Here is a 144179-nt window from a genome sequence, read left to right on the forward strand (position 1 = left end):
CTTTTCCATGTTCTAAAACGCCCTCCCATCCATCCTGAACTTTTTACTGGTGTTTGTCACATTGCCTCTGACTTCCCAATCCAGAAGTAACTGGCAATGATGTCATCACCAGTTACTTCTGGTGGTACATAGTGGATCATGTGATATGGTATGGCAGAGGACAAACAGTGATCGCTTGCTGTTATGTTTCTCAACAACACTGGCTTAGATGAAGGAGGAATTGTGTTGCCCTCTCTGACATCTGCCTGTTAACTGAGTTTTTGGGTTTTTTAAATGCTGCATAATGTGGCTGTTACTGTATGTACATTTTGTACATAATAGAAAAATGTGCCACAGTAAGAGAAAAATATGTTCAAAAATTATGTATCTACAGATCTGCTTGCTGCCTCTCTCAACTGACCCAGCAAGTGACCCAGCCTAGCAGTCACTTCATCCAGTGGGAGGAAGAAGTGGGAATGGGGATGAGGGAAGAAGTGGGGACGGGATGTAATTGTAATGCCCCAAGCTGGTCACAACTCAAAGGTGTACCATATGTGGCTCTAGACTGTAGTTTGAGGATTTCTGGCCTGTTCTGACTAGCAATGACTTTGCAGCTGCCCCACAGGGGTCTTTTCCCAGTTCTACCTGGAGATGCCAAGGATTGAACCTAGAACCCTCTGCTTGCAAAGCCTGGGCACCACTGTTGCGTTTCCATAACTTCCTGAAAGTATTTCCTTTGAACACAGGGGTTCCATTTAGGTCTGTAGCTGATAGTGTGATAGATTGTGCCTCCACTAAAATGAGTCCATGTGTCAAGTGATGTTTCTTGTCTACAAAACTTCCATCTATCTTTCCAAAAATGGGTTCTTATTTTTATATGATATGAAGCAGGCACACCACACCACACCAACGTGATAGAGTAGGAGCTTACACACTCCAGGGCTGTTGGTTTGTTTGTTTGCTTGCTTGCTTTTAGACCTATTCAGTTTCTGGAATGATTCAATACACTGATGTGCAACCACAGGCCAAGATGAGCTGTTTCTGGAACACCAGATCACTGATGACTCATTCATCTCTTTACTTCTCTGCTTTTGCCTCTTTTTTCAGCAGGTTATTTCTGTGACTCTTTCAGTTCCCTCTTTGCTTAGGGAATATAACAAAAGCAAAAGCTGATTCTATATCCTAGATAAAACAAAAGTACAAGCAATTAGCTGCGAAGCTTTGAAGGTGGGAGAGAGAAAAATACTACCACCAGACAGTGACTATGCCAAAATTAATGTCTGTGCATCTGTTGTCAGAATTTTCTTTATAACTTTATTACATGCTTATCTTCTCAAACCAGCCAACTTCAGAAGAATCTATGGGCAGTCAGTGAAAGAAACAATCTCTCTGCATAAATAAACTGAAATGATTTTCAGTGAGAGAGGATAATAGGTTTAAATTTATATACTGCTGGACAGCCCTCGAAAGCATTTTACACATTGATTTGCAAAATAAGTGTTCATCATGCAGACAGATGGGAAGCACTGTATGGAAAAATAATTTTAATTTTAGTTGTGACATTCCCTCTCTTTCAGTTCTGTAAATGTTTAACTCATCATCATCATCATCATCCCCATTATAGATATTAATGGTGAACTAATATATAATCTGTATAGTGTATATATACTATCACTGTATATACTAATGGTGAACTGGTGGTGATAGTTATCATCATCATCACTGTATATAATGGTGAACTCAAATCCTTGAGTAGAAATCAGATTAAAAGTAAATGTGGCCATCCACAAAGGAATGGTTTCTGTGCATTCAAAGGACTCCACAGGTTTGCAGAAATACACAAATTTGTAAAGTAAAATAATAGAGAAAAGGAAAAAGGACTTGACCCCTCTAGCTAGTGTAGCTAGAGGGGTGCAAAGCACTAGGTTTTGCAGGGAGCCTCACCGTGGCATGCAAGCGACCCTCCCCCTCTTCTTCGGAGCCATTCTGGGTGGTGGGAGCAAAACGGAGGTGAATGTCCAGAATGGTTCTGAAGGGAAACGGAGGGACCGCTTGCACACCACGATGAGGTTCCCTTCCATGATTAGGTTCCCTCTTTAAGGCTCCCTTAGTGCTTTGCACCCTCTCTAGCTATGCCACTGGGCCTGACACAGATTGATTGTAATCAGTGATCCCCAGGAGCCACAGAATGTGGAGAACTCAGTTGGGGGAAAACCTGGATAAGGGAGAGGGGAATTGGCCTGCTTGAGCCTTCAGCAGTATTTTGCATGAAGGGTTGGGGAGATGCAATATTTTGTTTCAGTTCCTCCTTGTCTTTGTTTATCATTAATACAAGTAACTGAATGCCTATCAGATTGGAAACAATGTGGAACAACCCAAAATTCATATATTTGGGGAGGAAGAGGGCCCCTTCACTATGCCAAAGTATGTAAGCATTAGTAATAAAAATTACATTAAAATAAAACAAAAATGGTTCTATGAGCTTCTAGTGTATGCAGAATGCTCAAGGCTTCTGAGTCATGATGTTGGTTTGGGGATTTCTTCTCTTTTTTGAGGAAAAGGGGGGTGGAAAATTAGCCTACTTGCAGCCCAGTCCTAACTACTCCCCCCTCGCAGATACCAGTGCACCAACAGAACACATTATGTATTCTGTGTAGTAGAAACTGTCCCAGAGGCTTCGAGGTAAGGAAACATTTGTTCTCTGATCTCAGGGCAAGCCTTGGCTTTCCCGATAGGTCTACTTAAACCTGCACCAGTTCTTTGACTGGTGCAAATCCAAGTATACCAGGGCAGATTGATTGAGGCTGGAAAGGGGGATAGCATGCCAGCAATATCCATCCCCTTCCCACCTTCCCCACACTCCCCTTCCCCACCATGTTTCTTCCAGTGTTAGAGCTACTGTGTCTGTCTGTGCTACTGATGGCAAAGGGGTCACCTGGGGTACAATAAGTACTCCAGACTAAGCAAATTTATATGTTACTGAAGCTGAACTGTCTTCAAAAGCATTTTACATGTTGATTTGCAAAATAGGGGTTCACCAGTCGGACAGATGTGACATACCATATGGAAGAAATTATAAATTATAATTTTTAAGATTATAAGGTAAGTTATGAGCACTGAAGTGTGTTTTGTAAAAATGGTTTTTTTTCATTTTAATTGATACCTACAACCACTTTGTTTTGCTCTTTAATGATTTCATTCACCCCTGAAGATTGCCATTCATGTGCCCAAACACCCAAATGCATGACTACACAGTAGAGAATAATGATTGAAAATAAAGTATTATTTCCATCTGAGCCCCTTTTCAGACAGTTCTCCTTGTAGGCCACGCTGTAAATAAATAAGTGCATACTGTCTCAAGCACATTCCATTCTTCCATTTGGCTGCAATAACAAATTTCAGTTCTTCCAACAACTGCACAGTCTATTTTTAATAAACTCTCTGATTACATTCTTAGGGTCAATATGAGACTCTGTGACAGTGTCAGCTATATTCATTACCATGCATAATCTCACTGTGTCTACTTCTAAGGCAGAAGTTTTCTTTGCATGTAAAACAAGGCCTTTCAGAGCAGTTTAAAGAAACTCATGATTAAATATAATCTTACACAGGTCTAAATGCTGGTTCCAATCTGGAGAGTCTCGTGCAACAAATGGTGGTTCTGCATGTTTAAGGCAAACATATTTTGGAAACAAGTAAGCACCTGACTGCCAAGTTCAGTGGGAGAACTGTGCTCAGATGAATTGTGCTTGCTTCTTCATGGACCAGATGTTGCAAATTTGGAAAGCTGAGTGGTGTCTAAGCTGTGAGCCAGAAGTCACCAGAATAAACATTTATTACATGTATATGCTACCATATCTCCAAGGAACTCAAGACAGTATATGTGGATTTTCCCATTTTCTCCGCACTACAAAACTGCTAGCAGCTGTCCCAAGCTGGCTGAATGGATTTTTGACCTGACGTCACCCCAATTCCAGCCTGACTAGGCAAGTCACACTCTCCCAGCCTCAGCTCCACATTACTAAACAGGTTGTTTCAGAATTATAGAAATACTACATGTGAAGCATGGTGTGTGAATGCTGAGTGTCTCCATTCATATGTGAAACTTTAGGTTTCCATATTTAGTGGGAGGGCAGCCTTATACTGAATCAGACCATTGGTCCAGTATTGTCAACACAGACTGACAGTAGCTTTCTAGTCTGGCAGTAGCAGGATTTAAGATAAAAAAATTTGCCTCTGTCCTGCCTGGGCAGATCACATGTTGAATCTCAGACTTTCTCCATACAAGGCAGGTGTTATTCCACTCAGCCACAGCCCTTCCCCAAAGATGTTGCTGCACTAGGTCATCCATTAGGTTATATATGGAACGGGCCCTTTGTCTAAGAATGTCTCAAGGACTTCATTCCTAGTTTTTCCACAGTCTTCAATATGTGTGCATGCAATTTTTTTTCTCTGTGTTTGAAGTCTCATTCTCACAGAGGTTGTAAACCAATGTCTAAACCGTACCACTTCAGGTTGCAGTCAGAGGTGGGCTCGCATAACTCAATACTCCTCCATGCAAAAATGTCCTTTGCACATAGAAAACAAGCACAACAGGCAGAAGGTTAGGCTAGGCCCTTCTTCTTGACATGTTAGAACTTATCACGTTACATTTAACACATATGAAGTGACTGCCTGTGGCTGCTGGCCCCATCCTGTGTGCATTTCAGTGGCAAGTGCAAAAGAGCTTAACCTGTAGGTCAGCGATTTTCAATCTTTTTCATCTCGTGGCACACCGACAAGGCACTAAAATTGTCAAGACACACCATCAGGTTTTTGACAATTGACAAGGCACACCATGCTGCCAGTGGGGGGCTCACATCCCCATTGGCCCTACTAATAAATGATATTCCCCCAAATTCCTGTGGCACACCTGTGGACCACTCGCGGCACACTAGTGTGCCACTGCACAGTGGTTGAAAATGGCTGCTATAGGTGCTGAGACTCTGTCCAAACAGTTGGGGAAACTTTGTACAGAGAGGTTCCTGGTTGAACAAACAGAATCTATGCACATATAGCCTGTACACGTATAGGTGCTTTCACATCTTTTGCCCCACGTGCTTATAAGCTAGGGGCAGGACCAGGTGCAACCCTGCTTTCCCCCATACGTATGTTCAGATGAATGTGTGAAAAGTGCTCTAATTTCAATGCGGGTTGTTGTTTCTCATAGGTATACCATCTCTGTGAAAACTAGGCCTCAATCTCCCTTAGCACATGGATAAGGACATACTGTATACACTTATCTCTTATATACAATTAAATATATGCTTCTCACAAAATCCTTCCCAATTTAGCTGTTGCTGGTGGTGTAACGAGAGTTAGCATCCCAATACTGAAACTTTGCAACCTGGCTGACCAGAGTAAAATTCAGTGCTACCAATGCACTGAAACTGGAGGAGGGGTCCAGCAATTAAGACCTACATGTCTTGATTACAATCTTGCTCACATAATGGGCAATGCTGTCATTTGCATCAGAGGTTTTCCTAATATACCCAGTTAGGATATGAGAGGCTGACACAGGTACCTTTGTGTTGTCCAAAATGCGTGTCAACATGTGTATGTGCTCATGGATGCATGCAAATAAAGTATGTGATCAGACCAGACATATTGGAATAGATATTATGTAAATTTTAGAAAATTGGTATTGTCAGGTAAGTATTATGGAGTTCTGTGGAAAATGTCAGCAAACTGTCACACTTCCTGATCATGAACTCAGCAACAAAAATCATCAACAACCAGAGGGAGAGAACTGGCAGTTGAGATTCCCCCTCCTTTCTCCCCTCATCCCCTCCTTTTCTCCTCTCCCCCTCAACTTCTGTCTTCTTTCTGACCATGCCATAGCTCTTCCTGTCTACCTCTTCTTCAGCAGCAACAGCTGACCTCTCATTCTAAAACACAGGTGGACAGAATGCAGGAGGTAACTACCATCACATTCATGATGATGCTCTCAATTAACTGAGTGCACTGCTGCTGCTTCTGGTTGTCCGGAATCCTTATAAAGCCTTCTTTCTGTTCCCCTTTTTGCATTGCCACTCTTGATGACTTCTTTGCCACCATGTGGCAATTTGGGAGAGCTATTTCCAGTGGGCCGTGAACCCCAGCTGATGCTTGCCATGACATCTCGTTCCCTGGGGCCTAGAAACAAAATGCTTTATTATTTACCAAGGACACTTGGCTGGTTTTGAGATTTACTGGTAAAAATTAGCTATGTTTGTGTCATGAAGCTTGTTTTGGACACTTACTGAACTGCCATGGTAATAACATCTGTTGCTGGCAAATGCCAAGGTTTCCTGAAATTTCTCACCAGCATGCTAAAATAGTTACTGATAAATGTCAGTATTCGCCAAGTTTGTCTTATCACATACTCAGGGTTCAACCCAGACTCTCCCAAACATCTTCTCTTTCCTGGTGGCAGCAATGGCACGATCTGGAATGCTGCCCAATGCTGCCTTGGGTATACTGCCTGTGCACATTAAGGAAAAAGGTCCCTTACAACACTTCTTGTACAGTTTCTTCAGTGGAGGAAGTGCAGGGCTTCCAGTTTGATTTAAAGGGACCACATGAATAAAGAAGCTTCTTTATTTGCTCAATCCCTGTAAATCAAACTAGAAGTCCTGCACCTCCAGGACTCAAGACATCACACCAGGGGCAAGGTAAGAATGATCCACCAGGGGCAAGGTAGATGATCCACTTCCCACTCACTGTTAGCAGGCGGAAGCATCTCAATGGGCTGGAGGGAGGCAGGGGAGGCAGCAGCAGAGTTGGGGTGATCCACATCTGTGGGGCTCTCACCCCACCCCCACAATCTGATGCTTATGCAATCTGCATAACCTTGCCTAATGGAATGGCCACCCCTGCCTGGTGGCTGATAATTATTGCTGATAATTATTATTGCTGATAATGCAAACTAGGCAGATTAATTACAATGATCTGGCAAATAAAAAATCACTGGGTAACCCCCATGCAAGTCATACACCTGCATCTATTCTGCTATCATTTGCTTGAAACAAAAATATATATGTATATCTTTCTCTTAGATGGTGTCCCCCAAAGTCTCGTACATGGAGCACTGACCAAATCCACACTTTCTGAAATTTTTCTAGTGCTGTGGCATCAGGTGTTCCCATACAATTCACTGGACCCCTGCTGTTTTTACTTTAAATATAAGAAAAGTGCAGTATGTTTTGTGGTTCTGTGCCAGAAGTTGCATTTCAAAAAGGGAAACTAATCTGGGTCCTCTAATACTACAATCACTTGAAGCACTGGCAATACAGCTGGAGGGAGAAGAGAAGAAATTGATGCACTAACAATGCAATCCTATGCATGTTTACTCAGAAGTAAGTCCCACTGAGTTCAATGAATCTTATTCCCAGGTAAGTATGTACAGTGTAGGATTGCAGCCTGATATATTTTGCTCTGGCAGAAATATCTATATATTGTTAACTTTTGACCCATCTCTCTCTCACTCTCTCTCTTTCTTTCACTGACAGTCCAATCCTATGGGCCTCGGCTAGCAGTAGAACTTGCATTCCCGCTGGCGGCAACTGCTGAAAAAGTGCTGGAAAGTGTTTTCTAGCAGCTCACTACCAGGATGCTGGGAGAAAGTAATAAACTCTCTTGCTGCCCACCAGAGCAGGTAATCAGCCAGTGAAGTGGGAGGGGCAGAAGGAGGACGGAACAGGGTGGGAAGTGGCAAAACCAGGCCAAGAGGCTGGGGGAGGGGGTTGTATCTGATATGTGCCAGATCCTATCCCCCATTTTTGCTACCTCCCTTTCCCTTTTTTCTCCTCAGATCTGTGCTATTGAAATAGCTAGCACAGGTCCAAGAAGACTCACTGAGGGTTAGGCCACTTACAGAGATGTAAGGGGATAGGATTGGGCTCTTACTCATACAAATAATGTCAACATCTTTAGTGTCATCTTTGATATCTGATAGCAGAGACACTGTATTAATTTGCAAATGGTTCGTATATGGCGGGATGCAGTACAGACAGTTAGCAAAAATTCCATGAGTACAGAAGTTGACAAGAAGCATACAGGGCCAATCTTGTCATACATGGATTTTTTACACTGATTTTACTCAACATGAAGGGCTACTGCAAATTAGAAGGAATGTGCTGGTCCCTGGAGAAAGGGAAAAATGCATCCCTTTAAAATCACAGTTTGAAAAACTGCTTTTCTTATTGTTGTAGAGAGATAGTCATGCAAGTGATCATTCCATTCTTCAGCTAAGCCAGGTAAAGGCAGGCATGTATCCTTTGCATTTCTAATTGTGGACTGCCTCTCTACAGCAGTAAGAAAAGCTGTTTTTAAACCACAATTGTAAAGGGATGCACTTTTAATTTTTTTAAACTGCTTTTACTTAACACATTTCATGGTATCATTTTATGGTATTGTGAGCTGCCTTGAGTACCCTTCATTGAATAGAAAGGCTGGATATAAATTCTATAAATAGATAAATAAATATATATCAGCAGGGAGTCCCAGAATCAAACCCCTGTGGATGTCAAGGCACGACCTTATTCCATTAGGAGCATAGACGGGCAAGAAACCTGGAAGTGGGTCTTTAAATCTATTTTTCCACGGTTTTTTTATCCATGGATTTTTTAAATTCACTAGCGGTTCTGGAATGAAACACCAGTGGATAATGAAGGACGGCTGTATTAATAAGAGCATATTTGGATGTAAAAATATAGAAGTAAAGGGGGGATCAGCAGTAAACATATTAGCATATCATAATCAGACTTCATTGTCTCTACTATTACTTCAACCAAGGCCCCAGTCAACTAGGTAAGCAGCTTAAGAGGTGATACTAGCTTATATCCTGCCAAATGTAGTTATATAATCAGTATAAAAGACAAACTCATACAAACTCAGTCTCAGTTTATGCCACTACAGTTGATATTAGCAGCTGTGTTGCTATTTACAAAATGTAATTGAGGTCAAGTGGTTATTTGATAGCTTGTTTCTTGGGATGTGTTGCTAGTAGCAAAATGTAACATCTCAGTGTACCCTTTGCTTACTTTTCAATTGCCTTCATACCAACATCAAATAGACCCGTGGCTAGAGGTTGGGTGGACCTTGTAAATACTGTGCCTTGTAAAGTAGCTGCAAATTGATAAACATGTTGCAGCTTCCTGCCAAAGTGTTTGCCCGCCCCTGATATAGAGGGCTGAAGTTAGCATTCATGGCATCATGGCTGGTAGTGACATAATTAAGCAGAAAGTTACATCATTAGCCCATTTCTGCCCAACTCACAGATGTACACATTTGATGGCCAGAAATAAGCATTTTGTGCTCACCTAGAAGCTCATTAGCTGCAAATGACAGAAGAGAAAATGTGAAAATCTTGTTCATATTTTCAAGATATGAGAAAGCCTAATTAACATGCTGGGAGAGTTCAATTATTACAAGGGCTGGATAAATTCCTTCTGGGGGCCACATTTGGCCTGCAGACCTTATGTTTGACACCCCTGCGTTAGGTTCTGCGGTCTGTGTGATTGCCTTGCTGTCTTGTTTGTTTGTTTGGAAAAATTTATGTCCCGCCTTTCCCATGTTGAAGCAAATGCCCAAGTCAGCTTACAAAGCTCCATAATAATTGTACAATGTACAGCAATAAGTAAAAACATTGAAACAAAGCATTAAAATGTTCATTTTAACATTAAACACTAAAACATAAAAACATTAAACAAAGCAAAACCTAACACGTATCGTCAGGTATAAGGGGATAACACATCTTTGCACATAAAGGCATCTTTCTTTTCAAGGGGCACTTCTTACATTTCTCCTTGTGTGCTACATCCAGGAGTGTGGGTAGTGGGCAATACCTGTGGGTAGTGGGCAATACCTGTGGAAAATTACTGTTAATAATCTTGGGTCTTTGGGAGATAGTGGGATATAACACTGATGGAATAATAATAAATCTGAATATATGAAGAATGCAAATGTTTTTCATTTGGAACATTTTTGGTGATACCTGTCCAGGCCAAGGCATCTAAAGCCTTGGACTGACCCTAAGATCAGGTCATGTGTTTGTCGCTGAGCCATACATATGTGGAAAATCTTGTCAAAGGGGCAAGCATCTTTGGAAGGCTGGGCTTTACGAGACTCATCCAGGCATAGCATTCATCCTGGTGTTGTTAGCAGATGTCTCCCTTGTATCATCATCATTGAAATGCAGCAAAATAGCAGATATGTTCCGTGTAAGTAAGTGTAAATTAATGCATACTGGGGTAAAATATCAAAACTTCACATATAGGCCAATACAGTGGTTCTCACTCCTTTAGCACCAGGACTCACTTTTTAGAATGAGAATCTGTCTGGACCCACCAGTAGTGATGTCATGACCCAAAGTGACATCATCAAGCAGGAACATTTTTGACAATCCTAGGCTGTAATCCTACCCACACTTACCCAGGAGTAAATTCTATGTACTATCACTGTTAAAAGCATCTTCATAGCAGCCTGTTAAAAGTACAGATCTGTGACATTTCCCCAAATGCAGTCACATACCTTGGTAGCATTAAGTATAATATATTCAAAATAAAATATTCAAATGAATGGCGACCCTCCTGAAATTAGCTCGTGACCCAGCTAGTGGGTCCCAACCCACAGTTTGAGAAACACTGGGCTAATGGGTGATGGAGCTGGACACTGGGCTTCTGAGCTGTCTGTGACGGATCAGGAGAGATATCTTGGGTGCTGGTGGACAGCTCGATGAAAGTGTCAACCCAATGTGTAGTGGCAGTGAAGAAGGCTAATTCTATGTGTGGGGTCATTAGAAAAGGTATTGAGAATAAAATTGCTAATATTATAATTCCATTGTATAAATTGATGGTAAGGCCACACCTGAAGTATTGCATCCTGTTCTGGTTGCCACATTTCAAAAGGATATAGTGGAAATGGAACAGATGCAAAAGAGAGCAACCAAAATGGTTACTGGCCTGGGGCAACTCCTTTGCAAGGAAAGGCTACAGTGTTTGGGGCTCTTCGGTCTAGAAAAAAGATGCCTGAGGGAGGACATGACCAAGATATACAAAATTATGCAGGGGAAGGATAAAGTGGAAAGAGAGATGCTCTTTTCCCTTTCACACAACACCAGAGTTAGGGGAAATTCTTTAAAATTTAGTGTTGGGAGAGTTAGGACAGACAAAATAAAATATTTCTTTACTCAGCATATAGTTGGTCTGTGGAGCTCCTTGCTACAGGATGTGGTGATGGCATCTGGACTAGATGCCTTTAAGAGGGAATTTACACATTTCTGGAGGAAAAGTCCATTACAGTTTACAAGCCACGATGTGTAATGTGAAACCCAGTTGCATGCCTACCATTGGGTTTGATGGGGCAAATGCCCCAGGTGCCAGCCACAAGGACCCCATGGAACCCTCTCTGAGGTTCCCGATGGGGCAGAAATTTTTTTTTTGGTTTTCCGGAAGCACAGTTTATAGCGCCGGGGAACCTCACATGGGAGGTCCCGCGAGGCTCTGTGAGCCTCTGGTGTTTGGGGGTTGGATATCTGCGCAGGGGGGTGGCCATAGTCCGCAAGGGGCGCCATCATGGAGCTTTGCCCTGGGTGTGGGGCTGTGAAGGTCCGTGGCTGGTGCAACCTCCTGATTTTAGAAGTGGGCTACCTTGGAATGCCAGATACAAGGGAGGGCACCAGGACCCAGGTCTCTTGTTGTCTTGTGTGCTCCCTGGGGGATTTAGTGGGCTGCTGTGAGGCACAGGAAGCAGAACTAGATGGGCCTATGGCCTAATATAGTGAGGCTCTTCTTATGTTCTTATCATCGTCGTCATCATCATCATCAACAACTCCTTAGAACAGGGTAGCATTTTCTTATTCCTTTTACTGTGCAAATTGCTTTGAGAACTTTTTGCTGAAAAAAAACAGTATATATTCTAAATAAGAAAGCATAAATAAAAGCAGAATAAAGCAGAAACTGGGAAAGCAGACAGAATTTCTGCATACAGAGTTGTTTTCGGGGGGGGGGTTGGTTTTAAGTTAGACATTCATGTGCTTTATATTGTGCATATTATTTGTCTCTAGTGACACCCTGTGGTCATGACTGTTAGCAGGTTAATGTACTCCAATAATGTGGTGTTAGATGACATTCTGTGGATTGTTGCAGTCTTGCTATAATGTTATTAGTATACAAGGAGCTTTCCAGAGTAACATAAATAACTTTTAAAAGATGCTCCACCATTCAGTAAGTCTTCTATCAACATTTCAGTAGTCAGCACCTCTACAGTGAAAAGTAAGATCAAAGATGACAAGCAAAATTAGACCCATCTACAGGTTTGTATGGCAAATGTCTGGAATGCCTTCTGCTAAAAAGTAGTGGGTGAAATATCCTTCACAATATCTTTTAGAAACCAGATTAAAAGAGACAAAACCAAGGTGATACTTCTTGTTAAACTGGATATTGAAGGAAACATCTTAATTCTGCAGGACATAAAGGTAAGAAGATCAATTTATAGCTCAAGCTTATAATGTACATATTTACTTGAAAGTAAGTTCTACTATGCTCAGTGGGGTTTCTTTCCTTGTAAGCACATTTAGGATTGCAGCATAAATGTGGTACATTTGTCCAATACAGCATTTCTCAGTGTTTGTCCCCTGCTGAACCACTTCACTTGGTTCACCTATTGGAAGTACTACCAGAAGTAACTGGCAATGATGTCATTACCAGTTACCTCTGGATTGGGATGCCAGATGCAATGAGACAAACACCAGATAGAGGCTCAGGGTAAATAGGAGGGCTTTTTTGAACATGTAAAAGTGCACACTGGAGCTCTGCCACTAAGCTGAGACTCCTACTGCTACTTGTCACATTGCACTGATTGCTGCCAGAAGGTGGGGGTCTGGGATGGTTCCACGTATACCACCAGATACCACCTCAAATACAAGTACCACTGGTTGAGAAACACTGATCTAAAATAAATGTGTTTGAGCAGTACAACCTTAAAGATATGGGTGTTTGTCATTTTCAAATAAGTGCACTCAGGATCATAAACTTAATTTTTGACATACTGTAATTAAATCTAGTCTCTCAGTATCTATAGTTGATGTGTTAGCATTAATTAATTGGGATAATTGCCAATCACAGTATTCACAGGTTCAGATATAGCCTTAATGCTATATCCTATTCAGTGGTGTAGCTAAGGGGGTGCAGGGGGTAGCAGTTGCACCGGGCATCAAGCTCTAGGTGGGCAACAAGTTAAGCTTGACACTAGTGATCAAAATTGTGAAAATCTTGGTGTATATGATTAATACCATCATGTTATATATCGTTGGAAAGATAATTTAATGTAGAATGCAATGAAACATACCCCATTGGAATATCTGTATTCTATCAAAAGTTATGGCTAATTAACCAGAAAATGAAAGCACAATTGCCTTGTAGAACAAAAAGTGGATTTTCTTAACTCAAAACTGACCTATGAGACTGATTGTTGTCTCAAGAGACTGATTGTTGCCCCTCTTATATTTAGCAAGAGAAGAATAACCATCCCTCTTCACCCCAATACAGTGTCTCAAACCTATCAGGGGCACACTTTTTGTTTATTTACTTAATTAATTTGATTTTGTTGGGGGGGAGCTGCAAATTTTCTTTGACCCCAGATAGCAGATAGATGCCTTTTCACTTTTGAAAAAGTCCAGACGTGATGTCACTTGCGGCTATGACATCACTTCCGGGGCAACATTTTGAGCTTGGCACCAGGCTACACGATCATTAGCTATGCCACTGACCTTATTAAATTATATCTGTACAGAAGACTTCAAAACAAAGAACATCTCTAGCAGCCCAATCCTAAGCTGCCCGGCGCTCAGAGGAGTAGTGGCACCAAAATGGCTACGCCTGTATGCTATCCTATTCTGGTCCTACTTTGAGTTATGTACCATAATTATATGTTTTGCTTTTGTGAAAATACAATTTAAGTTGGCCCAAGTCTGATGCAAAACTGAAGGCTGCAGAAACTTCATCAGTTATGTCACAAATATTATGTCCTTAAGATGTTTATAATGTTACACACATACTATATAAAAGAGTTAATATATAAAAGCCTTTTAATTTGAAAATCTCACCAGGCGAACTGTAATGAAATGATGGTGACAATTTCTTGTAGTTCTTGCAAAACATATTAGTGATATGTCATTGCTAAGTGAAACTGAGTCTTCACCCAGAATAGTGGCTTGCTTGTTGAGAATTGTAGTTTTCATTTGACTTGGCTATGTAAATTAAAAGGAGTCATACTTTCACAACTTAAAAATCTGATTTCTCTGTTTTTTAGATTCTTTCCCTTGAAGAGAGGAACTTTGCACACTGCTTCATGTATTTTCACTATGTTAGAGATTTAGCCCAGCAGACAAGGAAGCTATTGTGAGTAGAGATATTGCATGATCATAGCTATGCAGACATGTAAAGCCCTTGGTTATACACCCTCAAAAAGCATTTTTTTTCTAAATCTTTCATTATAGATAATATTTGTCAGAATATATTGCTCCTCACTCATATTCTAGTTGTTGTAGGTAATAACATTCAGCCCAATCCTTCCAAACTCCCCATGCACCAATGAGGCTTGTGCTGCATCCTATGGGAGAGTTTTGGGTCCTAGAGGCCTCCTTGAGGTAAGAGAACATTTGTTCCCTTGCCCCAGGACAAGCCTCTTCTGTCCCAAAGGGTCTACTTGGACCTGCACCTACCTCACAGGGTTGTTGTGAAGAAAAAAAGGAGGAAAGAACGCACTTAGAAGAATAGCGATATAAAAATGTGGAGAAAAAATAATAATCCACCCCCACCCTGCCTAACTGGTGCCAGTGGTCATTAGGGGGCTATACTGCAGTGGCTCTCAAACTTCTCAGGAGTTTTACTTACAGGGTAAGTCTTTGCAGCGAAGGGGGCAAAAGCAGCAATGTGATCCCCAGGATGACATCACTAACAGGAGTTTAAGGGGGGTGCTTATACTCACTGCTGCAAGCTGAAGTAGGTGTGGGGAGCCCTTTGCAGAGCTCCGAGGCTTAGAATGTTCAAACGAAGCAATCGCAAAGAACTTCCTGTTTGTGAACACAACTAGGAAGTGCTTTGCAATTGCTCCATTTGAACATTCTAAGCCTCAGGAAGCCTTGAGGAGGGCTGCACGGGGCTCCCGCCAACCTCTATAGCTTGCAGCAGCCCTCTATAAGCATCCGTCTTATACCCCCATTAGCTGCCTTTGCCCCCTTCTGTCCCTTAAAGGGTCCGGGGGACCTTTACATGAGCTGTTGGGTTTGAGTACCACTTCTGTGCTGTATTTGGCATGCGACAGCTATAAAGCATGTTGTGCCAACAGAACACAAGTTCTGGTGGTGCAGCAGCCCATTAGGGTTGGGCACTTTGTTAAGCTTTAAAGAGTTTTTCTTTGAGAGAACTAAGCTTTGTACCTTTGTTTGCAGAAACTGTCTAATGCAACCCACTAGGGGAACTGGAAGTGGGCCATTCCCCCTTAAAAGAAGTGGTCCAGAAATGAGTGCCCTGATAGCACTGCAGGGATCATCAAGAGCAAGGGTTTTAAAAGTTACTTGGGGGGTCATGCTGGTGTCCAGGATGGTCCTAGAGGCTCACAGCTCCCCTTGACCCTCTGTGCTGCTCCTAATTGCTCCAATTTGTAACCGGAGCCTCCAGTTTTTGCACAAAAACCAGAATTGGGTTCTGATTGCAGATCAAAGTAATTAGGAGCAACGTGAAGGCTCGTAGAGGGGGCTGCGAGCCTCCAGGACCCTCCTGGACGCCAGTGCAACCCTCCCCCAGGTAACTTTTAAAATCCCTTACTCCCAGTGGCACTGTGATTGCTGCAATGCCATCAGGGCCTACCCCCCACCAACACTGCCCTGTCAAAACTTACAGCCTTGCTAATGTCCAAGTGGGACTTTGGGAACCACTGGTCTAGTGCAAGCACACCCAGTATACCAATAAAGGAAATTTGACTACATTCAGCAATTTTACACCAATTTATGACTCAAAACATCAGGAACATCTTTCAAATATGAGCAGGTGAAAGTTATATGTGAAACTGGCTCTTTTCCATTCTGTAGATCAGTGAATTTCAACCTTTTTCATCTCACAGCATACTGACAAGGCACTAAAACTGTCAATGCACACCATCAGGTTTTTGACAATTGACAAGATACATCATGCTGCTAGTGGGGGCTCACATCCCCAAATGGCCCTACTAATAAACGACTTACTCCCAAATTCCTATGGCATACCTGCGGACCAGTCACAGCACACCAATGTGCCAAGGCATAGTGGTTGAAATTGACTGTTCTAGATCTTTAATTATAGATGTGATTCTACCAAAATATACTACCATGTAAAAGTTTTTTGTTTAACGTATTCTTGTCTTCTGTATGTGCTCACACGTGCACCCCTTCTAGTTAATTTAAACATATGAGGTCCATTTCTTTTTTACCACAGTAAGGTATGGTCTTATATTAAAGAATGGTTGAATGCAGATGCTCATTTACTGCCAATAATGAACAGATTGCAGTGCTTGTGCTTTTAGATTGTGTTGTGCTAATAGAATCTCATTAGTGAATGATAAGAGTTCACTTCTGTATTTGGCAGGTGATTTTTTAAATGTTACCCGCAGGATAAATTTTTCTATGTAGGTTGATATTACTTATAGATTTTTAAAGAAAGACACACAAGATTACAATAAGCTGGTATCAGTAAGAAGTTTCATATTTCTAGAATGGAGAGACACAATCACCAAGCAAATTGAACAATGTACGTGATTTATTAAGTTCTTGTATGAAAGTTAAAATACAGTCACACGCATAAATTAACCATATTAAATAAGTTAAAAATTCCCAAAGAATCTGACTGGAAGGATAGTCAAGTTGTGGTTATTGCTCATTCAAAAAACTGGAAAATTCTTTAAAAAACAATTCAGCACCTAAAGTAGCCAACACTTTAATTTTCAGTATAATTAACTGATATCCAAGTATGTTCTGACGTATAAAAATGATCCACACGTTATGCTGGTTTCAAACACATTTCTATGTGTTCTCAAAGAGTCCATCAGTGGTTTAGCAGTGTGAAGAAGGCCTAGATTGACTTTGGGAAGCCCTTAACTGATTAAGGCACTCAACACCAAAACCTCTCACAGCATTGATCTGCTGTGAAAGGGGCTGAAATAAAATTGTGCCCTGCTAGATGGAGATGGCTGCTGAAATCTGTATCTCCCACATGCCCCTGCTGGCTTTTATGTAGCTTGTAAGCCTTGTATGCAATACAGAGATTTTTACATGTTGTCTCCAATCTGGATCAAGATGAAAGGCCACACCCAGAAAAGCACACACTAGGCTCTATTACACTCAAGTGAATGTTCATTCTTTTCTCTGAACACTGGCAGTATAAAACATTCAGGGCAAAGATGAGAGTGCCACTGACAGCTACAAGTCCGGTTCAGATGTCAACAACAAACCATGGTTTGTTATGATGTGAAGCTGCTGCAGTGAGATTCTGGTACATGTGCTTCCCTGACCCCCACCCCCTTCACACACAAGGAGAAAAAGATCAAAGCTTGCTTATTAGATCCTAGTTTTACAGACTATTTCCTGTATTTGGGAACATTGCCATATGAAGATATATCTCCCCAAATACCGGAAATTGTAGCCTCTATAAGTTAACAGTAAACTGAAAACAAAAGCTTTATATTTCATTCCTTCATGAGTGTGTAAGCCCAAGCCTTGTCCGCTTGTGGATATATCAAGAAGACATGGTTTGTCATTATGTTCCATCTGAACCACAAAGATTGTATGTGTCTTTGAAGTGGTTCGCTGAGCTGCATGTACATTTTATTAAGTCTGTTTGAAGTTCAAGAGAGTTCTTAGTGAGTGTGTGAGTGAGTGTGTGGAGAACTGCAGATCATGATTTTTAAACACACATACCCTTGGAAACCTTTTTCCTGAAAGCTATAAGAGAAACTACCCAAAAATGAACATGCTAGAAAGGGCTCAGTCTTCATCCAATCTGTGGGTGTTCTATGGTTACACAACTACTTTTATTCTAAAACATGCTAAATACTAACAAAAAGGCAAAGTCAAAATTAGGACTTACATTTTTCATATGTATCTCTTACACTGTGATTCTGTGCATATTTACTCAGAAGTCCCAATGAGTTAAATGGGATTCACTCCCAGGCAAGTATATGTAGAACTGAGGCCTTTGGCCCAAATCCGAACCAATGTTCCAGCACTGACATAGCTGTGCCAGTGGGGCATGTGCTGCATCCTGCAGTTGGATGGCAGTCATGGAGGCCTCCTCAAGGTAAGGGAATTTATTTTATTTTCTCAGAGCTACATTGCCCTTACCTCAGTACTGGAAGGTTGGTTAGGACTGAGCCCTTCGTCTTTCTGATACTAGCTAAGAACCACACAAGGCTTTTGAGGAATAGGTTGATTTTATATTCTATGCACAAAAAAACTACATGCAAATACTATTACATCTAAAGTGAAATGTACAAGTCTATTCTTCTTGGTGTCCCATATACCCTTTGTCATCTAGTAGTATAAGAGGGTTTAAAAAAACTTGTGGAATAAGATGCTTTGACAAGACTTGAAAGCCTTTGATTTGTTTGGTCTTCAGTTGTCAAACTACTGTATATAGAAGTAATCCTCAAATCTACATATTTCTATTTCTCAAATCAAAATATCTGAACTAGTCTGTTATTCAGTCTTTTGGTGACAGAAATATTTAACCCTCTATAGGACTTACAGCTTCTTTAATGCAACTTAGGCACAAGAGATTGAACACTAGTTCAGAGTTGAAAATGGCATCAATTGCTAGCTCTCTTCTCTACAAGCTTTCCTATCACAAATAAAAGATCTTTAGTGAGGAAAGTAAAAATCTTTTGTGAGCATGGACACAATACAGGGGATCTGTTTCTTTCCATGGAAGTCAGGCCGGTTGGAATAAGAAGAAAATTCTGCAACCTTACGATTTACACGTGTTAGAATCTGCATAAGTTCAAGTTTCTTAGCATATTGCTTTAGCATCACACACAATGACTGTATAAACCAGGAGCCATCTGATGAGTTCCTCCAAGAGTAATAGCCTACAGAAAAAAGAAATCACATCAAATATAAACCAATATGTTCACTAACTTAATTCACTACAAATTACTCAGCATCCAGGAAGGCTAAAGAGGTTTGCTTAAAATAAGGATATCTGGTTCTAAAGGATCAAGGATTCATCACAATCTACATTTATTTGATCTGACCTAAAGTTTATTACCCTTACTCTCAAACATCCTCTGAGGAATGTGTTAAGAAATGGATTAAAAATAATGTTAGTAGCTAGTCACTACCTTACTAAACTCGAATAAGTAGCCAACCGGACCCACCAGTTTGGTTGTTCGATATATGCGTAGGTACATGTGCCTGGGTGGGCCAGTAATATTTTCCTATTTGAAGTAGCCTTGGGAGAAGCCTCACAGAATAACTCACACTTTGGGTAAAGTCTAACATATTCTGGGAAGAAACATCGACTTATTCCCTATATTTACTTAGCAAATTAAATTGAGATAACAAAGAATTTAGAAACTGCTTCAGAGGGAATGAAGACGTGTCTTTTTGTTAGCTGGGAGGTGCTTTATGTTTTATTTATGCACAAAAGACAGTGGTTATGAAAACATGTTTTTTTTTAACCTAAATGTTGTATCTTTCATCTTACCAGGAGCAGTAGAATATGCATATAGGAAATCTGCTTCAACAGGTATTTTCTGACACATGCTTTCATCTGGGCCACTATCTGTTTCAATTCCAGAATCAAGCTCTGTTCCTCTACAAGCCTATAAAGCAACACAAAATAGTAAATGCCAACAATAAAAATTGCAACAATCTCAAGCAGGAAATTGCATCCACTGGATACAAATGAACACATATCTGATAAACTGCAGCTGAGGCAGTTTGTAAAAGGTTTCTACACCATGGAGAAGGGAGCAAACTTATGAAGTTCTGAGCAGACAGGAGTTGTAAACTATGATTTTCCAGTTGTATACCTTGAAACTCAAACCATGGCACTGGTTCTTAACTATGGTTAGTACAAATTATGGTTTTATATTATGTCTGGACCCAACTGATACAAGATTGAATAATCTTGGAGGTAGCTTTTTAAAAAATTGACAAATCTTACCATCTGTCTGGTTTAGACAATTACCTGAATAAAGAAGAGTTTTGGTTTCCCTGCCAAAGTCCTGCATCTATCTCCTCTGAAGAGACTTGTTAGTATTTTCAGCTCCAGAGGAGCATCTGTACCATAGATCAATCCATCCTCTCCATGGCTTAACAAGACACAAGCAAACCCATTTCTCTTGCTGTGATCATCCTTGGCAACTGAAGAAAGAATAACACACAAAGTTTCAAATGGTAAAACATTCCAGAAGCTTATTTGGCAATACTTCTTGGATAGAAACCTTTTAATTAATAGCAAGCTTTTCATACAATACTACTTTTTGTTTTAAAAATTGATTTTTGACTTTAAACAAATAAAGACATAATTCGCCTCAGGAATTATAAAAATGAATTTTTCCAGTAGTTATTTTCAAAAGATAAGAGAGCTAAGGAATACTCTTACTGCTTCCTGTCATAAACAAGTTATCTCCAAAAGTGTTTTCAGTGATATGTTCCCTAAAGTTGAGCACTGCATGAGACAGCACAATAGGATACCTCTTTGGGACTAATGAGCAGGAAATGAATGCTGATTGGCCCAGAATGCACTGCTCCCATTGGCTTGCATGGCTGTCAATTGTGCTGGGACAAATAATTATCAGTGCTAAAAAAAGCTGCGTTATGGGAGGTATGACTGTACTCCTTCAGTTTAGCCTATGATCAGTTCAAAAAGCAAGACCCTCTGGTATCTAAACATTCAGGTGCTCTTCTTTCAGTACGGAGACTCCCCTTAAAAAAGTCACAAATGATGATTCCATATGATTTGACTCAGTTTGGCTACCTAAACTGTATCCTATAGTTTTGGAACTATCCATGCTTTTTGTGAAGAGTAGGAGCCATTACAAGAAAGTTGGGGGTGAATAGTTAAGAACGTCTTTCAAACTTTTCTGTCTAGTACCCTGCGTTTTTTTTAAAGCAGGCATATGGTCTGCAGTAATCAAGGTTAAATACTTATATTAAATATTCCAAGTAATCAGATACTTAAATAGAAAATTCTGAAAGATGTCAAAGTTCTAGTATTCTGATGGAACAATCCTATCAAAGAGTTGCACTGGCAGAGAATGAGTCCTGCTGGCTATAGCTGGCGCAAAAGTGCCAAAAATCACATTTCGACAGCGTTATAGTTGGGAGCACTGGCAGGAAGGCTAGAGCCTTCCCATGCATGCCAACACAGTGGAGGACACCAGTTGGACCAGATATGTTTTGTGCAGTGCAGAGGTAGTGGGGAGGGGGGTGGAGCAGGCAATAGGGAAATTGGCCTGGGAGAGTAGGATCAGCAGCACGGGTGCACACCATATCCTATCCCCTTTCCCAAGCCTGATCCGACGACATAGATCAACATGCATCTGTGCCAGCAGCATCACTGGTGCAGGTCCAAGTTGACCCACAGTGGTAGCTGGGACGGTGCCTGGGGCAATGGGACAAATGTCCCCTTACCATGAAAAGACCTCTCACCTGCTAAATTCACCTGCAGGATACAGTGTAATAAAAGAAAAGAAAATGAGTGCAACCTACTCATAAAAATGCAACTGAATCTCCATATGGCTTTTTTGATAGACAAAAGGCAGTGATAGCAGGTATAGCAGCTCTACTGTATTTATACAGCAAAGATCTTTTTTATTTGTAACAATTTGTAACAATTGTGTTTGAGAAGAAATAGCAAGACAAATGAGAAAATGCTTATGGAAAGCTAGTTGTGACATATGAAACAATTTGGAAAAAATGGCAAAACAGGACTGAAAGTAACTTCTTATATTCTGAGATAAATTTAGTTTCTAGAATGAGTTATTTTCTGAAGACAGGATCTCTTGCCCTTGTTCATAATTATGCTGGAATACTTTTATTTGCCATGCTGTGTTTAGAAATGATTGCCTAGATTAAAAACACAGACACTACATTAATTTTTTAACAAACTCATTCCAGGCTAACTAGCATAACCTGCATATTGAAGCAGATTATCAGCCCAATTCTATTTCCCACCATCAGGGGGATGCAGCTGTGCCAAAAACATGTGTTTGCATCCAGTGGTGGTGGGGTGATAGGACAACCTGCAGGAGGTTAGTGAAAACATTCTACACTTACCTCCTACAGTCTGCCTGATTTCCAATAGGTCTCCTCAAACACACGCCACCTATTTTGGTGGTGTCTATTCAAGGAGAGATAAGGGGTAGGGAGGCTGTGAAAAGAGGGGATAATATCCAGCGTGTGCCACTGCTGCCAGATCCACCCCCTCCTGTCTCCTCCCCGCCACAAATTCCTTCCTTCTCTTTGCTCACAGGGAGTCCTCCCACTTCCCCCTTCCTTACCCATGGCCTGTCCTGCTGCTACCTTACCAGCACCAGTGACTCTAGGGAGGCTGCTGCCATGTGGCTGGAGCCACTTGCCATTTCTGGCAGCCTGGTTACAGGCTGTACAATATCACAATTTGGACTCCATACGTTGGGCTGTACTTCAGGAATACGAGTTCCAGCAGCACAGCGCGATGATAGGATTGGGTTGTCAAGTGTACAAATTGCTTGCTGGACTGAATTCCTAATACATTGTGAAGGTGCTGTGTGCAGTAAAACCTCCCTATCCTGCTGCTGGGCTTGCAAATACAGTGATCCGTGATGGATCTGGTTCATTTATGTATTCAATAACAGATTAGCAGAATGGTGATCAAAACTGATTTAGTGCTGTGATTTCATAACCGACCAGTGATTATAAATGATTGCAGATTCTAAAATGCAGCAGTGAGTTTATGCTGCCTACTAAAAACTCAAAACCTAAGAGTTTAGCTCTTTAAATTTTATATTTCAGCACAACTAGTAAAGCTAGTCACTACTCACCATTTTGCAAAATTTCAATAATCTGTTTAGCTGTCAGGTCATTATAAGGCTTGACGACATAGCCCAGGATCCTGAAAGTGTCCACAATGCGTGCAGCATCTGCATCTGTACCAGATCGAAATGCCATTCCTTTGGATTAAAAAAAAAAATCAAGTTGCCTTGACTACAGTTCAAAAACAATATGGGATATAGGCTATAGGCAAAACCTACTCACAGTTATATTGATACAAATAGAAAACAGCAAAGTTGATGACAAAAAACTAGTTCCCATATAAATCATCTGAAGAAACGAAAACCGTTTGACACTAAAAACACAAACGTAAACAATTGATGCATTACATCTTTAATGAAAAATGAATGGGTTTTCCTGATTGGGCAATTATACTGGAATAGTTTACAAATCTCTGTTCAAGCCATTTCTGCCCAACGTTGCATATACGCAACAGGGATAAAATGTGTACACCTGTGGGATGGGCAGAAATGGTTAAGCAAATTCAAAGGATCAATTTTGTAAGTGCTGAATGTTTTATCTAATTGTACCTAATCAGTAACCAAAGATGTTTAAATAAATCTGAAAAGGAAACCCTACGCACAGTAGGATTTTGTGTAGGAGTACAAATCTGTACTGAGCTCACCAGAATGGCTGTTAGAGAGCCAGTGTGGCATAAGAATTTTGGATTAGGACCTGGAAGACCAAGGTTCATGAATTTACTCAGCCATGAAGCTTCTTGGGTGATCTGGGCCAGTCACTACCTCACAAGATTGTTGTGAGAGTAAAATGGGACAGGAACCATAGAGGCATCCCCCACTTATTTGACAGGTTAGGGAATAGTCGAAAACTGTAAGTCATCGAAAAGTGGAAACCAGTCTTTTCTTAGCCTGCAAATGCATTTTGGCCTCCAAAAAACATGCAGTACCAGCAACTAGAGCTGTGAGCATGAATGAGGATGTGATACAGTCTATACCAGGGCCAGGATTCCCCAGGTCGTTCAAGAGGTGGAGGGAGCCTCTTGGTCACTTAGGAAACCTTTTGCTTTTGTATTGGGTGTTAGCACATTATGAGTCACAATTAAAACGCTTCGAACCAGCACAAGGAGACTTAACAAACATTGGATTCTTTGAAGACATGACTCAGCAAGTGGCTATTTGAAAACAGGATGAAGTCTATCTTTGACAAAGAGATGGACCCAAATGCCATCCCTCTCCCCTTCTCTGGAAGAGATGGAGATGCCCAATCATCCCCTGCCCACCCCTTTCTGGCACTGGGAAGGTTTAAACTGTGTGGAAGCAAGCAGCAATAACCCTTCAGGTTTTCTTTCCACAGCAACCTCCTATCTGTATGTTCTGTGTTAAATGCACAGTTGTGCATATTTGTTTAAACATCAAATGTGGAAACATGATTAAATAGGTAGAAAGAGTGGACTGTTGAAAAGTGGGGAACGCCTATATACCACCCTGAGTTCCTTGGAAGAAAGGCACATAATTTTTTTAAAAATTTAATTTCAATACAATACTAAATGCTAATATCTTGAAATTGAAAAAAGCATTACATTTTTCTGACTCCAAATATGAAGCTAAGTGTTATGATGGTTATTTTAACCCATTTCTTCTCAGCCCACAGGTGTTCCCTGTTGCATATATGCAAAGTTGGGCAGAAATGGCTTAAACAACTGAAATCAGTTTATGAAGTAGTAGTAGTAGTAACTTTATTGTCATTGTGGTACAGCACAATGAATTTATGCACCTTTGAGATACAAGCAAAAATATATACCACAATTCCAACAATCACACTCTACACACTCACCCACACATTCTATACAATATGCATCATAATATAAAAACAGTATAACAGACCATAATGCCCAGGAGCATGGTAACAACTATATCGCCTCATGCAACGCAATTATGGCTGTGGGATAAAAACTGTTCAGGAATCGTGTGGTGCGTGCTCTAATGGTTGGCAACCTTCAGTCTCGAAAGACTATGGTATAAGCCTACAGCACCCAGTATTCCCAGGTGGTCTCCCATCTATGTACTAACCAGGCCTGGCTTTGCTTAGCTTCCGAGATCAGACGAGATCAGGCATGTGCAGTGCTCTAATAGTTCTGTATCATCTACCCAAAGGCAATAGTTCAAAGAACTTATGAGCCGGACAGAAGGGGTCTCTCAGAATACTATGTGACTTCTGCAGACAGCGAGATGTATAGATGTCCTCCAAAGCTGGTAGATGAAGGTTAATGATGTGCTGCGCAATCTTAATAATTCTCTGCAGAGCTTTTTTTTGTCTCCTGAAGAGCAATTTCCGTACCACACCAAGATAGCACAGGTTAGGACACTCTCAATGGTGCAATGATAGTAAGACATAAGCAGATGCTGTGACAAATTTAACCTTCCAAGCTTCCTCAGAAAATATAACCGCTTTTGTGCCTTTTTTATCAACATGCTAGTGTTAATGGAAAATGAGTTATATAATGGAATAGAATATGCGTTAAATGAAAATGAGTTATTTCACACCAACAAGACTGCTAATCAGTATGCTCCCTGCCCTGGGGCAAGTAGATGATTAGGATGGGTGTGTCTAGAAAGAGTCATCCACACTAAACATATCTTTCAGAGTTTAAGTGTCCTTTCTTCCTCAAGGGTGAACCTATTAGGAAAAACAACTTTGTATTAGGGCTGCAGTGGATACTTGATTGAGAAATTATAAAGGTGCCCTGTTAAACTGAACAGGAGATTTGGCAAAAAAGTTAATTATTTCTAGGACAAGTACAGAAAACCCCTCAAGTCATGTACCATAGTAGAAGAGACATCCTCCCTTTTTTTGTAGGGAATGATTCTTCTAAGATGGTGCTAGCTATGATTTGATGATTCAGCCAGACTGTGACATAGAGCCACTGGCAACTTGGTCTTAACACCCTTGCAGAGGTTTTTTTCAGATAACCTGACTCCTCAAAAACAACAGGTAAGATCTAGTGTTTGGACTACTGGGAGGTTACTAGCTGAAAAATCAAATGCTTCTTTAAATCATCATCAAAAATGCTTCTGTAAATGGTGTGCCTGTTATTTTCATTAAGACCTGCTGCTCACATTTGCAGAAACAGACATGCCTAACTCTGGGACAGGACCAGATTGCTGGTGTATATAGGGAGCATATTCAAGGAGGCAAACTTAAGGTAAGTTACATTTTCATGTTTTAACTTTTTTTAAAGGCTTGCTTTAATGAAAAACAGCATGAAAAAAGAAACATGGTCCATACCAGTAGATGGATGGAAGTTTTTATTGTTGACTAACACACATATTCCCATTTCTGGAAGGTCCATTCTGTAACTCTCATCTGCGTGTATCACGGAGTCCACAGACTTGCTAACAGGTATGCTCTTCCTGTGAGGAAATAGGACAATACCAAAACTAAACTTAAGATGCTCAAGAAAAAAAATGAAACAATTGCTTGGCTAACAAACCACTATCACCAAGAAAAAGCTCCACTTACCCTTCAGAAGCAAAGATACTTCTTGCATCTGTCAAAGTTTGGGATTGTGTCAGTATATGATTAGTATCTGCCATTGTGGTTTCTGTGTGTAAAAACGGACAAAAGAAAAAATTAGAAAGTTTATTTCATTCACAATTCAAAAATGAGAACTTCTCTATAAGGTTCATAGAGACAGAATTCTCTCTATGGGAGAACCTTGCTGTTTTGTCTCAAATACACTATACATGCTATTTATGAAATGTGCCTTTGGCGAACTCAAACTAAGAGCAATCCAGAATGCTTTTTGATTGTCAAGTAACACCAAGATCTTTGTCAAAGGTTGCTGAAGAAAGTTAAAAATGCTCTCTCAAGTATCAAATGAGTTAATAGGGAACAAGTCATCCTCAATTCCCCTCAGACAAAGAAGATACAATCCTAAAGCATTATTGCATATAGAGACCAGCATTTCTGAAACTTTCCTCTGAGGAACCCAGGGGCTCCACGAGACCCTATCAGGGGTTCTGTGAACACAGTGCCAAAATCCCTGCCAGCAGCTCTTACATTTGATCCGGAGGTGCTCTGGAGGCCTCAGAAGGCTTTCAAGGTGCCTGCTGATGCCCCATGAGGCTTTGTACGACTTGTAATTCTCCTCACGGGGTGGGGGGCATGTTGCAGTCCTGTGCCCCAGGACAGCATAGGAGCCAGGTCCACAACTGCTTCAGACTGGTATTTAGATCAAGTTAGCTTAGTTTTGCTTTACGTTTAGCAAGCACAATAGGGGCATCACTGCAGGCAGAGAGGTAGGATTAAGGGAATTGGCAGACACCCAGAAGCACAATTCTCTAAGATGTGCCTCTAAGATAGAAAAGGGAATGGAAGCCCTTAAGAGCCTATTACTGCACTCAGGGACACAGGTCTCAGATAGTTGTGAAACAGTTCGGGATCCCTTCTCATGTGTACTTTAGCACCTAGATCAGGGTATATTAATTGCAGATATGGAGCTAGTGTGGCTCTGCCCTAAAGATTCTGGATGCAGATGCTAGTTTAGACACCCACCAACAAAGGCCAGGGAGTTTCCCACATTGGCTCTGGGTTGATTAACCAGCATAGCTATTTGTTACAGATCGTTTGAGATTTACGAATTTATTCTCCAACATTTTAGTTTCACTTTTTCATTAGTGTCCAGGAGCAAAAGGCTTCCATGCTTAAAAAACTGGAATTGCAGTTCACCTGGAAAGATGATGATCTTTGAAAAGAGAACTAACAAATATATAAAGGACAAAGAACCACAAAAATATCCACCCATAAGGAGACATCTATTTGGACTTCATGCAGTCATACACATGCTCTGTCAGCAATTGTTTGTTTCTGTTCCACGGCACCTATGCTAACTTGATACTAACGCATAGAGGCATCAAAGCTCGAAGGAGGATAATGCTGTCACTAGCCAACTTCACCATAGTATTAAAAGCATTACCTCATCTTGGTTAGCTAATGCACTGATGTAATGTTCTGTCAAACAGAATATGTATCTCTCTAGAGAGGATGATCTCATTCTACAAGAGATGTAAAAAATGCCTTATAAAATGCAGTAAAAGATGCTACTACTCTACCTTTTGATACCACCCAGGTAAGAAATGCCAAAATTTTAAATTGCATAAAGATAAGAAATTAAGAAATGTTAAAATTGAAACAGCTGACATGATTCACAAGAATAGTGATCTTTTTATCCACAGCTTGTTGGGATCATTACAATCACAATGTAATTATTGATAAAATCTAAGGATGGCCTGAAAACCTACAACATGACACTCTCTAGGTGGTTCCATCTACAGCTGTTTGCCTGGAACCTGACAGAAAATACAAAACAAAGAGAGTTGTAAAGAGAGTTGTCAAGAAGTCTATACGAGGGAGAGTCTAGGCAAGAGAGAATAATTAGAAGTCACAGAATCACTTATCTCCTCCCAATGAACTATTCTTTAAACATAGATAGTTCCACAGGAAGCTCATGTACTGCTGATATTTAATTAATATCAGTAGTTCAACAATATATTCCTTCAATAATTCAATATGAGTAATTCAACTGAAAATACTTTTTGAATGAACCACACCCTGCATTCAAGATGGCTTTTAAGTGGGCACTTACAGCCCAATCCTGAGCTGCCCGGGGCGCCCAAGCTCGGTGGCACCAAGAAGGGCTGCCGCTGGATCCTGCGCCTCCCGAAAAGGGGACTTTTGTCCCCTTCCCCTGAGTAAGGTAAGCAGCCCTGCAATGTGGCTACTCACTTTGCACCTGTGTAGGGTGTGCAGCCCTACACAAGCGCCTTGGATCCTGCAGAGCGGAGCTCCGTGGACCCGCCTCCCTCCCTCCCTCCCCTCAGCACGCCTCCAGCCTGCCCCCCCCCCCGCATGCATGCATCCACCCACCCTCTGTCCGCTGCCCGCCTGCCTCCCCCCTCCCCGGAATGCCTCCTCCCTGCCCCCGTCCCCACTTGCTGTGCCGCTGCTCGGCAGTCCGGGAGACTGCTGAGCCACAGAAGCTGGGCGACTGCCCCACGCTAGCCTAGCACCGGGCAGTGCTGGGTTAGCATCGGTAGGAGCCTGGCGGTAAGGCTGGCAAACGTGCCAGTGCTGTGCTGCCGAGCACAGGATTGGGCTCTTACTCAGCATTATTTATTATGCATTATCTTAATTTATGATGTCAACTACGGTATATTTAAATTTGCTATAGGAATATGGTTCAGAAACTCAGGGTCCTATCCAACTTTCCCATGCCAATGCAGCCTTAATTCAATCCAGCTTCTGTGAAACTTGGTGTTGTGGAAGTGCCTAACAGCTGGGTTGGCTACAAGGCACCACACAGAAGCAAGCATGTTCTTTAAATAGTTGTCATTCTTTTATCTGTAGCCAACAAATAAGGGCCAAACAAGACAAGAAGTATGACGTACGTGAGTAGTCATATGGGGAGAAATGTAGTTGGAAAGCTTCCCCAGGCCTCAGAATGCCTTAGAAGGGCAAAAAAGTCACTTCCGGTTTCACTTGGGAAACAGAAAATCATATTTTTTTGTGCTTTGGCAAAAAAGTCACTTCCGGTTTCACTTGGGAAACAGAAAATCATATTTTTTTGTGCTTTGGCCATGCTGAAGCCTGCAGAGGCTGCGGGTGGGTGCACAGTTCTGGTTGTCTCTGGAGGCCTCACAGGGCCAAAACCACAGATTTTTCATCATCTGTGGTTTTCAGTATCCATGGCGGGTCCAAGAACGGATCCCCCTCAAACACCGAGGCCCCACCTGTACTTTACTATATGAAGTCAATACTTTTATTTTTACTTAAACTGGGATGTCAGACTTAAGGCCCAGGGGCCGGATGCAGCCTCAGTAAGCTTTTATCCGGCCCTCAAGCTCTCAGCTGCTGAGCAGTGCTGAGGTGTTACTGCTGAAAGGGCAGCCCACCCTATCTTTGTGCTTTTTTTGTTTTTAAAGGCATTTAAACTTGGATCCTGGTATCTGCAGGGAATTCCAGAATGGAACCAGAGTGGAACAATTTTTTTCATACATATTTCTCTATAAATACATACAGGCCTTTTTCTGTCCTTTCTATCAACTTTCCTTTTTGCCTTTTCATAGACCCAGCTTCTCTTAAGTACAGTGAACTCTTTAAGTTCGTGGAGGGGGGTCCTTTAGTGAAAAAGGTGAAGGGTGTTGAGGGAAGCAAAATATTTCTGACAACCAAAAATCTCACATTATGGCAAAAATCACAGGTGTACACATAAAAGGACAAAGATTAAATGTTTACAGAAGTTTATAAAACTTTATAAAAAGTTTATAAAACTCCTATAACAACTCAGCATATCCTGAAGAAATACTTAGCATTTGCGTAATGCTTTCCGAGAGTGCAAAGTGTTTCATATATATGATCTTGATGTAACCCTTGTAACAACCGTGCAAAGTATTATTTTTCCCATAATGCAGCTGTGACTGAGAAGGAGTGGCTTGCCCAAGTTCACCTAGTGAGTTCATGGCAGGGGTGAAATTTGAACCAGAGAAGTCCTTATTTGCAGCTCAGGCTGTAATCTTATGTACACTTCTCTGGGAACAGGTCCAATTGAACTCAAGGAAATTTACTTCTGTATAGACATGATATAGCCACACTAGATACAAACCTGTCAGCTGAAGACCTCCACAGCCCCGTGCGGGGAAAAGCTCTGCGATGGCGCCCCCCCCAGGGGCTATCACTGTCTCCTGTGCAGAAATCTGCCCCACCCATCACTCACCAGAGGCTCACAGAGTCTCACACGACCTCCTCCCACACCAGGGAAACCTCTGTGAGGTTCCCCAGTGCTATAAACTGCTTCAGGCAAACCGGAAGCAGTTTCCGCCCCCATCAGGAGCCTCAGAGAGGCTTCCGAGGGGTCCTAGCGGCTGGTGCCTGGGGCATTTGCCTCAGGGAGGTCTATCGCAGGCATGCAACTGAAACCTGTATAAAATGCTTCTGTTTTCAAAGGTCTATGAAGCTAAGCAGTCAAAGATCTATGAAGCTAAGCTTGGCCTAGTTCCTGTGAAGAAGACTGACTTAAGACTTCATGAAAGCTAAGATACTCTCAATTCTTCAAGGAAGGGCGGTATCAAAATAAACAAAGTCCATCCAGGTTCAGCATCAGAGCACAACATGTTAGAGAAGCCCAAGGATTAAATCCGATAATCTTCCTAAATAGAAAAATAGAATACGCACAGAAACTGGTTTTATAAACTGATGTACCAAGTAGAGTCATTAGACTATTAGTCACCCAAAGGGCATACAATATGATAATTACTTTGAACTGTGGCTCAGTTAATTACAGGTTGCCCTTGGGCATTATTGTCATGATGGAAAAAGGCAGGGTATAAATGTCTGAAATACATTAAATAACAGCCACCCAACACAACTCAACTACCATGCTGTTTTAGAACTGTCAAAGATGATCAGATTCTAGTTTCCTATTCCTGTTTTGCCTGACCAAAATTACTGAATGCAGAGAACTGAAGACCAAAGGATGTTTGTGGTGTGGTAAAAACAAAACACTCATTGCTTCATTCTGTCTTCTCATATCCTGTCACAGAGAGACCATCAGTGTTTCAGCAGAAAAGGCCCATCATCCCCAAAATAAAGCATACCAAGGCTCCAGTCCTGAGCACACCAACTAGGGAATATAGCCCCTTTGAAACTCTGGGGTGGGGGGTACACAGGATTGTGCTGTAAAATGTGGAAGGGGGCAGCTATTCAACTCAAACACCAAGCTGTTATTGGTGAGAGCGCTTTATGTGTTTTGAGTGGAGAAGGAAGGGGACATGTCTAGATCTGTCCTCCCTCAGGGTTCCTGAGTTGGGGAAAACCAGCAGCAATTCTGCTTTTGTTTCCAGCTCACTCAAGGGTGACCAGATGTCTATAACAGGGTAAGAGATACTTTTTTCAACGGGTGCTACTCTTTTATTTAGCAGGGGGAGAGTAACTGGTCCTCCTCACTGCAGCAGTGTCTTTTCTAGTGGCTATCCGCTGGAGTTCTTTCGCATCTTTTTAGATTGTGAGCCCTTTTGGGACAGGGAGCCATTCATTATTTGATTTTCTCTGTAAACTGCTTTGTGAACTGTTTTGTTGAAAAGCAGCATATAAATACTGTTAATAACAACCACCACCACCACAAAAGAGGACAAGAAAACCCAAAATGTAGGACATGACAAAATGAAAGCTAAAAACACTTGCATATTGATTTCATATGGTTAGTTTAAACACTATATTACTTATTAAATTTAAAACTATATTAATAATAATAATAAACTTTATTTATATCCCACCCTTCTCCCTAAAGGGACCTATAGACCCTAAAAGGGACTATATTACATATAACAAATTCATTACAAGGCTATGCGCTGCTTGCTTACAGGGAAAAGGAGGACAAGTCTTTTTCCAGGGCAGGAGGCTAGAAGACATCTGGCAGAGGACTCCTAGGTAAGCTCATATAGGGCTGCAGCCTCGGAGTTCAATCCTATGCATGTCTACTCAGAAGTACATCCCATTAGAGTCAATGGGGCTTACTCCCAGGTAAGTAAGGATAGGATGGCAGTCTTACTGCCCAATCCTATGCATGCCTACTCAGAAACACATCCATTATAGTCAATGGGGCTTACTTCTAGGAAAGTGTGGACACTTGGTCACTCTGCCCCACTCATCATCACTCCTGTGGCTGCCTCAGGATTAGTCAGTCCTCTCATCCTGGGGTTGGTTTGGGTGGCCAAGACTGGGATGTGCTGTGGGGTGGAAAGATACCAGGAGAACAATAACAGCCATGGCGGCGTTCAGCAGGCTGAGTAGTGGGAGGGGAGGGGAGGAAAAAAGGACTCTGAGAAGGGAAGGCAGCGGGAGAATCGCTTCTTCTGGATCTCCCAGGCGAAGCAACAGCTTGGATGGGCCACAATCCTACCCACACTTACCTGGGAGTAAGCCCTATTGACTACAATGGAACTTACTTCTGAGTAGACATGCCTAGGATTGGGCTGTAAGGCTGTCATTCTATGCACACTTTCCTGGGAGCAAGCCCTGTTGTCTATAATGGGACTTACTTCCAAGTAGACATGCACAGGATTGGACACTGATGGGGCAACGCTATCCACACTTACCTGGGCGTAAGCCTCATTGACTATAATGGAATTTACTTCTGAGTAGGCATACATAGGACTGGGCTCTCAGGCTGCCATCCTCTCTACACTTACCCATGGGGACTAAGCCCCATTGACTCTAATGAGGCTTACTTCTGAGTAGACATGCCTAGGCGTGGGTTCCCAGTGAGAACTTCTTACCTCAGCCGTCTGCTCTCCTTTCCCCCACACGCCGCCTTGGAGCAGGAGGGTGGCTGCTGCTGGGGAGGGGGGCCGAGACCGACTCCTTGCCCCCCAAGCGGAGGCGGCGCTGGGCGGCCTCCCTGAGGAAAGAGAGGGGCGGCTGGGGCTGGGGAGGTCCCTCTGACCGCCTGCTCCTTCCTGCTCCGACCCAAGTGCTTGGGGGACGCCGACGCCTCCGCGCCTGCGCCTCAGCTCCGCCCTGGGGGAGGCGAGAGGGGGCTGGCGGTTGCAGCAGCCACGCAGGGCCCCGGCAACAAGCGGCTCCATCCAATGGAAGGGCTCTCTCCCTCCTTCCGCAAAGGGGGTGCCTCGCCCAGCCGCGCCGTGCAGTGTAGGGGAAGGAGGGAGGGCAGCCCAGCCCCGGCCAGCCTTCCTTCCTTCCTTCCTTACGCATTGTGTTGCCAGTGGCGTAGCCAGAGGGGGGTGAGAGCGCTGAGGCTGGCGGGGAGCCTCCTTGAGGAGTGCAAGGGGCTTCCCCCCTTCGGAGGCGCACGCCTCCGTTTGGCTCCCCCAGCCTGGAATGGCTTCGAAGGGGGGAGCCTCCCCGCCAGCCTCAGCGCTCTCACCCCCCTCTGGCTACGCCACCACGTGCTGCAGCAGCTCAACATTGCCCCAGTGTGGGGACAGAAGGGCGGCTTCTGAGCCTGCCCCGTAACCTGGAAGCGGGTCGTTTCCTCCCGCCTAGGGGTGGAGACCTGTGTCGTTTGAACCTCCCAAGATCTCCCGCCACTTTCTCGTCCCCTGCTCCCTTCTGAACCAGGAGGTGAGGTGAGGTGGGGTGCCTCCAGGCTCATCTCTGCTTCCTGAGGCGACTGTAGGGGGGCATGTTGTTGGCCACCGCCCCCTCCTCTCCACTCTAAGGTACCTATATATAAAATCTCTGCTTCCTAAGGTGACTGTGTGGGGTGGGGGTGGCAGGTTGTTGGCCACCAGACCCCCCCCACTCTAGGGTGTGTGTGTGTATACACATACATATATGTGTGTGTGTGTGTGTGTGTGTGTGTGTGTATTGTACAGTAATTCTGACAAGAATTGGAATTGTTTGAGAAATGTAAGGAAAAGAGAGTTTAATGAACAAAATATACTCTGAGTGTTAGTAGAAAAGTCCTTATTCAGTGTTTTTTCCATTATCTGTTATAGATAGAACCAAAATAGCCTCAATCATAAAACATATGACCCTACCTTGTAGTCCTACTGGTTTAAAATGTGTTCTCGATTATTAAAATTGTTCCCCACAGTTATAGATTTTAGCTTTATTCTTACCTGTGTTCTGTTGGCATTTTAATGTACTACAGTTGTTGTTGTTGTTATGAATATTTATATACTACTTTACGTGCTTGTTTTTCATGAGTGATATATATAAATAGCTAAAACATTCTTGCTAATAATTTAAGTGGATAAAAATTCAGTGAAAATTTATCTGTAACATGGCCATGTTATTTTAATAACCATTTTATTCATTTTCTGCCAGATATTTTTCTTCACTGCATTTCCTCAATCTAATTAGGAGTGTAAAGACTGAATGCTAGTGATTACTACTCTGCTAAATACCTGTCATGGGCACTGGTAAGTCTGCTGCTCCTAGTCTGGAATATGTTTATAGTAAAGCTTATCCACCTGAAGTAACCACTATTAGAAATTCTTTCAAATCAAACCAGCACTGTTACAGAATAACCTCTTTGATGTAATCAAAATACATGTGTACTCTCAAATATATTTGAGGAGTGTTGGTTGATAACCTAGATATTGGGTTAAATGGAATGCTTTTGGGAATGCCTGGTCCTGATTACTTCCACCCATTTATTTGCTTGCAACTCTGGTCTGGAGCAATGATTTGTTTCATAAAGATGAATATCAAACTTTTGTGATTTGTTGACAGAATCTGTTCTATGAAGGATGTAATCGCTTAATATTAGTTCTTCCAGCAAATTTGTGTTGGATGGGCAGTACCAAGTGCAGCACCATTTACAAGGCGTGCATGTGTTTATACGTGTATAAACCATCTTGTTACCATGCAGTACGTGCATAGGTATAGACCTTCTTGAAATGCATTTGAGCAGCAAACAGGAAAGGTTAACATGTATTATATGGATTTACCTGTATACATATACATGTGTGCTCTTCAGTCAGATATCACTACCTAAATATAAAATATATAAATATAAAATAAGAAGTGGTGTAAGCACATGTACTTTGAATGAACTGCTCCAGCTAGACATGTGTCATGCATTTCTAGCAACCAGTTAGGCCCTAGAATAGCTATCTGCAGACCTCCAAATTCTAGCAAGAATTTGCTTCTGGCTTTAACAGAACTACTTAACAAATAAATACTATAATTGTATCTCTCTAGCAGTTAAAAATTAAGAATTCAACCCCTAGGCTGCATTGTGCAACATCTGTCTGTAAATTATCACAAGCTTCACTAGTTACTTATAGATAGTATTCTTGGTTAAATACAAACTGATTTCATTATTTTTCTGTTGCTGTGTTGATTGCTTTAGGACAGAGAAAGAAAAAGTGGGAAGAAAGAGTGAAGGATGTCGAAATGCTAGCATCTTGGTATAAAAAAAAGCCTCTCTGTTCACCTTACAGACCACAGCTATCCAAACTATGGCAACCATCTTCAGTTTGGAAGCTATTTCATCGGCAAGCCCAAGCACTTAATTTTATCAAGACTTGTAAAGAGGTATAACTATTAAGCAGATTACTTTGACACTAAGATACCTTATAAGATTAAATGTAAGTCATACCTCAGTGAGGAAAGCAAAACTGGTTAGAGGAGGAAGAGCGATGAGAATGAAAGGGAGAAAGATGGGATGAGATATGTCTTTCTTTGGCTGCAATCCTAACCACACTTTCCTGGGAGTAAGCACCATTGAACAAAATAAGACTTACTTCTGAGTAGACCTGGTTAGGATTGTGCCCTTTGTCTGCTAACTGGATGAACCTTGGTCCAAGGGAGTCCCTGAAGCCTCTTGTAAGCACCCAGGTTCAGGAGCCACAAGCCAGTATGTGGAGTAGCAGGCATGCAATCTGGGAATTCCAGGGAAGACTTGGGTTGAATTCCAGGGAAGACTTGGGGAATTCCAGGGAAGACTTGCCAACAAGCCTACTTTTGAATCACACTTGGATCAGAGATCCACACTCAGCTATTAAAACAAAAGAAACAAAAGTCAAGAGAGGTTTCTGAATAAGGTGAAAAAGGGACAGGAGGCTGATATATCTGGGTGAAAGGTAGTTGGTCTGAATAGGTGTGTATGTATGTGTGTGTGTATATATAGGAATATATATTTTTTTCTTTAAATTTTCTTACTACACCTTATATTTACATTATATTTACATTCCTGTACACGAAAATCTGTTACATTACCGGTTTTATCAGTTGGTCTGAATAGGGAAGGAAAATAGCTCTGTCATAGAGGGGGTGGGTTCCGGAATGGAACCTCCATAGATATGGGGGGCACACCTGTACTACTTTAGAAAGGAGATGGATCTACCAACAGCTACTAATCATGATCTCCAGTGTTCAGTATGCTTTTGAATACCAGTTGCTGGAAGCAAGTAGGGATAGGGCTGTTGCCTTCATGCCCCGTCTGTGGGCTTTCCAGCATCTTGCATGTTGTCAAAAACCTTGGTCTGATGCTCAGAACCCTTAAGTTCAGAGCTAGACGCAAAGGAAAATGAGATAATATTTTCCACAAAACATACCAGTTTTTGCACTGTACAAATTACATGTACATGTCTCCCCTCAAAAATAATACACTGACTTTGACAGAGGGAAGGCTCAATAATGAGGTGTCAAGCCGCCTAAAATGAGGCCTTACAGATAAAAACAGGAAAATACATTTCATTTTTAATAAACAATATACCATGTTTTCTATCTTGTTTGCTTTCTTAAACAAACAGCAAACCTACAAACAGTGATGTTTTCCTTGTGATATTGCAGCACTCTATATTACCTTGCCTGCCTGACCCTACAGTTCATCCATATATTATAATCACAGTGAAGTGCCTTTCACTGACATTTGTGAAATGGATTCTGAAGCATTTGACAGGCTTTGTGCTGAATTTATGGTGATCTATTTATTTATTTATTTATTTATTTGATTTATATTCCGCTTTTCTCCCCGAAGGGCACCCAAGGCGGCTAACAATCAGGTTAAAAATACAAAATAGCAAATAAAGATTAAAAATACAAAACAGTTAAAACAATTAAAACAAGATAAAATACATGGATAAAATACATAGCATGCAGTAAAAGACAAATTTATAACAACAGCCCTTATGGTGCCTCGAAGGCTTTCCTGAATAAAAAAGTCTTCAGGTCACCGGAACGCTAATAATGAGGAAGCAGCTCTCAATTCAAAGGGCAGGGAATTCCATAGTGTAGGTGCCACCACTGAAAAGGCCCTGTTCCTGGCCACCATTTCCTTCACCACTCTCAATGGCGGCACAACCAACAGGGCCCCTTCTGATGACCTTAGAGAACGTACCGGATTATACAGAAGAAGGCGGTCTCTCAAATACGTTGGTCCCAAGCCGTTTAGGGCTTTAAAGGTCATAACCAGCACCTTGGATTCAGCGCAGAAACAAATGGGCAGCCAGTGCAGCCGCCAGAGTAGTGGCGTGACAGAGTCAAACTGCTGACCCCCAGCAACTACACGAGCCGCCGCATTCCGCACTAGCTGTAGCTTCCGGACCGTCTTCAGGGGCAGCCCCACGTAGAGCGTGTTACAATAATCTAATCTTGATGTCACCATGGCATGGACCATCGTGGTCAGATCCGCCTGAGACAGGTACGGCCGCAGCTGACGCATCAGCCAAAGCTGGGCAAAGGCACCCCTGACCACAGCTGACACCTGGACATCCAGGAGGAGCTGCAAGTCCAGGAGAACCCCCAAGCTGCGAACCTGCTCTTTCAGGGGGAGTGCAACCCCATTCAGAGCAGGGCGATAGTCCAGCACCTGCATCGTGGATTTCTGCACCAGGAGAACCTCTGTCTTGTCCGGATTTAATCTCAGCTTGTTCACCCTCATCCAGATCCCAACTGCCTCCAGACAACGCTCCAGGACAGAGACAGCCACCCAGGAGTCAGGATCTATATAGTAACCATCATCTGTTCACATTTGTAAACATATGCTGGCAAGAGAAAAAGAGTCACACTTGGTAGCATCTGGTGGCCAGGTTGGAACCAGTTTACTGGTTCGAGAGCAATAGGGAATGCTGCCATCCTGTGTGAGGGAGTTACAGAAGGGGAATAGAACAGGTCAGCATAGTGGAAGGAAATTCAGTCAATTGAGTGCTATCCCTTCTTCCAGTTCTCTTTCCTCTCAATAAGTCATGCCCATGTATCAGTAGCCCTTGATGAGATACTTTTCAGATTGCCTTTGCTATCTTTTGGTCACACTTGGGCTTCCTTTGTGTACACATTATTTCTAGTGTACAGGAGGAATGAGTTGGAAGCCAAGCATGACGAAGGAATTAAAGTCCCTAACTGGCTTTTGAGTGCATTTTAAAAGAGCAACTGATTTTGTTGTGTTGTTATTTTAAAAGGATGTTCATGTATTTGCTATGGAGAAGAATGCTACAGACATGAAGAGGGTTTATCTGGTGACAACATACACAGAGCTTTGGTTTTATTACAAGTAAGTATCTGAAAAGCAAAACGAGGAGGCTTAAAATGATTGATGTCATTTTATACATGTGGAGCCTGGATCTATGCATGTATACTTTCTGCCAAGTAAACATTTGTAGGATTGTAGCAAAGTTTTATCGTGGGAGCACTTTTTAAAAAGGAAACTGAGAAAAGCAGGAGTGCATGCCTCCCCCTTTTGAATCTTGACCTCACTCTTGAATATTTTTACTAGTAAAGAACCTGACACTCTGACATAATGTTGGTTCACATTGTGCCCTGTCCTGTCCAACTTTTATTATAGAGAAAATTGGAATATTAATTTTGGTACAGTAATTTTTCCAGTTGCCATAAATATGACTACATGTACCATGATTCTTTACTTAATCTAGCAAACATCATGGAACAAGTCTGATGCACAGCTATGAAGTTATTCCTGAAGAAACTGTTTGCAAACTTTACTTTGATTTGGAATTCTACAAACCAACAAATCCAAGAGCTGATGGAAAGCAGATGGTAGCAAACTTAATGGAGGTAATATTAAAAGAAAAATCAGGAATATAGATTGGTTAAACATTAGAAAAATGTTCTAATTACAAGCTATAGAATCAGCTTAAGCTGTAGAATCAGCTTCATGGGGAGGGGGTAGGATCTTCTTGGAGATTTTCTAGGAAAGGTAATAGTTTAAAATATAAGATAGCCAATGAAGAGTATTGGGCAAGACCCATAAAAGCCTTTCTAATTTATGACTTTGGAAGCAGTAGGCGCAAACCATATAATCTGAATAGTGATTTAGACCGGTGGCTCACAATCTTTCCCGCAGCATGACCCACCTCATAACTCCACAGAGGGTCACATCAGTGCTGGACAGAATGACTTACTGGGCACATCCAGAGGCCTCTTCCAGCTTGCACTGGGCCAGTGACCCACTCTTTTGGCCTCTGTGGGCGTCAGAATGGCCCTCAGAAGTGTCCAAAAGCTAGTTAAGGTTTTCAGAGACAACTTCCGGTTTGACCTGAAGTAGCTCCGGATGCTTTTGTCGGCCATTCTGAGGCCTGTGGAGGCTAATAGAATTGGTCATCAGCCCAATGTAACCTGGAAAAGGCCTTGGAAGTTCTCAGTAAGTCATTCTGGCCAGCAGCATTGCTAGGAAGACACCCATCCCCTTCCAGACTAATTCCGATTTGAAGCCAAATACTCCCAGGGGCACACAGGATGGCCCAACTTGCGACCCACTACACGTGGACTCACAACCCATATTTTGGGAAACTCTGATTTAGACTTCTGTACTAGAAACTGGAAATTATCAAGTGTTTTAGAACCTGACATTCTCAAGGTGTTTGATATGTCATAATAAATTTTACCAAAGTAGAAGTAAAGTGAGCTTAATCTTCTAAGTGAAAATAAGAAATTTAGTGGCGGACGTTAAATCTGAAGCAGACTGGGGAAAATGGCAGCTGCATGTTCATCCCCACCATACAAGCCTGGCTGAGTACATAAGGTATTCACTGACAGAAATGAAATGTCTGGGTCTGAAGAGCTTCTGGATGGAAAGAGTGTACTGAAGAGAGGATCCAATCCAATTTGGGTCTTATGGTGGTGAATCTCAGCTAAACAGCCGGCACAGGACTGAGGAGACTGACTGAAATCAGTGTATGGGGAGGTAAGTAAAAATATTTTTACTTACCTCTCCTGGGCCATCAGTTCTCCTCCCTAGTCCACAGCATACAGTGCATGTTCTGTCACTGGTGCTATGTGTTCTGGGCTTGGAAGGAATAGGATCGAACCCTTAAAGTGTTAACTTGCCATATATTTTGTAAAGAATGGAGCTAAGATAAAGTCTGAAACATAAGACGAGATGAGTTCTAAAAGATTTTGAAAACACCTGAGGTATATAATAATTAAATTTCCAACATTTTAAATATACAGTGGTGCCTTGCATAACGAATGTCTCGCGCACCGAAAAACTCTCAAAACGAAAGCGTTTTGCGATTTTTGTTGACTCGCACAACGAATTTTTATGACCTGTGCTTCGCAAGATGAATTTTTTCCTTTTTTTTATTGTCCTGGTTTGTTTTAAATCGCACAACTGTTAATACCCAGGATGCATTGTGCCTGGAGGTTTAAAAAGCCTCCCCAATGCAGCCTGGGCTCACTTCTCCACGTGCAGTTCCAGGGTTGACTTCCAGGAGCAACTGTGGCCTGTGCTGTGGGCGAACCCTGTCTTTGGTCAACTGTTCTGAGCAGTTCACCAACTCCTTGGGGAACCTACTACCAGCAGTTAAGGTAAGTTTCTTTGAACTTTTCATAACTTTTGGGAAGTGGTGGCCAGCGTTTGAGGTACATTTTGGGGGGCCAGCTGGCCAGTTGGCCAGTTTTGGCCTGCTGTTTTGGGGAGGTTAGGGGAGTTTTTCCAGCAGTTTGGGGAATCTGTGGAACTCATTTGCAACCGTTTTTCCAGACCAGGATTTAAGGCGCTTCTTCACAGGGACATCTCAAGCAGTGGAAAGGTAGGCAGCGTAGCTTCACCATATGCATTTGTTCTCCTGTGTTGGGGGGGGCTGTTATGCCACTTTTTTGTCCCGGGCAGGTTTGGCCAGGTAGGGAGCTTAGCTTCACCGTGAGCATTTGTTCTCCTGTGTTGGGGGGGCTGTTATGCCACTTTTTTGTCCTGGGCAGGTTTGGCCAGGGGTGGGAAGGTGTGCGTGAAGCTGATGTGAAGCACTGCCTTTTGTTTTTGCGAACGTAGCAACTGCTGACATGGGTCCCAAGAAGGCTGCTCCTGCAGAGGCCGGGAAGAGGACAAAGATGACGCTAGAAATGAAGAAGGAGATCATCCAGAAGCACAATGGAGGCATGCGAGTGACAGACCTCGCCAGGGAGTACGGGAGGAATCCATCCAACATCGGGACCATCCTGAAGATGAGGGAGAAGATCCTTGCGATAGATGCAGCCAAGGGAGTCACCAGGATCGTGAAGAACCGGCCAGCTGTTCTGGAGGAGGTGGAGAAGTTGCTGCTCATCTGGATGGAAGAGAAGCAGCGTGCAGGGGACACAGTGACTGAGGCTGTCATTTGTGAGAAGGCCAAGGCCTTGCACACAGACCTTGTACAGCAAGAGCCAGGAACCTCAGCCGAGCCAGAAGTCTTCAAGGCAAGCAGAAGCTGGTTTGAAAGATTCAAAACCAGATCTGGAATCCACAGCGTGGTCAGGCATGGAGAGGCTGCCAGTTCCGATGTTCCTGCGGCTGAGGACTTTGCCTCGGAGTTCCTGGAGGTCGTGACTACACAGGGCTACCTTCCACAGCAGGTCTTCAGCTGCGATGAGACCGGGCTGTTTTGGAAGAGGATGCCCAAAAGGACCTTCCTCACTCAAGAGGAGACCAAGCTGCCTGGCCACAAGCCCATGAATGACCGTCTGACCCTCCTCTTCTGTGCCAACGCCAGCGGGGACCTGAAGATAAAGCCCCTGCTGGTGTACCACTCCGAGAACCCACGGGCCTTCAGGAAGCACAAGGTCAACAAAGACTGGCTGAGCGTGTTGTGGCGATCCAACGCTAAGGCTTGGGTCACACGCGTCCTGTTTGTGGACTGGGTCAATCTGGCTTTTGGCTCTGCTGTCAAGCAGTACCTGCTGGACAACGACCTGCCGCTGAAGGCCATGCTTCTGATGGACAATGCTCCTGCTCATCCTCCAGGCCTTGAGGAAGACTTGTTAGAGGACTTCCGCTTCATAAACATCATGTTCCTGCTGCCTAACACCACCCCACTACTCCAGCCAATGGATCAGCAGGTCATCGCCAATTTCAAAAAACTCTACACCAAGGAGCTTTTCAGGCGCTGCTTCGAGGTGACTGATTGCACCAACCTCACCCTGCGTGAATTCTGGAGAGACCACTTCGACATCGTCAGCTGCGTGAAGATTATCACCATGGCCTGGGACAGGATCAGCCAGAGAAATCTGAATTCCGCTTGGCGCAACCTGTGGCCAGACTGTGTGGCAACAAGTGACTCTGATGCTTCTGTGCCTGCACCAGAGTCAACAGTGCTGGAGGACATTGTTCCCTTGGGGAGGACCATGGGCCTCGAGGTCACAGAGGAGGACATCTGCGAGCTGGTGGAGGACCACGACCGGGAGCTGTTCACCCAGGAGCTGGTCGAACTGCAGGCAGAGGCTACGCAGGAGCAGGCCTCTTTGGAAGAGGAAGAATCATCAAGTGAGGAACAGCTGTCTTCCACGGAACTGAAGGACATGTGCCAACAGTGGAAAAACGTGCAGACTTATGCACAGCGGCACCACCCAAACAAGGCTCTGGCACATGACCTTGCGAACATGTTTGATACAAGGATCATGTCCTCTTTCAGAGGGGTGCTGAAAAGGCGGCTGAAGCAGCAGACCATGGAGAGGTTCTTCATGAAGAAGCAAAGAGTGGAAGAGGAACCTGCTGCTTCTACCAGTGGTGCCCAGTTGCCTTCTTCCTCCTCCTCGTTCTCCTAGAAGCCTTGAAGTCAAGCCTTGAAGCCTTCTCCCAGTTGTCCAAGTTGTTAAGTTAAGTTAAAGCAGTGATGCTGAGACTTGGGGGACAGAGGGGTCTGTCTCCAGGTTGTCTTTGGCTAACTGTAAACTGCTTCTGTCCTAGCTAGCCAGCCTGAGACTGTTCCCAGTTTGCCAGTGTCCCTGCCTACTCTACTGCGCCTTCTCCCAGTTGACCAGCGTTCGTGCCATCCCCAGAGAGACCCTCCACAGCTCTGGGAACGTAAAAGACTGCTGCTGTGATGTGGAGACAGTTCTCTCTGCCTCCAGTTTCCTGACTTAAAAGACTGGTCCTGTAGGTTGAGACACTTCAGGAGGTTGAGACACTTCAGGCTCACTTGGTAACCTTAAAATGTTTGTGTCCCCTAGAGCCTTAGAGAGGCCTTTGGTGATTTTAAAAAGTTTCTGTATTGGTTTCTGTATGATGTCCCTGTTTACATGCCTTAAAAATGTACTTTCTGAAGAGTTTTGCACAGTCCAAGGACTGTTTGTGACTGTTTCTGTTCAGTTTCAGTGTTGAGCCTCAAGTCAGATGGTCCTGCCTCATGTTTGCTGAGTTTTAAATGTTTTTCTGTCATGTTAAAAAAGTTGAAGTTTTGTGCTTGAAATTTTTGAAATCCTCTGTACAGTATGTATGCCTTTAAAGAGCACTTAATAAACACTTTGTAAACCAAATTTGACTTTGTTCTGACTTTTCTTGCCCATAGGAACGCATTGATTAAATTTCAATGCATTCCTATGGGAAAAGTGCTTCGCAAAACGAAAAACTCGCAAGACGGAAGGACTCGCGGAACGAATTAATTTCGTTATGCGAGGCACCACTGTATTGGCCAAAATCTAAGGGCTATGTATGACCTAGAATATATGTATGTCTGGGATCTTTTTAACATGCCCCTTCTAATAGTAGCTATTGTATCTCTTGAAGACTCTCTAGAGCAGCATTCCAGAAAGAATTAGGAGTTGCTGCTGGCCGGAAAAGTTGCAACCCTTCTAGCTGCACCAAGATATTGAAGTAAATACCACTGGGATCAGGTGGTCTTAGAGCCCAATCCTAAACCAACCCAGCGCCAGGGCTGAGCGCTAGTGCCAGCGCTGGGTGCCGTAAAGTGTGTTTATAGCACCGTCAGAGCTGGGAGTGCCGGTGCTGGGCCCTCACCAGTCAGATGCAAGGGCCCAGTGCTGGCAAAAGGAGGATGCGCCAAAAAGGAGGATTAGGCAGGGGTGAGGGCAGGGTGGGGGAGGAGTGGGATGGGGGAACCAGTGGAGCCTTCCAGCCTGACACAAATTCTTTAAGTTTGTGCCAGCAGAATAGCTGGTGCAGACTTGAGAAGCCCCATTATGGGGCTTGGGGCTTTCCCCGGGTGGAGGGGACAAAAGTTCCCTTCCCCAAGGAGACCATTTGCTGCTTCCAGGCAGGCAGAAGCCGGATACAGCAGTAGTTGCTTTGGTGCCACTGCTCCAGCGGGCGCCAGGAAGCTCAGGATTAGGCTGTTCACCCAAGATTTAGGGTATTGTTTGTTTGGCTTTTTAGTCTCTGTCTTCATTTTTAAAATCTGTGTAATCAGTGAAGATATGAAATTGTGCAACTGTGTAAGTAGAGAAAAAACTGTTAAATGTAAGAATGTTACTATCTATTTTTCAGTTTGTTTGTGAAAAATTGGAAGAACACTATGGAGTAAAATGTTCAGCTGAAGATGTTCTAAATTTGGATTCTAGCACTGAAAAAAAGTTTAGTTGCCATTTAATATTTCAGCTCCACAATGCTGCATTTAAGAATAATGTTCATATAGGTAAGTGTAACCTACATCAAACATATGCAAAATAAAATATGATTTTTTACAACATGCAATTTTTATCCATTTTAAAATAGGGAAGACTGTACATCTCCATACTGTTGTTTCACTTTCTGCTTATCTATCTCCAGTTACTAACAGTTCATTTAGAAATGGTCCTATTGTGAATATTTAGCTCTACCCTACTGTGCCTTATCTGAGAACACATGATCCCTTAGTGCAGTTGTTGTGCATACTTTCCAAAAGTCTTCCCTATTTGCATGTGTCATTTGGGCTTTTGAATAGTTATTCAGTATGTAACTGTTTAGAAAGATTATTGTAAACTGAACTGTATACACAGGAAACTGGCAGCCGTATCTACGATTGATAGACAGCTTGAAATGAATGCATTCTGGTTCATGACTGTCTAGTTTGCTGGATATATTCTTTGTAAAATTAAGGATAAAGGAATTTGTACTGTGCAGACTTTATGTTTTTGTTTGACTCTAAGCTTTCTGGATTCAATTTTTTCATTAAGTAGAGCATTGCCTATTGATTCTTAGATTCTGTTGGAAAATGTCTCAGATCGAACAGTTTTTGAAAAAAAATATTGTTAGCTTTTCTGACATTAAATTTTTTAATTTTCTGTATTCTGTTCCTTTAAGGTAACTTTGTAAGAACAATTTTGCAACCTGCTATACTTTTAATTCAGGATAAAGATGCCTTGGTTCCAGAAAAACAAGTCATATCTGCTACTTCACAGTGTTGTAAAATTACTACTGAGTTTTCTAAGTGTGTTGAAAACCAGACTGTAACCAAGGATGTATCTCAAAGCTGGCAACAGAATTCACACAGAATACAGGAAAAGAAGACATCTCAGTGGAAGGAAAATCCAGATCTTTCTTTCCTAATAGTGAATGGTAAACAGGGAGAAAAACAGCTCTTTGTGGATCTTGGTAAATATAATAAACCTTTCACAGACAACTCTATGATAATACTATTTCAAGGATGTGTACAAACTGAACATTCCTTGTGCCCTTAATTGGAAGGCATATGTGAAATTTTGCTGTGACTATCACAGCTATTTTCATCCTTTTTCAGCTCAGGGCACACTGTCAAGGCACTAAAATTGTCAGGGCACACTCCCAGTTTTTACTTACATTAAAATTAATTTTTAATTAATATAATTAATACAATTAAATCATTACATGACAAAGGGCACAATCCTAACCAGGTCTACTCAGAAGTAAGTCCTATTTTGTTCAATGGAGCTAACTCTCAGGAAAGTGGTTAGGATTGCAGCCTGGGGGGGCATGTGCCTGTGGGACTTACTTCTGAGTAGACATGCCTAGGATTGGGCTTTTGGTTGCACTCTTTTTTTCTCAAATACACAAGCAGGCAATTGGCACTTCTCCTCTTCCCCACCTCTTCCCACAGGCACATTCCCCCCCATCTCATAATTGCAGTTAGCACCCCTCCTACTGTCCCTCCCCTCTCTTGTCTGCACCTTCCAAAGGTCCAGAATCACTTGCCTCACATTCTCCCCCCTTGCCTGCTCCTGTATTTCAGAAAAAAGTGTGACCAAAAGCCCAATCCTAGACATGTCTACTCAGAAGTAAGTCCCATTATAGTCAATGGGGCTTACTCCCAGGAAAGTGGGGGTGGAGAGGAAACTGAGATCCCAGCCCAGCTCAGGCATGTCTACTCAGAGGTAAGTCCCATTATAGTCAGTGGGGCTAGGAGAGGAACTTGAGAGCCCAGCCTAGCTCAGTCACATCTACTCAGAAGTAAGTCCCATTATAGTCAATGGGGCTTACTCCCAGGAAAGTGTGGATAGGATTGTGGCCCAATGCCCCTCCTGAAAGGCAAGGCAGGGAGGGAGGGTCATTTTGTGGAGCTGCAGGCAACTGTGGCAAGGAGAAGTAACTTAGAAGGACCCTCAGCCAGCCCATTCTTAGGCTGCTGGCCTCAGCTGGCTTCCTACCTGCTTGCCTGCCCCCTGGTTTTCACTCACTCCACCAGACCTCCTCCAGGCTTTTCTGGTTGCCCAATCAGCACGCAGGGAAGACAAGGGACTTGATACCCAACCCTAGGCGTGTCTACTCAGAAGTAAGCCCCATAATAGTCAACAGGGCTTACTTCCAGGTAAATGAGGCTCGGGTTGCAGCCTTCATCTTGCTCAGCAGCAGGAGATACAAAGCAGCCTCAGCTGCTCCTTTTTCTGCTGCTGCATGAGGGTCAAAGCAGCTGCTTCTCCCACCAGCAGCTGTTGCCTGCTGCCTGCCTCCTCTGGCCCCTCGGCACACCTGAGGCTGCCTCACAGCACAGGAGTGTGCTGCGGCACAGCGGTTGAAAACTGCTGCTCTATCACTTTGTAAATGCATTCCCAGTTACTGTATAGAAGACATTCTGGGCTGCAGGCACAAGTGCTTTAGGGGATTCTTTATCACTATTCCATTCTTAATTTCAAAATGACACAACACAGTCAATTACAGATGGGGCCTCCGTATCTGTGACAGGCCTGTTCTCAAACCCCTCCCCCCATGGATCCTGAAAACAGCAGATAATGAAATCAGCTGTTTCCGACCATTTAAACCCTCTGAAGGTGACCAAAGTAGCATTTTGGTTTTTTTCCAGCCTTCCAGGAAACTGGAAGTATTGTTTTTCAGGCCATTCTGAAGCCTGCAGAGGCAGCAGGCAGATGTGTGCAGTTACTTTTTTTCCCTTTAGGAGTTTATACAAAGAATAGAAACTTCCGACTATTCAAATCATCAAAAGCAAGCAACGGTACCATTCTGGACATTGCTGAAGATAACAAGTTTGTTCCCAAATCTGTAAAGAATATCTGCACAGAACAGCAGTATTTCTTTTCCTCCTTGATCTGTAACATAAGGTAACTACTATCACTTACTGAAATTTTTTCCCCATGGTTTTATTGATTTCTGAGGATATTCATTATTTCACTTGTAGCAATTAACTGAGGCATGCCAGTGCTGCTCAAGTGACCTGCCTTAAAGTAAAAGGGGCGTAGGAACTGCCCCAGATCTGGCTGTGTGGAGGTGGAGGTTAAAGAGGAGAGGGAGAGAGTAAAAGGAGATTAAAAATAATTTGTCTTTGTTATGCCTCACCTCTCTGAAAATGTTCTGCAAGGCTATACCTCCATTTATCAGCGATATACAGGTATATACTTGTTTTTCAAAGCACTTGGAGGAAACTTTGCAAGTGAAATTAATGATTTATTTTGATGTGTGTAGGTATATGTGGAAAGAGAACATTGACACAGAATGGTTAGGAAAAAAATGCTTGTGTTCTTCATATCTGAGGTTCCATTTTTCAGCTCATTCTTCTCTCTCTCTCTGATCAGATATTCAGACTCTTTGAAAATTCTTTTCTGTGACAACCCAGAGAAGAAAAGAGAAAAATCTGTCTGTTTAGATGGCCGTGTTTCTAGTCTCTGTTTGGGTAATGATATTAAATTAATGTTAACTACTCCTTTTCAGTTTTAGAAATGTCTTTGAACGTTTAAACTACCTTTTTATTTCAGTATTTGGCTTTGCAAATTTTAACATCTGACTAAATTGTGAAACTCATATCTAACTATGCATCTGGAGAGGTGAATCTTCAACCAAACTTCCTTGTTATATTCAGGTGGGACATAAGAACATAATAAGAGCCCTGCTGGATTAGGCCAAAGGCCCATCTAGTCCAGCTTCCTGTATCTCACACTGGCCCAAAAAATGCCGCAGAGAGCACACAAGACAACAGACACAACCTGTGTCCCGGTGCCCTCCTCTGCATCTGGCAATCAGAGGCAGCTTGCCTCTAAAACCAAGAACTTGCACATACCTACTAGGACTTGTAACGCATAATGAACTTTTCCTCCAGAAATTTGTCCGATCCCCTCTTAAAGGCATCCAGGCAAGATGCCATCATTACTTCCTCTGGCAAAGAGTTACCCAGACTAATGCTGGGTAAAGAAATATTTTCTTTTGTCTGTCCTAACTCTCCCAACACTCAGCTTTCATGGATGTCCTCTGGTTCTGGTGTTATGTAAGGGGAAAAAAAGAGCATCTCTCTATCCACTCTGTCCATCCCCTACATAATTTTGTATGTCTCAATCATGTTCCCTGGGATCTCGGTATCCACTGATTTGACCACTGATACCAAGGTTCACCCTTAAATACTTTGTAACAACGAAAAAAACATAAAAATCCAATTTCCTACCTTTTCGCTATTGAATAATTATAATTTTATTCCATTAGAGTCCATTATTCACTCCACCTAATGGCTGAATGAAGTATAGTGTCTTTACCAATGCATTCTTGGTTGACAATAGAGCAAGAAACCTGGAAGTGGTTCTTTAAAACTATTTTTCCACTGATTTGGTATCTACTGATTTTCTTTTTTAAATCCACTGGGGGTTCCAGAACGGAACCCCCATGGATAACAAGGCACAACCTGTGCGTTTAACATCTGCTGTGAATTTAAACATGATAAAAGCATTTGCCAAGCTGCTAGAATTCAGCATAACTGCCCAGACCTGGCCCTGCCTTCCATTCCATGCCTGCCTGCCCTCCCCAGCTCCAAAATGCCTCCTCTCCACCGCCCCCCCGACCCCTGCACCAGCGGAGCTTGGCTGGCACAGTCCTATCTTCTGCTACCATGGAGGCTGGATTTGGCCTCCGCAGGCCGGCGCACTTTTTTGCGGCTTACTTTCATAGAGGTGCAAGCATGCTTTATGGCATGTTTGCAACCCTCTTGGACCAGTGCAAGGGACTTGCAATGGTCCAGGGTGCAGTTCGGATTGTGCCCTTAGTAGCATTCATATATTATTTCTCTAACTATGTGCTACAGAAGAACTAGTGAATAATTGTTGCATCTTTTTTTATAGATCCCATGGGAGGATACCAATGTTCACCTTATCCAGAAATTGATAGCTTTGTTGTCTCTTTAGTCAGTAAAGATAATGTTCAAGGAGGTAAGAAATATTTTGCATGTCCAGCAGAAAAGGGTTGTTTTCTAAAGTTTGATTGATGTTGTTTGAAAAATCAGCTATTTTATTTTTCAGGAATACGACGATGGAATTATTTTTCTCTTGAACAGCTTCTTGTATATGACATCTCCAACTATCGTTGGTGTTGGAATATTGGCAGAGCTCACAAAAGTAACAATATAATGTATGTACACTTCTGTTCTCAAAATAGTTCCTACTATTGACTGTGTTAAAATACCACTTGGCTTTTGACTTTTATGATACAGTATATGAATTTACATAACATTAATCAGAATTTTGCTTTTCACAGAATGGGGTGAGATTTGAAGGACCTTGTCCATAGTCAACATATACACTAATGAACTAACGAGTCTTCCTTTCCTTACCATGTGGGCTGGGAAGGGGGAGATCTGAATTCTGATTTACTAAAAACTACTTCAACCTTCTTACTGGTAAGATTGCTACTGGCAATCCTACGCCTAATTATTCATGTTTCAGTCTGTCATCCAATGGAGTTTACATATGCTTAACTGCATCTAGTCATAGTTGACACTCAACTGTAGATTGACTGCTTCTTGCTTTGAGTATTTTGTTTCACTCACTCATTCACACACACAAACACACTGAATTTAACCAATTCCTACACCCTCTATTGTCACCTCATAATTCAAGAGACTGTGCACTTACTGCAGTGTTAGTGACAGAGCTGATTAATTGTTGGATGACTGTAGGGAAAAAATACTTGGACTGATTATCTTCCATGGCGTACCTGGGGGGCAAGAAGGGCGAATGTCTGGGTGCCATGCCTGCAGGGGCAGCAGCATCTCCTTCACCTCCTTCTGCTGCTGCTGCCCTCATCACCACCTTTGTACCCCCTCTGGAGACCTTTGGAGGGGTGGGAAGGTCATGCGCGACCTCAACAGCCCTCTGAAGGCTTTCCGAGGCCTCCGGAGGGCCTTTAACACCATTTTAAGGTCCTTAGAGAGCCGGGGAGACATTTTTAGGCCCTCTGGAGGCAGCATGCAGCCTTCTCTGGCCCGCCAAGGCTCCCAGTAGGAGGGGTGCTCAACTGGAGGGGCGGCCCTGGGTGGCACAGGGGCCAGGGTCACCACTGATTGCTTGATCATTGGGCTCACTTGCATGTTGCAGCAACATTCTGCTCACCTATGGACTGCTACGTTTTTCCACCCTGCAGCACCATTTAGAACATTTGGTTTGGGAAGTTCATCTGCAATCTCTCGTCAGATTAAGCTAATGATGTTTGGGTACTTTGTTTTATGCTTACAAATACATTAGTGCATAAAATCAAGCATTAGTGAGAAACTAGAATTTCCTTTTTTACACAGCATTTATTTGGGCTACAGTATATAGCAATAAAGACTATTGCCATTTACTGCCATGCACAAACTTAATTTCATATTTCCCTTACATCTGTATTTGAAGGATTGTTGTTGATCTGAAAAAGGAGATTTGGTATCAGAAATGTCATGATCCTGTTTGCAGAGCAGAAAATTTCAAGTCAGAGTGTGAGTACTTCTGTATAAACTACAATATTACAAATGACCAATTTTAAAACCTAGCTAATGTAAAACTCACTTGTATTTGTTTCATAGGTTTTCCATTGCCAGCTAAGGTATGCCTTCCATTCCTTTTTAAAGAGGTATGTTTTTCTCACTTTAAATTAATGCTTCAATTATCAGTCAAGGCATATAGGGGGCCCACATTATCCATAGGTTTGGCGTTCTCGGATCTCCAATATCCATGGATGCTGAATTTCCCCTCTAGACCTACTTTTAAAATAGAAGTAGACTTTTCTTAGCATAGTATTTAATGGTGGAATAGGCTTACTGTAAAATTTGTACAAGCTCATGCTTACTTAACATGCACATATTGAAAGCTTTCAATGCATGACTTTTGCATGACTACCTATAGATTTAAAAACTGAGACGCAGGCTGCTATCTTATCCACTTTCCTGAGAGTAAACCCCATTGAACACAATGACTTCTGAGTAGACATGCATAGAATTGGGCTGACGATCAATGTGCCGGGGAATGTGGATAGCATTCCTGCTATTATATTGCTCTTCTGTGTATGCTTCACTTCTGTTCAAATCTTCCTTATAGCTCTCATATTTATCCCCACATTACATTGTTGTGATCTTATGCATTTGTTAGGAAGTAGGTTGCATCTTACATGCAGCAGACTTGAGCAAATCCAAATACATGTGCTTGCCAAAAAAAGACAAAGCGCAGGTGTTTAAATAGCGCAGGTGATGCGGTCCACCATTCCACTTACTGTTTATGCCCCAATGAAGCCGCTGTTCCTTCAGTTATTCAGTATCTCATGCTTTTAGTTCTTAAAAGAACAGTACATTTTTTGGCTTTAAGGGAGTTTCAACTATACCCAGTTTTGGCTTTAAGCTCTGACCTCAGAATGTAACCCTTCTGTAAAATTGTGGGCCATACCACTAAAATTACTTACTAGATTGCTCCAGGTGCTATGTATCCTGTACTTTGTCCTCCCAGTAGAGAGGTGCTAAAGATGATTTACAGGTATAAACTTATGCAAAAATCCAAATAGGAGAAAAAGGTAATAAAAATGTATTCAGGAGGGCAAGAAAAAGCAGATAGCAATGACAATATAGGGAAAAGCCAAGTGAATAAAAAATGTCTTCAGCAGGAACCAAAACAAAAGGCACCAAATTCACTTCCAGTGGGAAGGAGTTTCACAATCTGGATGTTGCTATAAAGAAGGCTTTTTTGCATGTCACTGCCAACCACACTTCTGTTGGGGCTGGAACATGCAAAAGAGCCCTCTTCAATGACTGTAGGAGAGGTAGTTTCATGTGAGTTGTTGTTATTCAAATCCCAAGCAGTAGGGCCATAAATGTTAATTAACACTTTGAATTGCATCCTGAAACATACCAGGAACTAGTGCAGATGGTACAGCTGCTGCCTAGAACATAGAGTGGTGAGCATGCTTCCATGAGGTAGTGCTATGCATTTAGGATCTTTTTGGTCATAATCCTAACCAGCTTTCCAGCAATAAGGGCAATACAACTCCGAGTTAAGGGAACAAACATTGTCTTACCTTGAGGCCTCCGTGACAGCCCTCAACTGCAGGATGCGGCACATTCCCCACTGGCATAGATATGCCAGTGCTGGAAAGTTGGTTAGGATTGTGCCCTTTGTAGATCAACTGCTTCGAATTGCTCCCATTTAGTGGAGGGCAAACCTCCCTCTGTGGCCTAGAGAGTCCATCCTTAAGCAAAGCTTCTATGCCATACACTTGTTAAGCAGGATTTTGAAACTTTTGTGCGGTTGCATATCAATGGGAGAATTCATTGTTAAAACCAGCTCAGGCATCTCATATGAAATAGGCTAATAAATATGAACAATCCAAAACTTGAAAATTAAGGGTTTGTAGAAAAACACAAGTGTAGCATTGAAGTCATTTAACATTGAAACATTTGTTTTAAAGGATGAAGAATATGTGTATGCAATGGATGAATATGGGAACATAGAAGAAAAAGCAAGCACACATATTCCTGAAAGTTTGGCAGATGGCATATCATATTTAACAGCAGCACAAGCAAATAGGGAGCCCAACAAAAGTTCAAGTGTCAAGTGGGATGATGAGACTGATGACCTCTGTTTTCTAGAAGCTTCTGAGGATGTGGAACTGGCTAAAGCAGCTGATAATTTTCAGTTTCAGGGGAACAATGAGATTGATGACCTCTGTTTTTTAGAAGCTTTTGAAGATGTGGAATTGGCTGAGGCAGCTGATAGTTTTCAGCTTCAGGGGTACTGGATTGGGAATGAACTACCTGATGAGCTTCTAGCAGATGCTTTAAGAAAGCATGAAGTTGATGAAATGGTTGAATAAGTTAATTTAACTTGAATAGGTATCTTTATTCAGCCATGCTAAAATTAATTAAGTATTCCTTATCTTAGCTGGTCAATCAAGTAAGTTGTTTTAAGAGATCAGTATACTATGTTATTCACCAGAAAATCAGTTGTAATAAATGAAATGTACCTACAATGTTTGTGTGAGACTGATGCAATAGATTTTAGAAGCACTCATCTAAACTACAGAACAGTGGTTCTAGAACTGGTGGATTCATGGGTTCTAGAACTAAGGGGAAGGATCCCTAGGATCATGCCGCTGTGGGGGAAGGGGGGCTGTTTTTAACTTCTTACCTGCTGCTGGGGTCCAGGGGAGTGCAGGAACCCCACAGAGTCGACTGCAAGGCTCCCCATGGCTTGTAGAATGTAAAAAAAATGATCATGACCCACTTCCAGGTTGCAATCATGAAACTGGAAGTGAGTTGCAATTTTTTTTTTACATCCTACAAGCTGTGGGGAGCCTTGCAGAGGGCTCAGCAGGGCTCCCTGCACCCCCACCAGACTCTGGCAGCAGGTAAGTTAAAAACAGCCCCCTTTCCCCTGCTTTTGACCCCGTCTCTGCAAAGACTTAACCTGGTTCTCAAACTCCCAGAGAGTGAGAGAACCAGTGCTATAGAAGTTACTTGTAGGCTGGAGTTAATGTTTCACTAATCAGCTACCAGGATGCCAGTTTTGGAGGCAGATCCTTTTTTATTCTGGACTACAGAACACTGAAAGATTCATATGGTCAAAAGTTACTATTGTGCAGACAATACAGTTAAAAGTAAGTTCTATGCAATGTACTGAATTATGTTGAAATGAAATGGTGTTGGTGTTTAAGTAGTTTTGTGGATAATATTTGTAGCAATAAAAATATGAATATCCTGCATATGAATATACATACTGCTTATGAATACAGTCATGCCTTAGCACCTGCAGGAGTTTCGTTCACAGAACCCCCAAGGATGCCAAAATCCTCTGATAATCAAATGTGTGGGCCTTGGCACTTCAGACCTTCCAAATGCGACTGGAGCTCTATTCCAGTTATGTCCGGAGGGCCTTCTAAGTGCTAGGGGGCAATGTGCAGCCTCCCTGACCCTCAGAAGGCCTTCTAAGGCCTAGAAGGCTGAAAATCGTCACTTCTGGGTTTTGGCTGATGTGACTGGAACACAGCTCCAGTTGTGTTCAGAGAGTCCCTGTCTGACCAGATCTGTGGGTTTGGAACCTGCAGTTAATTCAAACCACAGATCCTGACTCCATGGATAGGGTGGAACAACCTGCATTGCATATGAGTATCCATATATTTACTCTTCTGAGGATTTTAATAGGTACAGAATATGGGATTGCAAATACAAATTGGCGCTCGTGATCCCTGGGAATGGAACTCCCACGGATACTGAAATCCACCTGGACCCTCTGAACCAGAGCAGTGTTCTGGTCAGGTCCACAAGCCCTTCTGAGGCCTTCAGAGGGCCAAAAAACCACTACTGGCTTTCAGCTGAAAACCAGAAGCAGTGGTTTTTGGCCCTCTAAAGACCTCAGAGGGACCTCCAGATTTGACCAGAGCACAGTTGTGCAGATAATGATGGCCAACATGTAGTTATCTGACAGAAGAGGACTTAACAAAAACTTTGTGTCACGTTTAACTAACTTTATTTGAAAGAATTTTATTGTCATGTACATAATTTTTCCTAAATGGTTGCTCTTATGCAATAAAATTTATAGTAAGAAAATTATAATTATTACAGACTGGCCAGCTGTGGACCAGTGGTACTGAGGGTGGGGGATCAGTCCTGTCTCCTAAGAGGTACAATGTGGCATCCTGCCAACTTCCTCTCCCTGAAACATCTTCGGGAAGAAGAAAAAACGGTTTAGGAGAGATTATGGCATATGTACATTGCCTAGCAGAAAGGCTGACAGGAACGCAGATATACCATAGTTAGAACTGAAAAAGTCTTCTGCTTGCTGGAAGGCTTTTCTACTTCTCTCTTTTCCTTCCACCATTTTGGGTAGCACAAAAGGGAGGAAGTTCAAGGAAAGCATGGTGCTTCAGCTAGTCAGAAAACTACTGAGGCCCCTTTCTCTCAAAACTCACCAGTAAAACCATCAAGTACATACTTTTTTCAGATTCATTGATCTGTCCTATCCAGTCTTCCCACTTTTTTTGTTTACCTCCAGTATTTGGTATTTTATATAATTATTCAGTGTTCACTGTACTAAGTTTATAAGTAAAATAAAAAATTGCTACTAGTTAATGTCACTTAACTGCTGGAGAGTTTTGGGTTGTTTTTTTTAAAGGAGATTTTCTTGCTTCAACAATTAGATCATTCCCATGTCTACTAATGTTCCATTACTGAACATGCTGTTCAATGTATTTTGTATGCAGTATTTGTCAGTTTACTTCTCTTCCTGCAAATCCAACATTTGTTGTAATTTTGACTCAATATTTTGAAAGTCACTTTCCACTCCTAAAATTCTTCGTGATTCGACCAGAAGGGCAGGAACACTAGAAGCGCCATACTGTGAAAAAGAGGAAAGACAACATTAAAACACCACTTGAAAACTTTGGGAACTAATTTCTTATGAGCGCTGTACCTTCTGATCTTATGTACTATACTTGTTTCAATTACCAATATATAATTGAGAATACCTCTGCTCATTCTGCAAACAATCCAAATTTACACTCTAAAGATATGTGTTGCAGCTGTTCTGTGAGCAGTGTCTTCCACTCACGCAAATCACGTTCCCAAAGGCTTCCTTGAATTCAAGAAACAGGCCAACATAAACTTGAATGACCCACAATATATACTGTGTTGTATGTCATTTTTTATTCATCCACAGCAGTGATTTTCAATCTTTTTCATCTCATGGCACTCTCAGAAGCTGCTAAAATTAAGGCACAGCATCAGTTTTTTTGACACTTGACAAGGCACATCAGACTGCTGGCTGGGGGCTCCAACCCCCAATGGCCCTACCAATATATAACCCTCCCCCAAACTACTGTGGCATATCTGCAGACAATTCATAGCACATAAGTGTGCAAGAGCAGTGCCTTCTTCCTTCACTTTCAACATACATATTTATGGAGAGAGAGAGAAAAATACCAATGCCACCCTCCTGGCACATCAGAGAAGGCAAGAGGCTTGCAGGAACAAGTCACTTGCAAACCTGTGATGTACCGTGTGTATGAGAGCGCGTGCTTCCCTCTTTGTATGTGTTTCTTTCATATGCTGCAGGCTGGAGAAAAGCTGGAAGCAGAGCCTCTCTTTTTCTCCCAATACACATACAGCCACACGTCTACTTTCCCTCACCCAGGAACCTGTGCAAGGTATCCCAGCTGGGTCTGCAGGTGTGTGTGTGTGTGCGCGCATGCGCGCGCATGTGCTGGGATCCCAGGGAAGGCAGCTCCACTTGGGGGGCTTGTAACTTGCATGCTGAGATTGCAAGAAGGAGGCTCAATTTTTAAAAGTCTTTTGGCTGCTCATACATACTTTGAGGATGCTTGCATACCTCCCTCTCAATATCCCTCTCTCTCTGTATGCATGTGGCTATTCCAAAAACAGACTCTGCTCTTCCTGGAGGAAGAACGTCTACACGCCCTTTCAACTCTCTCTATGTGTCTGCCTAGCTATGAAATTGTCTTGGTTTGCCCCCAATATTTGAGTTTCTCTTGCCTGGTTGCGTGTATTTTTGTGGGAACACCTGCCTTGCAACCCACAAAACATCCCTTTCTTAAACGGGTGTTGCGATGCCCCAGCCTGAGAGCCTTGGAATCTGCCCCTTTAAGGGGCAGATGGGGGAAGGCAGAGACGCAATTCCCTGGATCTCGACTGCAAAACCGGAAGTAAATTACGGAATTAGTGAAGTGAAATCGGAATTAGAGGACAGGTCCTCTCATGGATTGAGAACTGGTTGAAGACCAGGAAACAGAGAGTGGGTGTCAATGGACAATTTTTATAATGGAGAGAGGTGAAAAGCGGTGTGCCCCAAGGATCTGTCCTGGGACCGGACAGATTTTCAACCTCTTCACAAATGACCTGGAGACAGGGTTGAGTAGTGAGGTGGCAAAGTTTGCAGATGACACCAAACTTTTCCAAGTGGTGAAGACCAGAAGTGATTGTGAGGAGCTCCAGAAGGATCTCTCCAGACTGGCAGAATGGGCAGCAAAATGGCAGATAAGTTAAAATGTAAGTAAGTGTAAGATCAAGCACATTGGGGCAAAAAATCAAAACTTCACATATAGGCTGATGGGTTCTGAGCTGTCTGTGACAGATCAGGAGAGAGATGTTGGGGTGGTGGTGGACATGTCGATGAAAGTGTCGACCCAGTGTGCAGCGGCAGTCAAGAAGGCCAATTCTATGCTTGGGATCGTTAGAAAAGGTATTGAGAAAAAAACTGCTAATATTATAATGCCGTTGTACAAATCGATGGTAAGGCCACACCTAGAGTATTGTGTCCAGTTCTGGTCGCCACATCTCAAAAAAGACATAGTGGAAATGGAAAAGGTGTAAAAGAGAGCGACTAAGATGATTACTGAGCTGGGGCACCTTCCTTATGAGGATACAGCATTTGGGCCTCTTCAGCCTAGAAAAGAAGCCTGAGGGGGGACATGATTGAGACATACAAAATTATGCAGGGGATGGACAGAGTGGATAGAGAGATGCTCTTTATACTCTCACATAACACCAGAACCAGGGGACATCCACTAAAATTGAGTGTTGGGAAAGTTAGAACAGACAAAAGCAAATATTTCTTTACTCAGCGTGTGGTTGGTTTGTGGAACTCCTTGCCTCAGGATGTGGTGATGGCATCTGGCCTGGATGCCTTTAAAAGGGGATTGGACAAGTTTCTGGAAGAAAAATCCATTACAGGTTACAAGCCATGATGTGTATGTGCAACCTCCTGGTTTTAGAAATGGGCTATGTCAGAATGCCAGATGCAAGGGAGGGCACCAGGATGAGGTCTCTTGTTATCTGGTGTGCTCCCTGGGGCATTTGATGGGCAGCTGTGAGATACAGGAAGCAGGACTAGATGGGCCTATGGCCTGATCCAGTGGGGCTGTTCTTATGTTCTTAAGTGGCTGCGATCACATTCTGCAGGGGTCTGCACTGCGTGGAGAGCCTTGCTGAGGCTGAAGCCAGGCTCTTCTAACCCCTGGGAGGCTGCTGCAGGCAGGGATGAGTGGACGCATGCCCCTGTGCCCCTCCACAGCAGTGCTATGCTGGGCATCACTGCCTCCCCTCCCCCCGCCTTCCATTGCCTTCCTCCTACTCATGTAAGCACTTACAGGCTCTCAAACTCTCTCTGAATTTGAGAACCACTGGGTTATCTGTTATTGCTTGCAAGGAATGCTCTGGGCCAGTGTTTCTCAAACTGGGTCGGGACCCACAAGGTGGGTCGTGAGCCAGTTTCAAGTGGGTCCCCATTCATTTCAATGTTTTATTTTTAATATATTAGACTTGGTGCTACCATCGTATATGACTGCATTTGAGGAAATGTTGCAGACCAGTACTTTTAACAAGCTGCTATGTATATTCTTTTAACAATGATAGTAAATGGGACTTACTCCTGGGTAAGTGTGGGCAGGATTGTCAAAAATTTTCCTGCTTGATGATGCCACTTCCGGTCATGACATCACTTTCAGTGGGTCCTGACAGATTCTCATTCTAAAAAGTGGGTCTTGGTGCTAAATGTGTGAGAACCACTGCTCTGGGTAATTGAACTTGGCAAGGAACCTGGGCAGTGGAAGGAGAAGGAGTGCAAAGGAGAACCATGGAGAGTCGACTGGAGGCCGAGATTTGAAGAGAAAGAGAAGGATGGATGCAGGGGCTGCCAGGGGACTAGGAGGGGAAAGAGCAGGGAAAGGGAGAATTTTAAATTAATTTTAATTGGAAGCATGTCCAAACAGAAAATATAAGCCTGGGTTTTTGAAGCATGGTTTCACCGAGCTCACCTACGAAGTTAAGCAATGTAATGATAGCTACGGAAAAATTGTAATTTTCATTTAATTTGATTACCCAAATTAATTGTGGATTTTTATTAACGTGTACCAATTCCATGGGTCAAAGTTTGGGAAACACTGTTCTAAACTGCTCCCCATGTGGACTATAACTATGACATGGTCATTCTGTATATGAACAAAGCACAACTGCAATGTCCCATAGAAATGGTCACCTATATTTATTTACTCCAACTGTCTCAGACTTGAGAGACACGGCCACAATTTTCAGAGCTTCAAAATTAAAACGTGGCATACATACAACACAGCTACTCTTACTGCCGGCTTCAACATCAACACATCCAGGATCTCCATTTCCCTGGAACTGACTCACTGCATGTGCTGGAGGAAGTGCAGTAGGGCTTAGAGTCAAACTGCATACAGGTCCAATCCTCCTTATCTGTGGATTTGGGACCTGCGGATTTAACACACCATGGGTTCTGAACCCGCAGTGGAAGGTTGGACTTGAGATCCTGGACACGACCAGAGGTGTTCCCCGGTCACGTCTAGAAGGCTTTCTGAGGGCTACAGAGGCCAAAGCCTCTGAGCCTCAGAAAGGCCTCTGGAGGAGCTGAAATGGCACTTTCAGGTTTCATAAAAACTGGAAGTGTCTTTCTGGCACCTTCTGAAGACTTTCTGAGGCCTGCACAGGCCATGCACAGCCTCTGTGAGCCTCAGAACACCTTGGGACATGACCAGAGAACATCTCCAGTTGCTTCTGGAGGTAATATTGGACCGATCCACGGAAAGGATCCCCCATGGTTGGATATCGAGATCCATCCGTATCAAACTGGACAGAAATTAGCATCTATTTCAAAGGAAGCTATGGCTGGGATAAGGTTCCCACATCAATTTTTCCACGCATTACTGCAACACCATAGTCTTTCCTAGTTAAATTTAATTTTGTTTCTACCTATCTTTTTGTTTCTACCTGGAGCTGCTGTTCCCGTTGTGTAAAGAACCATGCACATGTATATTGTTACAGGCGTGCCCCAGTATCCATGGAGGTTCTGTTCTGAAACCTCCTGTGGTTAAGTGAAACCATGGCTACCAGGGAATGCCCCCCACCTCCCAGAGGCGAGGGGAACGGAGTTCCTCTTGCCTCTGGAGGGTCTTCTGAGTCCAGTAGAGGCTGCATGTGTCCACCCACAGCCTCTACCAGGCTGCCTCTCAGAGTATTAAAAAAAGTCACTTCCAGTTTTTCTCCAATCCGCAGATATGCCCCCCCCCCCGTATATACAGTCAAAAACAAAAGCAGCAAAATACTGCAAGAATAGCAAAGCATTAAAAATTTACTTACTATTATTTTGCCTTGTGGGTTTTTATTTTTGTCTCTAACAAATTTTTGTTGAAGTTCCTCTAAATCAGTCACTAATCGAACTGCATTCCTGAGAGAGGATAGTCTTCCTTTTAGATCAGCATATTCTCTCTGCAGTTTCTTCAGCTGTGGCTCAGTTCTGCAAACAATACACATGTAAACATCATGTCTTGATATGTTCTCTTTTTGTAAATTACTTCAAACTTGGTTCACAGAAGACTGCTTGACCTCAGATGTGTATGATTAATGCAGGTATAACCTAATTATCCATGGATTTTTCACCCAGGACTTTATTTCAATGTGATGAGAAGGGTCTTTTAAATTAAAGCAACAAAGTCCTTTAACAATAGCCTCGTTAATGGGAGAGAGGAAAGCCAGCTGACAATTCATCAATCATTCTACCTCCAGGCACTCAGAACAGCTTCACTCCAAAGGCAAGTGAACTCTCCCTTCCCCCTGAGCATGTGAAAGAATGCTAAATGGCAGTGATTATCACCTCCTCCATTCTCCCCGCTCCGCCAGGTTGCGGCTCCTGGTGAAGGGAGGGATTGCTGCCTCTGAGTGAAGCCTTTCTAAGCACCTGGAGAGCAACAGTTTGTCTGCCTGATGCATTATAAAGGTCAGCAAGGCTGTTGTTAAATCGCCTAGCAAAGAGACATTGTTGGATTTGCTTTAATGCAATTTTGGCCATCCATATGAGTTCTGGGAACGGAACCCTTGAGAATAACGAGACTCAACCTGTACTCTAAAATTGTGGCAATCTTAGCCAGTAGACAAAAAAAAGTCTTGCTCGAATTGCACCTTCTTTACTTCAAGGTAGGCCATGCCACTTTGACAATTCCTCTTTGAAGGCGAACTGGTAAAGAGAAGGCCCTGCTAGGCTCCAGTAGATTTCTCTAACAGCCCAATCCTTAAAAAAAAACTCTCCCCACCAATACAGCCACCTCAATGGACTGTGCACTGCTTCCTGCAAGAAGGCAGTCCCAGAGGCCTCCTCAAGGTAAGGGAACAAAATGTTTCCTTATCTTGGGACAACCCTCTGCTGCCCCAATATATTTCCTCATATCTGCACCAGGTATTTTGCTGGCGCAAGTCTGAATAAAGTAAGGGAGAAGGGGGAAAGGATGTGGATAGGATTCCTGGCACATGCAGGATATCGTGGGATCCACCCCCTCTCCTTCATTCTGCCTCCTGCCCACCTGCCTCCCTCCTTCCCTACTCATATATTCCTCTGATCTTCCTCTTCCCTGCTGTTCCTCCCACTACCCACCAACTATGCCACTTACTTGCAGCCCTGCTAGCCAGCAGCAGGCCTCTGACACTGCTGCTGTGCAGCATCAGTTCTAGAATGGTTGATGGTGGCATGCACAGTGGAATAGTGATTCCACTATGCATGCCACCATCAACCATTCTAGTGGAACCATTATTCCACTGTCATAAAGCTTAGCTAGGATTGGGCTGCCAGTCACCCAAGAGATAAGACAACTGTATGGCATAGATATCTAAATCAGAAATTTTTTTTAAGTTTCAGAACTACAAGTTGTCTGAGATTTTTGTTCAGTGATGTTTCTCAGTACTTGAAATGCATCATTTGACAACTGAAGCCACAAAGGAAAAGTTCCCCATATTTTAAAAAAAATCCTATTAAGATAAATAAGTGCAAAATACAGGTGGCCCTCCATATTCACAGGTTCCAAACATGCAGGGGGGGGGGCCACCTGTAGCCTTCTGAACCTGACCAGAGCTGTGCTCCATTCACGTCCAGAGGCCCTTCTGAGGCCTTCCGAGGGCCAAAAAGCACAACTTCAGGTGCTCAGAAGGCCTCAGAACCCTACTGGAGCATAGCTCTGGTCAGGTTTGGAGTGTCCAAATCTTTGGATTCCAACATCTGCAGATTTCAGTATCCATGGGGGTTCTAGGAACAGAAACCCCATGAATAACGAGGGCTGCCCTGTATAAGAAACATTTATTCTTAAGAGAACTTCACAATGCAACACAAAATATAAATATTCACATACTATTGGCATGGATAGTATTTTGGACTGAAAGCATTTCTATGTGTTGCCTGAAGTTCAAACAAATCTAAAATGTAAAAACAGGTTATTTTATGCACTTGAACAAACGAGAACATACCTAATTAGTTCTTCTTTAATTTCGATCAAACGCTGTCTTTTTTTATTTGTTGCTCTAACCATCTGTAATGCCAGTGAAAATGCAGTTTTAAAATTAAAATGCAATTCAGAATACTTTTGCTCTTCTTGTTCCAAAGTTGATTTTGGGTATAAACAAGAGCATCTCTGTACAATGAAGAATGTATACATATTCTCTATATCTATCTGCAGACAGATGTGCTTTGGATGCTAGCAAAACACCACGCCAACATAGCTTGGAAGCCAGTCAACTCCTGCTGGAGGAAAGACCAAAATGGGGAGGTGTAATGCGAGAGTGACAAGGAGGGGACAATGTACTGGGTGTAACTTGGGAGGGACAAGAAGAGGTTTGCCATATCGCAAACATCCCTCAGTTAACAGATCCCAATGCCAGAAAAACGCTGTGTGAACAACATGGATTGCGAAGGAAGAAGGAACCACACGTGGGGAATAACAAAGAGATAAAAACATCAGAATATCTCTTCTCCCACTATCTCCATCTCATGCACTTTCTTACAATAGAGCATTGGATATATTTGGCAGCCAACCACAGCAGACCAACTCCAATATACAAGTCTTTGCAAGGGATACTATAGCTCAGATAAGGAAAGGTGAGCTATACTTCCCTGGCCACTCAAAGGGTAACCATAGTGAAAGGGCACTTGATGCACAAAGTGAACAATTTGCACAAACAGCCTTTGTCCCTCACAACACATACGGCAAGATAGTGTGTCAACACCTGTGTTCACAAAATTCTTATTGCAGGTATTCTTCCCTAGCAAGATTCCATTTATCAACACTCAACTGGAATCTCTACCTCACCAAGAAAGGAAGCAAGGAGAGCGCACCCCACACAGGTAAGCAAGGGGGGGGGGATTCTATGCTGCCCCACATTGATTCCACATCTCTGTCTCTGAGATTTCTCAGAGTTTCTGCCGTCTCCTCACTTCTGACCCTTCAGGATTATCAAGTGTGCCTTTGCTATAAACTCTGTTGCCTAACCATCCCTTCATTTTACAACAGCTAAGAACAGAGAGTGTGTTTGGTGAATGCTAAATGCCATTCGGTGCTGCTGCTGGTAAAACTATTATTCCAAATCCCATTTGTTTTTCAGAATTGAACCAATGCCACAGGCGGTGGAACAATTATTACCCCCAGAGTTCCACTGCAGCCCCACCCTACCAGGAAGGAAAGATACTGTTCCAAGTCACCATGCTCTCACCCCCCAACAGTGTACTACTGCATCATGCAGTCTGCATGTACAGGCCGGTTGCATTACTCTTTCTTATGAACACTGAACAAGCATCCCAACCAACAGGTGTGACTGATGCTATTGTCAAGTCCTTCTTCTGTTTTGCTGTACTTCTTTGCTCCCCGCAAGGCAACTGTCCCACAGGCAAGACACTACACAGGCCCCAGTGTATGCTCAGCAAAGTTGCTAACCTACTCCTTTCTGTCAAGCACAAGGCTTTGCAAACTCCATGGCAGAGACTGAGCCAACTTGGCACAGCCAGGCCTCAGTGACATCTGTTACTTTGCTGTCAGAAAACATGAAATGGCACAACTGCCCTGCTCAGAGAAGGTGGATGGCAATTCTATTTATGTGTTTCTTTTGCAGATGCTGCTCTATCACTGATGCAGTTCAACAAAAACCTTGATTAGATCATCCTTGTCTCTTAGTTAGCAAATAGAGATTCCTTCAATTCAACCTTGTTTCTTGCCTCAGAGTGGGGCTCAGTAGGGGGAAGGATTCCTCTCAGGATCTGTAGCATTCTCACCCCATAATTCCTTGCATACTGCGGGACGACAACAGATGCTTCTCTATGGTCATGAGCCCGTTCTCTGGTGCCATGGCAGCAGCTGCAGGACAAAGCAGGAGGCAGCATACCAACAGCCATAATGACAAGTGGCTGCAATGTTGCAATGGTGTCAGGCATGGTTAGATGAGCAGGCTGCTTTGATAGGCACCCTGTGTTAAATGCCAGTACATGCAGTGCTTCCTTGGATAGGTCAATGTGCTACAGTCTCCCAGCCAGGTGTGTCTGTTTGGCGTGATGCAAGGTGTTTAATGCCAGAGGAGGTGCTCTCTCCCTGTCTGCTGCAGCTGGGTGGTTAAGAGCAGCTTTGTGGAGAAGCTGGTGAGGGGTCTAGATCTGTCTCCCTCTCTTCTTTTGTTCCTGCCATGTTTGTTTCTGGCCAGTCATGAAAAAGGCAAGTGCCTTGCTGATCAGTGCAAGTTCCTGACTAGGTTCAAACTAAACTTACCTGGTTCCCAAATTGCACCTTTGTGCAGGAAGCTACAAGAAACCTGCTTTGTCATTGAGACTTCCCTTGTTATTTCTCCCAGTTCCTCCCTGGCAAAGGGATTCCTTCCAGCTGACATATATGCCCACAGTGACTCAAACCCTTGCCACAGAGGGCCTGGTGTGTCTGTTTCTCATGGGTGCCCTCTGTGTTTCTATCCCTGTTCTGCTCAAAAGCATCTTTCTTGGATACATATGCTTGTATGAGTGGGATAAAGGACAAACCCTGGATGAGGGGATTCTTATGCAGTTCTTTGCTTTTCCCCCATTTCCTGCTGATACCACAGTAGCTCCTGTAGACGGCTGGGCGTGCTATGGCATCCCTGTGTCACATCTTTAGGGCATCTCCCTATGATTGGTGGTGGTGCCTGTTGCTGTGTTTCTCATTTCTAGTAGTTGGTGGGGGGAGTGTCACTCCCCCAGTGGTAGATACTCATTAGTGCAGTGCCTGTCCTGCCCTCTGCTTGGTTCATTCTGGCAGTGCTTCTCAGGCCACCAGCATTGGGCTAGGTAGATGCAATAATCAGCTCCTTGGACGTAGCACTGACAATATGTCAATGCTGAGACATCGCTCCATGAATGTGTTACCATGGACACTGCTGGTGTTATTGGGAAAGGCTGTAAGAACATTACTGGGAAGGTTGCACCAGCATGATGTTGCAAGGATAGGCTTCGTTTAAGGTGATCATTGCACCAGCATTGGTGCACCATTGACATGGTGTCTGAATACGACAATCTGATGCAACAAAAACATGTTTTGGGATCAGAATTTCCCTTATGAAGTGCAGAGTAAGTAGAAGTCTCATTTTCCAATGAACATCATTTTCCAATGAACATCAGTTCCAGTTAACTGAAATATTTTACTCCAATGTAATGCACAGAAAACTGATTCTATTCAATTAAAGAGAATTCACATAATTGATTACCTTTACATTTTTCGATTTCACATGTTTTAGTTCCTCAGCATCTGTAATCTAATTAAAAACACACACATTAGTTGCATAGCATAAACTTAACTTACTCCTTCCGTAATTATCTTAAAAATATGATAATAAACATTTATAAGCTGCTGGATGTGCTAAGTGCTTCACGTGTTGATGTTGCCCTTATAACAACCTTTTTAATTTACTAGTATAGCAGCTGGGAAGTTGAGGCTGAGAGGGACCAGCTTGCCTAAGGCCACAGGCAGGCCAATCCTAACTCAGAGTTCAGCCAGTGCAGGCATCTCTGCACTAGCTCCAAATGTTGCTAACTTGCCATAAGGCACATCTGTGATGACTCAAGAGTTGGCAGTGCTGGCACAAAGGCAGGCCTGCTGGTGCAGGATCCAGTCTTCATGGCAGACAGCACAGGTACACGTGTGTTGAGTAGAGCAGGGTGGGTAGGTGGGTGGGACAAGGTGGCAGGAGGGCATTTCGGAGGCAGGGAGGGGGCATTACTGGGTGGGGGGGAGGGTGGAATGGCCCAGGAGGGGAGTGGGATAATTGGCAGCAGCACATTTTTCATATCCTAATCTTCCTTTCTGGGTTGGACAGCCCTACACAGGCTTCTCAGATGTGCGCCAGCTAAATAGTTGGCACAGATCTGAGCAGTCCCACAAAGCAGGCTGGGCGTTATTTGGGGTAAGGGGGAAAATATTCTCTTACCCTGAGGTGACTTCCAGTCTGCTCCTAACCTGCACTGGATACAGCACAGGCCAGGATTGCGCTGTTAGCAAGTTCATGGTAGAGGCAAGATTCAAACTGGGAAACATTTCATATTGAACAGAACATTTTAATTTTGCTGTTGCCATTTTCATTTTTACTATTGGTTCCCCATTAATCAGCCATAATAATCACAGAAGTACCTAAGGGCATACAAAATTATTTGAAGAGCATGGCTTCTGAAACATTTTCTGTGGCTATGTATCAAAGCCACCTTGGAACCAGTTGGGTTGAAAGACACGATGTTCTTTGACAATTTGCAGCTGATAAAGCACCACTACTATTCAATATTTTTGGTATGCTATACTTACAGTACTGGTAAGTTGATCTCTGAATCCAATATAAAAGCTATCAATAGTTTTCCTATATATCTTCGACTCCACTCCTTGTCTGAAAGAGGAAGAAAGCACACACAAACATTAGTATACTGAAAAAACCTCTCTGTGACTCAATACAAAGGATAAACTGGTTCATATATCAAGATATGAACATGGTATTCTCACTTTTGAGCCTTATTTCTATTGTGTGAGTGGACAAAGATCAGTCAGCATTGGCAGCAACCTAAATTCTTCCTCTTGAAGAACAAAAATCAGTCACATTAACTTCCACTGTTAAAAGCTGATTTTGCTCAACTATTATTTTAAAGTCTGTATTATTGTTAATCAGTTTCAAATCTCTTGCAAATCTGAGACTATCACAGTCGAAAGGGAAGATGCTTACTTGTATTTTGATGTTATTTTCTCAAACTCATCCAGAATAACATCTGACTCTGTGATACGGCTGGCAACTTTTTTCATTCCTTTTGGGCCCCAAATTTTTCTTAAACGTGGACTGTCGTCATCTGAATCTAAATAAGAGCAGGGATTAGAGTTTCTGAAGCAGACATTGGTATTACAGATCCCACCCACCTCTGCCCCCAAAATACTATATAATGATTTAAATGTCTCAAAAACAATTCCAACTACAGATGGAAAAGAACTGTTTTGGATATGGTCAAATACGATAGCATCTTTTAGATTTTTGTTAAGGCATTTTATAACAAACATAAGATTCCACTGATCTCTGATCTCACCCAAATCCCTCTTCCATTTCCCTTACCCATCAAGAAAAGTAAAACATTAGATGTAACACTGGAAAAAAAAGGGGGGGAAGCATTTTATAAGATGCTGCTGGGTGGTGAATCTGGAAAAAAAAAAATTTGTCCTTGACCAATACTGAAACTTATAGCTTCATAGAGAGCCAGGATGGTGTAGTGGTTTGGGAGGGGGACTTAGACCTGGATGATCCAGGTTCAAATCTCCCCTCAGCCACATAGCTTCCTGGGTGACCTTGGGCCAGTCACTTTCTCTCAGTTTCACCTACCTCACAGGGTTGTTGTAAGGACAAGAAGGAGGGGAGGAGCAGCTGTGTAAACCGCTCTGAGCTCTTTGGAGGAAGGGCGGTATAAAAGTGTGAATAAATAAAATAAATAAAATAATTGCCAGCAAAATCATGGCAAATATTCCCTCTAGCATAACATGTATCAGTTAAATCTGAAAAACCATCAACTTGTAAACAGAACAGCAAAAAGACTACGATATCTTCCATACCAGAGTTCTCTGTTACTGGTGACGAACCCTCATTCTGCTGAACAGGGGATTTAGCATTTGTCCTGGGCATCTGTCAACACAAAATTCAAGACTTTTAAAAATTAATGGAAGTAGAATTTTTAGATAGGAAGTAGAATTTTTAGATAGGAATCTACATCACCATTTTAAACAGTGGTTTTAGCTAGTTCTGATCTATGCACAAGAAATAAAAATTATAGTGCCAGAGTACATCACTGACCAATTTGCAACAAAACCCCACTAACCTGCATCAACATAAGTTACAGCACCACAGTAAAAAAAAATCTTGACAATGCACTCTGAACATGGGTGTCTTATCTCCTCTTATCACCATACCTCCAGATGACTAGTGCTCTCTTCCGAATAAAAACAGAGGACTTTGTATGTGTCCGACCACCATTTGCAGGAAAAAATATTCTCATTGTTTTATGGTACATTAAGGGACACAGTAGAGACTATTCTTAACCTTATCAGTATGCCACATCTTCACCAAATCTGAAATTCTATTTGATGTCTTGCATTCTGAAGAGCCTCTCCTTAAGGACAGTGCAGATGGTAGTCTACAGTCCTCCACACTGGATGTGGGTTCTCTTGCTCTTTAAATGGAAATAGCTGAGCAATTCTTTTCAGATTAAACTATTAATGAGAAAGGGAACACAGTGCAAAGCTTTTATGCTTTATTATGTGAACTAATACAAGTTTTGCCTCAGTAGGATGGCTGCTTCGCATGTTATTTTACTTCTTTTCATGACATGCCCCAGCAGCATTTCTTATAATGTGCAAGAGATGTACAATTTTTCCTCATATGCAAATACTGCAGGGAGCCACAGTTGACCTTGGTTATCTACAGCAGGTACAAACATTTGAAAAACAAACTGAAAGTATGTTACAGAGAACACCACAGGTACAAGTATGTTCTAGGACACAATCAGAGGATAAATGATGCAACTACTTTGCTGAAGTTAAGCAATTCTGAATCTTGTCAGTGCCTGGATGGGTGACCATCTGGAAACCCCATGTACATCACCTTGAGTTCCACAATGAAAAAAATGCAGGATATAACAGAAACTTTTAAGTTAAAAATGCTAACGACTGGCTCACTAGAAGCAGTCTGTAGTGAGAATATAGACTGAGACCACAACATACATACTGGTTCCATTCCAGAGCTCTGTCCAGAACTCAGAACATATGTACCTCAAAAGAGATTGCTCTTGCTGGCCCAGCACTACTGTGCCTGCATGAAACCACTATAAAGCAAGTATTATGTCTGTGCGAAAGTGCCAATGCAGCTGTCCCTAGGTCAGATGTTCATAACTCATAGTCCTATGTAGGATACAATTAAGTTGCACTGTAGCAAAATTAAATGAGAAAACGAATACCAAGGGTTGGTGATATAAGGAATGCTAATAGAATCCTGTCAATTTTCATTAAAGCAAGTTTCTACCACTCAAGATTGCAAAAAAGCCTGAAAACACCACGACCACCTCAATCCAGAGAAATACAGAATCATATAATTACACCGCTATACTTCCAGGAATACTATGCCTGGTAAACATGTTTCGCACAGACTATAGCTATAGGGGAGAGGCCTGGGAGGGATGGGGGGGACTAGGGTTGAGCAAGGAGAGTGGCAGGAGTCTGAGGGAGGTGCACTGGCAGCAGTGGGGGCAGCAGGGTTGTGGTGGCATCTCACAGGCCCAGCTCTCAGTCTCCTTCCCATTCAGGCTTCTTTCTAGTGGACCTCTGGTTGAGCCTGCTGGGGAGAGTCCTGGGAGAGCTGGAAACACTAGGATTGGGTGGGTTTTGGGGTGTTGGTAGTGGGGGTAGAGGAGCTGATAGGTACATCTGTCAGCCCTCGTCTCTCCAGGTTTCTTCTTTGCACATTATAGCAGCACCTGTCCTGATGGGCGAGTAATTCTCCTATTTAGGCAGCATTGCTGGTGGCCCACTGAGGAGAAACCTGAGGCAGACGAAAGCCAAGAGCCAGAATACTTGGCCTGGCATCACCACATCTGCATCAGTCCTGGGTTTTGGTATGTCCCTGAGCTTCTTGGCAAAAGGCAAAGAGCCAGTCCTCCAAAGGAGGTGATGTTTCTGGCCTTGGTGGGAGGCCCATTTGCTAGGCTCTCTTAGCCTCCAGTTTTCCCCAAGTTTCTTTTTTGCAGGCCACCAGAGTGCCTGCCTGTGGGAGAGTTACCCAAGCAGGCGTTTTGGTAACCTTGCAGAAAAAAAACTTGGGGAGACAAGCACTAGGCCTGGTCAGCAGCCTCATGCCTGCTCACCAGTGCCATAGGTGGTGCAGGTGGGTGGGTGGCAGGTGCTGGCTAGGTTTATCTCCCCAAGTTTCTTGTGGGCATACCACTAGACTTCTTGCTTGAGTGGAAGAATAAGTGATGCTTGTGGGCAGCAGGCAAATCAGTAGCAACAATCTGATTTGCCTTCTTTCCTTCCTTCCTATGATGACATCCTGCCCCTCCCCCGTCATGAAGGATAGTGGCCAGACCTTGCAACACAACAGCAGGAGGCAGGGCCAGAGGAACACGCCGTTACTGACAACCATCTAGTTCATCATATATCTGCTTGGAGAAAGTCCCCCTTCTCCCATCAGAAGATGACAGAAATAGGAAAAGAAATGTGAACATTGGTCCATCTAGTTAAGTGTTTTGTTCCCCACAGAATCTGCCCTCCCCCACTGCCTCTGGAAAGTCCACAAGCATGAGGGAAGGCACATTTCTTTCCTGCAGAGAGGGGTCGGGGGGGAGGGAGTGGCGTGCCGGGGGGAGGGAGGGAGTGGGGAGGCAGAGAAGCTCGGCGCCCTACACGAATGGCTTTTCCTTGTTGCTGACCTTTCGGTCAGCGGTAACTTGAGTAGCCCCATTGTGGGGCTAATTCCCTTACCAGGGAGAAGGCGACAAAAGTCCCCTTCTCCTGAAGTGCCGCCCTTGGTAGCCCGAGGCACGCAGGATCCAGTGGCAGCTGTTTTCTGTGCCGCCGAAGCTGCGTGCCCCGGGCAGCTTAGGATTGGGCTGTCAGGCTACTCTGATTTGTGGATACTTCTTATAGACCAGTGGTCTCCAAACTGCAGCCTGCCTGAATATTCATTCCAGGCACAGCATGGTAGTTATGAAGCCTTACCATTCTGCCTTACAGTCACCATTTGTCGTGCCCGATCTTCAGAGCCTCGCACCGGGTAGCTGCTTCTGCTGCATGTCGCCCCAAAGAAGGCTTTGTGCTCCAATTTCTTGGGGAAAGTGGCTGCCTGGCACAAGACTCTGCAAAGGTCAGGTGCAACAAATGGTGGCTGTGGGGTGGAACAGAAAGGCTTCACCACCACCATGCTTGGAAATAATATTCCAGTGTGCGAGATTCAGCCTGTGGGCTGGAGTTGGATATCCCTGATCCTAACTAACACAGTGCCCGATCATAAGCCAGAGCAGCACTGGCAGCCTGTGCACTGCCCTGAAAACTGCCACACGGCACTCTGCCGTCATCAGTGAGGATGTTGTGCCGGTGGTGAGGACAGTGCCAGTCGGCGCTGGGCCTTAGCACCAGGAAGATGACTCCAAGGAGGACCAAATGGTAAGAGTTCCCACCAGGCGGTGGGGAGGCTTTTCAGGGTGGAAGGAGGGCAGGCTGAATGGAGGATTGGGCCCAGGAGGGGGTGGAGATGGCGGCAGAGTCTGCTGCTAAATTAATGCCTCCTTGCAAGCCGCTCTGACCTGACAAGGCCCACCTTGGTTCTGTGCCCACTAAATAGTGGGCGCAGATCCAAGAAGACCCATTGCCAACAGCGGAGCTGGTCTGACCCTGCAGGATAAAGCGGTGGTCATTTTGGTCTTGATGTTCCTTGCACCGGACCAAAAGATTGAGCTGACAGTCACCTACAAGTTTATGTTGCTGCTTTTGGTGGGGGGAACATGCCCTCATCCTTTGCATCAAGCAGCAGAATGTCTTGAGCTGACCCTACTGTATATAATTTAGGCAACTACACATACATTAATGATTGCTAATGAGCTTGCAATCCTGCTATCTATCAGACTTTCAGAAAAGCAGATCTGCAAAAGCTGCATTTACTGGACTGTGGTGAATGTTTAAAAGGTTTAGATCCCTAAAAGCAAAATCATAAGAATTTCATTGGGTTTCCAGAGATTATGATCTCCAAGGTCGTCATGATTTTAAAGGACCACATTCCAACTTGGGAAGTATGTGCCTATAACACCAACATTCCTTATTAATCTAGTTGGCATGAAATTTAAGCTGGAAAGATATTAATTGTTCTTGCCTGGTATCCAGAAATATGCAACTATTACCCACGTATTAATATGCAAATAAAAATATACATGTTTGCTGCAATTGTGATGCATTGTCACACTCCTAAATCCAATTAGGGATTTCTCCCAAAAATAAAAATGGGGCACATTCTTATTATTTATGTACCATATTCTCTTTCACAGCCTCCTCTTCAGAATCTTTCCTTTCCACATCCAATTTCAAGCCATGTTGGTTTTTCCTGGAAAAATTATAAATAATGCAGTAGGTCATGATATGCTATTATAAGGTTTGAACACTTTCCCCAGCATTCTAATTACTAAGGCAGTGATTTTCAATATTGTTCATCTCATGGCACACAGACAAAGGAACTAAAATTTTCAGGGCACACCATCAGTTGTTTTTTTTTTTTTACAAGGCACACCACACTGCCAGTGGGGAGTTCACATCCCCAAGTGGCCCTACTAATAAATGACCCTCCCCCAAACTCCAGTGACACACCTGAGAATCATTCGAGACACACCGGTTGAAAATCACTGTACTAAGAAGTTTTACTGTCAGCACACAGTGTTTCTCAACCAGAGATACTCTTACCACCAGTGATACTTGAGGTGATGTCTACCCACCATGAACCTCTAACCAATGTCTGTTGCATTGTGCCTGGCTCCCAATCTGGAAGTAAATGGTGATTACATCATCGCCAGTTACTTCCAATGATACTTCTAATAGGTGAACCATCCAAAGTGGTACAGCAGGGGACAAAGGTTGAGAAAGCTGCTACAGAATATTGAGACATCCATATTCCAATGGAATGTGGGGTGAAGTGAAGATCAGAAAAAAAGGAAGTAGCCTATTTGAACCAATTAGGGTTGGGGAAATGCAACATTTTGTTGCAGGTCCCATGTGTAAAACTCTATCTCTTGCAACTGGTTCAAACAATCAATCCTCTGAATGCTCTACCCCAATGCTCTACCCTCTTAAAGCTACTGCAAGACCTAAAGTTTCACTCCACCAGAAAGAGCAACACAAATATTCCAATATTTGTACATTTATGGCTACTTAAAAGGATTGTGATTTCCTGTTTCTACCTTAAATGTAGGAATATTCCTGCAATCACTACTCAGGCTAATTTTTATATAAGCAAAAAAGCACAGTGCTTCAAAAGGTTTCATAGTATTTAGAAATATTCGTACTCGTAGTTACACACTATAAAGGCAGGTATATGCCCTTCACACCTCTTGGATAGAACTGAAGCAATAAAAACACAAAAGATGCATGTGATTGTCTCACTTATATGAAACAGCTTCCAAAAATTAAAATGGATTTCTGTAGCATGGCTAACTAATGGCATAGGTTAGTATGATCGTGTAAGTAAATGGAAGTGTGCAGATTTAATGGAAGGTAAGTTCAGTTAGGGCGCAATCCAAAGTGCGCCTTATGCCGGCCCAAGTCCCTTTATGTGCCATAAAGCACATTTGCGCCTCTGTGGGAGGAAGCCGCGTCAGCGCATCTAGATGCACCGACATGCACAGGCTGACATAAGCCTCCATGGCTGCTTCCCCACAGCCGCTTGTGTCGGCGTACCCATGCCGACACAAGCAGCAAAGGCAGGCGTGGGGGGGAGACGGGGAGGAGGAGGAAGGGAGGTGTTTCTGGGTGGGGGGGCAGGCGCGCAGGGAGCCAGAAGTGGGGCTGGGACCCAGCAGTTATGCTGGGTCCCAACCCCCATCCCCACGGAGAACGGAGCGGCTCAGACTTGCGCTACTTCCAGAAATGGCGCAGGTTCGAGGAGACCCATTGGGGCCAGCAGCCCTTACCCAGGGGTAAGGGGAAGAGTTTCCCCTTGCCTCTGGCTGAACCGCTGCTGCCAACAAACCTGCGTTGAATGCAGCACAAGCCTCCTGGCTTGCCTGCACCTGTGCAGGTTTGGATTGCGCCTTTAGTGTATTATAAGACCACATTCTCAACATTTATTAATGGTGTACCTTCTAACTCTATTGTTCTTCTCCAATTCAGAATCAGATGATTTATGGATTGATCCATCAGGTTCTGAACATTGATCTTTTCCTTCATCCTCTTCCTCCAAATCAGACACAGCTGTGCTATGTAATGGATGATCTAGATAAAACAGAAAAAAATCTTGTAAAAATACAATTGTACATCATGTTTGTGATGTTCCTATTGTTTCTTTGCCATGATTACGAAAAGGAGAAAAAAATCAAACCATAGGAGAAGCCTGGGCACTGAAGGTTGCAGTTTCTCATTTCCAGATCCCGGTAATTCAGAACTGCTCTGAGGACTAAGATTCACAGCCTTGAAGATCAGAAACAACAAGGTATGGGATGCTACCCACCTTGCTGAAGCAGACAGTCAACTGGAAAATGTGGGTTTTAGGAAAAACTGGCTAGAAAATCTGTTATGCCACTTTACGATTACTTTCTATGTTACTTCAAGAAAGGTTTATAGACAAGAAGAGCTGGCTAGGAGAAGACAGGTGGAAAAGTCAGCTACATTAATTCAGACGTGAGCATCAGATACTTCGGCTTACACAAAAGTAAGAACTAGCCACCATGCACACTAGTTAATGCTGTAATTTTTTGTATGATGAAGTGCAAGAAGAAAATTAATGACAAGATTTCACAGTTTGTACCTGTCACCAGGGCTGGGCCCTGGTGACACAGGCCTGCTTGAGAGCAAGGGGCTCCTCAGGAGTAAGAGACTCCTCAGGAGTAGGGAAGCTGTACGAGTACTACCCAGATACAACCACCGGGCAGGGGACCTCGAGAGTAGGCCCCAAGATCACATAGCTGGAAGGGGTGGACCCAGTTGGGTTGGCTGCTGGGTTCACAAGGAGCCCAGCAGCCAGAGGGAAAGGTTGCTCTTCCTGGGGTTTGGGCTCCACAAGGGTGGCTGGGGAACGCTCAGGCGAACCCATTACCTTACCTTTACTGGACCCTTGCCTTGGAGGGGCAGGAGTTGCACCTCCATTTCAAAGGTCGACTCAGACCCTCGCCAACAGCTGGAGAAGGATCCTCAAGGAATGGACTGCCCAGAGGACCAAGGGAGAGTGGGACCACCTGGGAGGCCTCCTAGTGCCAGTGCAGTGGGAACAGCCAGGCGGACTATTATTATTTTATTAATTTATACTCCGCCTTTTTGCCCAACGGGCACACAAGGCAGCTTACAAACAATTTAAAAATGCAACATTAAAAACAATCATTAAAAACAATTTACAATAATTAAAAAATCTAAAAACAAACAAACCCCGTGGATTTTCATATAAAAGCAAGAACGCCAGCCAGCCTGTCAACAATTAAAAGCTTTTTGAAATAAAAAGGTCTTCAGTCCACGCCAAAACGTTAGCAACGAGGGAGCAGTCCTCAGTTCTAAGGGGAGGGTATTCCACAGTTCGGGGGCCACCACCGAGAAGGCCCTCTTCCTGGCCGCCGCCCCTATCACATCTCTTAGTGGCGGCACAGTCAAAATGGCCCCCCCCAGATGATCTAAGAGCACGGGCAGGATTGTAGGGAAGGAGGCGGTCCCTCAAATACCCCGGACCTGAGCCATAAAGGGCTTTAAAAGTCAAAACTAGCACCTTGAATTGGGCCCGGAACAGAACCGGCAGCCAGTGTAGCCACCGGAGCAATGGCTCAACAGAGTCAAACCAACGTGCCCCAGCAACCAAACGAGCAGCCACGTTCTGTAGTAGTTGTAATTTCCGGACCGTCTTCAAAGGCAGCCCCATGTAGATCACATTGCAATAATCTAATCTAGATGTCACTAGGGCATGGGTTACTGTGGCCAGGTCCGCGCAGCTCAGGTACGGTCGCAGCTGGCGAATCAGCCGAAGCTGAGCAAAGGTTCCCCTGGCCACTGCCGCTACCTGGGACTCCAGGAGCAGCTGTGGATCCAGGAGAACCCCCAAGCTGCGGACCTGCTCCTTCAGAGGGAGTGCAACCCCATTCAGAGCAGGACGATAGTCCAGCATCCGAGCTGTGGATTTCCGAACCAAGAGCACCTCTGTCTTATCCGGATTTAATCCGGACTAGAGCAGCAAACAGGCAACCTGGGCTGGGGCACCATCAACACCACTCGGCAGCCATCTGGGGGGCTGGCCCACAAGCAGCCTCAGAGACGCCCCATAAACCCTGGGCGACGATGCTGAAGTTCTTGCTAAAGCCCCACTTCTTACCTAGTATGCTTACACCATGAATCAGGCTTCTTGGTCTAGCCTTGATCCTGGACTAACCTATGGACTGTGCACTTACCTATAGTCAGTGGACTTTTGTATGCCCTACCTGAAGGATTTGTACCTTGCCCATGAGCAAGGTGCAGGTCCCTGTGGAATGAATGTTCCACTAGAATGTTAAGCATTTGACTCAAATAAACAGGCTTTGTCATTGATCCCTGTGGTTACTGCAGAAGTGGGATAAGTGGAGTGTATCACAAATTGACCCCAGACTACCTGTAGACCCTCCAGGGGGGAGGCAGGATCCTGCCATGGCGCAACAGTACCAATTTCTAGAAATCACATACATAGAACTGTATTCAGAAACTATAGGAATTTGTACAGAAATGCAGCCATTGATTTTACTAGCCTTTTGTTTGATTTTAAATCTAATTCAGATTCTGCAGTTATTTTGATGACAAATGAAAGATATAACTGAGTATTCCATAAATAGTTAATTTAAGACTATTTAATACAGATATAATTTAAATAGTCTGATATTTGCGATACCAGACAGCCATTTTCACACTGCATGTGCACCAGTCCAGACACAGACATTTTGGCATAATTAGTAATCATGATTGCTAATTGTGTACATCTTATTGCATGCAACTGTTTCTGGACTGCAGCCAATGAACATTTCAGTGAAAAAATACATTTCCAAATCTCTCAGATACAGAACTGCAAATTACAACTTCCTTATCTGCATTTGTGTACAGTTGAAGATACTTTACGTAACCATTACAACATTTACAGTGCAATCCTGTGCATGTCTCCTCAGAAGTAAGTTCCACTGTATCATATATGATAAATGCAGCTAGAATACGTTATGCACAATATTGTAAAATCACGGATATACCGCCAGTTGAAGAATGGTGGAAAAATGTTTTGGACTTTGAGAAATGGATAAACTTACTACTTTAAAGAGAAATCAACAAAATATGAATAACTGGAAACTAATCAATGATTTTTGCAAGATAGAGTAATGATTTAATAAGTTTTAGATTTGAAGATTAGTCATAAGAGGGATATAGCTTTAGTAAGGGTGGAAATTTTGATCATTAATATAAATGCAGCAAGTAATTAGAACTTTTTGGCTTCACTCTTGTTACAGTTGGAGATATTTTATGTAATTTTTTTCTCTTTTTTCTTTTCTATTTTTCTTTTTTTGTTTATGTATTTTTCTGCATATTTGTATTGTTGTTTTTATTTTTAATATCATTAAAAATAAAATATATTTATTTAAATAAGTAAATAAAATAATATATAAATATATTATAAATAAAATATATAATGAAGAAGTGTCCCACTGAAATCAGTATACACATACTCTAGGTATGTGTATACAGCATTGCAGTTTTGGTTAATTGTATACTGACAAAAGCTGATCAAAGTCATTTAAAAGATTATTAAAGATTCCCCCATACACACACAGAGCCGTATCTTGAGCAGCCCTCAGCACAGTGCATGACCTCCCCCAGGCTCAGCCCAGTCACCTCTGGGTTTTCCCCTGAAGGTGGGGTGCTGGTGGCTTTGCCATACCCTGTCCCAGCTTTCTGTGAAGGATCCCAGCCTTCACAGAAGCAGGGGTGAGGGGCATGAAGTACTGCGGAGGAAGGAGAAACTGAGGCAGTGATGTCACAATGTTAAGTGATGCCATGTCGTCACTGTCCCAGGCACTGGGGTAAAGCGTTACGCCTCTGCACACACAATAAAGGGCTGATTTTATTTTAATATTTATTGATTTTGTTTATTTTTAATACAAGTACTGATCACACAGCTTCTATGCATTCTTTCCCCCACGCCGACACTCAAAAGCAGCAGGGAAGGATTATGTGTTAGGAATCATGTCAGAGAAACAGAATTAACAGTGGCTGTGGAGGATGATGCCTCTCACACACAGATGTGTCTCCCTCTCACACACACAGAAATATACCCCAAATAACTGCATTCTGCCAGCAAGGAAATATCAGTTTGTCTAGAATTCAGGTCATGCAATTACAGCAAAATATTGCAGCAGCTGTTACTAGTTTTTAAAATAAGATGGCAATATTTTTTAGTATTCTGAAAAGAAAATTATGTTTTCTTCTACAGAATTCTAGGCACAGAACTTAATCAGCTAATTGAAGTTGGTATGATTGACTAATATCTCTTACAAAGTGACAGCCCTAGAAACTTAAAACTATAAAAGCTAATCACTGACCAAACTCATCGGGTTCCTCTGCTTGCCCAGTTCCAGGAATTGTCAAAATACTAGACAGATCTGGCTCACCACGGGAAAACAATTTACCACGACCTTGTTCCTTGGCTTGGTGCTTCTAGAAAGGAGGGGATGTAGTAAAATGGAACCTGTTAATAAGCAGCTTAAAAAACAATTTATTTTAGTGTAAAAGATACATAGTTTAAATGAATTTGAAATACTGGACTACATCATGAAAGAATTTTGAAATAAAATACTAATCCTCATAATAAAAAGGAGGTAGAAAGGTCAAAATATAATCGTTAGATGCAGTTATAAACAGAATATAGCATTCTAGATCAGTGTTTCCCAAACTGTGGGTTGGGACCTGATTTTTGGTGGGTCGCCAAAGGGTGATGGAAAGATCAGATAACTAATTGCCTCAAGCCCTGAGGTTATTCAAAAATCAGATATTGCAGCTGCTAATTACCCTGCAAAGAGCTCCGACTTCTGCAGTTTGCAAGCATGTGTAAATATAAGGAGATAAATGTTTGAAGGTCTTTTTTGGGTTATTATTACTTACAAATAAATAAAATATGTCTTTCTAGAGCTCCTTTTTGTAAAGTCTAGTAAACCTAGATGGATCCCAAAAGAGTGTCATTTAAAAAAGTGGTCCTTGTGCTAAAAAGTTTGGGAACCACTGCTCCAGATATATGAATCAATTCAATATTGTACATTAAATAACTGCCTCATTTGTATTTTAAAAAAAGTACCATGCAACTCACTCCAAGTTTTTTTCCTGAGTCTTTTCTTTTCCTCTTTGGCATCTTGTTACTATTGAAATAAACAAAAGAATACCATTATGTAAAATATACATTTCTTTTTTATGTTTATATATCTTACAAATGGATCAATATTAAATATTTAATTACAATTGTACCCCTTCTTCTAAAGCAGTGTTTCTCAACCAATGGTATCCATCAGAGGTATGGATACCATCAGTGGTACCTGAGGTGGTGTCTAATGGTACTCATGGAACCCCTGGACACCTGCCGCCCAGCAGCGAGACTAGTATCACAATGCAATAATAAACAAACAGAGGTTGGATGGGCATGCAGAGTTCCAAAGTATGCTTTTCACAGCCCTCCTGTCCATCCTGAGCCTCTCACTTGTGCTTATCATGTCACATCTGGCCTCCCAATATGGAAGTAACTGGTGATGTCCATGTCCATGAACCATGGTTGGTTCACCCAACGATGAACCAACCATGAACAGAGAACCTAAGGTTCTTAGATATATGAGAACCTAAGAATCCCATATAAGTCAATCCTTTGCATATTTACTCAGAAGTAAGCACCAATATGTTAAATAAGGTTTACTTGGAGGGGACCCACGGAGTGTTGCACCTTACTTCTTGGCTCCCTGTGTTGCTGCCACAAGCAAGCAATGTGCAGTGAAACTGCTTCAGAAGCAGCAACAGAAATTCAGGGGAAACCTTAGGCTAATCTGTGCCAAATCCTGTAGCAAAACGCTAGATCAGTGTTTCTCAAACTGTAGATTAGGACCCATTAGGTGGGTTGCGAGCCAAATTCAGGTGGGTCCCCATTCATTTCAATATTTTATTTTTAATATATTAGACTTGATGCTACCATGGTATGCGACTGCATTGGGAGAAGTGTTACAGATCTGTACTTTTAACAAGCTACTATGTATATTCTTTTAACAATGATAGTAAATGGGACTTACTTCTGGGTAAGTGTGGGTAGGATTGTAGCCTAGGATTGTTAAAAATTTTCCTGCTAACCATGTCACTTCCAGTCATGACATCACTTCCAGTGGGTCCAGACAGATTCTCTTTCTAAAAAGTGGGTCCCAGTGCTAAATGTGTGAGAACCACTGTGCTAGATGGACAATCCTATGCATGCACACTCAAAAGTTCCATTTATTTCAGTGGGACTTACTCTGAGGTAAGCATGTATAGTATTGAGCCTTTAGGCAAGGAAGGCAGCAGGTGGAGCTTTATCCTATGTTAAAAATGATCTTGTAATTGCCACCTCTTATGCCCTTTACATATCAGTATGCCTCAAGTACTTCCACAGACTCAAGTCCTGTAGCACATAGCCTCCTCTCTTACTGAGGGCCCAATCCTATCCAATTTTCCAGTGCCAGTGCAGCCATGCCAATGGGGCATGTGCTGTATTCTGTAGAGGGGACCCAGTCACAGAGGCCTCCTCACAGTATGGGAACATTTGTTCCCTTATCTCAGGGATGCACTGCAACTGCACCAGTGGTGGAAAGCTGGATAGAATTGGGTCCTGAATAAGAGAGAAATCTCTCCTAAAGGGTAAGCACAAATTTCTGCAGTGTGTGTATGTGTGTGTGAGAGAGAGAGAACACGCAGAGTATTTCAATTTCCTTACTGATGCAGAGTTTTACAAATACTGCTGCTTTAAAATAGTATTTTGTACACATCATAAGATACAGATGCCTCAGGGAACTTCCCAAATTGCATTGCCTTCCCCTACTTTTTCTGCTTTGCTTCCTAGCTGTTTTGTTCCCACTTTCATCTTTACTCCTTTCTTTCCTTCAGGTGCTTGCTATCTTCCTCTTCATAAAGGCAATACATGTTTGATAAATACTTAAAAAGAAAGAGCAATGCCCACTTTTGGGGGGAGCAAGTCTAATTTAGATTGCTTTAATTGTTATTCTGTATTTAATTTTTTAGTTGTTATTCTGTCCATTTTATTTTCTGGGTTAATTATTTGAATATTATATATATATATATATATATATTTAAAATTTCAGTAATGAAAAGAATGTTCCTATTATTGAGGAGCTCAAATTTGTTATTAGTTAAAATTTTGGACTATATCTTAATTAACGGAAGCACTTATTTTTATCCCTTATTTAACACACATGGCCATAATATGCCCACCCCTGCACTGGTTGTGTCAATCCAGTCCCTTCTAGGGAAAGCCCTGCTTGGAGGTTCTTTCCAGTTCTACCTCACAGAATTATTACAAAGATAAAGTCTGTCCTTTTCCCTCTTTATTACTGCAACTTTCCTCTTAATCCACACAATATAACAATATTGTTATAAAATGTTTTCCTTCTTATTGAATTTTTTTCATTAAGAACATAAGAAGAGCCCTGCTGGCTCAGGCCAAAGGCCCATCTAGTCAGTTTACTGAATCTCACAGTGGCCCACTAGATGCCTCAGGGAGCACACAAGACAACTAGAGACTTGCATCCTGGTGCCATTCCCTGTCACCTGGCATTCTGAGGTAGCCTACTTCTAAAATCAGGAGGCTGCACATACACATCATGGCTTGTAACATGTGATCATCTTTTCTTCCAGAAATTTGTCCAATCCCCTTTTAAAGGCATCCTAGGCCAGACATCATCAACACATCATGTGGCAAAGAGTTTCACAGATTAATTACACACACAGCAAAGAAATACGTTCTTTTGTTTGTTTTAACTCTCCCAACAACACTCAATTTTAGTGGATGTCCCACATCTTGGGGCGCCTTGTCCATCATAGCTTGTATCCTGTGATGGGCTTTTCCTCCAGGAATCCAACCCCCTTTCAACAGGCCAGACATCATCACCATGGCCTGTGGCAAGGGGTTCCACAGATTAATCACATGCCGGCTAAAGAAATTATTTCCTTCTTTAAAAGAAATTGTCTTTGGAAAATTATTATTATTATTAACAGTATTTATATACCGCTTTTCAACTAAAAGTTCACAAAGCGGTTTACAGACAAAAATCAAATAACTAAATGGCTCCCTGTCCCAAAAGGGTTCACAATCTAAAAAGATGCAAAAAGAATACCAGCAGACAGCCACTAGAACAGACAGTGCTGGGGTGAAGTGGGCCAATTACTCTCCCCCTGCTAAAAAATGAGCACCCACTTGAAAAAGTGCCTCTTACCCAATTAGCAGGAAAACAAACGTCTTTGAAAGAAATTATTACATGGAATTGTAAGAAACTAGAGGTTCTTAACAAGTCTTTTAAAAAGCCCCAATAACAATCATAATCTGGATAAAACAAGCCAGTCAATAGCATCTACCTGACTGTGCAAAAATCTCATAAGAATAAAAATAATAATTCCTTATTTACATAAGTTCAAAATTCTCCTCAATGTATACAAGGCACAAAAGTTTGTGTAAAAGTGTAAAAATTTATTATATAAAATTGTAAAGTGTAAAAAGATATTATACACAATTAATATAAATTGATATACATAACATATATACATAATATATTATATATAAAATAATAGTATAAATATATACATAATATATTAATATGTATTATATTGTTAGATATATTAATATGATACTCCACTATATAATAATTATATATTGTATATTATTGATATTAATATATGTAATTTCATATATATATTATGTTATATTGTACCGACAATGTACCGACAATTATATTAATATATAATATGTTACATGTATATTCCATAGTGTATATATAATACATACACACATTATATTAATAGAATTGTAATTTATTCCATAATACTAATGGAATAAAGGCACGTGCGCTGCTAAGCTGCCTAGAGGAAAAAGCCTGGCGAGTGGAGCTGCCACGCGCCTCTCCCCCAACCGTCATCCCCTGTCAACGGTCGCAGGCATCACCTTGACAACTGGCGCGCTTTCGAACGACTGTTACGAAGCCCCGCCTCCCCACCCTTGCATTCGCTCCGTCACCAACCAATCGCCTTCCTGCAACCACGCCTTCTCGCGCTCAACAGTCGGAACAACGGTCGGCTTCCTTTCACGCCCCCGTCGATCTTCAGCTCCCCCACCCTTTCCTGCGTGCACCAAGAGCATGCGCGCCTTAGCGCAGCTGGAAAGTTCGATCTACCCGTGAAGGGGAGAAGCAAAAAGAAAAGAACATGGGGAAGGACCACCCAAACTGAGGGGGGAAACAAGGAGAAAAGAGCAGGCCACCCAAATGTCTCTTCTGGGCACCAGAACTCCAGCCACCGAACCAGAGCCGCCCCACTGAGCACACGGAGCGGGGGGGGGTCGGAACTTACCAAAGTGGCGCTCAAGAACCGCTATCCGAGCCCAGCCGCTGTGCTTCCCGCTACGTCTATTTCAATTCCTGTGCGCGATCTGGATTGGCCGGGAGGGAAGATAACGCGAGGGTTAAACAGACTCGCCTCCTCTGTGCGCCGCCTACCCCCCCCTCCCGACGTTGGCAGATGGGCTGGTCCGCCAGGTGGAACGTCGGAGAGAAGCGTCGGAGGCACAACAAAGTAGCTGCGCCACCTGGGGGCAGGACAACAAAATAGCTTCTCCAGTAGGGATGCTGTTAGAACCGAACCTCCTGCCCTTTCCTATAGATCTGTTATGTCTTGTTCAGGAGGTTGCAAAGGGGCTCGCTAGTTCATAGCAAGCATGTGCAAAGGAGAAAGGACCGACAACAGGAATGCGTAACACTTCTCAAGGCAGTATCACCTCAGTGATCTGGTGGTTGAGCAGGTGGCTGCCCAAAGAATGCTAAGCAGGAGTGGTCCTGGTTGAAAATTGGTTGGGAGACCAAAAGGACAAGCTGTCATGTGAGGACAGAGCCAGGTGTGACCTGTGACTGAGAGAGTGATGCTCACAAGCAATAATGAACAGTGGACTATAGAGAGTCAGCTTCCAAGAAAGAAAGAATAGTTAACAGCGTGGCCAACCTACAGGTACTTTGAAAAGAGCTACTGACCTGTGAGGCACCCAAGCACATTCCCTGACACATACACACCCTCCTCCATGCTCTGCCTTACATGCCTTATGCTCATGCTCCATGCTCTGGCGAACATGCTCTGCCTTACACAGCAGCAGTGCTTTTTGAATACTCCTGTGGGGACAAGGACATGTGGTGGTTGGTGAGGCAGTCTCCCCACCAAGAGCTGCTGCTGTGTGAGGCATCCGAGAACCCACATGCGGAGCACATCCCCTCACGCACGCACGCACACATGCACGCGCACACACACACACACACACAAAGGCACCTTCCTCCATAGGGTGAACATGCTCTGCCTAACACAGCAGCGGTGCTGTCTGGAGGATTCCGGTGGGGACAGGGACGTGTGGTGGATGGGGAGGCAGGTGAGGCAGAGCCTCCCCACCAGTGTTCTTTGAAAAGAGCTGTGTGAGGCACCAACAACCCAGAGCGCATCCCCCCCCTCTCTCACACACACATGCCCTCCTCCATGGGGTGAACATGCTCTGCCTTACATGGCAGCAGTGCTTTTCAGAGGGCTCCAGTAGGGTCAGGACGTGTGGTGGCTGGAGAGGCAGAGCCTCCCCACCCACCACACGTCCCTGTCCTGCTGTAATATCTTTTATTTAAGAAAAGGATACCCCATTTTTTCCATTTGTAAAAAAATTCAGTGGTTGCAGTGCAATCATAAGCATATTAACTTAGAAGTTCGGATCAAATTCAGTTAGACTTCCTCCCTAGGATGCAACATGTACAACACATTACAGTCACTAAGACTGGATATTACCAAAGCATGGATAACAGAGACAAATTCACTTGAGGATAGAGCAGATCAGTTATACCAACTGCACAAAGGTACTATGGGCGCAGTCGTAACCAATTTTCCAGCACTGAGGTAAGGGAAAAAACATTACTCTGAGGAGGCCCTCCATGGCAACCCCCCAACTGCAGGATTTACTGATTTACTGCAGTGCACATGCCCCACTGGCACAGATATGCCAGTGGTGAAAAGTTGGTTAGGATTGTGCACTATGTGATAAAAGTCATGGTGATGGCTGTCATACTGACTGGCTGTGAAGACCTGACCAATCCAAATGACAGACCTTTGGCCCGAATGTTGAAATCACTCAGAATTAAAAAGCCTGGCTGGGGTCTTTAGCATCAGGTCTAAGACCATCTCAGTCTTCTAAATGAGATGGATATAGTTACCCAATTGTGGGCATATCCATCCCTTGAGATAGGGATAATGAATACTCATTGGATAACATTTAAGAAGATGTCCAGTTTAAGCTTCTTCTATTGCCTTATAACAGGGCTGCCCAAATCCCAGCCTCCAGCCCACTCGCGGCCCGCGGGGGGCCCCAATTTGGCCCCCCAGGGAGCCCCTCCCATCTCCAATGGGCGCTCCGCCCGGCTCAAGACCCGCTGGATCCCTCGTGGTCCAACTGCTCTTCGTAGCCACAGACTAAGCACTCTCAGCAGAGCAGCAGCCCCTCCCATCCGCAACCCTCCCATCTGGTTGGGGAGGCTGCAGCTGCGTCCAATGGGGATGAGAAGTCCTGGGTCTGTTTGCCCTGCTGTTTGGGTTCGGGGGGCGGGGGTACGCACTGAGGAGGGAGGGGAAACTATGGGTGTGTTTGTGCTGTGCTAGGGGGCAGGCGCTGCAAGGGAGAAATCGCGGGATGTTTGAATGCTGCTGGAGAGCATATCTACTCAGCAGTAAATCCCATCAGACTCAATGGGGCTTACTCCCAGGAAAGTGTGGGTTGATTGGGCTGTGAGTGCTCGGTTTTGGAGGCGGGCACTGCAGGGAGAACTCATGGGATGTTTGAATGGGGAGGAAACCTACTGCTTGTGCTTGTTGGGGTTGCTGGCAAAGAGGGAGGAAGATGGGGGGTCTGTTTGTGAAGGGGGAAATACACACAGCTCTCTGCCTGCTTCTAAGTTTGTTTGGTGCTCAGTGCAGGCTGGGAGAGGGAGGACTGAGAGAGGGAGACAGGCAGCTCCCTTCTCTGTGTGAATGAGGAGAAACAAACTCCTGTCCTAAGGGGGCAGGTGCCCACCAGATCCCTGACTGTGTTCCTTTGCTGCTGCTTGTTGCCAGGATGGGGGGGGGAGAGAGAGTAAAAACATGCTCCTGCATGGGGGGGGAAGGAGCCCATGCTGACTCCTCTTAAGTTTGTTCTGTACTTTTCCCTAGGAAGAGGTGTGTTATTTATGTCCGGAATTATTTTAACAACCCCCCTTTTCAGTGAAATTAGTTCATTCATATAAGTTCTAATATATTCATTTATGTAAATTTATTCAAATTTGAAATGTAAATTTCCCCAGGGCCAGCCCCCCCCCCCACAGTGTCAGAGAGGTGATGTGGCCCTCCTACCAAAAAGTTTGGACACCTCATAACATCAGCAGGCCTGCTCAGCTCCTTAGCTTTTCCTTCCCTCATATTTGCTTAGAGGAAGTGGTAAGACTACCTAGAGGCAAAACAGCAGTGCTGCTATCCTAACACCTGGGGAAACTAGAATTGAATGAAAAACTACATAGCAAGAATGTGCTGTGCCATACCCCCTCATCTCCTGCAAGAGGTTCCTTTGTAATTTGGCATGTTTCATGTTGCTTTTCACCAGTTTTTGCCAGTTTTTTCCTGTGATGTGCTTGTGGCTGACTGCTTAGCCCATTAAAACTGTATTAATTCAATATAGGTAATAGTTACAAGAGTGAGGAAAGTTACTATACCACTTTCACTATAGTATGGATGTACACATGTTACTATGGTCACAACCCTAACTAGGTCTACTCAGAAGTAAAGTAAGTCTTATTTTGTCCAATGGGCTTATTTTTCAGGAAAGTATGGTTAGGACTGCAGCCTTAATAGCTCACCTATTCAGTGAAGTACTACTAATTTGCAATCCTTCTGCGCTTGACGTATTTTAAAGTTTACCTCACACCTGTAAAGTTTATTTTTTAAAGGTATAAGGCCAACTAGAACTTCATAATTAATGGCTCCTAAGAAGCTTCTCCAACTTCCTTGTACATAAAGGCAAAATCCTTTTTTCTGAGAAGGCTGTGAAAAAATTGTACAACTAGAGAAACCATCCCACTTAAATCAATTCACTGTGTTGATTTTTAAAAAAAAAACTTCCTCTTTTCTAAAAAAATATCCTGATTTAGAATCAAGCCAAAAATTGTGCTGTAAACCATAAACAGCCATAAACACTTTAAGTAGCCAGAGGCAAACCACACTTAGTGGTACCACAATTTCTGCAAGATAGGCATGCTTCTACTGACCTGGTGTATAGGCTTGTTGGAAGGATTACTGAAAATGTACGAGCTGGTTCACACATACAGCTTGGTTGGACACATGTATTCGCACAGTGATCCTGAAATGTTACATCACAACATTTAACACAGAACTACACATGAAAGTGTCCAAGTGGTCCTTGGATTACCCCAAGCACAGGTGGGTGATATGAGGCGAAGTCTTGTTCTCAAACTCCTGTGAGTTTCTGGCCTCATCAGCAGGCAGCCACGTGTCTTTGGAAAGCTCCAAATAAGCAATAGCACTCCCAGGTTTCTTGCTCTGTACCTTCTGGCACTCAAATATGCTGCCCTTGAATTTGGAGGCTCTATTTACATAGGGTGGTCACTATATGCAACATTAAGGTGGAGTGGCATGTTCAAGATTCTCTACATAAATAGTAGCACATGATATGGCAGCTAGCAGAAAGTCACTACAAAGCACATGTGGAAGGACCACCTATATTGCTTAGTTCAGCAGTTTTCAAACTCACAGGAGTTTGATAACCAAGGTACCGTAAGTTGTGGGGAAGGGGGAAAGGCAGCAATGCAGTCCCCTGGATCACACTGCTCCCAGGGACAATGAAGGGGTTTGTACACCACAGCCAGCTCTAGCTGCCTAGGGGGTCTGGGGAGCCTGTAGATCCCTCTGCAGCATTCCCCAAGCCTCTAAACTTCTGAAGTTTTTAAAAGCCCACTTGTTTTGTTGCAAAACCAAAGTGGGCTTTTAAAAACTTTTTTCAGTTAACAGCTTTCAGTTGCAGGCTCTCCAGACTTCCCAGGAGACTGGAGCTGGCTAAGTGTACAAATCCCTTCCTTATCCCGGGCAGCAGTGTGATCCTGGTGATTGCAATGCTGCCTTCCCCTCCCTTCAGGGGCCAGAGTCAGGGCTTCCTAGAATGGTGTCACAACTCACCAGTTTGAGTACCCCTGCCCTTGGGCATAAATTAGTGCCTAGGGCCTAGCCTTTGTCTTTCCCAAAGATTACCTCAGAAATATATTAAGGCTACAATTCTGTGCAGGTTTACCCATGAATAAGTCCTACTGAAGACAGTATTTCTTGCTACTAAACCAACTTTTATAATTGGGTTATTTGTATGCATTTGGTTAAAAAACTACTCTTAAGTTGTGGAAAGTATAATAAATTTCAAAGCTGGAGTAAGTAGCAAGAAGAAGAATTCTAAAAGACATTTAAAATTGTTTGTGGTGTTGTAATTATAACCTTAAGGCATGCCTAGAGTTTCATTAAGCAGACCCCCACCATAGCACAGGAACAATGCTAAGAAGAAGAGAGATGTCTAGAGTTTCATCATTCCTGCATTAAAAAAAAAATTACTTTAAAAAAAATTCAGCAATCAAGTGAAAAATTTCATATCATTGGCTTCTGCTCAAGTAAGTTAAAGGCCATTAGAAGAAACTTTTTCAGTTACAGAAGTAGCAAGGTACTGAGGCACCTTTGCCTGGATCTGTCCTTTTAAGTTGATCAAGCAAAGCAGCCATTTTTGACCACTGTGCTGTGGCACACCGGTATGCTGTGGGTGGTCTGCAGGTGTGCCATGGGAAGATCATTTATTAGTAGGGTCACTGGGGGGATGCAAGCCCCTGCTGTCAGTGCAGTGTGCCTTGTCAGTGTGCCGCAAGATAAAAAGGCTGAAAATCACTGAAGTAAAGCATTACTTTTGTCAAAGGATTCACTTAGCAATTGCATTGCATTTTGGAGCAGGAAAGTGAGGTATGCTTTTGAAATGACCTAAGCTTTAAGAATAGGGACTTCCCTGGCTCAGAGGTATACAAAGCTCCCACTACAAAGCAGGTTCTTGAGTGTGGATTCTATTTATGCCCTTCTCTCTGCATAGAAACAGCAGGACCAAAAATATTTCTCCTTCCCCCACCCAGAGACTCTGTTCTACCAGTTTGTGTTTTTTTGTCAAACAAATAGCAGAATACTTGTAGCATTTTGCATAATTGCAGAGTCACACTACAATTCTCACAGCCCTTCAGTGTCAATAATGGCCTAGTTTTAGATCATAAACCACAGCAAGACTTAGGCTCATGCACTCTTCCTCCCAGCTGTTTTGCACTATGTAGAAAACTACATAGCACAAACCTAGGAACTGGTTTGTTAATTCACTCAAAATTAAAACAAGCCAGAATCAAACTAGGCCAATTTGGATGGCAACACTGAGCCAGTTTGCTCAGGAGTGCAATGAATCGTGTGTGCTTGTGCAGCCTGACCTTTCAGGGTGCTGTTCTGCCATATGACTGCAGAGTGGCACATCAGACATTCTGCCATTATGCAGTGGCAAGATAGTGGAGTGGGGAATACCAACAACCATACATTCTTCCTCCTATGATTAAGGAAGGCCAAACTGTTCGAACCAGCCCACTGTGGTTTATAGAACAAAGCTAACTCTAGTTTGTTAGTCACAGTTGCAACACAGAACTATGGTTCTAAAATGGAATTCCATCCAAGGCATACAGCAACTTGTTTGCCATCATCTCAACTATGGTGAAAAATTCATCTGAACTAAGCTACTGTTAAAATATCAGAACACACAACAGTTTGAAACAGGTCTTGTCATTTCCAGACTACATCAGCACACAGAATTAACTGGTACATTAAGGTACAGTCACATGATTGAATAAATCAAATAGAAGATATGAAACACACATTGCATGCTCTAAATACAGGTCCAATGGAAATTTAAGCTACAGCCTGTGCTAAGGAGGGTTCCTGTTCCTTAAAACCATACTAGGTTTATGAGTTAGGTGGTGGTCCGCAACATTTTTTGTGCCATGACCCTGATAGATAAATGTATGAGACTGGAAATTAACCACCAGGTCCTGAGGAAGAGTGGATTGATCAATCTGTCCATCCCATTTCCCCCTACCTCTCATGTCATCACAACAACCTTGTGAGGTTGCAACCTGAGTAGGGAGGAGCAGCTGGGCAAGACAACAAGAAGAGGCTGTGCAGGATTATATCAAGAACTCAGTTTGGATAAGGCAGTACCATTACTGGATTCTATCCAAGCCCTCTCTTACTCAGGTTTTCAAAAGTTGCCATGTCCTCCCAAATAAGACTTTGCTACCCATTGGGGTCATGACCCACAAGTTGGCCATCACTGAGTTAGAGCTGGAAATAAAGCTTCCCAGCTTATTCATTTGTACACCACTAAAATTCATTTATGAACTGTTGGCCTTGATTGCTTCTTGCAAACTAGTTCCATATAAGCACATGGCACATTCTGAAATAGGAACAAATTTTCCTATCTAGTGCAGAAGTTTTGGAACAAGAGGTATTCTCTTTGATCTTTAACAGTGATCTCTTCCTGTTCATGTTGTCTACAGAATGCAAATTACAACAGGTTTCTTTTTTCCCCAAACGTGTGTGTGTTTACACAAGCCTATTAATCAAGTCTAGAAATCTTTCTCCATTGTATCCAAGAAGTAGGCAAGCTATGTCTTGCAAGACAGAAAAATATTGGAGCACCTCTAAACTGGAGATTATCAGTTATTTCTTTCTAACCTCCTGTATCAGTTGAAACATGAAGTAGTAATACAAGTACCTCAAACATACCAAGAATGTTCAGTTTCTTTTAATTGTGCTAGTCACATGAAGTCCAATTTTTTCTTTGAGCGTCTGCAATATGATAATTTTAATGCAATAAACAAGGTTTACTCAAAATAAATGCAGAAATATTTATTTTGGTTTCCTTCATTGGTTTTTGGAAATTTTGGTTTATAAAATATAGAAATAGCCAACACTAAGCAAACATTTTAACCCCGATGTAACAAATGACTTATACTGTAGAGTATTGGCTTGGATACTGATGTGCAGTTAGGGTACATGTGTATGAAGTTATGCAACTGCTAGTGCATTAAATCACACAATCTTTAGTGCAAACCTCCTTGTGCTTGTTTACATATACTTAACAGGAATTAATGACTGCTACATGGAAAAAACTCAAGCATGGGTTACTACAAGGCATCTCAAATTCTACCCCCCACCAAGAAATGTAGGTAGGTTGTAGTAAAGTCTCCCCCCCCCAAAAAAAAGTCTGTCCCCGAATCCCATTCTTTTGCAGTTCTTACATATACTTAGTCAATACAAAAAAAAAAAAAAGATTTACTCCATTTCTATCCATTTCAGTAAAGGTATTCGTTTTCATTCCTTCAACACTCTTGTATTCCATGGATGAAAAGCAGAGGTTAATTTTGTATAAAGGAGAAACAACTTTAATCATCAAGGTTAAGCCTGCTCTGTGTGGCAATGACCAAGCATAACTATTAGCCCTAGCACTTAACTTCATCGTCTACCTGCATAATCATGCTGCGTGATGCTAACAGATGATGGGTGCTGTAGCCCAGCCATCTCCAGAGTTCATGAAGAAGAAACCTTGTGCCATATCAACAGTTTTATCTAGATTCCTAGAGCAGTAGAATGAGATGCCCCAATTCATTCTAAATATACATTATCATTTACCTTGTGGCTGGTTGTACTGATACCCAGGAATTAAATAAAGCTTCCGAAACAGTGAGGAAACAAGGTGGTCAATCATTTTGCCCAACTTTGAGATCCAACACAAGTAAGTGAAATTCCTTAATCAGTATTCCACAGTTGCAATTCACTGAACAGTTCCATATACCAAATCTTTTGGAAAAGATCACCAGCTGTACAATATACTAAAAGACAATAAATGTGCTGGCAACACACATATCCCTTTACATGCCTTGGAGGGTAACATTTTTGGCTGAGGAAGTCTTAAATAACTTACAAATCACATAGATACCATTTACAGTTTAAGGCGCATTGAGGAAGTTGTATGTCACCATAAAAAAATGGTCTGCAACAGAAGTAGACAATAAGGCGGTGTTCCATTTTTCTTCAGTATTCCTATGTTGAGTACCCCTTTCGTACAAGTTAATAATTGCACTGTTTCCTTCCCTATATTTGCTGTAGTCAATTTATAGATATGAAGGTCAACAGCAAATGCTGTTCTCCAAACAGTTTTTTCCTCAGTTACATCTGGTTATTAGCATAGAGTTCTTCTATCTCAGAGTTGAAGTACTTGCGTAGCTCAGGTCTTTTTGCCTTCAGTGTTGGTGTTAACAGGCCATTCTCAATGGAGAACATTTCAGGTTGAAGGGCAATGGCTCTGACCTGAAAAATTGAACATGAAGTCTATCAGAGGGCACAGACTTTGAAAGTGTTTTCCTTTTTGGAAAAAATTATATTGTGACAACACACTGACATTTTGGAAAGTTAAAGAAGGCTTGGATTAGTTTATTCCACATGACCACCATTTTCCATGAGTGTGCTTATAACAAAAAAGCTCAATTTAAAAAAATGTCAGATGAAGGAAGACATGCAGTAACAGTTTACCAAAAGCTACCACAGAATGTTACAAGGAAAGGCTTTCCTTTCCATTACAGTATATCATATGCAACTCTTAAAATACAAGTTTTATAAAACTTGTCCCACTGATAGAACTCTGCCCTGAAATGACAGCTTTAGTTGATAACCCATTAACCTGTTAAAAGCTTATACAGGTGTGCGTCACTTAAGTTATCTGATCTTCGATTAGGTCATTATGCAAACATTCAGCCCCATCTAGTGCCATTGTTGTGTGAATAGACACTCCCTGCCAGACACTAACTGTGCAGGATACTGGAGACCAATGACCTCATTAAGAGCCTCTTCTTTGCACTAAGAACCTCTTCTTTGTTGTATAAACAGACATTTGCTGTGCAGACTACTGGAGACCCATTAGTTGTGCTTTTGATAACTGGTCATCAGTTATTAAGTGGAAGACTGTTAAACTACACATGCCTGTAGTTAAGAACATAAGAACAGCCCCACTGGATCAAGCCATAGGCCCATCTAGCCCAGCTTCCTGTATCTCACAGCGGCCCACCAAATGCCCCAGGGAGCACACCAGATAACAAGAGACCTCATCCTCGTGCCCTCCCTTGCATCTGGCATTCTGACATAATCCATTTCTAAAATCAGGAGGTTGCGCATACACATCATGGCTTGTACCCCGTAATGGATTTTTCCTCCAGAAACTTGTCCAATCCCCTTTTAAAGGCGTCTAGGCTAGACGCCAGCACCACATCCTGTGGCAAGGAGTTCCACAGACCAACCACACGCTGAGTAAAGAAATATTTTCTTTTGTCTGTCCTAACCCGCCCAACACTCAATTTTAGTGGATGTCCCCTGGTTCTGGTATAATGTGAGAGTGTAAAGAGCATCTCCCTATCCACTCGGTCCATCCCCTGCATAATTTTGTATGTCTCAATCATAAGAACTAATCATAGTTCTTCTAAGAAAGTTTTATTCAAAGGTCAAAGAAATAGCTCCACTGCAGACACATGCTCCAGAAGACAACTTACCTGTTCAAATGATTTCAAGCCAAACTCTTTTCCAACTTTCAACAGGTCTTCCAGAATACATTTTTTGAGGTCCTGTTTAGATCCAGAATGAATATTATTATAGAGCAGTATGGCAAGAAAATGATGAACTATTTGTGGTCCACTTACCAAGCAGTCACAGTAGCAGTATATTCCTCTAATATGGAAAACATTCTGTACACCTTGATCACTTACTTTGTTTTTGCATAGTTCTTCATAGGAGCCTCCCAGACCTTTTTTCTTGGCCCAGCCTGGTAACACTTCTGGATCTGGTACCACAATTGCTATTAGGAAAGCCTAAAACCAAATATGCATGCAAGTTTAAACTGCTTATTACATAGATTATTGTGCAAGTTTCCCATTAATCTAATTATTTTTAATACAGGTTTAACTCCACTTAAGACTCAACATTTAGGGCAAAAAACCCCTCAGGACTGCTTTAGACACAGAATGAAGTGTTACTATGTGCCAAGCTACACCATAATACCTCTCCTCTTTGGCTGGTAGCTTAGCTTATGCTTCAAAACTACTACAGACACAAACCTGCAATTTAAACTAAAATGTTTACTTGTAATCAGTTGAGATTCTAGCAAGTGCATATTAAGTATTTTAACTCTCCAGAACTTTAAGAAAAGATTACCTGCAAACTTTCACCATGGACAAATATCTGGGCAACAGGTTCACTCCTCATATATATGTTCTCTATTTTTTCTGGTGCTATATATTCTCCCTGGGCAAGTTTGAAAATATTTTTTTTCCTGTCAATTATCTTCAGGGTACCATTCTGTGAAACAAGGAAGATAACATTTCTAAGAAGCAGCCTTCCTGCCACACATGCATGTCAGTATCAAATGGAACCCAACATAAGATCAAGGTGTCACTTTTGGAATGCAATCCTGTTGCAGCTATATAAAAAATTCCACTGAATCAGTGGCATCACTAGGAGAGTGCGGTCCACACAGGGTGACATGCATGGGGGGTGACACCACTAGTGACCAAAACTGCTAAAATAGTGGCTTGTAGGAATACCATTTGATACATATTTTACAGCAGAATGCAATGAAAGAAAACCGCATTAAAATAACCGTGTTTTCAAAAGGTATAGCCAAAAAACCAGCAGGGTGCAGCGATGGCGCAATACCACACCCACCACCCAGATCGTTGCCCCACCCACTGCATAGGAGGAGACCCATCATGGGGGTGACATGCTAGCCTACTGCACTGGGTGACATAAACCCTAGTAACACCACTGCACTGAATTATAAAAGGGTGGCACAGTAAACCTACTTGCTGCACATTCGGTGAGGGGGAAAAACAGACTGTCAATGTTGCATACTTCTCTTTAAGAAGGAAACCCAAAACTGACTGATTCCAGTTATTTGCCAATTTGAAAAGAGATCTAGTTGCAGATGTGAGAGCAATATTCTATCCTCCCATTAAAACTGTTTGTTTTTGAGTTAAATTAAAATAAAAAGTTCAAGTTCATTCTAAAGTACTGCAAGAGTCAAAGACTACATAAACTAATCTGTTCATAGTGGTCAAAGTTTTGTATACCGATGCTAATGTTCGCTGGATCCAGAGTTACTCTATGCAAACCACAATGTAGCAGAATTGCATACTCTGATCTTAGACAGGATTACCTAAAGGAGATAATTAAAATCAGTAGTTCTTAATTCAGGTAGTTGAATTTGGGGCTGCAGTATAATTTTGCACCAACATAATCAAAATTGAATTTTTAAGTCACGGCATTAAGAAATGGCTATATTGTGCTTGTGCACTATTTTTATTTCCTGTGTGCATGGCATACAAATCCTCCTCCATACTCCAAGGGAAAGACATAACAGTTTCATGAAGCATCAAGCACTACACAGTGAGCTGGGCCTTAAAAGGAACAGTTTTAAACTAGGAAGTTAGCAACTACTCTGGCCCCATCTAAATTGATAGGATAGTTACCAAGATGAGCCATCTCATCCTAATTTACAAGATCAGAAAGAGGCTCATCAAGAACCCTTACAAAAAATAAAGATGCTTGCAAGCAAAAAGAAAAATGAGGTGAAGATAGGAAGGATGCACTGACTGGGAGGCTACCTGCAATACCCAGATTAAAACAATCTTACTGTTTATAAAATTTGAAGTAGTGATGCCAGATCAGTACCTGGATATTATCTCATGCTGGATAAGGCTCTCTTGCAAGGGAAGATAGGTATGTTACATGGGTACTGCAGTGACATTTAGGTCTGCTAAGGGAAAATTCCTGGTAAAAATTTCAACACTTAATCCATAGATTTGCTTACCGGCAGCCATTTCCCAATATCTCCAGTATGCACCCATCCATCTTTGTCAAGAACTTCTTCAGTCTTTTCCGCATCCTTCAGATAGCCTTGGAACACATTTGGTCCTTTTATGCAAATCTGTAGTAGAATGCAATGCACTCTGTAAGATCCTCAAACCAGGATTTGCCAATTTATATTTTAATGTTAAACTTTACTTCCATTCTTTTATTTACTATGATTGGTCAGGTGCACTAATAGGGATTCTCTCTAAATGTCAGTAAAGGTGGAGATTTGAGTAAGGGCACTTGCATGTTTTGACAAATTGCATTGCTCTTGAAATCACAATCCAACACATGAAGTTTTCCATGCACCAAATTCAAGATAGAGATTGTTATTTTCTTGAAAAACAGACTTTGTTGCAGTGAATAATTACCTCGCCTTCTCCTTTGGCAGCAAAATAATTCATTTCTTCAACATCAACGAGCTTTATGAGATTGCAAGGCATCGGAGCACCAACATGACCTATTAGTTGAACAGATAATGGCTATTAAGGTAGGGCAGCGATATTTGTCTTATTTGCAAGTCTACTCTGTTCATAATCTTAAACCACATACATAAAGGACATCATCCTTCAGACTGAATTCTTAATTTTAACCATGCAATTGACTACTGTCAAATTTAATACTCAAAAACATGGGTTTCAGTGTTCAGGAAGCACTCTGACCTTAAGGATCTTGGTACAAGAGATTCAAGTGTGTGTTACATGCAAGTGCTCTCTTAAATCTGTCTTTTGTAAACAAAACTGTTCAAGCTTGATCTCATTTATGAATTGGTTCACACAGGTAAGATCCATTCCATGACAACCTGGGGGATCATAGGCAAGCTATGTGGTACACTGTAGACTGCATCACCATCATGACAATGCACTTTTTCCAGGAGATACAAATCACTGTGTTCACTGCCCCAGGTGTCACTAACTCTGCTTCACATACTCCATTCACATTTAAGGAAACTCAAAACTTTTCATGAATGAAGCTGGTTCCAAATTCCACTTTTTAAAGCAAGATAATTCTGGAATTGGCCTCTATAATAATAGTTTATACCAGTGATAATTTGCTATTCTGAAATGATCAGTGGGAGCCTAGTCAAGCCAAGGTTGGCCAGGGAGGCAATAATCTGGTGCAGCACCAGAATGCCATGGCAATTAAAACTGGTTTCTTCTTCTAGTATGAGCTTCCATGCATTTCTTTCACATGTGAGATTTATTAAAGTCAGCTTCCGAGTGTACCATAATGGACCTGGAAAATGCTAATAGCCATCCTATACTTGTCTAGAAACAAGAGTTTGCTTTTTGTGGTTACAGTTTGCAACTTAAGCTTACTGAACCGAGAAAAATATATATACAACCCTTGGTTGAACTACCTAATAAGTAGTTATGTAGTTCTAATGAACTACTAATCTGATGACCTCTGCCATTTCTGATGCGAACTCATTCCAAAAATGACCCAAAGATGCCACAGGCCTTTCCTCAGAGTTCTGGATAGCTTAGGTTACAATGAGGATTCTGCTAGGCATCAGCATTCCCATCATTAGTATTTTAGAAAGTCAAGTAGACTGTCAGCAGTCCTGCATTGTCATTTGCCTGTAACAATGAAAAAATGGCTCCAGGAGAAAAACCTCTATTCCAGGGTGTCAAACATAAGGCCAACGGGCCAGATGCAGCTCTCAGAATCACTTTATTTGGCCCTCAGGCTCTCCCAGCTGCTGGGCTGTCACTACTGAAAGGGCTGCCCACATGATAATCGGGCTCTCCCATATCTTAAAAATATGATCAAAATTTGTGTATTTTCTCTTCTGTCATTTGAAGCTAATGAGTTCCTAAATGTTTATTTCTGCTTAATGCTTAAACTTGCTTAATGACATCACTTCCTGTTTTATGACATCACTTCTGGCCACAGCAGGCATCATGAATGCTATTTGACACTCCTGTTCTATACAGTAGGAGGGAATACTCCTCCTTTCATCATTTCTGATGCAAATTCATCCCAGAAGTACCCCAAGTCTCTTGGATGCCACAGGGCTTTCTTTAGATATTGATTGTACCACAAAATGACTAACATGAGGCATTCAAGTACAGGTTAATAACTTCCATTGAGTTATTTGTAAGTTGGCTATAAGAGCAGCAAGTCTTACAACCACTTATAAGTGGCAATATTTCTTACACACCACTTCCAGTTAAGTAAGCTGAGATTTCTAGACTTCAGAAGCATTGATACCATTACAGAATCTGATGATACAATAGCAAGATCAGTGATGGAAGCCCTACCAGCAGTCCAGTCACCAGGTATTGTTAAGGAACATCCAGCTGTGCATTCTGTCTGGCCATAACCTTCATAGAACTGTCAAACAGAACACATGAGTCAGTCATCAGATCTCTTCCAGAACCCTGCTCTTGCTGGAATACTATTCTGATCCTACAGCATGGAAACAAACCACTAAGCCAGCTACAGGTTCACATTCTACAAGAGTCCCTGCACCACAGCAGGATTCAGTGAAACAGAGCCATTCATGATCTTTTTCAACTTTAATGCTATGGACATTTTTCAAAAATAATCCATTCATATAGATGATACACCATGAACTTGTGTTAATGGCCACCATGAGCTTAATAGTAGATCTGAACAAACGCCTAACTGTTCTTGCAGCAAGTCATGCCTGTTGAAGTACACATTCCTGCAACTTAGTCATATAGATGACGACATGCAAGACATACAGAGAAGTTAAACACATTAAAATTGGAATTAAAAAAGGTGGAATTGCAAGCCCACCTACCATGTGTGCACGAAGGAGGTGTCAAGTTATATTAACATACACACAAATGCCACAGAAGCTAACTCACATTTTGACAGCATGGCATCTATACGCAAGGTTACTGGAAGTTATAAGACCAGTGAGTGAGTGGATGGGTGACAATACTCTTTGAGGAGGAAGGCATATTCACTCAAAGTTTCAGATTTGTTTTCTATAAAGCTGTTCTAACACATGTTCTACTGGGCAGGAAGCCTTGAGGTTCAGTTACACGTAAGTTTGAGGATCCAAGTGCCATTTTACAAGTCACCTGAAGAGCAAAAGTACCAGCTCCTCACATGTCTGATTGTCACCGCTTCTCATTGTGCAAGGGCTCCCCCCTTCACTCTAAAATCAATCATGATAGGGATTGCTCTTATAAGAGTACATTGTAGAATTCAAACCTTTACAATTATATGCCAAGACTATGAGCCAAGCCTTAAGTTTGGTCTCAAATACAGACAACACTGACACCAGTCAACAAGCACACAATATATGCCAAACATAATTTAGGGCGCAATCCTAACCAACTTTCCAGCGCTGAGGTAAGGGCAATACAGCTCCAAGGTAAGGAAACAAACATTCCCCTACCTTGACAAGACTTCCGTGAGTGCTAACCAACTGCCAGATGCAGCACATGTCCCCTTGGCACAGCTATGCCAGTGCTGGAAAATTGGTTAGGATTTGGGCCCTAGTCTATAATCCAGTCTTACCTGACAGCCAAGAGCAGCCCGTAGGAAGGTCAGGACATTTGCAGATACAGGAGCTGCTCCTGTGATCATTAATCTAACTTTTCCTCCCAGACTTGCCTAAAAAGAAAGTGTCCATAATCATTCTATAGTAGCATCATCAACAACATCTGAGTGGCATACAAGTCATAGCTGAAAGTGTACTGAAGGATGTCCCATTGATTTAAACAGAAGTTGACTGCAAGTATGTATGCTCAGGGGATCATGCAGAGTTACCCAAACTATAAGTCACAACCAATTTTTTGAAGCTGCTTCAAAAGAGGTAGAAAGTCATTCATTGAGATACTAGGTCAACTGTACAGTTCAGCCAGTGAGAAGAGTTTTGCAAGGGGTTAAATACCATTTCACACACTAGAGTTGCCATGTGCAGGCACCACCCAAAACCTGCAGCATAGCTACTGAAGGATGAACCGCTTGCCTCCTGGCTTGCTCCCACCACACACTTCAGAGCAACTGCTGCACAGAATCATTTCCAAGCAACTTCCATATAGCAGAGCTCAGAGTGATTGGGGGTATCCAGATAGGAATTAATGGTATTTAGGTAGTGGTAGGACTCCAACATTTCCTGAAACTTTTGAGTGCTTTCTAAATATTATGAATCTTACATAGCAAGCTAAAAATGACCAACTAAATTTGTGAAAAGGCTTAGCCAACTTTCTATGCAACGCTAGAAGGCCTTGTTTAACAGGAGTCTGGCTGGCATTTCACATCAGCTTTCCTCTTTGCAGATTAGCATTAACTGCATGTGCTATGTCCATGATTTAAGCACAGGTTGGAGTCAAGTTGAAACATCTGGTTCTTGCTGGCCCAGTGCTGTCATGCATATGCACCAACACAGCCCTCTGTATCTCTAATGTCTATAAAACTTGGGGAGCAAGTATAATTCCAAAAATTTGCCAGTGGGCAAAAGTGACACTCTTAGGTGTCCACTGGGCCAAAGCAGTTGCAGTACAGAAAGGGTGCTGTCATAAGACTGTCCCTTTGGTCTTCACGCAACAAAAAAAATCAATCACAATTATAAGATTTAGACTCCAAGATTCTTTCAGCATTTGCTTTTCAAGGAGTGGATGGTAGCTGTGGAGACTTTGATCAAACTCAGCTTTAACACTCCCTTCCCTTCTTTCCTACTTTACAGTGGTAAAAGGTGGCTGTGTTCAGTTATTAGGGTCTCTTCCATTCAGGGCTCACTTTTTCCTCACACAGTAAGTCCCCTGTGCCTTGCAAGATCTCAGGTCTTCTAGTACCTAATCAGCCTTGGCTACATTGGCTGCTCCCTCCCCTTCTATCTCCAGGAATCTCCAGTTTTTCAATGTTATCCAGTGTTGCTGGTTTTCCCCATTGGCACAGCAAGGGGTCACTATTTTCAAATTTATTGAGCTTCTCTGATAATCTTCAAGGATTTCTCTTTTTGTTGACCATGTCTTCACAGCTGCACCTGCTTCAAAGTTCCAACCAAGTCCCTTGGTTGGCTAGAACATAAGGATGTCTGTAACTCATATGTCTAAACTGTACTCTCAAAACAGTTTGTGACAACCAACATGTGAACTCTCCTAGTAGTCATGTTCACCATAAACACATAGGCATAGGGACTAATGGGCAACTAAGAGTGAGCATGCAGAAACTACTGTTTGCCCTAAAACTCCACCCCTCCCACCCACCCAGCATTTGCCTGAGATGACAAAATGCTGAATGCATAGGGGCAGGGATTGGAAATGCATCACAAGGCTCACATGACGCAACTTCTTGAGTCACAAGATCATGAAGGACTCAAGTTGTTTTGTTACTTCAGACAATGGGTGTGTCGCCCAACACTTCAAATGCTCCCCACATAAAGAAACCCTTTGCCAGAAAGCTAGTAAGATGGGTTCTACCCTAGCCTGGACCCCTCTATCTTGGTTTACTATGTCAAAAGATGGTTTTATGTAAAGGAAGCATTCAAACATAACCCTTATTCACTTTAACCTGCAGCAATGCTGATCAGAAGAACCACACCGTGATCCAAGAGGTGAACTCACATCTAGAATTAAAGTAGCATGGGACACAGTTACTTCCACCCCCTGTAGAGGAGTCCTCAGTTCCAATAAGAGCCTGATCATCTCCCTGAACTGGGATTGAACACTCAATACAAGAGTAGCCATATAGTTACCTGAATTTTTCGAAAGATCATTTTATCCCATAGGCTATTATTTCGAATGATGCCACTTCTAAGTTCTGCCTCTTTTCTCTTGGAAGCAAAATCCAGCAGCCACCGCTTAAATGAAGTATTTGCTTGTCCAAAGATCTGAATAATGAATAATTATGTGATGAGTTTCAGCAACAGGAGCCTTTACTGGCTTACTAACAATTGTACTAAGTACGTATTAGTCATGTTGTTGGTGGACCAGACAATAGCTACCAACATGAATGCATAATAAAAGGACAAAGTGCACGTCTTGAACTTGTAAGGAGTTAGAAGTACTGATTAAAAACAGTCTTTTGGGAACTTACTTTATCAAACATTCTGTTCAGCAGTCTTGGCACAACTGGAAATACTGTAGGCTGCAAAGTTTTTAAGTCATCCATAAGTAACCTGATGTCTCCCTGGAAAAATCCAATCCGAGCTCCATGGCAGAGAATCACACACTGTAGAAGAAGATGACCACAGAGCATCAACAGCAAGCCTATATGAACAATCACAGTATCTGCCCTCTTTTTTTTTTTTTTAAATAGAGTTCAAATCAAATAGTAGCAAGATCTTCCAGACCTCCCACACCACCCACCCAAATCTCAAAACAAATTACCAGCTGCAACATAGAACCACTTCTGCTTTAATACAACCAATTAAGACAGATTATGAGCTCTAGGTAGGGTCCAAACCCCAACACCTGTCCCCTTCTCCAAGGCACAAGAAACAGCCCAACTAGAATCCTCCCCTTTCTTTTCCCATGGAGGTCAGCCAGGAGGAGGCCAACTGGCCAGAGGCAATGTGGAGGCCAAATAGCTGCTTCACCCTGCCACCACCATGTTCTCTGGCCCCTCAAAATGAGGAGATACAGGGCTTCTGAACTAGTTGATACCACACTGCCAAGCTTGCAAATACCAGAAATCTGCAAGCCCCATATTGGCTCAGCTAGCCAGCTCACAGAATTCCTGTTCTTTTCTTTACTTCCATGCATTTCTTCTTCCTGAGAAATATGAACACTTTCCTTCATGAAAACTCTAGAGCAGAGTTAGATACAGGATTAGAGATGGCATCCGGATCATCCAGGGTCTTCCCCACAGCTGTCAGTGGTGCAGAATAAAGTAACTCGCCTGTGGGCTAGTCTACTTATATTGGGGAAATGGTAGTATAGCAGAAGAAAGACACATCTAGCCAGATGCAACCTTCTAACCATACACTGCCTATTCATGAATCCCTTTTTAAGAACAAAGCTATTCTAGTTAACATTCCATGACTGGTAAAGATTGTTTTTACAGGAGCACAATAAGCTGGATCCCGAGAATTACTTGCTTGAGCCGAGCCATCATAAGAGGAAGAATAGTCACAATTTTTGCCAACCCCCTCCCCTTCCTTCCCTCTGAAGCCCTGTGTGCACCCAGAACTCTGCTCTTGAGGCTGGGGTACAGGGAACTGAAGAAGGGAAGGAGATAAACCTAAAATGGAGAACTCTGCCTAACCCAACCTGCATGAAAGAACTGCTTTTGTTAGTCATTCATCGGCATTAGCTAGAGCATGCAGGCCAAGTTCCATCCAAAGATCCACACCAGATAATGTTAAATAATGTAGGATATAAATGTGTAAGGAGAAGATTGAATAGTTTCTCATCCCCTTTATTTTTAGAAACCCTATAACAGGGTTATAACCTGCAACAGTAGGGTATTCTGGACAAGATAGGAAGATATTCTGGCTAATCCAAGCTAACACTTAAGTGTCCTAGCTTACTTCATTGCCTTCCCTATAAAATATGAGCAACAGAGACAAGTTTGCTACTGCAATGGCTGAATGCACCTTGATCAGCTATGCCAATGTTTACCACAACTGAGACAAGAGGAAAGGAGAAGCAAAAGATTAATAACGGGGTTTAGGGTGCTTAATGTTTGAAAACCAATACCTATCAAGGGACAACTCTCCATTTGCTTGTTCTGATAATTCAACTCAGAACATTCTCTCACAGGTGTTTAAAATTTACAGTAGCATCTTCTGTGTAAGGGACACATTCTGGGCAGGGAAGCAAGCAGCAAGAGCATCATGTAACCATTCTCCTTACAACCAACTCATACCTACATACATTTGAAAATGGTGGGGTTTTTCTTTGAGAATTTGTTGAATTAAAATGCAAGGTGTGGTACTTTGTGTTTTTATTTAGTTAACAAAACAGATACCTAAATACCAGATACTCATACCTACTTTCATCTCAACAACTGTGTTTAGCCTGTGTTTGCATTCTCATCTCTGCATACTTGACATTGTGTAGGTGACATGATCCTATTCAAAAAGTATTATGATTTAAGGACAAGGAAACTGGGAAACTGAGCTTCTCTTCCACAGTGGAAGAGCAGCCTCCACGGGCCTCAGAATGGCCTCCGGAGGTCCTAGAAGGACCGAAAACCAGAAGTGTCTCTCTGGGTCCTCCGGAGGCCATTGTGCGCGCGGCCTCCACGGGCCTCAGAAGCTCTTCCAAAGGGCTCAGGTGGGGCCAGGTCTGGCTCCACGCAGGTCCTGGGGACCCGCTTTGAGTCAGATTCACTGTTAAAAATATTGCAAATAAAGACGCTCCACCTCTTCCTAGCCCCGTTGAGATTGATGCAAACAGCTAAGAAACCAACAGTGCAATCCTACACATGTCTACCTAGAAGTAAATTCTACCTAGCTCAATAGGACTTACTCCCATGTAAGTATGTTCAGGATTGCAGCCTTGGGGTGTGCTGTGGCACTATAAGACCTAATCTAAAATAGGTGCCAATGCAAGCTAGTTTGGTTCAAGTTGATGAAGTACATCATTGTGGGTGTTCATAGAGCAAGTAAGACAAATAAGCCTGCTACAGACTAATCATTACTTTTAGTTGTGTCTCACTCAAGTACTTTCACTTTGTAGAAACATCCTTTAATTACACAGGTTCATTTCCTCAACCAAAATGACGACTTCTAGAAGTTTAAAATTACTGCTTTGAGTCTGAAGTTGGATGTATCATTTTACATCATTTCATGTTTATCATCTCAGATTAGGGAATAAAACTGAGATCATATATCAAATTTCTCTAGATTAGAATACAAAATGCCAAGCCTCATTTGCTTTACAAATACAAGAAACTTACTTACTTTTTCAGGTACGTAGGCTGAAAACTTACTCCCAACCACCCCGACTTACCTGAACTATTCTTTCAAACATATGTGCCATAGGCAAAAAGGAAATGTGTGTGTCACTGGAGTTCACTACATAGCCACACTGCAAAGAGAGAAGACTACTTAATAGCTGCATAGAAGAATCAGATGCCTACCTCCACAACTCTTTCAAACATATGGGCCAGGGGCAAGAAGGAGATTAAGGTATCTTCTGTACAAGGAAAAACTGCTCTCTGTCAGACACCAGCAAAAGGAAAGAGGAGAAATTAGGTCAGAATCAAAAGTTTAAATTAAGAGTGGTACACCACAAGATTAAGTAGCCGTAGAAATCAAACCCAAGACCAACTAATTCAGAACTCCTTTGTTAGTTGAAAAAACTCTAAAAGGATATACCTTTAGGGTTTTGAGGGCTGCAGTGCAAGTCATTGAATTTCTAAACAGAAAAAAGCCTCTCATTTTCATGCCAATAAGATAGATCACCGAAGTAATTTGAAAGAATGTAAGGTACATATTGGATCCAAGCCAGAGCTGGCCCTAGACCTACAATTCATCAGACTAGCCTAATGAATGCATGCTAGCATCCATACCCCCCACGAAAGTGTTGCAGTTTGTGCCATATGTTGGCCACATGTCAACTCAGAAATAAGCTCCACTGAATTCTACAGGACTTACTTCTAGGAAAGCAAGTATATGATTGCAACGTTAGTGGTCAAGTGCTTTGGACATTCAACTTTAATTTTGCCTGTTCAATAAACTGATCACTTGAGAACCTGCTTTCCAAGCAGGTTGTTGTTAAAGAAAATATGCCAATAAAATTACAGTCCTAAGATTGAATTGGATATTGACTGTGTAATGTAAACACTTAAGTTTACAGTGGAACAGTAACCTACTGTTTTGGACAGTGGAAATGGTTAACCTACTCATAGCACACTGCTGTTTAAAATGACTCAGAAGGTACCTTTGGCATCAACCATGTCAAGTTGCTTTGTTCCAACAATAAATTATCAAGACCTAATGTATAAAATGTATCAAGACCTAAGGCATGTATAAAACAGATGTAGATGCAAGCACACAAGTTCTTATCTTCTTAGAGTACATGCCTCCCTTCTGTTATGCTGTGAATAGTGCCACATTATTCTTTACATAGAAGGCAGGCAGTGCCAAGTCACTCATGTGGATCTTGGGCTAGGCTAATTTAAGTTTTCAGTTTTCACTTGCTAAGGAAGATCTGAATGTTAGCTTTCATCACTCAACAAGGTATCCATGTTAATCTTCGGTTACTAATAATTTCGTCGTTAGAGTCAGTTCTGGCTTCCAAGTTGTGTACAAGACTGAATCAGCATGACATTTATAATCCAAAATGCTACACGAGTCTGTTAGAACAAAAGAGCTGAAATGGACACAGTCATCCAGTCCAGTCCCTTGCTCCCAGGTAGCATTCCTCATTATATGAAGCTCCAAGACAGATTAACCCACACAATTCAAGTATAATATGTGCACAAGCAAAGAGCAAAATAAGATGGTACACTAAAGCAGAGATACTGGCAGACAAAGAATGGTCTAGCAAACAAAGATGGGTTCACAGAAAGCAAGTTTTTCAAAGCAACACAGGGAAACCAATCCTGCATACAACTGTTAAGTGGCCTTAGGCAAGCCACTCATATCTACCCTGTTTCCCTTCAGGCAATAGGATAATACTGGCCAGCCTTATTAGATTCAGTAATATACAGAACAGTGTAAGCACTAGGACATGCTTCATATAAATATTAACATATTTAAGAAATTCAGCAGGCAGATCTATGTTCCTATGGCCAATTACATTTGATTTGCCTGTGATCAATATGAATGAGCTTCCAGGACAGAGTTTATTATAAGCCCTAAGAGAATGAAGATTCTAAAGAGAATGAAGCTACTAAAGCCACTCAGAAAAAGTTACTAATGCCTCATAGGTTAGAAAATGGTTTTGTTTTTATAGAAAAATGATACCAACATTAAAGTGGAAGAGCAAAAATGATACTGAGCTGTTGAAAACTTAGAAATGCAAACCATTTGTCTCCAGGTCTTGGTTAGTTACACTGGGTTTCAGCAACTGTAGACAGTTTTACATTGTGAAAATTTCAAGTACTTTCTTTCTAAATGAATCACACTCCAGAGTCTTGATATTTTTGATCTTCAATCTTTACCTCTGTAGCTTTCACAAATGCTGACATATTGCTGATTATATTTCGGTGAGTGATCTTGGCTCCTTTGGGATTTCCTGGAGGGAGAAAGGTATTAGGATGTGCAATAGTGAAGGCCTTTAAACATTCAATTTTTAATGAACTCCTGTATATGTTGGCAAGAGGCTAAAGTAATGGGCTTTGTAATTACTCCAAGTAGTTTTCTCATATTTAAAAAAATTCCAAACAGATCTTTGACACACTCAGAGACAGATATACTGCAAAGGCTGCAGAACTTGCTTATTTGTCTCTCAGAAAAGTATATATGCTCTTTCTAAAGGTTTCGCTCATGGCAATTTAGTAAAGAATCTGTTCTACAATAGTAAAACATTTTGACATTAGATTGCAATCCAGGTACCTCAAAATTCAAGTGCCCATTCAGTCATCAATCAAGAGCAGCTACCACAAAAAGAGTTCTATTTATGCCCTACCTAAATTAAACAGCAAGCACATTCACTGCCTGTTTAAGTTTACACAACATATTTAAGAGGAACATCCTAACAGATGTTCCTCCTACAGTATAAGTCTTAAGGCAAGGATACCTGTTGTTCCACTGGTAAAACACACTACGGCTAGATCTTCTGGTTTTGGAAGCTAGAAACAAGAGATGAATCACTAGTATTCTGGTTTGTTTTTTTTAATACATAAAGAGACTTCAAAAAATCTTATAGACCAAGATTTTAAGTTAACAAATTTCAGACAACATTGGAAAGCTACATGGTACTTACTACAGGCTTGTGTCTGTAAGCTCTTCCCAATGCCTAAAAAGGGAAGAGGGAGGAGACAAGCAGAATAGATAGCAAGTTAGACCATGAAGACAACTTTAAACTTTATTCTAGATTTCCAGGCTCTTATTACTGGTACCTTCAAAATTGATACCTACAGGCAACCCCCCCCCCCAAATGGTCACAGATCTGGTATCTGCGGTTTCACATATCTGTGGATCTGGGGAACCTGCACCCCCCATGGCCGTTAACTTTGTTTTTAGTCTTACCACTAGTGCTAAGGATGAAAATGTCTTGCTTTTACTGGTTACAATAAGCATGAACCTTATAGACAGACAAGCAGGCAGAAGTCTGCAAGCTATACGAGATGACTCAAAATCGTTAACAGGAAGCAAGAAGCTCCTGCTTCCTATTAAAGTTATTTCCCACTTGCACAGGGGGTTTCCACAGTTTCTGTATCTGCATAGGGTCCTGGAGCACGTCTCCTGTGGATACGGGGGGGGGGAACCCCTGTACTACATCTCCATGGAATTCCAGGGTTCTAACCAAGACTAAACTTTTCTTGAAGAAGCTCTTCTCATCTAGTTTGGTTCCATTATTCACAAAAGCTTAAAATGTTTACAAGACGTTCTTTTCACATAACAAAACCTTCATTTACAGATACACAGTATCTGGTACTCTTAAGAACATTGCCACAATAACCTGGTTAAGCTTTCAAAGCCAAGTGAGGATTATGCTTTGTACTGGGGAGTACGTCTACAGATTCTGGTCTTTTCACTTCCTCAGTGGATTAGGATTGGCAATACTTTCAGTGGCTACACTATTATCTTGATGAGATGCAACTGATGGTAAATCAAGCGACAGCTAGACTAGCACTACATGTACTGCTGCCTAATAATGGTGGTCTTCGTCATCCACACCAAGATGTTTAAAACTTAACAGAAATTCAGCATTTTTCTTAAGTTGACACTTCCATCGGAACAACATTAAGAGGTTTATAAACATATGAGTTTCTTCACTGATGTATGTGAAACACATGCTGATAAAGCAGCATTTGGGGGACCCTGCCCTACTTCTCAGTTTGAAGCACAGAATAGACATGCTGAAAGATTTGAAATATGTGGAGTATAATAGAATGCTCTTTTAACATAATCTCTGGCAATGATGAGAGGTTTCTGGAAGGCTACCTGACGGCTGCTCTGGAACTGGTGAAAGCCCAGGAGAGGAGCCAAGTCAGGTAGAGGAGGTGGTGAAGCAACCCCCACCCCACTGCTGAACTCATTGTTGGGCCAGCAATCTTCAACAAATTGAGGGATATTCAGCACGGAAAAGGAAGCATCAGATATTGGAGATGTTGATGAGCTCTTGCTATCACCCAGCCCATGTAGTGTTTATGTGGAGGCGCTGGCCTTAGCCTCAGTATGTTGGCAATAAAGCAAAGCACACTTTGCACCTTTGCAGAGCACACTCAGCGCAGCCTTGAATAACATGCTGAGTCTAAAGCTCCATAGCCTGTCAACAAGAGGATGTTATGAAGATGTGGCCCTTATCTTAGTCAAAAGAATGTTGTGGTCAGAGCCTGGTAGAAGCTCCTAGTAAAATCTTTCACCAACAGTAACCTTTTTGGTATTGCAAGGGATTGCGTCATGTTTAAAGTATAAATAAAGCTGGCAAGAGGCAGGGTGGGACAGACTTCTCATTCCTGCTCCCGCTTCCAGCCTTTCTGCATCTCTCTGAAACCTGTATGTTGTCTAATTCTTCGCCATGGCTTCTGTGCTACACCAAGCAGCTTGCTCGAGCTGCTTCCCAAGTAGCACTGAAATGCTACAAGCCCAGCCATTTTCAACCACTGTGCCATGGCACACTGGTGTGCCATGAGAGGTCCACAGGTGTGCCACTGGAATTTGGGGGAAGGTCATTTATTAGTAGGTCCAATGGGGATGTGAGCCCCCCACTGGCAGCATGATGTGCCTTGCCAATCGTAAAAAACCTGATGGTGTGCCTTGACAATTTTAGTGGCCTTGTCAGTGTGCCATGAGATGAAAAAGGCTGAAAATGGCTGACCCAGCCCCACAGACTTCAAATTAAGATTCAGGTTCATACATTTCATAGAGTATATGGTGAAGAGGGTCGCCCGGAACTTAACCCCATTATCCCCATAAGCTCAATGATTCAGTAACTGCTACTTTGGTATCCACTAGGTTTTCTAGGAACCTAACCCTAGAGATAACGAGAACTGACTATATGCACCATGGGTAGAACTGTCATTAAAACTTCAACAGTAATTCTCTGCCTTGGGAACCACTATGAAGTAGACCAAACCGGTGGGCAAAACACAGAGGTTGATACTAAATAGGTTCTCATGACAACTGTTCTAAGCTAAGCCACCCTTTCCCAAGAAATCTCTTCAGTGCGGGTATGTGTCTAGCACTCATGAACTTCTGAAGTTCCTACTAATGTAACCACTTTAAGATCTGGAAAGTAAGTCAACAAATAATCCACAGCTTCTCTGTCTAAGGGGGAACCAATTGTGAAGTTATGAACATCCCTGAACAAGATGCCATGGTAATCTTACAATACATACCAAGCCTAACAATTGCAAATTTATTGGCATCAGTATTGGATATATCAGGTACTTTAGACACTAGGTATTTTTCATATTACAGATGTTAAAATTCTGGGAGAAATCTGCTTAAATCCCTACTGCAGCACTATACCACAGAATCCTAAATATATTAAAGTATCTATTTGTGCATCTGGTTGCATTGGGAAACTAATCAGACCACAGTTTATTTGAACAGAGTGCAGTTTTCAGAATTAACGCAACCTTTGAACCAGCCACACCATATGCCTTTAATCCATGTAAAGGTTTTTAAATCTAGGTATTGTGCAATGTCACCAGCAATTTGTTGGCTATCCAGGAGACTCAGTCTTTACACAAAGTCTAACCTTTATCCTTCACTCAGTTGGTCAAAGATCAGGTTTTGTAACTGGTTGGCCTCTGCTTCTTCCTCGCCTTTGATGTAGATATCTGGTTATACCAGCAAAACTGGAGGCAATCTGAGAAGTTGGTTTGCTTACTTCAAATTCTTTCATGCTGATGATCTCTACTCCACATTTTTTTCCACAGGGCACAAGATCACTGTCAAATGTATCCATAATCACAATCGTTTTGAGGATTGACATTTCTCCTTTCTCAGTACTATCCAGCAGCAGCTTAGCCTTCTCAGGCTTGTCACAAAAGACCAAGGCAATGTCAGCTAAATTGGAAGAGAACCAGACATTCAAAACTTGAGTAATTAGACCTAGTGATGAGGTAATCTGGGTCTAATAAATTATACTGGACACACATTTGCCTCTGAAATGAGAATGGCTAATCTTTACTAATTCTGATGTGCTGAACATGAAAATGACAGTAAAATCTGCCAATTGGCACTAGTTTAGGGGAAACTAATTATGTACATAGGTGATGCAATTGCGGACATCTACCAATACATGTCCATGAAACTGTCTACTGCAAATCTTTCACAAACCACAGCTAATTTTGCATTTTCATTGTCATATGTATTTTGAGGTGCTGAACACAGATAAGAAATGACTAAGTTAATCTTGGAGGCATGGCCTTTGTAAAATTTGTTATCCAGTATTATTTCTACATGAAAAAATTATGAAGCCAAGGGAAGAATTTTACTTTTATGCAGAGATTATGTAGTTTGCAGGGCCATGTGGGATAGTTTAAAAAAATAAAACTGTTGCTTTGCCCAAACCATTGACTCCACAGAGACAGAGAATCCTTGCCCATGACCAGCGAGTCCACCAAGCTAGGTGAGCCTATTTGATCCTAGTCCTTTACTCTGTTGCCAGTTTTTAGAAGTTTTTTCAAAAGCATTTGCAATATTGCTTGTTTGGGTTCAATTAGAGGCCCTTCAGCAAAATGTAACACAGTGTTTCTCAAACTGTGTATCGGGACTCACTAGGTGGGTTGCAAGCCAATTTCAGGTGGGTCCTCATTCAGTTCAATTTTTTAAAAAAAATATATTAGACTTGATGCTACCATGGCATGTGACTGCTTTGGGGAACTGTTACAGATCTATACTTTTAAACAGACTACTATGTATATGCTTTTAACAATGATGGTAAATGAGACTCACTCCTAGGTAAGCGTGGGTAGGGTTTCAACCTAGGATTGTTAAAAATTTTCCTGCTTGATAATGTCACTTGCAGTCATGACATTACTTCCAATGGGTCCTGACAGATTCTCCTTCTAAAAAGTAGGTCCCAGTGCTAAAAGTTTGAGAACCACTGACGTAATAGATTCCCGTAGTCAAGGAATACAGAACCTACCTTTATTTACAATGTAAGTGATAGCGTCAGGTCCAAGAGTATCGTAAAGAGGCACAGCCACCATAGAATAAGTATAGCATCCTTGTTCAATGATAACCCACTGCAAGAGAAGTGGTATTAATGAAGCATATATTTCTAAGTCAGCCAGCTTGCCTGATTTAGACATTTGCCAACAGAAATTCAAGTTTGGAAGTACCTTTTTCAAGCAGACTCACTTGTTTTCAAAGCAAGCTGTTGCCATCAGTAGTAACAGTGCAGAAGGCAGACTGCTACATAACTGGTGCTTTCTGTAGCAAACATGTGGTTGTCACACACTCCTTTGAAGCACATGCTTGTTAAACATGGCTTGAGCAAGTTTCCTTGGTATGTGCACAGTATACTCATGCATGATATCCCCACATGGTATTTATTTAAATAGAATATTCTAATACCTAAAGCAGTATTACAGTTTGCAAGAGGACAATACATGTAGCCATTAATTGCAAAATATTACATTTTAATTGAGAAACTGGATAAGCGTTATATCCTTAATAGCATCAGGTTTTTTCCCCTTTCTTCCACATGGAATAGTGATTGTAAAAGATGCTGGAAAGGTTATGCTACTTTCACTGACTGAATCAGAATGATGCTTCACACAGAAGTCTGGTTTTGTACAAGAAGATGACTAGACCAGTATATGCAGTATAGGAAAGGGGGGGTGTACGTTACAAGTGACCAATCTTCCTGGGCAATGGAGAGATTACACAGTAGCTCCACATAAGTCAACTAAACAAGTACTCTCATATACACAGTCATAAGTCAAATTCTCAAAGCGGTTCACATAGCAAAGAATAATTTCCTATCTTGAAAGGGCTCAATGTTTTTTAAAAAAGGGTTTCAGGGAAACACCATCACTGGGAAAGATGCTACATTGGGGTAGGTTTACAATTGTCACCCATACCATGATCAAGGCAGTTCTACTCAAAGGGTGGTCTGCAATCCCCTGCCAGTCCTTGACCCAATGGTTATTGGTCCCTGGTGAATTTCCAAGAATGAACAGTAATATGGCACAGATATAGTGCTGGTCCCTAGCACATTGGGAGGAAAAAATGCCTGTCTCACATAAGAACCAAGTAATCAAACTGAAATTTAGGATTTATCTTCTGAAAGGAGAAAGCAAGTTGAGTGGTAGACATACAACAGTCCAAAGGTGTGTACTAGGTGCCTGTGCCACTATCATTCAAGCAAAAGGTCACCAAACTGCCTACCTTGTATCAGGAGCAAAAGGCATGTGTCAAAGTATGCCAGGAACTGAACACACACACCCACTCTCTCCCATTCCAAAGGCATCTGGAATTTCCTACCAGCAGAGTACTTTGCAATCTAATCCTACCTGAAGGAGATTATTCTTCCTCTAAGGGAAAAAAAAATCTCTGACAACACTGCAGTATAGGAAGAGAGCCAAGAAGTAGGCAGAAAGAGATGGGGGAAAGGACCATAGTATATAAACCACCACACAAGAGCTGTGGAGGCAGCAACTCCTGTGCTAGCTGTAGAACTCAGACAACTGTGTTTAATACTATAAGGCAGTGGTTCCCAAAGTGGTGGGATTTGACCCACTATTGTGAATCAAAACTGAGCCATTGCCCTTTAGGGGGAGTGGCCCTATAATGGGTGTCCCGACAGTGCAGCAGCAACTGATGCACCATAGGGACCCAGGGGTTTTCCCCCTTAACTGAGGGGGATCCTGCTGGACTTGGGGAGGGTCCAGGAGGCCCACAGCCTCCTCCACAGGGCTCCCCAATGCTAGAAATCACTCTTTGGGGACCAAAGCACACTTCCAATTTTCGTTAAAAAAAGGTGACAACACACTGCACACTTAGCTGCAGTGTGCATGTGTTTGTATAGAGGTATAAGGTTTCCAGCTGCAGCACTTGTTCCATGTTAGTCATGTCCAGTTCCATTTTAGTCATGTCAACAAGCACGTGGGCCTGCAAGATATATAAAATTTTACAAGACAATTGTACATATACACTGCATTTGTCCACCTTTGTAAAACGCTGTATGAAGTGGCCCTTTGTTAGGTGAATGCACTGCATCGTTCTGATAAGTGCCATAGAAAGACACTTCTATAAATATAAGCTGCCCTGAACTTAAGGAAGAAAGCTGATGTAAGCAAGCAATATTCAAGAAGCAAGTTGAACCAAATTAGAGAGCAGGAAATACAACTTGCACTGTGTATTACAAGTTTCCTAGGGTGTATTCTACAGTATCAGGTCCTGAACAATAAACTCTGAAGCATGGTAAACTAAGATAGAATCCCCCCCTCCAAAAAAGGAACTGAATTTCAGTAGCACCCTCAAGCAATTGGATGCATCATTGCACTGAATGAACATGGAATAGGCATGTCTAGGTTGTCAGTCATATGAGAGGCTGGTGGTAGATAGACCAGCTTTCTACATAATTTCAAGATACAAGAATTTTAGGCACCTTCATTCACTATTCGTTGTGTGCCTTGCAAGAGCCTGTCTTCCACAAATGAAGGCAAAAGCCTTCTATGCAGATTGTAGATTGCTAGTACCTAAATCCTCCCCCCAGTACTGCACAAACATAAGCAGCAAAAAACAGACCCTGCCCACAGACTTAGAATCTAATCAGAGACCACAAACACACTAGGGGAAAAAAGGGTAGGCAGGCAAATTGAACTGATAACCCTTTAAACCAGGGGAGTAACACACATTTCATACAATGAGCCAAAGTTAGTATCCATGGCGCCTGCTGAGGACTGGAAGTGACACCATTGAGCCAGGTGATGTTCCAAAATAAGCATTTTGTTCTCACCTAGGAACTCATTAACTGCAAATGACAGAAGAAGAAAAATATACAAATCTTGATCATATTTTCAAGATATGGGGGAGCCTCATTATCACATGGGATATCCTTTCAGCAGCACTCCCTCTAATTTTCCCTACCATGCAAAGCAGTTAGCAAGCTGAGCAGTATACAACTGTTATCATAAAATGGACAATGGGCAGTCTGACTTAACTATAATGACCACGCCACCCACATCTTCCGTCGATGCACTTACTCTCCAATGCTACTTCCTTCAGTCACCACACCCTGGCCCTAAGTTACCAACTTCCTTAGAAGAATCACTTCTATCAGCGTTCTGCATACCTTGCCTTGCTTTAGTCAGCATGAGAGAAATTGAAGAGTTCCTATTACAACTACCTGCTGCAGAGGAGTCACTTTGCAACTCAATTATCACAAGGCCAATCATGCAGGCTGGATAAGGAGCTTACATGAGCTTAACCGGGCCTGCAGGCCTTATGTGTGACATCTCTACTTTAAGCTGTAGAGAGGACTCTTCATTTTGCAGACTGTTAATTGCACACAATGCAAAACAGGGTAGTTGTCAGAAAAAACCAGATGCAAAACATTGAACCAGCCATATGTTTATTGGGAAACTGAGAGTTTTTTTAATTCAAGTTTCTTATGCCATATCAATTGGCCCGCCAGAAGATACTAGAGCGGGGGCGCTCACACTTTTTTGGCTCCAGAGCTACTTTGAAACCCGGCAAGGCCCGGAGATCTACCAGAGTTTTTTTTTTTACAATGTTCGCACCATCATAACATAATATTTATGTGTACAATGTATGTTGGTGTACCTTGAGCCCCACTGAGTATAACAGGACTTACTCCTGAGTAGACATGCCTAGGATTAGGCTGTGAGGCTGCAATCCTAGCCACACTTACCTGGGAGTAAGCCCCATTGAGTACAATGGGCCTTACTCCCGGCGTTTCCTCCCAGAGGCACCTGAAGGGGGGGGTCGGCACTCCGCGATCTACTCATTTTGCCTCACAATCTACCGGTAGATCGCGATCCACCTATTGAGCACCCCTGTACTAGAGAGTCATACAACTAAGGGTGTATCTACAGTGTGGCATGACAGGGCAAGTGCCCTGGGTGCCACTTGGAGAGGGTGCTAGCACATGTGCTCCAATCGCTTTCAATCTGGGAAGCAATTCAAGCACACAAACCGTCTCAGCAGTAGCTTGGAAGATTTTGCCTCAATTGCCACAAGTTGGGCGCATACAGTCCAGTCACTTCCCAAGTTGGAAAGTGGACTGGAGCACCTGCTGCTTGAACACTCACAGTGATGGTTTTATCCCAGGTGCTGCTGTGAGTGCCCACAATCTCCAGCTGCTTTCTGACTCACGAAGAGCTGAAGAATCCAAAGTGATGTCATGACATCATGTTGCTGCTGCCCTGGACGCCATAGGCCCTGGGTATGCTTCTGCATACCATTCAACCCTTAACCATAAACAGTCTCAACTCCCCCTTCCAATAGAGCAGAGCTGGTACAGTCAGTAGCTTAAGCAAATAAGTTAAGCTACATACTTTAGGAAACAGCAGAACCACCCATAAGGGTCAGTAACATAGCCAAAACTGGGGCAGGTATAAACTTCCTTGGTCCAATGCAAGTCATGCCAAGGGAAAAATGTTACCAGGGTACAAAACTGCAGTATCCTGTCCCATTAGTCCAGTGAGCCTCAATTACCTCAGGCCTGTTCTGTGAGAAGATTCCTATGAACTGATCAGGAGATGGTTTGAAGCCTTTGTGGAGAAGTGCTGAACCAACACATTCTGCTCTGTCTGCAGCCTGTCGAAAAAACCAGCATATCAATATAAACTCTGTATTCCTCCTACCACATCTCTGTACAAACAAATATGCATTTCCGGATTCTATTCCATCTCATTCAGCAACACTGATGCTACCTTAACCATTTAACACATTTCACGATGACACATGTATTGGCCAATGCCCACGTTGGTTACATTTGCAATCCTGTTTATATAAAAGCCCAGTGTCTTCACTAAAATCATACATGGTACACATATAGTTGAATTCAAGTCAGTGGTGAAATTTTCCTTCTTGTGTTTTATTACATGAATGTTCATACAAAAGACTTGACAGTGCAGATAATGGAGCAGGGCATTTGGTTCCAATACACACTTTGGAATTCATTTCTGAAAAGTCAAAGTACAGTCCAAAATAAAGCCTTTGTCACAAACTTAATACTACACAGGTTAGGTCCAATCCTAACTATCTTGAAATCTCACTCTGGAATCTAATTAGGCGAGTTGTGCAAGTACAAAGAAACTGAGAACTAGTGAAACTTACAGCAAGCCAATAATGAAGATAGACCACCTGAAAATGTTAACACTTTCAGCTGCAAACTCAGTAACTGTTTACTGAAGCTTACCACCTATATTTATTGCAGGAAAAGACAGGCATAAGAACCACCAACATTAACTGCATCATACTTGAAGTTGTGTCAACTTACCTCCTTGTAAGAGATCCATTCATATGGTTGATGTGGTTTCCTTACACCCAAGCAGGGACCGTTATCTAGGATTATGAATCATTTAAAGGGTTTAATACATTTTAGCAAACATTATTTAAGAGATTCTACTCCATTCCATCACCTAGATGCGTGGTTTTCACCAGTCCTTATAACTCCCACGCAACAAGTTATAGACATATGCAGACTGCAAAGTCATCTCAACCTTGCCTCTCAAATCCTGGATGCTATATAACTTGGTTGTTCTCCCTGGTTTGCTTTCTGCAAGGGCTAAAAATTTCCTTCATTTGGTTTTTCATGCGTTCTGTTGGTTTAGGGACTTTTTTGCTGTTTGTGCTTTTTGCGAAGTGTTTTTATTGCCATTGTGTTTTTATTTGCTTTTTAACATTGTGTGTAATATTTTAGCAAGCAATAATCAGTGCCCCAAACTGGGTAAAAGACAGAATAAATATTTTTCAAAATGGATATCTGGAGAAAGGCACCAAACTGCATCTAATGAATTATGTCCAGACCACTACCTCTTACTGCCTGCCTTATTGAAAGCAAGCAGAAACCACTACACTTGCCTTTGCCAAAGATTTCATACTCACTTGACACATGCATTCCCCTTTGAAAGACATCATAGACTGTTCTCACATCATCGTAATAGAATTCCATTGGCTCATCGCTGTCAAGTAATGGTGATCTTCGGGCACGTTCCTCACCCTGTGTAGAGGAAAGTTAAATTGCACATTTACTTCTCCAAAACTTTCTTCGACATCCCTTTTCAAGTGAAATAGCTGATCATACCCAAGTGATCAGAATGCTGCAACAGTTTCAGCCAAGAACCGCACCAAATGGAGGAATAAGAAAAGGGCCAATAAAGGACATAAATACATGATCTACATCTGCACATTCCATGTTACACACACAGAGTTCCTCCGTGCTAATGGAGACACCCAATTGCCCAGGGCTCTCAAAAGTCTAGAGCAGCTCCACATGAACTCTTTCACCAAGTGTGAAAATGTCAGGTGACAGATACTCCTATAGTAAAGTAAAAAGAGTAGATTCATATTAGCACATTTACAAGGCACTACATTTTGCCCTCATTAATGCAACCTTCCAAGTGTCCACTAGCCATGCATATATTATGGAGGTACAGGCTTCTTCCTCCCTGCAAGGTTTTTTGCTGCTATTCTGTTCTTTGTAGCCACTCTAAGAAGCTGTCTTGGTATTTGTTCTCTCTCATAGTCCAGTATTCATACTAGAGTACAGATTTCATAACCTCCATATCAATACTATACATCTGTACAGAACTCATTAGGTGAATATGTTAGGAAAGCACCTGATTTTTTGGCGTTTTCATTCAAGAAACATTTATGCAAGGTTCAACTGGTTTCAAACAACTTCTTGTAGGCCATTTTGTATTTAAGAATTGATGTTTACATAAATGCTACTTGAAAATGTTTACATTAAAGTTTCATAAGAGGGTCACAGCTGAAGTCTCTAAAGCACCACATGCCATCATTTAACAATTACTGGAGAATACAAAAGTATGCCTTTTAGTAAAAGAGTATAGTAAGCTGAAGTGCTGTCATAATGCAATTACATTCCCTATTATATACTTGGAAGAGGGCTTGAGTTTTCAACCAACTAATGCCCACTTTTTCCAAATAAGAAAAACCATATTTACCAGTTTGTGTGTGAATCAGGAATGGGTCAAACTAGTCATCACCAGCCAGCTTCCACTGGAATGCTCTCTTCCTGCATTCTATTAGACCTCACTATTTAACGAGTTTGCTTATTGCTTTAGAGCCACATTTCTTATAATACATAAGATTTTATTAAGGTGTAAAGTAGAAGTAGACAATAAGTGATAGGCCCAGAAGTGTAATTGATGGTATCAAGCAGCTCTTAGTTCTGTTCCTTGATACAAGTGGCTGTCAAAGGTGGTACTAGGAAACAGATATCCTTCAGTGGCCTCACAGTCCAGCAGCTGTGTGGAGCAAATGCTCCAGTAGCTCCCAGTCCTTTGGTCAGGAGGCAAAGGAAGAAGGGGCAAAAGGAGAAGGGCAGCAATATAAAGTTCCCCTGCAGTGGCAAGAGGGAACCAATACTATGTTCAGCAGCCAGGTATTTTCAGTATTTTCTTACTAGGACATGTTCAGTGGCTGAACTCGAGGGTCTGTGCCTCCCCCCCCCCCCAGGAGATAAAGGGGGAATACTGGAGTGTGACGAAGATGGGTTGTGAGACTGGAGGATGTGGTGTTTAGAAGATGGGCAGCCCAATCCTAACCTGCCCTGAAGCAGACAAGCCAGCAGGCCTGCCCCATATCCAGGGCAGAGCTGGGGCCAGTTGGGGCTCAGCCTGGGGCAAGGGGAATTTCTCAAGAGCTGGTGCAAATCCAAGCAGCCCAGAGCTGCTCCAGGCCACCCCAGAACACAGTTAGGATCTGGCACAAGTGCTGGATCCTGGTCCCAATCGCCACTCACTCACTGCCCACCTGCCCTCCCCATGCCCCCACGCCAGTCGGACTCAGCCGGTGTGGGCTTACCTTTGTGTTACTCCAACATGGCTTGGGCCGACTTCATTTACTGTGGTATGGATTTACAGACAATTCCATTAAAAGAGATCAGAGACCAGGGCTTCCCCACAGCTGCCCAGTAAGCTCAGGGAAGAGACAGAAACTTTATCTGGGGAATTCCCCACCCATGCTCTTAACTGCTATGAAAGCTCTCATCACACAAGTGCAATTTTTTATGTTATTAGAATATTATGGTATAAAGCAACTATTTTATTGACAATGAAGTGAAGGTAGCAGTGGATAAGAATCACTATGGCACTTGTTTTGCTATCCAGGGAAACCCTGAAGCAGGGCAAGTGGTAGTATCGGCGAAACACTGGTTCATCATCCAATACATATTTCCCTGGTGAGAAAGGATACTTGGATGTATGCCTATGTTAGGGAAGTCTGCCAGTGATCATTGTTGGGCCACTGGCTGGAACACTGTTCTTGCACTTAAGTCAAGAGAAAAATCACCCAAGACAGCAGTGCGTGAAGTTGTCAGCAACCCGTTTCAGCTAACCACTGGCAACCAGAAATTTCACAACAGTTATTAAAAGTTAGAGAAAGTGTCAGCACTAGCAGTAGCAATTTGAAATGGTGCCATCTAAGCTCCATTAAGAATTGTGTCCATTGCAAAACGGGAAAAGAGAGCTGCTCTAGGATTTTTAGCAGGCAAGTGAACAGTATATACAATATGTGGGAGTGGCTGGAAGCAGAGGCCTACTATACTGTGATGTATGGGAAATGTTGCTTACTTCCCCTTCACCATAGAAACAAAAAACAGAACTCCTGTACTCAAAGTAGCTATAGAAGAGAGGAACATTTAGCAAGTTCAGGTTCTCTTATCCCCATCAGACACCAGAAGTTTTGATTTAAAAAATTTCATCTTCCTTGTATCAAAATTCCCTGAACAATCATGCATACCAACTGGCTGCTGCAACACACTGGCTTGCAACTAGAACTTTAGTTAATGCTCCTAAACCTTTCATCATGCAGCTTGTATGTCTTCTGTACAGAGTTATATTCAGAAAATGCATCGCTTCCATGGGGTGGGGGGGGCTTCCACAACCACACAGAAAATGAGTCACAGCAGAGGCACATAGGACTTTCAAATCCACATGGATGTACTATAGATAGTTTTATCGCTGGCAGCACCAAACATATGTTCTGCCACCACGTAGCAGAGCTACACTGCTTTGCTAGTTGTGCTGCAAAGCCAAGAAAGGCCATTGGGTGGAGGCAAAGCCAAGAAAGACCATTGGGTGGAGGCATCTCAGGTATTAGGGAAATGCTACAGTAGAACAGTGCTTAAGATCAGCTTCTCAATCATCAGTCAGATCATCAAGAGTATCCTGTAAGTCTGACACCGCATTTTACACTTATGTTGACAGTATATATTTTGTATTTTTTAAAACTCAAATTCCAACTTATAGTGAAGAATAAGAAGTTGGCTTTTTATATTCCCAGCAAGTTGCTATGCAATTACATGATCAGATTGCCAAGTTTGTACACCTAGTACACAAAAAAAGCTACCTATTTATGTAGACTAGCAAGAACCTCTTCTTTAGATAAAATTGGAAGGGGTTCTTGCTAATTATGGAGAATGTGCTTTGCAGACAGAAGGGTCCAAGTGTTATCCCAGGTAGAGCTGGGAAGAACCCATCCGAAACACTCACAAGCCAGTCTTAATACTGTTAGTTGAATTAATCTAACTACATGCATTAGTGTAGCCGAGGAGGGGGGTTCACAGGATCCCAAGCGGCACTCTTCCAGGGGGTGGCAATGCCACCCCCACCATGGCCCTGCCCCCTTGCTCGTCTCAGGAGCACAGAACCCTGACTATTAATACAAGAGATTTTTTCTAGATCTTTTATGCCAAGTGGGTTGTGATATAATGTCATTCTTAAAAGTTGGTCTTCATGCTGAAAAGTTTGGAAAGCAATGGTCTAGTATCCTCAGACTTGGAGAAATAGCCAGTTATTTCTCCCTTACCACCAAGGTAGGTATGTTTTAGCAGAAGTGCAGTGTAGTACAAAGGAACTCAGATTTGACTTTTTTTTTTACTGTAGTAAGGGTTACTCTTGCATAAAATGAGACTGTGCTGCATGTTGGCTTGTGAACAAGTTAGTTTACTTGTGAAATTTAGATCATCAGAATTGGCACTGGAACAATTAAATCAGGTTCCCATGTCTTAAGTTCCAACCAGTTTCCACTCCCTGCAACAGCCATGCTTACTCAAGCTCAATTTTCCAGCTCTAAAACAGCAACAAGGAATATGATTTTTAAAAATCCTTGTTTACTTATCCACATAAAAATTACACCTTTAATTTGTAAGTCTGACCATAGCTGGCCCATCCATGAGGTTGACCATGGAACTTACTTCAGGAAGCTAACTGGCAGGGGAATGTCTGCATCTGCCCACCTATTGTTCTTCCTGCTCCCCAGATTCAGAGGGGAGAAACAAAGCAGAAGGATAAAGAGTGGTGGGAAGAGGCGTGAAAAGCCTTTTGGCATGTCACTCTTCTCTCCTCTGCTGCTCAGTTTCCCTCTTGCTTTTCAGAGTCAGGAAGAAGGAGAGCCAGTGGTAGCCAACACACCACTGGGAAAGGAGGCATCATTTGCCAAACTGCCTCACAGCAAAAGATCCAACTAGTTTCAGCTGCATTTGACATGCCCCATGTACTAATTACATATTAAATAAGCGAAGTTGCCACCCATCAGGAGACAGTATCTGAAGTAGGACAGTAATAATAATAGCTCAATAATTAGTAAGAGCCCGTTCCAATTTCATCTAAAGATACCCAATCTGATTAATAGTAATGCACTGTTCATCTGTTAAGAGCAGGCTATCACTAGATCAATAGGTATTGCCAGTCACATGGAAATATCAGACGCAGTCATCTGCAACAGTACCAAAATACCTGGGGGCGGAGGGTGAACCAACAGTTCAAATTTGTTGCATGGCCATTCTGTTGAAGCACTTAAGCAATACAACTTGGAGAAACAATCCTCAAGTCAGTGTTTCTCAAACTGTGGCTCGGGACCCACTAAGTGGGTCACGAGTTGATTTCAGGTGGGTCATTCATTTCAATATTTTATTTTTATTATATTAAACATGATGCTACCATGGCATGTGACTGCAATGGGGAAATGTTACAGATGTGTACTTTTAACAGGGTACTCTGTATATGCTTTTAACAATGATAGTAAATGGGACTGACTCCTGGATAACTGTGCAGCCTAGGATTGTTAAAAAATTTTCTGCTTGATGATCTCACTTCTGGTGATGACATCACTTTCGGGGGGGGGTCCCCGACAGATTCTCATTCTAAAAAGTGAGTCCCAGTACTAAAAGTTTGAGAAACACTGCTCCGTCAATCCTCCAAGTCGGTATAAAGCCAAAGCACATATTCAAAAATCCCGAAGTTACAGTACATGTTTGGGCAGGAATTTGCATATACATTCATCCAGAATTAAGCAAGGAGGATGCAAGCTTCCACAGGTGCAGCTCACTGAACCTAACAAACTGCCACAGCACTGGTTTGTTCGCACTGACCAACAGTAACAGCTTTCCGGACTTTCAGATAGGGGTCTTTCCCAGCCCCAACTTAAGACAGACTGAACCTTGAATCACCTGGATAGAGCATATGCTCTACATGCAGAGCTATGTCTCCTTCCAAGTGCTCATCACAGCCACTATCGGGAACCAATGAAATTGCTAGCGACATCTTGGTGCAAATTGAAAATGTACCATTCATTGTTGCACACTAGAGTCCTCCATAGCCAGTGTGTTTTTAAAGTATGGCCAAGGGCTCTGCATCAGAGAATTCAGACTGTACGGTTGTGAGGTTAGGTCAGGGGTTCCCAAACAGGGACGTTGTGACACCCCATCTCTGCCCCCTTCAGAGGCAAGGTGAGGGGGATGGCAGCAACGCAACTGCAGCACCACCAGGGACAGAAGGGGTTTAGACTTGCCTAAGCCAGTGCTCACCTCCCGGGGGGGGGGGGTGGGTGCAGGAAGCCTCTGTGCCTCAGATAATTTAAGAATAGCAATCACGACCCACTTTCAGTTTGCAACTGTGAAACTGGAAGTGGATCTCAATCACCATTTTTAACTTCAGACATGAGGATCCCTGCAGAAGAGTCCTCGGGGTTCCCTGCATCCCCTGGAGGCTGGCGCTGGCTTAGGCAAGTCTAAACCCCCTCTTCTATCACCGGCAGTGTCATGATCATGTTGCCATCAGGAACCACCAGATTAAGTGAATAGAATTATGAAACATCCAAGGCATGGGAAGTGGATAACTTCAACTGGAGGAATGTTATCATGTCCCCAGAGCTATTTGTCACCTTTCCTTTTTAAAAATCCCCAGACACCCTAACTTTTTGCTTTGTGTGTACTGTTGTCAGCCAATTTGAATGTCTCTTGTCAAGCATCAAGGAAAGAACACACAACATGCCAAGTACGCAGAATGGGCTCTAACCCAATGGTCCCCAAACTTTTTAAAACCAGGATCCACTTTTCAAAGTGACACTATCTGGATCAGCCTAGCTTTACAAGACCTAAAAAAGGTTTCAGTTTACCAGCTGCTCAAGCCTCTAGAAAAAAAAGCTGCATTTGTCACTTGCAAGGGCATGTCATCTGTGTGTGTGTGTGTGTGTGTGTGTGTGTGTGTGTGTGTGTGTGTGTGTGTGTGTGTGTGTAATTAAACGTAGCTATTTATCATCTTACTCTCTTGAGCAAGCTCCACAGAGCTCAGTAGGATTTACTTCAGAGTCAGCCTGCTTAGCTTTGCACGGCACATCTCAGAAGACTATGGATACTTTTAAGTTTCCTCCGATATCTGGCATCTCTGCCCCATCTAGTTCACTATCTTTACCATTTGCAGTCCTTTCCTTTTATACCAAGACCTTGCCAGGACAGCCTGCTACAATTAGATGTCTAGATGTTTCCAGGGTACTCAAAGCTGCAATAATACATTTGTTTAGCATGACCCACGAGTGCCATATCAACATTCTACAGTTATAATCAAGCCATTTAAATTGCATTAATGTCTTAATAAAAGCTCTTTCACAAGACCCATGCTACTCCTTTAGTGGCCTGCTAGATATATACCAGTCTTAGAAGCAGACAGCCAAGGAACAAAAAACAACAACTTACCGCTGCCTCCACTGATTGCATTGCTAAGTCACATGGTGGCTTCAGAGCTTTAGGTCTTGTGGCATACCAGTAAGTTGTGAGAGCTGCAAAAGCACCAAACCCCATCAATGTGTTTGTTGGAAGAGTGCGCATGTACTGTCTGACATCACCAAGTTCTGGCATCCGCAGATGCTTAAACAATTCTTGAGCTTGCATTGTGGTCTCTTGCTCTTGTTTTTCTGGCAGTCTGTTGGCAAGAAGAGACAAAAAATTGAATCCTGTTTTTCCTTCAGAGCTTTTCCACATCTTTAAATACCCTACAACCATAACAAGTTGAACATATCCAGCTAAGTTTGATTAAAATATTGTTCTGGAGAAGTTTCTATCTAGTCTTTCCATTTAATTTTCTGAGTGCATCAGATGATAGTTGGCAGGTGCCATCCTAGATATATTGCCTTTGATTGCAAAATAGGTTTTGACTGTTCTGTTGCTTTGGGAAACATGGAATCATCTGTAGAACAGCCAGGTGATAAGAAGAAAGAGTAGGTATGGTTTACAATCCCTGTTCCCTACCACTCCAAAATGCAATCATTCCCTTCCAAAAGAAGCCAATTTGCATTTGCTTTTTCCAGAAAAACCAGAGCTTTTAAGATCAAACCACAATATACATGAGAAAGGTATCAAGAGCTTACTCTTCCACAGAAACGTTTAAATCCCTCTCAGAAATAAACATGGTAAAGGAGGAATAGTCCTGCTGCGTCTGCTCAGCTGATGCTTCCCTCCACAGTCAAGGTCCCTCAGGACATGAGTCATGTGCTTACCCTTCAAGTTCCTGCCCACTGGGCCAAAGGTAACTAGCAGACAGAGTCCATACTTAGCCTTGAGAGAGGAGGGCAGCCAATGGTAACAGAGTCTGGAATCACCCCACTGCAGGGAGGGTGGCAAGCAAGGAAACAATGTTTCTCTCAGAAACTCACAACTGGCAGCGACATTCATTAATGTCCACCAGCTCATTCTTGTCACCAGGGGAAGACTGACAAAAAAGCTTTTTCAAAGAAAAAAATATTTCAGCATGAAGTTGGTTTGCAAAAGCTTTTGAAGTTGTAGATGTAGATAGTTTTAGTGAGGATGGAAAGGGAGAGAAAAATGCTCAGAACCTGAATGTGGAAGAGACAAGGTCTGAGCATTGCAAACTAGACTATTAGGTGGCATGTTCCTCTGTTCAAGAGTATACACATTGGCATGTATTTTTTTTGCCTCAGTTACCCAAGAAGTAGGATAGTCAGCTCACTTAAAAAGGTATCCAGGAAGACAATAACCTAAATAAGACACAAATTGCAACGTACAGTGGAACATTTAAAGGGGAGGAAAAGTTTAGTGGACAAAGCAGAGCCCTGGCCATTACACAGAATGCAATCAGAACTGCTTTATACTTTTACCTGGCAAATGCATACAGTGCAATATTCAGTTGCATGCCCCTAAACATGCAGTGGACAACTGCTAGGAAGTTAGCCAAGGTATGTGAATCACATCCACCGACACATCCTCTCTGCCCTTCACACTGGAGATAGACTGCAGCAAATTTCAATATCACCACAGCCAACAGGACTGTGGCACTAGAACCTAGCAGTTGGTACACAAGGAGGCATTTTTTAGAGGTTTTAAATGGTCAGGCAGCACTTACAGTACCTGATAGGAGGCTGCAGTAGCTATTTTGATGCTGCCTTGTACTCTGACCTTGGGGGGCTTGTGTGTTTAGAGAATCCCCTTAAACACACAGGAAGGTACATAAGGCACCCCCCCAGTATCCGCAGATACCCTGCGCCCACTGCCTTTATGTTATTTATAGTCATGCAAAGGACTCTTCTATTTGCCAGTGGTGTCACTTGGGGGTGCAGGCCGCACTGGGTAATGCATTTGGAGTGATACCACTACTGGTCAAAATCGTGGTATTTCTGAATACCATCATGTTGTATATCATTCAATGTGATTTGTTATGCAGAAGGTAATGAAACAAACCGTTTTGAAATATCTTTATTCTATCAAATGTTATAGCCAAAACACCAGAAAAGGAAAACTCAACTGCCTTATGTAACAAAAAGTGGATTTGCGTAACTCAAACCTGACCAATGAGACTGACTGGCTCTTGGAACACTGAGGTGCTATTATGAAACAGCAGGAAACCAATAAGGTGTTAGGAGTCAGCTGGAATATCAGAGCTCATACTAGAACCCTTATTCAGTTGTAAGAGTGTCATCTAGTTTGCCACTGGTTTTTTGTTGGTTGCCTTCTACTGTTATATTAAGATAGAGTTAATGGGGTGAAACACCCTAGTGATGCCGCTGATTTAGGCTGGTGCATGATATTGTAATTTATTCTGTATGGTCTGGTACAAGAGTAGGTTCGTCATGGGAGCGCACAATAAGCTCTTGCACAGGATAACCCTATGCAAACCCCTAGTGATGTCTCTGAAGCTGTTCACCAAGTAGTGCACCATTTGTGTATTTTATTTGTTCCCCCTCATTTTTAAAGAAATAGGTTAACTGAACTTGTTGCACTGTTTCTGTAAAAATGAACAGGAACAAAATGGACAAATACATAAGTACATACATTTAGGCTATGCATATGATATTGTAATTTAAAAGTACAATTTTAATGATGCAGGGGCACAGTGATGATGCAGGGCAAGGAAATAGTGTGTCACCATGCCCACTACCCAAGGTTTTGCCCCACCCACTGAATGTCATCATGGGGGTGACATGCTGGCCTCCTGTACGGAGTGATACAAACCCTAGAGACACCACTGGTATTTGCTTTAACCAAATGCTGTAAGCAGAAAGCTTATAGCAAGAAAAGCAGGCAGGCAGCCTGCAGCTAGAAGGGGGAACTCAATGAATGTTAACAGAAAACTTGTTTACCAAGTCGCTCCCTCTGGCTGCAGGCTGCCTGCCCGCTTGTCTAGCTGTAAGCTTTCTGCTTACAGTATCTGGTTAAAGCAAGTACATGACTGCACAACTATAAACAAAGATAATGGGCACAGAGCTGTTGCGGCAATAGGGTTTCCCTATATCTGCCCTTTCCTGTATGCCTGGTGGCAGTGGCAGACCCCGCATTCATTTGATGGGGTAAATGCCCCAGGCACAGAGGCTCATGCACCTTTAGTACCCCGCAGAAGCTTCTTTGAGGCTCCTGACAGTGTCGGAAACTGTACTTCCAGTTTGCAGCATCAGAGAAACTTCAGGAGGCTTCCCCAACATATCTTGGAGTTGTGGAAGGCATCGTACCCTCCAGGTAAGTGGGGGAGTGGATTTGTGTATGGGAACAGCAGCATCCCACTGTGGCGCCATTGCAGACCTTTGCCCCAGGGCGCAGGACTGGGAAAGTCCACTACTCCGTAGTGGGGCCAGGAACTCCCCCCTTGAGAATAGGGGGGGAGAATATAGGGGGAGAGGCCTATACAAACAATAACATTTTTCTGCTCCACTATTCTTATGCATACAGAAAGGAACACTCCAGGACACTTGAATATTTTAAGCTTTTGCAAATTTATCAGAGATGTTCTGTTGTAGTAAGAAAGTGAAGTTTGACCAAGAGGTGGCTCATTTTCCTCTGGATTTAGCAAGCCCTTTCCTTGTTGCCAGATTTCAGAACGTATCTGAAATACAAGCCTCATGCATCTCCACAGTCAAGCATGCCAACACCACTCATTTGGAACATATGACCAGCTGTCAATATATAGTAGACTCAGATAAGATATCCACTCAGTCAAGATACATTATGCTGTATGCTTCCAATATATACATTTAGACTCTCATTAGGGCAGCAATTTTCCAATAGTCGGCAATACAAACCACTGTGGAAAGGCAAACTAGTACACGTCAGAGAGCAGCCTGCAAAGTGCGCACTGGTGTGCACATTGGTCAGGTTCGCTTCATCTCCATATCGCTCCATGTGCAGCCTAAATAATATACCCAGCATTCCCCTGGTCAGTGAAGATACGTAAGTAGCTGGCCAACCCTACTTTTTGACTTTGATCAATCAAAAAGCAACACATAAATGCGTTATCACTGCTACTCTGCACAGCAGTACAACTGACAATCTTTATTTTCCTGTTTGCCCAGTTCCTTCATGATCTGGGTAAAAGGGTCCGGGCTTCTTTAACTTGAAGTGTCATAATCTACAAGCAGCAACCTTTTGCAGTTCCAACATGTCCAAACTCCATTTCCTGAATATCTTTGGCATTCCTTCTTAATATTAGCCTCATTTTCTGCCAACTAATGCATTTTTTTAACCCTACAGAAGTTGGACCAGAACTGAAAGCTCTTGTCTCTATGCCAGCAGAAAACCTAACACCATGCAACAGAGCAAGATGAGATTTTTGCTTGGAGGTCAGCAACAACAGCCCGTTTGGCATGTGTAGTTATGTCAAGTAACTATATTTATCATATTAAGAGATATGGCTAGATAACTGAAGACAACTTTGATGAAGCAAGAGAAAATTCACAGAAGCAACCTGGTTTGATCCAAGCAGATGGGAGGAACATTTTACTCGCCAGAAAACCCATTTTAAGCTGCATCACATTTAGAAGCATGGCCCACTGACATCAGCAAGGAGGCTGAAAGTATGAGTGTGACTGAAAAGGTTATTTCATTCAAGCTGAGTCTACCCCTTTGATCCAATTTAGCAGACAGTATACTATCTGTACCATTTAACCTAATTCTCAGGCAACTTGCCATGAGTGAGCTAGTATGCAAGGTGCTTCTCTATGCAGCCTCTGCAGCAACAAAACACTCTGGGAACAGGATGAGGCCAAGTTAAAAAGCTGCATAAAAACATGGTAAGCTGAATTCCAAGTTCCTAACATGCAGCTTCTATTTAGAGACATCTTCAGTTCATTTAGATTCAACCCAAGCTAAGCATATATTTCACTACACCCCTTGTTTTGTTTATTTAACTACTGTATACCTACTCTGTAACAAGCAGAGGATTATAACCAAATTGCAGATCTGAAGCCTTGGGAAGTAAAGCCCTATGTCTGCAAAAATTAAGTGGCGATATGCATTTCTTAATAATCCCAATACCTTTCTTCAGGCAGACCCAACACTAGCATTCCAGACAGAACTCCACGTCAGTGAGATTCTAGATCTCAGCTTTCCCATTAAGTTACTTCTAAATTAGAAAGCGTTTTCAATGAAGAACAGTGTGTTCAGATTTGTCCTTGCCTCTTAGGCCATGCCCTTTCAGTTAACACATACTATGCTTAATGCCAGCAAAAAGCCTCTTTACACATGCATACGTAAAATACTGAATCAGCCAAGACATTATCTTCCCAGCTAAACTCAGCTTTGTGGCAGTCAGCCAAACTGGCCCAATGCTGCCATTCCTAGTTCCTCCACCCTCACCAAGTACAATGATCTATTTACAGAGGGCAGAATGTTCTCCTATTGTCTGCCAATAGGCAGACATCGTTCGAGGGCAACTGTCAACTTCTTCACTGTAGCGTTAGAACCCAGGAGCCAATAGCTTCTCTCTCTAGCTCTGCTGTTTGAGGAAAAAAGTCACAATGAGTTGTTTAATGAGAGTTCCTAAGAGGGTAAAGATTTTGCTATTTTATCTATTATAGAAGTCAATTCTATCCAAGGGGCTTCCACATTTCAGAAACTGTCACTCATTTAAGCTGCCAAATGGCCCCATCTTATCCATGGGGTGAATCGAAATGCTAAATCAAAATAGAGAACTATCACTGGAGATTTTATATAATTTAGACCAGGGGTGCTCAATAGGTGGATCGCGATCTACCGGTAGATCGCGAGGCAAAATGAGTAGATCGCGGAGTGCCGACCCCCCCTTCAGGTGCCTCTGGGAGGAAACGCCGGGAGTAAGGCCCATTGTACTCAATGGGGCTTACTCCCAGGTAAGTGTGGCTAGGATTGCAGCCTCGCAGCCTAATCCTAGGCATGTCTACTCAGGAGTAAGTCCTCTTATACTCAGTGGGGCTCAAGGTACACCAACATACATTGTACACATAAATGTTATATGTTATGATGGCGCAAACATTGTAAAAAAAACTCTGGTAGATCTCCGGGCCTTGCTGGGTTTCAAAGTAGCTCTTGAGCCAAAAAAGTGTGAGCACCCCTGGTTTAGACTGTCTTCATTTGAAGTCCTCAGCCTACTATACTACAGTAGCTTATTACAAATTCGATTCTTTATAAGCCATATGCAGGCAAACCTTGGTAATATAGCAGGTTAGGTTCCAAACCAAGGCCATAAAGCAGGTATTGCCATAAAGCAAATCACAGCCTCTCACTTGCCAGTGCATATAAAGCCTAACAACAAATTTACACTATCATTTATTGTGGGTGATAGTACTAAACTGAAAAAGATGCAAAGTAAAAACAATTTTGAAAAAGCTATAGTACGTGAGCACAAACAAAACAGTACTGTTAACTAGCTCGGTACAGCTCCAAGTCAGCTGAGGTGCATGTCACCACAGAAAACCCATCAAGAGCAAGGTAAGTACCAAAAACTACATGAATATACGGTAATTGAAAAGCACCATATTAGCAAAGCACTCTGAAGTGAAGCACCTTAAAGCATGGTATACTCGAGGCAAGGTCCAATCCTAACCAACTTTCCAGTGCCAATGCAGCCACAATGCTGCTCCAAAGGGAACAAAATTTCCTTACCTTGTAGAGGCCTTCATGACTGCCCCCCACTGCAGGATGTAGCACTCAGCCCATTAGCACAGATGCATCAGCTCTGGAAAGTTGGTTAGGATTTGGTCCTTAGCTTAAATGGTTGTCTGAGATATGGCTAAGAACTCGGTTCAAAGAAAGATCTTTTTCCACTACTCCTGTCAAATGCAAGCCACAGAACAGTACTCTAGTACCCTGCCCAAAGTGGATTCTTATTAATTCATTCTCTCTCATGAGAAGACAGGAAGATCAGCAAGGGAAAGACACACCAGTGTCTACTGGAGGTTCTTAAAGATTGGACTGAACACCCTCCTGTCAAAGTGGTCATACACGCACCAACTGCTGTCAGAGAAGTAGCAGAGAAACAAGAAGTAGTGAGCAAAGCATTACCTAAACTTTTCTCTGCCAAAATGATTTTCCATTGTTTGACATTAGGTAAGCTGCTCCAGGAGTCTTGCTAGCTGAAGGATAGGATACAAATGCTTTAAATAAATTGCACAACTGAGGAAACCAAAGGAGAAATCTATTAACGTTGCTTTGATAAGGACATAATGAATCATCTAGTGGTACTCGATTTAAGATAACACTTGAGCAAGAAGAGCAGCTAGGCTTTCAGTGTCCCAAGTCTGCTAGAACAGCTGCAATGGTAGCCACTTTTAAGCAGTCACCTAAGCCCTCATAAACAAAAGGCATCACACTAAGTCACATTTTTGGTACCAACAAGGAGTTCCATTACTACAATAGTGTCTCTTAAGAAACTTTTCTAGTTATACAGGCAGCTAGACCAATAAAGCTAAAAACTCTCAATCCCATTTAGACTAGTGTATTAAGAGTGCAACTACAGTCTAATCTAAACTGTGTTCTTGCAGTGCCTTTCAGTTAGGTTCCAGATATCTATACCACCACATCTGGACTACTGTCAAGCTGTCCAAACATCATTCTGTCCAAACACCATCCTATCCCCTAATCAACACAAATGGTCCCAAGATTATTAGATAGGTTGATTTTGCATTCCATTACATTTCCAAGAAATATTGTGAGCAAGAAGAGGCAGAAGTCCAGCCTCAGGGAGTATATGAAAACAAAAAATCTGGATTTTGTAGTCCGTTTTGTCACACTTTGTCAATAAAAAGTGTAAGAAAAATTATCCTTTTAGGCAAAGGAGAAGATTTATTTTAAGATAAAACTTTTCCAGGCCTCAGTCAGCCTCAAAGATACCAGTGATCCGTTGTTTAGCAGTGCTATAATTGGTACAGGGGAGGCTTTGGCTATCCCAGTGGACTTTTTCCTAGTTCAGCATTATGTGCATCATATAACTATAAAAGTAATCAGTGACCAAGTAGAGATCTTAGCCATAGAGTTTTCTACCCAAAACCATGTTTCATTCCTTTGCTTTTGAAATAAAAGTTTAAGATATTCTACTCTCACCAAGGGCAAATCCTCAGCTCCGTTTCCAACACCTTCTTAACCTAGATCCAAGTCAAAGTTTTGTGTTCATGGCTTCAGAGAGTTCTACTGCAATAAGTATCCAGCATATCTTAATAACAGGCTTAAGCAATTGAGCAGATAGCACAATCAGTCCTCGGCTCTACATCATTTCAAAAGTTCCAGGTAATGAAGCAGCAAACTACACTCTGTCAAGCCAAAATCTGAACTGCATTTCAATAGAGGCAAACATGCATTAATTTCATCAAGAAAGTCAAGTAACTTTGGGGGGGAAATATGAGGGGCTCTGGAAGCCTTTAATTGTGACTAAGTTACAAAGCTAAGTGGCATTCCTACTGTACACAAGACTCTGCAAGACATCCATATAGATTAACCATTCTTCAATGTATAGTTAGCCTTATCGCTTACATGCTGGCTTTATCCCTTATATGCTGGTTTTCTAAATGCAGGGCATTTATGCATGGCAGCACTCATAACAGTAAGTCCCAACTTGCTGTCATACATCCTACAGTCATGATATACTATGAGCAGGACAAGGGCAGTAGGGATTTGGAATCAGATACCTTGTGCCATTATCTTCAAACTCCACTACAATTGTTCTATACTGCTTTTTAACAATTGTTTTATATTGTTGGTTTTATTGTTTTATTATCTATTCTATGGTTTTATTGTATTTTTATAGGTTTATGTGTTTTAAGTGTCAGCTGCCTTGGGTGCCCTTCAGGAAGAAAGGCGGATTATAAATCTAATAAACAAATTCCTAAACACACCATTCAGTATCTGACTGTCAACATAAAATTCATCTGTGTCATGAGTGCATTTGTCAGGATCACATCTACCAAAATTCAAGTTGCAAGATACTCCAAAAACTTCAGTTTGTAGCAAGCTCAATCCACACCAATGCTAGGATGTTGGGCCCCGTAAGGACAATTCCTACCATATAACAATAACCTTAACACAAACACTTCTACCAGAAGGGGAGGGGAAGGTTTTACTATCTCTGCAGCATTTTTAGTTGCATACTTAAGAGCCATTTGAGATAACCTAGTGAAGTCTTCATTAAGCTACTTGCAGAAGCTACAAGTACTAAAACCTCATTAGGACACTTATAAGCAAGTATCAACCAATTATCAGCCAGGTTTGGAATACTATAAGGATCATTACAACTGCCATTTCCATCACCTACTTCTTCCATCTTCATGGCCTCCTTCCCATATATACCATAAAAAAACCAGTCCAGGCTTCCAAACTATGGCATTTGTTAAGTCATTACACCACAACGTAAAGGTCTGGACATTATGACTTATGGGCACATATTTCAACTATAAAAGCTTTTACTCAAAGCTAGTATCATAAACAAAAGCTTATAAGTGCTAGATAAGCCTTTGGATAGCAAGAGTATTAAAAGATTATCACAGTTTTTTCCACCCAGCCAGAATTGACCAGTTCATAGCTCGAGACCTACAAAATAAGCAGAAAGTTCAGCTATTTGTTCCATCAGTTGGAACAGAATCAGTGTGCTTAGGACCCGCTCTGCAGAGTTATTGCACAACTCCACCTGGGGCACACATATACAAAAACATGCAATCAGTGACAGCTGAAACCAACTCTTAAGACACATCTAAAATACCTTGCAGGCAGAGTCCTAACTCCAAAGAGGTAGGCAGAGCCCTGCCTCCAAATAAATGAGGAACTATTCTACACATCCTCTGTCCTACATAAGAAGCAGAGGATGTCCCATATGAAGAGTTATCCCAAAGAGAGATCTTGTGTCCCCCTGACCGGCAGCATTAGCTAGCAGTAGGCTGCATCTCAACACATCATTCTGCCTCTTTAAGGGATCAATATAGGCCATCTGATTTTAGGTCAAACACACTGACAGAGGCATACACCAAGTGCAGCAAAAAATAGCTTGCACATAGTCTCAGTATCTAGAAAACAAAATGCAGCAAGATGCATGTTTAACCTGTGTTAACTGGGTAAGGGGCACTTTTCCAAGTGGGTGCTCCTCTTTTATTTAGCAGTGGGAGAATAACTGGTCCGCCTCACTCCAGCAGTGTCTTTTCTAGTGGCTGTCTGCTGGTGTTCTTTTGCATCTCTTAGGATAGTGAGCCCTTTTGGGACAAGGAGCCATTCCTTATTCAATTTTCTCTGTAGACTGCTTTGGGAACTTTTTTGTTGAAAAGCAGTATATAAATACTGTTAATAACAATAAGTTTTTCATCCTTAAATTCATCACCAGCATCAGAGACAGCAGGCTGCTGAAGCTTCTCCAGGATATTGGAAGATCAATATCATTCCCCTAACCACAGAAAAAAGCCACCCCCTATTCCACCACATACTCCCTGGAACCAACCAGCCAGCCAGCCAGCCAGCCAGCCAGCCAGCCCCCCCCCCCCATGCTGCAAGAAGAGGCATTAGGCTACCATCCTATTCACACTTTTGAGTAATCCTCATAGAATGTAATGAAACTTACTTCTGAATAGACATGCATAAGATTGGGCTATGAGGTTGCCATCCTGAACACACTTACCTGGGAGCAAGCCCCATTGACTCTAATGTGACTTACTTTTGAGTAGACATGCATAGGACTGCATGTGAGGACTGATATCCTATCCCCACTTACCTCAGAGTAAGCCCCATTGCTTCTAATAGGACTTCTGAGTAGACATGCATAGGAATAGGCTGTGCCACCCTTACCTGATGGTAAGCCCCATTGACTCTAATGGGACTTACCTCTAAGTAGACATGCATAGAAGTGAGCTGTAAGGCTGCCATCCTGTCCACACTTACCTGGGAGTAAGCCCCACTGAGAGTAATGGGACTTACTTCCAAGTAGACACGCAGCCCTGGTCCCATGGCCTGTGCTGAAGAAGGCACCCCACCAAGCGGCCTGCGGCAGGGAAGGGGGAGGTCCTGGCCGGGAAGAGCTTCGGCTTCCCGACGAGGGTCTCCCTCCTTCCCCCCTCTGGCGACCCTGCTTCTTCTGCCCCCTTGCCGGCCGCGGCCGCACCGCCAGCAAGGCAAGAGGCTCCCACCGCAGGAGGCAGGGAAGCGGCAGGCGAAGGGGAGCCCGCCGGCCAGCGGAAGGACTGACAGGCGCGCCTCCCGCCTTACCTCCAGGCCTCCGAGTCAGTCCCGCCACACTAAGGCCGCCGCGCTGTGCAGGCGGAGCGCCTGCTCGTCTTATTTAAGCCGCCGCGCAGCAGCCGGGGGAAGCGTGGCTCCGTCGCGCCAGGCCCGCCTTTCCTGTCAGCGCAGCTGCGTCGCGCCCCCAGAGTGCAAGGACCCTGTGGGCCTCCTCGGGCCGCCCCGCCTTCACAGCCAGTAGGAATTTGGGGGAGGGGTCGAGACACCAGGCCACGCCCACACCCACTCAGCGGCAGGCAAGCAGGCAGGCGGTCCCTTCACAGGCCAGGCTGCCTGGAAAGTGCGCTGCAGAGGAGTCTGAGGGACTCCAAGCTGGAGGCACTGTCAGCCCCTCCCACCCACACTTTCCTGGGAGTAAGCCCCATTGACTCTAGTGGGACTTACTTCTGAGTAGGCATGCAGAGGATTGGAGTCAGAGCCCACTGATCCATGTCTACTCAGAAGTAAGTCCTATTCAAGTCAATGAGCCTTACTCCCAGGAAACTGTGGATAAGCTCACATAGCCCAATCCTAGCCATGTCTACTCAGAAGTAAGTCCCATTAAAGTCAATGAGCCTTACTCCCAGGAAAGTGTGGCTAGGATAGCAGCCTCAGCCTGTACTCAGAGAGAAGCGCAGCTGTATTTCAAGACCTTTTGGGACCTTTGCATACTTTTTTCCCCTCTGCCTGATCTCGTCTGATCTCAGAAGCTAAGCAGGGTCAGGCCTGGTTAGTACTTGGATGGGATACCGCCTGGGAATACCGGGTGCTGTAGGCTTATACCATAGTCTTTCAAGACTGAAGGTTGCCAACCAGTTATCTATAGTACAATAGTGCAGTTCTTTCCTCTATTGTATCCAATGGTTCCAAACCTTTTCCTCACAAAGAAAATATTTTTTTTACCCAGCATGTAATTAGTCTGTGGAACTCCTTGCCACAGGATGGAGTGATGACATCTGGTCTGGATGTCTTTTAAAGAGGACTGGACAGATTTCTGGAGGAAAAGTCCATCACAAGTTACAAGCCTCTTGATGTGCAGCCTCCTGATTTCAGAAGTAGGCCATCTCCGAATGCTGGTTGCAAGGGAGGGCACCAGGATGCAGGTTTTTTGTTGTCTTGTGTGCTCACTGAGGTGGGCCGCTGTGGGATACAGAAAGCTGGACTAGATGGGTCTTTAGCCTGATCCAGCCAGGTTTTTCTTATGTTCTTAAGGCACACCATCAGATTTTTTTTACCATTGACAAGGCACATCATGCTGCTGATAGGGGGCTCAGATCTCCCAACTGCTCTACTAATAAATTACCCTCCCCAAAGTCCTGCAGCACACCTGTGTGCCACAGCACATTGCTGCTTTATAGTAGCCAATGGTTCAAATATTTTTTCACTTGTGTAGCCCTTGGCAGCAGAGCCTATGAGAGGGGAGTAAAGGGAGTAATTTGTACCCAGGCCCAGAATCAAAAGGGGGGCCCAGGAGCCAAAGGAGGGGCCAGAAATTTCCTGGGATCTTATGTTTTCCTGTCTCACCTAGATTCTCTGCCCATATGGGATGCTGAATGTGCAGCTGCTGCTACTGAAAGCCATATATGCTGGACCAAGGAATGCATACATAACAGTTCTTAAAACAATGTTAAATCTGGGAGGAAACTGGCCTGCTACAGTAGATCCGCTGACCATGAAGGAGTGTACAGGAGCCCAGGGACACAGCTGCAGAGCCACAGCTGCTGCAGAAATAAGTTTTGGTGCATACAGGACACTTTTATTTCAGGAGACATGGTCGTTGGTCCCACTGTCCCTACATGGGTATACTTCTTTTGTGACCCCAGCATTTAGGAAGAATGCCCTAGGGAGACCTTGTGTGGGACTTTGTTGTTTTGTTAAATCTGGCCTTTCTTGTTTAGTTTCTCAGTTAGATTCGAACTCTCCTTATTTTCAAACTATATTAATTCAGTTTAAAGATATTCAAATTCTTCTTTTTAATGTATATATACCCCCAGCTAAACTTGCCCCATCCGACATTTGGTTAGATCTTGATAACACTATATCCCGTGCTTCTAACTTATATTCTGATGCTTTTATGATTATTTCTGGAGATTTTAATTCTAGAATTGGCCCTTCAAATTCTACACTTGCCCAGCAGATGAACTGGTACTCCGATGACCTTATCCCCCCTTGGTTTCAAACCTCAAGGTCTTCCAAAGATTCTGTAATAAATAGTTTTGCCCCAAATCTTATAAGTTTATGTATTTCATTTAACGTCTTTATTCTAAATGGCTCAAAAGGCCGTGACATTCCAGGCGATTTTACCCACCTCTCTCCAAGAGGTGCTAGTGTAATAGATTATGCCCTAGTTTCTCCTGCCCTCCTGCCCCTTTTATCAGATTTCTGTGTCTGCACCCGTTCTGAGAGTGATCACTTGCCAGTTGCACTTATTCTTAATATTCCCTTTGATTCCCCTGTCTCTTCTCTTTCTCTCCCCAATCCAAGCCGTCCCTACAGATGGTCACCAGTTGCGGAGCAAGCCCTGTCCCAGTGGACTCAGGCACCTGAAACTAACTCCCAATTGCGTTTACTATTTGCCTCTCGGGCCACTACTGATGTGATTGAAGCTTTCCAAGTTATAATCTCTTCCTTGGTAGATCACTTGAGGATGGCTAGCCCAAGTAATCCTCCTCGTTTTACAAAAAATACATGGTTTGACGAGGAGTGTTGGAAATTAAAAAAGCAGGTGCGTACCCTTTTTCTTTTTTTTCGGAATAATCCATCTTCTTACAATTTACAATATTATTTTCAACTACGGACCGCCTGCCGAAAGTATTTCCAGGAAAAACAACATCTTTTTGCCCTTGGGAAGTGGTCCATTCTCCATCAAGCCATTATTTCCAAAAACCATAAAACTTTTTGGGACGCAGTTACTAGGGCAAGTCATCCAACCCCTGTCATCTACTCTGACATTCCAGAAGCCACGTGGACAGATTATTTTTCCAAAATTTTCTATTCTTCTTCCCTCCTTATCTCTAATATTGATCTCCAAAAAGTCCCTGAATGGCCATCGGTTTCCCCACTGGAAATTTATCAACTCATAACTTCCTTAAAATCAGCCAAAGCCCCCGGCCCAGATTTTATCATCAATGAAATTCTTCTTACTAATCCTGGTTGGTGGGCTGCTCCCCTGGCTTCTCTTTTTACCACGATAAATTCTACAGGTCTATTCCCAGATATCTGGCGCTGTTCATTTCTTCTTCCAATTTTTAAGAAAGGTGACCCCGCTTCCCCGTCAAATTATCGTCCTATAAGTCTTTTATCTTGTATAGAGAAGCTTTATGCCAAATTCCTTCTTCAAAAGCTGTCATCCTGGGCTCGTTTGAAAAACCTTCCAGGAGTCGAACAATCAGGTTTTCGCCAGGGTGTTTCTACTCTGGATCATGCCTTTGCACTTTCTTTTCTAGCCCAGAAATATTCCATACATCATAAATCAAATCTATATGTAGCCTTTATCGACCTACAAGGTGCTTTTGACTCGATAAATAGAGCCCTTTTATGGAAAAAGTTATTCAACTGGGGCATTGACCAGAGGCTTCTGTTTTTGTTACAGCAACTTCATTCCCATAATAAATGTCAAATCCGTCTTCCTTTTACCAATATTCTCTCTTCTAGTTTTCCTATCAATAAAGGAGTGAGGCAAGGTTGCATCCTTGCCCCTCTTCTTTTTAATTTATTCATTGCCGATCTTCCTGCCAGCTTAACCACCACCTCTCATTCCTTTCCTGTAATAAATAAAAAGCCAATTCCGATTCTTCTTTACGCCGATGATACAGTACTTCTCTCACTCACAAAATCCGGTCTTCGTGAGCTCATTTCCAAATTTCAAGTTTATTGTCATTCTAATGATCTTGTAATTAATGCCAACAAAACAAAAATTATGGTTTTTTCCCCGCTCCTGGGCTCCTTCTAAATGGTCAATCAATTCCCAATCTTACACTCAAGTTAAATCTTTTAAATATCTAGGTTTACATTTTCACTATAATTTATCATGGACTCAACATAAAAAGTCAGTTATTTCTTCAACAACTACCCACCTTTTGGCTATAACAAATTTTTATTTTAATGCAGGAAACCAATACATCCCAGCAGCGATTCAAATTTTTAAAGCAAAAATTATTTCTCATTTATTATACGGTATCCCGATATGGATACAGGCAGTTTCTAAGGATTTGGATCATATTGCTTCTTCCTTTTTTAGAAAGATATTAGGTATTCCTAATCTTATACGGTTGCCCACTATTCTTTTAGAACTTGGTTTACACCTTCCCTCCACTTATGCCTGGCTTTTTACCTTTAAGTTTTGGTTAAGGATTCATTTATCTCCTTCCCCTGACTCTTTAATTACAGAATTAATGAGTGACACGTATATCTTTATTTGGTTTAAAATAGTGGAAACTAAACTCCACTCCATTAACCTATCAGTAGAATTACTTGCTGATCTAAATTTATCTCAAGCTTATAAAATTATCAAAGACCACCTTTTCCTAGCTGAATTCAATACTTTAAAAAATTCTCTTAATTTGACCTGTTCCCCCCTTTCCCTAGGTCTTTTTCCTCAACTTGTTGTTGCCACTTCAAACTATTTTTTTCACCTCACTAATCCTAGACTGAAGAGAGCCTTCATGCTCGCTAGACTCAACATATTTCCCTCAGCTGTTCATTATGGTCGTTTCATGCGAGTTCCTTGCGAGAAACGATTATGTTTATTCTGTGGGGAGACCCCGGATACTCTTTTACATATTTTGCTTTTTTGTCCCTCTCATGACTCCCATCGTAGGATTTATTTAGAATCCTGGATTTCTAATTTCCCCCCTCAGGTATCACCCCTTCCCCAGTTGTTGGAAGACTCTATTGCTCCCTTGACGTATTCAGTGGCTAGTTTCCTGGCCTATATATTACAAAAAACGCCGGACTTTAGTTCTATAAAATCTTCTTTAAAATTTTTGTAGTCACCTTTCGCTATCTAATACCTGTTTTACTGAAAGGATAAGGTTGTCCCTTCTGGCTCCTTTTCTTTCTAGACCCTATTTCTTTTTTCTCTATTTAGTTTTCCTGAACTAGTCTAGTGGATAACGGTTGTATTGTTCCACTTTGTTGTCAGTTGTCTGCTGTAATATTTATAATGCCAATAAAGGTTAACTAACTAACTAACTACAGGACACTTTCCATTCTAGCGTGAGCCTAAATATGCTGATGCTAATTTCCTGCAGTGATTTCCTATATTTAAAAGATTTTAGAGAGACTTAGGTGTGTGTTTGGCTTTCCATATTACTGTATCTAGCTGCTGATGCTGTGCAGGCAGGTAGATCTGGTCTCTGCATTGGGAAGCCCAGTGGACCTGGGCTCCAAAGACTTTTCCAGATGTTGCCACCTTCCCTATGCTGTGTTTTGCTCCCTCCCCAACCCTATTCTGCCCACCCTTGTCACCACCCTCCCCTGCTCTGTTTTGTTCCCTTCACTTCCCCCTTTGGGAAGGGGCCCAAAAGAAACTTTGTACCCCCTGATAAAATTTCTCTCAGACACTCTGCTTGGCAGCCCATTTCCATAAATTGTACCCCTCTTATTAGCAAAATGTTGTAATTAATATAGTTGTTGTTATTTCAACTTTCTGGCTCAGTTGGTAGAGCTGCCGCCTTGTATGCCTGAAGATCTGAGGCTGCCAGTTCGAAACAACCGGAAGTACCGGAGAACTGACCACATGCTGATATACTGATGAGCTGACCCTAGGTGGCAGAGAGGAGTTGCCTTCAAGTGGAGCATGGGAGGCGAAGGGCCAGAGAGAGGCCAAACCTGGAAGGAATTTAGCTGGAATGAGGAGTTCTATGAAAGACTAGAACTATTCAATTGTAAAAATCCCTATGGGATAAAATCCCTATGGATAACAGCCTGCCTATGTAAACCGCCTTGGATTAAAGCCTGAGGAGAAATCTGAGGACCA

General features: G+C 42.6%; 4 protein-coding genes across 6 annotated transcripts; 1 reads left to right on the plus strand and 3 right to left on the minus strand.

Annotated features, from left to right (window-relative positions):
* Positions 1 to 16775: 16775 nt before the first annotated feature.
* On the minus strand, positions 16776 to 33701 carry CASP3 (caspase 3). Its single transcript, XM_066631888.1, has 7 exons — positions 33361 to 33701; positions 26549 to 26630; positions 26315 to 26439; positions 23059 to 23187; positions 20220 to 20395; positions 19734 to 19851; positions 16776 to 19116 (listed from the first exon to the last, which is right to left on the minus strand). The coding sequence occupies exons 2-7, from the start codon at positions 26620 to 26622 to the stop codon at positions 18890 to 18892; spliced, it is 849 nt and encodes a 282-aa protein (XP_066487985.1). The 5' UTR covers positions 26623 to 26630; positions 33361 to 33701; the 3' UTR covers positions 16776 to 18889.
* A 294-nt stretch (positions 33702 to 33995) lies between these two features.
* Positions 33996 to 54545, plus strand: PRIMPOL (primase and DNA directed polymerase). Of its 2 annotated transcripts, none has more exons than XM_066632163.1 (14): positions 33996 to 34263; positions 34874 to 34968; positions 35904 to 36088; positions 38956 to 39047; positions 39427 to 39568; positions 45210 to 45357; positions 46005 to 46295; positions 48070 to 48232; positions 48704 to 48801; positions 50231 to 50317; positions 50408 to 50516; positions 51776 to 51858; positions 51946 to 51992; positions 53814 to 54545. In XM_066632163.1, exons 2-14 carry the CDS (start codon positions 34959 to 34961, stop codon positions 54216 to 54218), a joined length of 1860 nt encoding a protein of 619 aa, XP_066488260.1. In that variant the 5' UTR covers positions 33996 to 34263; positions 34874 to 34958; the 3' UTR covers positions 54219 to 54545. The 2 variants fall into 2 exon arrangements, with proteins under 2 accessions (XP_066488260.1, XP_066488261.1); XM_066632164.1 differs by having other exon boundaries at positions 48073 to 48232.
* Positions 54546 to 55624: 1079 nt separating this feature from the next.
* On the minus strand, positions 55625 to 84831 carry CENPU (centromere protein U). The gene is made up of 12 exons (XM_066632396.1): positions 84707 to 84831; positions 80758 to 80806; positions 79997 to 80111; positions 75551 to 75683; positions 73734 to 73806; positions 69279 to 69348; positions 68410 to 68536; positions 68001 to 68079; positions 66913 to 66960; positions 63667 to 63728; positions 61516 to 61672; positions 55625 to 56737 (listed from the first exon to the last, which is right to left on the minus strand). Exons 1-12 carry the CDS (start codon positions 84823 to 84825, stop codon positions 56615 to 56617), a joined length of 1155 nt encoding a protein of 384 aa, XP_066488493.1. The 5' UTR covers positions 84826 to 84831; the 3' UTR covers positions 55625 to 56614.
* A 7862-nt stretch (positions 84832 to 92693) lies between these two features.
* Positions 92694 to 138337, minus strand: ACSL1 (acyl-CoA synthetase long chain family member 1). Of its 2 annotated transcripts, none has more exons than XM_066632688.1 (21): positions 138188 to 138337; positions 126950 to 127175; positions 119836 to 119950; positions 119228 to 119292; positions 118441 to 118542; positions 113900 to 113999; positions 112637 to 112815; positions 109559 to 109591; positions 109373 to 109424; positions 108795 to 108868; positions 106767 to 106844; positions 103776 to 103910; positions 103435 to 103569; positions 101253 to 101348; positions 100019 to 100091; positions 98126 to 98214; positions 97714 to 97830; positions 96060 to 96203; positions 95615 to 95716; positions 95402 to 95473; positions 92694 to 94169 (listed from the first exon to the last, which is right to left on the minus strand). In XM_066632688.1, the coding sequence occupies exons 2-21, from the start codon at positions 127142 to 127144 to the stop codon at positions 94029 to 94031; spliced, it is 2097 nt and encodes a 698-aa protein (XP_066488785.1). In that variant the 5' UTR covers positions 127145 to 127175; positions 138188 to 138337; the 3' UTR covers positions 92694 to 94028. The 2 variants fall into 2 exon arrangements, with proteins under 2 accessions (XP_066488785.1, XP_066488784.1); XM_066632687.1 differs by lacking the exon at positions 138188 to 138337 and adding an exon at positions 127621 to 127703.
* Positions 138338 to 144179: the final 5842 nt, after the last annotated feature.

Source organism: Tiliqua scincoides, chromosome 6, assembly GCF_035046505.1.
Source record: "Tiliqua scincoides isolate rTilSci1 chromosome 6, rTilSci1.hap2, whole genome shotgun sequence".
NCBI classification, from domain to species: Eukaryota; Metazoa; Chordata; class Lepidosauria; order Squamata; family Scincidae; genus Tiliqua; species Tiliqua scincoides.

Coding starts and splice junctions, on each gene's coding strand:
- CASP3 (XM_066631888.1), bottom strand. CDS start 26,622: ATGGCAGATACTAATCATATACTGACACAATCCCAAACTTTGACAGAT. Junction 23,188..26,314: donor AAACTTCCATCCATCTACTG/GTATGGACCATG, acceptor TTTAATCCAAAG/GAATGGCATTTCGATCTGGT. Junction 19,117..19,733: donor TGCATATTCTACTGCTCCTG/GTAAGATGAAAG, acceptor TTTTTTCTGTAG/GCTATTACTCTTGGAGGAAC.
- PRIMPOL (XM_066632163.1), top strand. Junction 50,517..51,775: donor CACAAAAGTAACAATATAAT/GTATGTACACTT, acceptor CTGTATTTGAAG/GATTGTTGTTGATCTGAAAA. Junction 51,993..53,813: donor TTCCATTCCTTTTTAAAGAG/GTATGTTTTTCT, acceptor TTTGTTTTAAAG/GATGAAGAATATGTGTATGC.
- CENPU (XM_066632396.1), bottom strand. CDS start 84,825: ATGCTCTTGGTGCACGCAGGAAAGGGTGGGGGAGCTGAAGATCGACGG. Junction 69,349..73,733: donor AGGCTGTGAAAGAGAATATG/GTACATAAATAA, acceptor TTGTGTTGACAG/ATGCCCAGGACAAATGCTAA. Junction 66,961..68,000: donor GAGATCAACTTACCAGTACT/GTAAGTATAGCA, acceptor GTTTTTAATTAG/ATTACAGATGCTGAGGAACT.
- ACSL1 (XM_066632687.1), bottom strand. CDS start 127,661: ATGTTTATTTCTGAGAGGGATTTAAACGTTTCTGTGGAAGA. Junction 114,000..118,440: donor TCTCACAGAACAGGCCTGAG/GTAATTGAGGCT, acceptor CTTCTCTTGCAG/TGGGTTATCATTGAACAAGG. Junction 103,911..106,766: donor TGTTTGAAAGAGTTGTGGAG/GTAGGCATCTGA, acceptor CTTCTTCTACAG/TGTGTGATTCTCTGCCATGG.